Source organism: Xenopus laevis, chromosome 9_10S (assembly GCF_017654675.1).
Source record: "Xenopus laevis strain J_2021 chromosome 9_10S, Xenopus_laevis_v10.1, whole genome shotgun sequence".
Classification (NCBI taxonomy): domain Eukaryota; kingdom Metazoa; phylum Chordata; class Amphibia; order Anura; family Pipidae; genus Xenopus; species Xenopus laevis.
Window position 1 is genome coordinate 13,065,539 of NC_054388.1, and position 144,179 is coordinate 13,209,717.

At 41.9% G+C, this 144,179-nt stretch overlaps 1 protein-coding gene and 1 long non-coding RNA gene across 4 annotated transcripts; one reads left to right on the forward strand and one right to left on the reverse strand.

The window, feature by feature from the left end:
* The first annotated feature begins 14,998 nt into the window (after positions 1–14,998).
* Positions 14,999–28,770, forward strand: LOC108702617 (breast cancer anti-estrogen resistance protein 3 homolog). 2 transcript variants are annotated; one of them, XM_041578532.1, is made up of 10 exons: positions 14,999–15,166; positions 18,114–18,229; positions 19,311–19,690; positions 20,895–20,989; positions 21,271–21,911; positions 22,462–22,577; positions 22,816–22,987; positions 23,905–24,010; positions 24,101–24,295; positions 26,328–28,770. In XM_041578532.1, exons 2-10 carry the CDS (start codon positions 18,122–18,124, stop codon positions 26,528–26,530), a joined length of 2,016 nt encoding a protein of 671 aa, XP_041434466.1. In that variant the 5' UTR covers positions 14,999–15,166; positions 18,114–18,121; the 3' UTR covers positions 26,531–28,770. The 2 variants fall into 2 exon arrangements, with proteins under 2 accessions (XP_041434466.1, XP_018093700.1); XM_018238211.2 differs by lacking the exon at positions 14,999–15,166 and adding an exon at positions 16,332–17,109.
* An 18,275-nt stretch (positions 28,771–47,045) lies between these two features.
* Positions 47,046–109,958, reverse strand: LOC121398872. Of its 2 annotated transcripts, none has more exons than XR_005964565.1 (3): positions 109,591–109,958; positions 101,609–101,705; positions 47,046–47,502 (listed from the first exon to the last, which is right to left on the reverse strand). It is a non-coding gene; the product is annotated as an uncharacterized LOC121398872 (long non-coding RNA). The 2 variants fall into 2 exon arrangements; XR_005964564.1 differs by lacking the exon at positions 109,591–109,958 and adding an exon at positions 107,304–107,405.
* Positions 109,959–144,179: the final 34,221 nt, after the last annotated feature.

Genomic DNA, 144,179 nt, shown 5'->3' on the forward strand with positions numbered 1-144,179 from the left:
AATATCATGCTCTACATCATACTAAAAGTTATCTAAAAGGTGAATAACCCCTTTAAAGCAGGGAGGGGAGGAGGGAGGGGGAGAGGGAGAGAGGAGCAATCTGAGCATGCTCAAGCCCTAGCCCTGGAGGTTTATTCTGAAAACAGGAAGTCAGATACAGAAGCCCATGAGTACACAATAGAAGGAAAGAAATTCAGTGTTTCTTTTGACAGAGGACTCAGAGCAGAATTACTTTTAGGGTTTACTGGTGTATTTCCAGAATATATTTCTGATAAAGCTGGCGTAGTTTTAACCTTTCCTTCTCCTTTAACATTCTTGTATGTATTGGGAAATACATACTCAAAGGAAACCCTCGCTGGTACAGGGAGAACATACATACTCCCAGCAGATAGTGCCCTGGCTGGAATCAAACATAGGACCTCTGTGCTGCAAGGTGCCAATTATGAGCAGTCCCGGGAGTCCAATAAGAAAGCAATATGCAATTTACATTGAGATTTAAAGTTTTTAGATTCAATTTAGTCCAAATCCAACTTGTCTGATAACAACAGCATCCATTATAGCATCAAGAACCCAAGGAATTTGTTCCCATTGTGCAATCTGATCTGCCGCATGTAGGTGGAAATGTTCTATACCCCATCATTATTCTGTTCCACAGACCTGCCCCCTAACCAGGACTCTCTGGGGCAAATTTATTAAGCGGCAAAAATTTGCCAGCGACGGCTTCGGAGGCAGCGCAACACTTCTCCAGACTATGTTAACTTACTAACATGCAAATTTGCGTCGAGGGCGCCGAACGCTGGCGAAGTTGCGCTAGCGTTAATTCGGCAAGCAGAGCGAAGTTGCAATAGCGATGGCTAATTTGCATATGCCGGGAAGTTAAAGTTCAATGGACGTATATGTTGCAGCAAATACATTACATTACACAAGCCCAGGGAAGCTTAATAAAATAAAATAGAGGTGTTATTTTGCCCTACACATGAGCCCACTGTATATGTTAGGAAATGTAGGGGGGAAGCCGGTTACCCCAAAAAATTTGTACGCTCTCTTGCAGTCTATCACCCTGAAAAATGGAAAAGATGCCAGCGTTTTTTGGGACTTAGAAAAATTTTCAACTAAAGTTTAAGGAAGTCCTATCTACTCTATTGCACTTCGCCTGGTCTGGGGTGGTGAAGGCAAGTCTAACGCAAGAGGTAACGTTCAGTAAAATACGCATCTTAGTGAATTTGCGGAGTTACGTCCATTTGCCAGAGCGCAACTTCGCCTGACGACTGAGTGCGAATAAGTGTCAGTGACAATCTCTTTCGCTAGCGAAGTTACACCTGCGCCCGTTAGTAAATCGGCGAAGTACCGAAATAACATCACGCTGGCGAATTTTCGCCAGTGTTAGTCACTTCACCCTTTAGTAAATTTGCCCCTATGTATATTTATGCTCCCAGACCATTTTTCTGGACACTAACTTCAAAATGTGGCATCAGAGTTGGCGGGGTCTCCTCCTCCTATCCAAAAGGCAATCAGGTAGGCAAGGGGCAATTGAGGGGCCAGTGCTGGACCAGATTTAGGGGTAGGCCCCCCTTACAAGTTAAAAGAAACCATTGGTGATCCAGGGTCCCCTACAAGTTAAAGAAACCCCCCATTGGTGACCAGGGTCCCCTACAAGTAAAAAAAAAAACATAGATGGCCCAGCCCACCAGTTTTTTGCATAATGAAAGGAAATGTATTTTTTAAGCAACTTTCCAATATACATCTGTTCCTTATTCTCCCTGGTTTTTATAATTGTGTGTAAATGTAACTGATATCAAAATTTACAGTGTTCCGGAGTCGGCCTTCCGTTGCAATTACTTTTACAAACAACTTGAGAGATGAAGGCAGATATGTTCAGTACTTTCTAGTGACGCCCCTGCAGGAAAATAATTGACATTTGTATTTCCCATGGTGTGAGTTTTATCAAAAATTGGCCAAAATAAGCGGAAAAACGTAGAAAAGTTACTTTCTTTACAAATGCCAATCTCTACTGGCGAGGTACAAAGCACTTGTCTGCATCCCAGGGACGACCGCTCAATAAAACCCTTTAGAAGAAGAGAGCAATTGAGAGAGATGTTTCTCATTCTTCTGCCGCTCTCTGATGTCTCTCTGCACTCGGCACAGAGTTATTTCTCCTAATGTTGGGGTTTTTTTTCTTTTAAGAAATAGTTTTACTCTGTTTTGATTGGAAAACTCATCTGGCTGAGAAGTATGAGGGAGTAGTGCTTTATTAGGGCACAGATTAGCTTGGATTGTACAAACAAAAAAGGGACAGGGCAGATTATCCATAATGAACTCGGTGTCTTTAATCGTGAAATATAACACAACATTATGTCCCAGTGACTGCACTGATCCTATCTGGTCCCCATTGTAAGCAGCAGTCCTGCTCTGCTTTATGGCAGCTGAGATTCTATCTATCTGTATAACAGAGCATTCTGTCCCAGTGCCTGCACAGATCCTATCTGATCCCCATTGTAAGCAGCAGTCCTGTCATGCTTTATGGCTGAGATTCTAGCTATCTGTATAACAGAGCATTCTGTCCCAGTGGCTGCACAGATCCTATCTGATCCCCATTGTAAGCAGCAGTCCTGCCCTGCTTTATGGCTGAGATTCTAGCTATCTGTATAACAGAGCATTCTGTCCCAGTGGCTGCACAGATCCTATCTGATCCCCATTGTAAGCAGCAGTCCTGCCCTGCTTTATGGCTGAGATTCTAGCTATCTGTATAACAGACAATTCTGTCCCAGTGCCTGCACAGATACTATCTGATCCCCATTGTAAGCAGCAGTCCTGCCCTGCTTTATGGCTGAGATTCTAGCTATCTGTATAACAGAGTATTCTATCCCAGTGGCTGCACAGATCCTATCTGATCCCCACTAGAAGTAGCAGCACTGTCCTGCTTTATGGCTGAGATTGAAGCTTTCTTCATATTGGGAAGGATATGCCTAATGATGTTTACAGGAATTTACCATTAAGTATATTGTTAGAGATGGGGAATAAGATGTGATATTAGAAACAGTAAGTGAGTGATATTAGAAACATATAGAAGACAGAGGTCCAGACTGTATAAAAGACAAAGCAGATATTAATGCAGAGAGGTAATTCACCGATGGAGAGAGACAGTAGAGTGCAGTGAAACATACGACAGAAGAGAGATGTGTGGGAGGAGAATGAGCAATTGAAATTAAGGGAAATTGTTTAATAAAAAAAAAAAAAAGTATTGCAATTACTTTACCAGAGACCTGAGCAAAATCAACACTTTTTTTCCCAAATGAAACAAATCTGTTGCTGCTCTCTCAGCATCCTCCAATTACAACTCAGTTATTATATTTATTTATTTATGATACATTATTTGTAAAGCGCTGTCTCATTCTGCAGCACTTTACAAGTCCCCCATAAATAAACATTCTATATCCTAGTTAGCCGTAATATTTGGGGCTTGCTGCCGACTATACTGGATTCTGTGCCAGCATGCAGCAAATGTCCAGTTTAAATGGTAGGCAACCAAGCAGCACATAGATTTGATATAAAGCTAGTTTTAAAGGCTTATGGTGGTGGCTGTAACCACGGGGTTATCTATATGAAGTAGCTGTCCCTGTAGTATCAAGGGTTCCTTGTAGGGGTTAAGAAAACACAGTTCGGGGTATAATACCAGACTCTGTAATAGGGATTATTCTGGGTCCCTGGGGGCAATGCTCCATACTACTAATTCCGTTGGCCCTAAATGGATATTGATTCTTGAATGAAAGGGTTAATTTGTTGTGCTAAATAAAGCTTACTGTTGAAAAACAGTTACTTTTAACCCCTTGACACTAACTTAAAGGTTAACTTTTAGTATGTTATAGAATGCCCAATTCTAAGCAACTTTTCAATTGGTCTTCATAATTCATTTTTTATTGTTTTACCTTCATCTATGACTCTTACCAGCTTTCAAATGGAGGTCACTGACCCCCTATAAAAAATCAAATGCTCTGTAAGGCTACACACATATATTGTTACTGCTACTTTTTATTACTCCTCCTTCTATTTGGCCCCTCTCCTATTCATATTCCAGTCTCTTATTCAAATCAATGCATGGTTGCTAGGGTAATTTGGACCCTAGCGACCAGACGGCTGAAATTGCAAACTGGAGAGCTGCTGGATAAAAAGCTAAATAACTGAAAAACCATAAATAATAAAAAATTAAAACCAATTGCAAATAGTCTCAGAATATCACTCTCTGCATCATACTTAAAGCTGAACAACCCCTTTAACCCCTTCCTTGCCTGCATTACACGCACACAGACACAGCTCTTTGCTTCTATTGGCTGATATTATTTAATATAGCTAGACAATGTACTTTGCAGGGATTCTGCTGCCTTTTCTTTGTTTAGAAACAATTTCTGCAGACATCACAGCCCAATTCCCCAGTTCTTCTTCCCTAAAGGTCATAGACTGCCTGGACATTCATGATATTAGACAGAGCGTCAGACTCCTCTATTCTCCCATGGTGCCTGCAGGCCGTCTGCCTCTTACTAATCCACCCTGGTGGGTCACAAACATTAGCTCACCCTAAAACTGATGGCGATTGCTCAGGGGGGGGGTTGTATGCAGCCCTCTATTCCCAGACACACACTCATACCCAAAAAGTGTCAGACAGAGGCTAGTGATTGCTAGGGGTTTGCTGATCTCTGCCAGGCTGATCTGCGGCACAGAAATCCCCTCCCTTACCCAGCATGTGCCAGACACAACACTGGGCAGCAGGAGGAGGGAGAGCTGAAAGCTGCCATCTCTAGATATCTGCAATGCTGCTGTGTATCTGTCTGGCTAAATTTGCTGGTTTGTACAGCCACTCAACTAGATTTTTCCCCATATTTAATATCCGTTTATTCTGCACAAGAAGGTCTGCTATTTATCTTTAGTATATAAATATTATTACTGTTTTTTTCTTTAATTTATCTGCACGACGTTGCCCTTTCTCTGAGTCTTGCGCAATGATGTAGGTACCATGGTGCTAATGCCGTAGATTCTATGGTCCTAGGTTCCGCTTAGACCTTATGCTGCACCATGCGTTTACTGGCATGGAAAGGGTTAAACTACCCCTGCAGAGACCTAGGTAACTGGCACCTTGTTATTCTTATAAAGAGCCCAAAAAAGGACTGTGGGGTGGGTCATTAAAAGTGTGGCAAAAGGCCATGGTGTCAAGGTGGCCATACACATAGAGATCCGCTCGTTTCGCCAAATGAGCGGATCTCTCCCCAATATGTCCACCTTGTGGTGGGTGATATTGGGCTGATTCTATTGTGGACTCTAAAGCCCAACGATCGGATTATACAGGTGGGAACGCATCAATGGACAGATGCGGTCAGCAATCCGATGGGATTTTTACCACTGCCGATCGACATTTGGCCAACTTTCAGCCAGATATTCATCAGGGAAGCCAGTCGGAGGACCCCACACACGGGCCAATAAGCTGCTGACTCAGTCTGTCGGTAGGATTTATCGCAGGTAACTCTACAGCCTCCCGTGTTCACCGAAGGCCTCTTACGGCATGAGATTTTTGCAGCAGCTTCTATCACTGTCTGACTCCACATAGGGCAGCGGAAAAATAGCAGCAATTGCTGGCTAGTTAACCTACATCCTAGTCTAGCATCAAACCCAGTAGTCTTGGCAGGGGGGCAGCAAGAGAAGTCTGAATTTAAAGGCATTCTGTCATGGAAAACAGCATCCAGTTCTCAAAAGAGCAAACAGATTTTTTTATATTTAATTTTGAAATCTGACATGGGGCTAGACATATTGTCAGTTTCCCAGCTGCCCCAGTCATGTGACTTGTGCTCTGATAAACTTCAGTCACTCTTTACTGCTGTACTGCAAGTTGGAGTGATAACACAGCCCCCCCCCCCAGCAGACTAACATCAGAACAATGGGAAGGTAACCAGATAGCAGCTCCCTAACACAAGATAACAGTTGCCTGGTAGATATAAGAACAGCACTCAATAGTAAAATCCAGGTCCCACTGCGACACATTCAGTTACATTGCATAGGAGAAACAACAGCCTGCCAGAAAGCAGTTCCATCCTAAAATGCTGGTTCTATTTGAAAGCACATGACCAGGCAAAATGACAGATGCACCTACACACCAATATTACAACTAAAAAAATACACTTGTTGGTTCAGGAATTAAATTTTACTTTGTAGAGTGAATTATTTGCAGTGTAAACAGTGTTATTTAGAAATAAAAACTACATCATAAAAATCATGACAGAATCCCTTTAAGGGAAGTGTCAGTAATCAGACAGGTAAGATAAGGGCTTTAACAGGTCTCCACAGGCATTGAATCCTGTTTGGGTATAGAGAAGCATCAGGGAGCCACTATAAAGGGCACCAAAGGGATGAATTGCACAACGTGTGCCAGAAGTGATGGTGGCACCTAGACATGGAGAGGAACAGTCACAACCATTGCCAACTGGCACTAGATATGGAGTCCCCAATGACTGTAATTAAGAGAGGATTATTGGGGCATACATGGAGGAAGCCCCAGTTGCTGAGGCTCCCGTGCATATATAAAGAGACCCCAGTGGCTGTGAGAGAGGGAGCTTTGCACAGTACATTGCCCAACAGCAGTGCTCTACTGGGTAATACATAGAAATAACTACTTGTTCCACCGGCTTATTACAGAGACCTCAATCAAGTCATCAGGGAGCTAATGATCCAGTCCTGGCATTGTAGCACTCTAATTCTCCTGGCATCAAAAGTCATCTGGAAAGAAGTTTTTAAAAAATGCATTTGAACTGGATTGGATAACTCACCCCGACATGGAGTTAGCTGGTGGAACATCCATGAAGCTGAAGAATGCATGAGCAATTGGGTTATGTTGCTGCCCATAATAGTGACCACCAGCTTTTCCCCACTTTGGTATTATCTTAAAGGGATTCTGTCATGATTTTTATGATGTTGTTTTTATTTATAAATTACACTGTTTACACTGCAAATAATTCACTCTACAATATAAAATTTCATTCCTGAACCAACAAGTGTATTGTTTTTAGTTGTAATATTTGCGTTATTGGTTATTTTGCCTGGTCATGTGCTTTCAGAAAGAGCCAGAACTTTAGGATGGAACTGCTTTCTCCCAGGCTGTTGTTTGTCCTACTCAATGTAACTGAATGTGTCGCAGTGGGACATGGATTTTACTATTAAGTGCTGTTCTTAGATCTACCAGGCAGCTGTTATCTTGTGTTAGGGAGCTGTTATCTGGTTACCTTCCCATTGTTCTGTTGTTAGGCTGCTGGCAGGCCCGGATTTGTGGAAAGGCCACCTAGGCCTAGGGCGGCAGGATTTTAGGGGGCGGCATGCTGCCCAACCACACCCACATTGGTTCAAAAACACTGGGGATGCGCAGAAGATACAATAATTTTGTAAGTTTCCTCTGCCCAAAACACATTGCTCCAATCCCGATTATGAAAATTTGAATGAATAAAAGAGAGGGGGGCACGGGCGACGAACGGCATTGGGCCTAGGGGCGCCCGCTATGTAAATCCGGCCCTGGCTGCTGGGGGGAAGGGAGGGGGTGGTATCACTCCAACTTGCAGTACAGCAGTAAAGAGTGACTGAAGTTTATCAGAGCTCAAATCATATGACTGGGGGCAGCTGGGAAACTGACAATATGTCTAGCCCCATGTCTTATTTCAAAATTAAATATAAAAAAATCAGATTGCTCTTTTAAGAAATGGATTTCAGTGCAGAATTCTGCTGAAACAGCACTATTAGCTGATGCATTTTGAAAAAAACAAACATTTTTTGCCATGGCAGTATCCCTTTAACCTCCCTCTGGCCTCTATTTTTGTCCCCCCTGGAAAAAAAATGTCTGCCCCAGAGAGTGTCCAGTTCCATGAAAGTGTCTCTACCAGTCTCTATTGTGACTAGCAGAAAAATGCTAATTCTACTGAGGCTTTGAGCCACTTTTTGCACCTTGATTGCACCAGTATGGGATGCACAGATACTTGCATGGGGCAGGCAGATGGCACGTAAGAAAAGTGATTGAGAAAAAAGGGGCAATATCCTTAGCTGGAGAGGCTGCTGTACATAAGAACCAGTACAGCAATACAAAAAAAACATGTAAAAAAACTTACATACTCCTTCAAAGGACATGATGAATTGGTATGAGCCAAATCCAACTTCTATTGCTGTCAAAATTCATATCATGTCACTATAAAGGGGAACTACACCTAATGAAATCTAATGAAAGGAAATGTCATTCTAAGCAACTGTCCCCATTATACATTTATGAAAAGTTATAAATATAACAGTAAATGAAAGCAGTACTACAAGAGAAGAGCAGATGCACGAGGCACTATACTGTGGTTTTCATTTTCATATATCTCCGTTTATTTCAGACTTAATTATTTCTTTAAGCCCCACGCAATATAATAGAATTTATTAGCGACAAGGTGCCAACCCCCTCCCCCAGACACTAATGGTGGAACGGCCCTTCCCTCGGCTCCTTTCATTTGGAAATAAATCGGTTAACGTGCCCTCTTTGTTCCCTGCGCCCGCCAAAATCGGGGAAGCATTGATTGTTCCTGATGCAAACACAAATCAGACAATTACAGTTAAGTGGATTTTAAAAGGCAACATGTTTGAGTTATGTTCCAATTGTTATTGCGGCTCAGACATACAGCCAGCTCACAATCAACATGCTGTCAGATCAATGATGCGAGCTGTATATTAACACTTATTTTCTGCGCTCAGATTTCCTACTGCTGCAGAGAGCGACTTATGCACCTTCTCTCCTGAGAGGGGGGGGAGAGAGAAGACAAACTTCACGGTGTACATTAATGCCTGAACTTTCACTTTATAAGTACCAGGGGTCTGTTTTCATGAAGTGCACCAATCTCCTCTGTCAGTGCAACAGTGCCCTCTACTGGGCCTGCAAAATATTACAGCAGAAAAAAGTTTTGTCCAAAATATATATGTATATACTGCAGGGGTCCCCAACCTTTTTCACCCATGAGCAACATTCAGATGTAAAAAGAGTTGGGGAGCAACACAAGCATGATAAATTCTCCTGGGTTGTTCCAAATAAGGGTTGTGATTGGCCATGCGGTAGCCCCTATGTGGACTGGCAGCTACAGGAGGGTCTGTTTGGCAATACATCTGGTTTTTATGGAACCAAAACTTGCCTCCAAGCCTGGAATTCAAAAATAAGCTCCTGCTTTGAGGCCACTGGGAGCAACACCCAAGAGGTTGGGGAGCAACATGTTGCTCACGTGTTACTGGTTGGGGATCACTGATATACTGTATATATTGAAGCCTTGCATGAAGCCCAGGTTAATAGCAAGTAGGGTCAATTGAAACCACTTGCTTATCAGCATGAATCTCTGACCAGGGCTTGTGGAAGGAGTCATCAGAGGAGAGATGCCAGGAAAAGATGACTGGTACATTTCAGCGTTGACTAGCAATGGCAAAAGAATTTGCGGGAGATTGTAGTGTGAGTCAGTGGGCCGTAGAGTTGGGCTTCTGGGCTAATTGAAAAGCAGCACCCACAGCTGCCCTCTGTGTCATTTCCCTTAGGGTGAGCAATGAGCTCACCGGGTGTCTTAAATGAACGTTGCTTCCGAAAAAACAAAAAAGAACAAACAATAGAGAGTTACTTTGTCTTCTTTAGGAACGTCTGTATCTCACTCAGCAGTTCCACAAGAAACATGATCACTGTGCTGAGCCCGACATTGGAATTTCTCTGACCTTCAAACTTTCCTCACTGCTCCCTCAGCAGATACACATCCCTTGGCTATTCAGTTCTCTTTCTCTCTCTCTTTCTGTATCTTTATCTCTCTCTCTGTATCTCCAGCTCTTTCGCTCGAGTTGTATCTTTTTCTCTTTATCTCTGTCTCTCTATAGCTCTCTTTATCAGTTTCTGTTATATCTCTTTCTGTTTCTCTCTCTGTATCTCTTTCCCTCCAGGGGGTATATTTATCAAAAAGTGAAGTTAGAGATCACCACAGTCCGCTAGAGTGAAATACCGCCTCTCTCCATTAATTTCTATGGGATTTTTAAAGGCATATTTATCAAAGGGTGAAAGTGAAAGTTCACCCTTTGATAAATATGCCTTTAAAAATCCTATAGAAATGGATGGAGAGAGGCAGTATTTCACTCTAGCGGACTGTGGTGATCTTTAACTTCACTTTTTGATAAATATACCCCCTGGTCTATCTCTCTATCTTTCTGTATCTCTAGCGCTCTCTGTATCTCCAGCTCTCTTTTCCCTCTGTGTATCACTATCTCTTTATCAATTTTGTTTTTCTCTCTGTATCTCTTTCTGTTTCTCTCTCTTATCTCTTGGTATGTCTCTCTTTCACTCTCTCTCTCTCTCTCTCTCTCTCTCTCTCTCTCTCTCTCTCTCTCTCTCTCTTTATCTCTAGCTCTTTCTGTATCTCCAGCTTTCTTTGTCTCTCTGTGTATCACTCTCTCTCTCTCTTTATCTCTATCTCTGTCTCTCTCTAATTCTCTTTTTCAATTTCTGTTTCTCTCTCTGTATCTCTCTATCTCTTTCTTTTTCTCTCTCTGTGTCTCTTTCTCTCTTGGTTGGTCTCTCTCTCTCTCTCTCTCTCTCTCTCTCTCTCTCTCTCTCTCTCTCTCTCTCTCTCTGTATCTCTAGCTCTTTATCTCTGTCTCTCTCTATCTCTCTGTATCTCTTTCTGTTTCTCTCTCTGTATCTCTTTCTGTTTCTCTCTCTCTTTATCTTCCTGTTTCTCTCTCTCTATATCTCTTTCTCTCTGGGTTTGTTTCTCTCTCTCTCTCTCTCTGTATCGCACAAACATACACATTTCAAATGTCCTTCAGTAAGTAAAATATTGAAGCTATGCTGAGAACACAGTGACTGGGAGAAAGGGGACCCCACCTATCTGCTCCATGGCAGCTCATGATAACCATAGAAAGGCGCCAAACCCTTAGTCACAAAACAAATCTTAACTAAATATTGTCCTTTCCATTAACATGTTTTTGTGTGTTTTATTTGCTTTTGTGCACAATTATATTTTCAAGGAAAAGGCACCAAACAAGTAAGTACATTAAATACCTTATCATATAATAAGGACCAGCTAATCTGGGTCTGTCTAATAAATAAAAGTTGCTGAGACACAATGATCACCATTAAATTAAATCCAAGGTGTATTTTTCTAGTTTTGTACCTGTCACTTCTCCCACCACACTGCCCAGTCAATGGAAGAGGGCAATTCCTCTAAATGTATTTATTGATAAAAGCAATTTCAGTAATGTACACAATCTACCAGATTCCTGTCCTTGGTGTTGGGGTTCCTACATCATGAAAGATTGTTGTTCCATATTATTCCCAAACTCTCTACCTGGGTGGTCCAGTTTTTACCATGGCTCCAACTCTACAATCCATCCATAGATTGGTGTTTAAATTAGATCTCATCCTGCAGCTGCCAATTTAGTTTTAGGGCCCTGACAGACTGGGTACTTCATAACCCAGCAAGATCTCTAGAAAATCTAGATCTTCCAAAGTGCCCAAGAAAACCTGCCTCTCCTCATTCATTTGAATGGAAAAAAACACATTCAATTCGGGAAACTTTGGTAATCTCCCAAATATGCAGAACAAGGCATTTCTCCTGCTTCATCAACCATATGATTGCCTCATCGATCCCCTTCCCGGAACTCTGCCCCAAGTGGCTGTACTTACCCATTGCCTCTATAAATGAGCACGTTCAGGGCAGTCTCCATTGTGGGTACATTTGGCTTCCATCCTCTCCTATCAGCATGGGCTTCTTCTTTGTAGAGAAAAAAGATGGAGGTTTAAGGCCTGGTATTGATTATACAGGCAAATCACACTCAGAAGTCATTACCCTTTGCCCTTTCTAGTTTCCTCAGAAACCAGGTACTAGTGGTGCTGTGGCCCCCACTGGGGAAGGGGATACAGTGTTTTCATTGGCTAGCTGGACCCAAAATGACAGCACCCTTGGCGCATGATCATTCAGTTACAAAGCAGCACCAATCAGTGTCGGACTGGCCCACCGGGATACCAGAAAACTCCAGTTGGGCCCAGGAGTCAGTGGGCCTCTTGCGTCTAACCATTTGGCCTATTTCATGGTCATTCCCTATTTCTTTGTGGGAACTTAAAGGGATACTGTCATGGGAAAAAACATTTTTTTCAAAATGAATCAGTTAATAGTGCTACTCCAGCAGAATTCTGCACTGAAATCCATTTCTCAAAAGAGCAATCAGATTTTTTTATATTCAATTTTGAAATCTGACATGGGGCTAGACATATTGTCAATTTCCCAGCTGCCATGTGACTTGTGCTCTGATAAACTTCAATCACTCTTTACTGCTGTACTGCAAGTTGGAGTGATATCACCCCCTCCCTTTTTCCCCCCAGCAGCCATACAAAAGAACAATGGGAAGGTAACCAGATAACAGCTCCCTAACACAAGATAACAGCTGCCTGGTAGATCTAAGAACAACACTCAATAGTAAAAACCCATGTCCCACTGAGACACATTCAGTTACATTGAGAAGGAAAAACAGCAGCCTGTCAGAAAGCATTTCTCTCCTGAAGTGCAGGCACACGTCACATGACTTGGGGCAGCTGGGAAATTGACAAAATGTCTAGCCCCATGTCAGATTTTAAAATTAAATATAAAAAAATCTGTTTGCTCTTTTGAGAAATGGATTTCAGCGCAGAATTCTGCTGGAACAGCACTATTAACTGATTCATTTTGAATTTTTTTTTTTCCCATGACAGTATCCCTTTAATAATGGAAGAATAGACTATAGTATGTAGAGAAAAGAGACTAGGATAATAAAGAGGTTGAGTGAGGAGAGGAGGTATGATAGTTTGGAAAGCGCGTCCTTCAGCCTAAGCTCTTCTGGTGGGCTCCTGGCATCCCAGTCTGACACTGGCACCAATGCATTAGATTACTGCAAGTTGTTGCCAGACTCAATACTATAAATAGGAGCCATGGGTTCAAGAGTGAGAAGAAGGAACCAGATGTGCAAGCTTTTAATGATCTTTGAAAATAAACGTTTTCCTAGTGCATGAAAGGAATTCAGAGTAAAATAACATTCCTATGGGCAGATTTACTAAAGGACAAAGTGCTGATTTACTAACGGGCGCAGGCGTAACTTCACTGGTGAAAGAGACAGATGCTAGCGGTCATTCGCACTCTATCGTCTACGTTACTCCGCAAATTCACTAAGATGCGGATTTTACTGAACGTTACCTCTTTCGCCAGACTTGCCTTCGCCAGCTCAGACCAGGTGTAGTGCATTGGAGTTCATAGATCTTCCTCATTCTTCTGTTGCTTACATCATATTTTTAGTGGAAAAAGTTTCTAAGTCCCAAAAAATGTTGGTGTCTTCCTTTTTTCAGAGTGATAGGTTGCAAAAGTCCTAGAAATGTTTGGGTAACCGGGTTCCCCCCTACATTTTCTAACATATGGAAAATAAACTATACACTGGGCCCATGTGTAGGGCAATATAACAACTCTATTGTCTTTATTAAGGTTCCCTGGACTTGTGTAATGTATTTGCTGCAACATATATGTCCATTCAACTTTATAATTTCCTGCCGTATGCAAATTAGCAAAGACCTCTAATGAAGTTGCGCTAGGCATAATTGAACGCTAGCGCATCTTCGATTTGATTGCCGACGTAACAATAGCGATAATTCGACAGCGTTCGGCGCCATGGACGCAACTTCGCACTTTAGTAAATTAGCGTTGCCTGAGCGAATTTTCCCCTGGACAAGTGTTGCGATGGCTGCGAAGCCGTCGCTGGTGAGTTGTCGCCACTTAGTAAATTTATCCCCTACACCTTTAGAGCATGGCGATTGAGGAGAATATATCAATCACAAAGTCTAAGAAAACAACGATGGAAATCAAAGAAAGGATAGTGGAAGTGGAATCAACGGTAGGAAGATAACCTCAACGCCTTATATTATGTCTCAATGCAATTTTTTATCTGTCTTAAATATTTGTACCTTTTCCCATTTATCAGTTGTTTCACTATAATTTACCAGGGGTTCTGTGCAACATTAATCTGTCTACATAGGAGGAATAGTGATCTTCAAAATGCAGTGATGGGACACAAATAAGAAATCTTATAAAGCAATAAATGTGAGTTAAATGTTGTTCTTGTTCTGTGATGCTGTTGTTTTGAATTGATTATTAATACTAAGCAGCAACCTCCACCCAAAAGAGATTGGATTATGGACCACGGGTTAAAAAATATTTTTTAAATAGGAACGAAGAAGCTACATCGCAGGTGCTGCAGTATTTCACAATCAGCATTCTTAGCATATTTGTGAGATTCTGTTCCAGTTGCCTTATTTTTTTTTTTCCTTGAAAATGTTTTTCTGCCTTATTTTCGTATGGGGACAGCAACAGAGAAAAACAAGAATCAGACCCATGAACTAATGAACTTTCATGCCGATTCCTGCTACATACTATTAATTAGGGGGGCTGTTCCTGCTGAATTGCCCTTAGTACAGGGGAATACCTGTGCTGCCATAGTTTTATGGGATCTCTCTATACAGGCTATGAGCAAACATAGGGGCTGTTCCTGCTGAATTGTGCTTAGGATAGGGGAATACCTATGCTGCCATAGTTTTATGGTATCTCTCTGTACAGGCTATGAGCAAATGTAGGGGCTGTTCCTGCTGGATTTGCTTAATACAGGGGAATAACTATGCTGCCATAGATGTATGGTATCTTCTGGGGCTGTTCCTGCTGCTATGCCAGGATTTTTTCTGGCAGTTTCAGCTGGACATCTTAACAACATTATGCCGCTGCCCCAGGGCCATTCCTTATATGACTTCTTGTTAGTCATGTCAGGATTTGCATGGCAGTAGGTCGCTCTGGATTCATTCCCAAGAAGCTTTATCTCAGAATACAACTCCTTTGTACATGTAACTAGTAACAATGTAACTAAACTGTCATTTGGATTTCCTTAGTACATCAGGGAAGGCCCGGGTGGGGGTTGGTCTGTATCTGCCCCAGGCAGCCAGCAGTTTTAATGAATTTCCTCCTACTCACTCTGCCCCTCCTGCTACATTCTTGCCTGGAGGTTGGCACGGAGAAGAAGGTGGCACTTTGCCAACACAGAGATCCTTAGCAGTTACCCAGCATGGCATAGAGATCTTGCCCAGGTAGGAGAAGATCCTAGGGAACCCCTGCTCCTCCTGACACTAATATCTGGTTACAAGGTAGGAGTCATGATGGGGAGGGAAGTTGTAATGCCAGGGGTTGGGTTAATGATTTCTTATGCGTGTAAAGCAGGCACGGAGACAGCATTTATAAGGTATCACTTGAAGGCTATATTTTTATTTAGATATATTCTATCAGATGTAAATATGGTAAACTTTTTACTTTGGAGAGACATAGTATAGGCCACCCAAGCTAATCGTTGTACAGTAAATACTGATACCTCTAACTTTACCTAAAAGTGGGTCAGAACTTCTGATACAGGTTTAAGTTTGGATCTATGACCACTGTGACAGAATCCATAAAGGCAGGACTGCTGCTTACAATGAGGATCAGATAGGATCTGTGCAGCCACTGGGACAGAATGTTCTGTTATACAGATAGCTAGAATCTCAGCCATAAAGCAGGGCAGGACTGCTGCTTACAATGAGGATCAGATAGGATCTGTGCAGCCACTGGGACAGAATGCTCTGTTATACAGATAGCTAGAATCTCAGCCATAAAGCAGGGCAGGACTGCTGCTTACAATGTGGATCAGATAGGATCTGTGCAGCCACAGGGACAGAATGATCTGTTCTCAGCCAGCGTCGGACTGGGCCTGCGGGACACCGGGAAAAAACCCGGTGGGCCCCGCCGGCCTAGCCAGACAGCCGGTGCTCCTGACCTCCCCCGATCGCGCAGGAAGGTGCGATACATGAAGCAGGTATGCGCTGGCAAAGGGGGGAGGGACAGAGGGAGCCCGGCATCAGGGCCTTACTACTGGGAAGGAGATTGCACAGGAAGGAGCAGGTACGTGCCGGCGGGGGGGGGGCACAAAGGGAGCTCAGCGATGGGGGCTCTGCTACTGCGAGGGGGAGCTGAGGGGGGGCAGCGACGGGGCCCTGATGTGTCAGCCCCGATGGGCCCTTACCCCCCCAGTCCGACCCTGTTCTCAGCCATAAAGCAGGGCAGGACTGCTGCTTACATCGGGGATCAAGATAGGATCTGTGCAGCCACTGGGACAGAATGCTCTGTTATACAGATAGCTAGAATCTCAGCCATAAAGCAGGACAGGACTGCTGCTTACAATGAGTATCAAATAGGATCTGTGCAGCCACTGGGACAGAATGCTCTGTTATACAGATAGCTAGAATCTCAGCTGCCATAAAGCAGGGCAGAACTGCTAGTTACAATGGGGATCAGATCTGTGCCACTGTACTCTGTTATAAAGATGAGAGAGCCACTTTCTTTACTAGAGTTGCCACCTTTTCTGGAAAAAATACCATCCTTCCTATATATTATTTATCTTTTTTCCCTATTAATAACATTGGGATCAACCATCATTTTTACCGGTCAGGCCGGTAAAATACGGGCCAGGTGGCAACCCTATTCTTTACTCATCAGTTAATATTGTTTCCAGGCACAAATGTAGTTTTTGCCTTGGAGACAGGGCTGATACTTTTGTGGATTGGTTAGCTGGGAGTTGTAGGTTGCAACTAGAGAAATGCTGTCTCATTGACATCACCACTCTATACAAGCCGTATAAAAGTACAAAGCAATTGGAAATATTTTATCATTCAGCTTAACAATGGGTTAATGGGGAAGAGTGACCGGCGTGGGTAGGGAACGTGCTACAGATGGCTAACAGGCAAAATCTTGGTGGCCAGCGTGTCTTGGCGTGTGTCTAACATGTGCTTCTGTATTCCTGTGACATTCCATGTCTTGTGCCTGGGCTTGTCTTCTCCTTACTCCAATGCACTGGGGCCCTGCTGTGTGTGTGTGTGTGACGACACTGGGCGTGATTTCCGCACTCTTCACTCTGTTTAATCATCCACTGGGTAACACAATGGAATGTGCGTGAGCCAAAGGGAACAGGGAGCTACACCTTCAGCAGACTCAGCAATATCAGGTAACAGCCAGAGGTTTTGGGGAGGGTGTGGGGGACCCTTAAGCTAATATTACACTTAAAGCAATTAAAACTGCTTGGGGTAATCAACTGCAATATAACACTGGGTCTGAGGCTGAGGTTTTACGGCAGGTTGGGAATAAACGGGAGGTGAACAAGAACTTTCTTGGAAGTCTGATACCTTTGGGGAGGGGGTTGCTGATAAGCAGCAATATTAATATACAGGGCTACGTATTTATACCTCGCTTTGTATAATGCCACTTTCACTTTCTGTCGATGTCTACATGGCCATAAAATTATATTAGTCAATATGAATGTCACACTCTTTCTAATATGTGCACTGTAATTTTACAGGCTGAGTTATACAGGGAACTCTGAGTATCACTCATGTATTATAAGGGATAATGTACCTCCTACTGTAAATGATAAGGATATTAGAAGTCACTGAGGGGTTCTGTGACCATATAAAGACACAAGGCTGCAGGCTGAGTTATACAGGGAACTCTGAGTATCACTCATGTATCATAAGGAATATTGTACCCCCTACTGTAAATGATAAGGATATTAGAAGTCACTGAAGGGTTGTTCTGTGGCCATATAAAGGCACAAGGCTGTTAATGAGATTGTAAAATCACTATTATAACTTACGACATCACTTAGCACCATTTCTAAGGATATATACTTATAGGCTTTTCAACAAAATACAGTATTCTGTTTACTGGACAAGTAAATAATGATCACCAGAGGCTCTCATTTCCCACTATTGATGAATGTGTGACGTGTAATTAAGTTTAAAGATTTACTTACTGATAAGTCACCATCTCTGCAGTTCATCTTCAGTTTACATTTACTCTAGTTTCTTAATTATTTGCTTTCTGCTTTGCTTCTTTCCAACATGGAATTTGACCTGCTATCAGGTTGCTACGGTCAGTGACTCTGGCTACCGGAATGTGGCCGGATATTGCTGTATGTAACCATATCCCTGTTATGCCAATGTTCTGTTTCAGGTTTTAAGATGTCTTCTCGCGTCGATATCCTAAAGAAGGAGCTTGAGGAAGAGCTGAAACTGAGCAGTGAAGACCTGAGGAGTCATGCCTGGTACCATGGGCCTCTCCCAAGGCAGGTCAGCAGCACCCAGTAATATATTTATGCAGATACTTGGGTACTCCTGCAACACCCACAAAGAAGTTGATTTCCCCAGCATGTTGCCAGGCCACAAAAACTGTGCATACACCCAGTCCAACCTGTGGGTGAGGTCAAATAGTTGGTCCATGGAGGGAACATGTAGCAATCTGATTGGGTTGTGGGTCTGCCATATCTGACCCAAGCATGTTATTAATTCATGCGTTAGAAAAGCAAAAAAAGCTTTATAAATAACCCATGTATGTGGATTTTATTTGATGTAAATCACCAAATAAAGTGGCCCATAGAAATGCCCCCAGGTGGCACTCTACACCCACAAAACAGTTAGATACAGGGACCAACCAACTCTCTCTGACCGCTGGACAACATTTTGTGGCCCTGCTTGAATTTTCTTAGTATACTGCTCATTGTTAATGACAACTAAATACATCTTTGATTGGATCAGAGCAATTTGGCTCTCTGTGTTAGGTATTCAGTGTTAAATATTGAAAATGTGCCCGTGTCTTGCTTTATTATCATATCTTCCTTCACTCCTTATGCCAATAGCACCCTAGGCCAATAGCACATCAGGCAGGCCTGGACTGGCAATCTGTGAGTTTTGGCAATTGCCAGGGGGGCTGCTGTAAGATGCCATAGACAGTCACTATTTAGTGAGCTGGTGGAGGCTATTTAGGCCTTGTTGTACTTGGAATGCCAGGGCCTATTTTGACTCCAAGTAGGGTCGCCACCTGAATGGTATTTTACCAGCCTGGCCGGTAAAAATTAAGCTTGATGCCAATGTTATTAATAGGAAAAAATGGCAAGAATATAGGAAGGCGGGTATTTTTTTCCAGAAAAGGTGGCAACCCTAACTCCAAGCCCAGACCTCACATCAGGCCAATTGCACCCTAGGGCAGGCCAAAAACAAACTAGGGGTTATGAATGACATGATGCTCAAAGTAGAGCTATGGTGGTGAATTACCTAACCACACCTGACTGCTTTCAATTTAAACCAATGGAAAATCCGAGGCTTAGTATTAGTATCTGCTCCATTTAACATCCCTAAAATTGTTCCACCACAGGAAGCAGAGCGGCTGCTGGTGTCAAACGGCGACTTTCTGATCCGTGATTCCATCTCTTCCCCGGGGGACTATGTATTGAGCTGTTCCTGTGCCGGGCAGCCATTACATTTTAAGATCATCGCAGTTGCCCTGCGCCCCCGGCGTGGAATCGCGCGGACTCTCTACCAGTTGGAGCAAGATCAGTTTGATAACATTCCAGCTCTGGTTCGCTCCTATGTGGGAGATAGAAGGAAGGTGTCGGAGTCTACAGGTGCAGTTGTTATACGTCCTGTGAACAGATCCCTGCCCCTTAGTGCCCTGCACGAGAAACATAATGGCCACAGCAGGGGAGACCGAGATCACAGGAGAAGCCTCAACGTGTCCGAGAGCAGCCTCCTTAGGTAAATAAGCACTATTCTATTTCACCCATGCCTAACTATCTACTGTTCTGTGTGTCCCGTGCTTTCCTGTCCCCCACCCAGGAAACAACACGTCTTGTACTATCAGAATAAAATAGTTTTGTACATAACAAATATATACTTTATAGAACTGTAGTATTCACCAATCCCTCATTCCAACTAACTTTCCACCTACTGATATCCCATCCTCTGTACCCCAGTCCCACACCCAAACTATCATAAACTACTTACTATTGCACTATCCTCTGTACCCCAGTCCCACACCCAAACTATCATACACTACTTACTATTGCACTATCCTCTGTACCCCAGTCCCACACCCAAACTATCATACACTACTTACTATTGCACTATCCTCTGTACCCCAATCCCACACCCAAATTATCATACACTACTTACTATTGCACTATCCTCTGTACCCCAATCCCACACCCAAACTATCATACACTACTTAGTATTGCACTATCCTCTGTACCCCAATCCCACACCAAAACTATCATACACTACTTACTATTGCACTATCCTCTGTACCCCAATCCCCCACCAAAACTATCATACACTACTTACAATTGCACTATCCTTTGTACCCCAATCCCACACCCAAACTATCATACACTACTTACTATTGCACTATCCTCTGTACCCCAATCCCCCACCAAAACTATCATACACTACTTACAATTGCACTATCCTTTGTACCCCAATCCCACACCCAAACTATCATACACTACTTACTGTTGCACAATTCTCTGTACCCCAATACCACACCCAAACTATCATACACTACTTACTGTTGCACTATCCTCTGTACCCCAATCCCACACCCAAACTATCATACACTACTTACTGTTGCACAATTCTCTGTACCCCAATACCACACCCAAACTATCATACACTACTTAGTATTGCAATATCCTCTGTACCCCAATCCCACACCAAAACTATCATACACCACTTACTATTGCACTACCCACTGTACTCCAATCCCCACAAACTATCATACACTTACTAATCATAAATCATCCTAGCTTCACATTGTATAACCCACCAGATACTAATGTAGCTTTCATTTTCCAATAACAACAATAACCTAGTCATACCATCCTTTGTTCCATGCCTTACTCACCCAAAATAACACACGCCAGTCACAATGTGGCTTATTCAAAAGAATGTTCATGTGTTCCAGAACCAAGGACAGGTTTGGGAGTCAGCCAGGAAACTTGGACACACTAAAGGAGAAACCTCTGCAGAGTGCTCAGTCTGACAGTAATCTGCTCTCGGGTAAGGGAAGACTGAGACAGACAAAGGAAGCTTTTATGTTAAAGGGACACTGTAACTCTCTGTTCAACGTGACTTCAAGCAATACTATGTGTCTGTTCTTTTATTTAAAAACTATCTATGCTTAAACTTCATAGTGCAAACTGTGAAATTAAAAGTACTTTAATTTTTCATCTTCCTGGTTTTTCAGAGTAATTTTAGGAGGTGGAGCCCTGACTCAGATTGTTGTAATACAGATTCTCCCTTCTTATCTTCCTGACACCTTGATATCTATTTCTCTACAGCAGTCACAGCTGAAGCATTGACTCTTCCACAGATCCAAATACCTGCGCCCCTCTCCCCCCTTTTCCGCACTGGTAGTGATCCAGTCCTCAGGGCCAAAACTTTTGTGGCCGCTAGTCTTGACCTAGATGGCAACAGTGCCCTTCGAGGCTCAGACAGTCAGCTGCACTCTAAGGCTCCTCCAAAACCCATACGTGCCCCATCCTTGCTGCTACCAGAGCCGCCTGATGAAGCCGACACATACTCAGAGCTCATCCCTCGTGTCCCTGTAATCTCCAAGAGGCCTGTCGACCACGGTATAGTGGAAGAACGATGGAAAAACCGTGTTCGGGCCACAGAGACCACTTTTGGCTTTCTGGAATCTGAGGAATCCCAAGGTGGGGTTGATTCTGGGATTGGCCTTTTGGATAATGCCAGTACTGTGACAGTGGTTCATACGGAAGTGGCTGGCGAAGAGGAGGATCCATTTGTCAGACCACAGATACAGACTATTTCTTCCTATCAGCCCAGTGCCTTCAAGTCTCTCCTGCTTTCACCCGAAAACAAACCACTAGATCCGACTGCCCTGCGAAAGCTGAAAGAAATCGTCAGCCAAAAGGACTGCAAAGAGAGTGCCTTACATATCCTGCGAGAGGACTGCAAAGTAAGCATAATCAGATCCCTTGAGGTTCAAAAGACCAACAACTTGGTGTATTTAAAGTGGTTTTTCACTTTTAAATGTACTTTTAGTATGATGTAGAGAGTGACAATCCGCAACTGATTTTCATTTTTTATTATTTGGGTTTTTGAAGTTATTTAGCTCTTTACTCTCCTGTTTGCATTTTTCAGCATTCTGGTTGCTAGGGTCAAAATTACTCTAGGGATGGGATCTGTGACCCCCATTTGAAAGCTGGAAATAGTCAGAAGAAGAAGGCAATTCAAAAACTATAAAAAGAAAAATAAAGGGCAGTTTAAAAGTTGCTTAAATTAGCCTGTCTATAACATACTAAAAGTAAAGGTGAACCACCACTTTAATCTCCTATTATCTTTGCACAAATATCTTCCACTCTTCTCTGATACTTGTTATAGTCTATATAACCTCGAATCAGCCAGCTGGCTAGTTAAGAAGCAATTCTCCTGTAATGCCCTAAAACATTCTATACTTTCCATGATTCACTAAATAATTGCACTTAAAAAACAGTTTCAATCTACAGGAGATTCGAATTTGGGATGTAACCCCTGAGCAGCAGAGGATGATGGGAGTTCAGTCAGGGCTGGAGCTACTAACATTACCGTATGGGCAGCAGCTGAGACGAGATCTTCTAGAAAGGTTAGTTCTTCTATTCAGAATTATAGGCAGATGTATCATCCAAGTGGGTAAGTCTGTTACCATTTCTGGTTGGGAGCCTTCAGGCTTCATTTCTCTTATCATTTCACAAATTGGAAGACGTATCGATGGTTGTGATTGTGCACGTGCAAGGGTCCGTGCTCCATTTTTCAGTGCCTGCTGCAAAGAAATAACTACAGAAATAAGACATTAGACTTCTTTTAATCTCTAATCTTGCCAGGCACCACCTCCTATGCCTCGGGGTAGCAGTGGATATCTTGGGTTGTACAGGAGCTGTCTCAGAAAGAGCGCACACCCTCCATCGTATTATTCAGCTGGCGGTGGAGCTGAGAGACCATGTGGGAGATCTCTTTGCCTTCTCTGCTGTTATGAAAGCCCTGACACTGCCCCAGGTAACATTACAGAGAGTTAGTGGGGTTGGGGCTAAAGAGGTTGCAGACTTTAAAGGGAGACTGTCATGGGAAAAAAAAAAATTTTCAGAACGTTTATAGTGCTGCTCCAGCAGAATTCTGCACTGAAATCCGTTTCTCAAAAGAGTAAACAGATTTTTTTATATTTAATTTTGAAATCTGACATGGGGCTAGACATATTGTTAGTTTCCCAGCTGCCCCCAGTCATATGATTTGAGCTCTGATAAACTTCAGTCACTCTTTACTGCTGTACTGCAAGTTGGAGTGACACCACCCCCTCACTTCCCCCCAGCAGCCAGGGCCGGATTTACATAACGGGCGCCCCTAGGCCCACTGCCGTTCATCTCCCGTGCCCCCCCTTTTATTCATGCAAATTTTCATATTTTCAAATTTTTCGGCTAGACATGTCAGTTTCCCAGCTGCCCCCAGTCATGTGACTTGTGTTCTGATAAACTTCAGTCACTCTTTACTGCCCCCAAGCAGCCTAACAACAGAACAATGGGAAGGTAACCAGATAGCAGCTCCCTAACACACAATAACAGCTCCCTGGTCGATCTAAGAACAGCACTCAATAGTAAAATCCAGGTGACACATTCAGTTACATTGAGTAGGAGAAACAACAGCCTGCCTGAAAGCAGTTCCACCCTAAAGTGCTGGCTCTTTCTGAAAGCACATGACCAGTCAAAATGACCTGAGATGCACCTACACACCAATATTACAACTAAAAAAATGAACTTGCTGGTTCAAGAATAAAATTTTATATTGTAGAGTGAATTATTTGCAGTATAAACAGTGTAATTTAGAAATAAAAACGACATCATAAAAACCATGACAGAATCCCTTTTCTTTCAATAAAAAAAAATCAGTTGCTGATGAACTTTTTATTGCTGCTTCTGCAGATTGCACGCCTGGAGCAGACATGGCAGACACTACAGCAAATTCATACCGAAAGTGCCATAACCTTCCAAAAACAGCTGAAGCCGGCCCTCAAGAATCTGGATGAGTGTCAGTAATAATATACTCACTATATTTTTTAGTCTTGTAACTAACAACTGTTTCCATTCATTGACATTCTAATATTAATTTTGCAATCAGGTATTTCACTGCCCCCAGCTAGTGATATTGTGGTGCCTCACATTGTGCCAGTGCTTCGGGCCATGGAAGGAGAAGATGATGGAGGGGGACCCATGGAAGAAACATGTTTAAGGCTACTCAGAGTATTACAAGCAGCAAGATGTTACGCAGTGAATGCAGAGTTGCACATGAAAAATGCAGAAAACAAGTTACAGGGTGAGTTCCATTAATGGGAGGGGGTATATTATCCCTTATAATACACGAGTGATACTTAGAGTTCTCTGTATAACTTAACCTGCAGCCTTGTGCCTTTATATGGTCACAGAACAACCCCTCAGTGACTTCTAATATCCTTATCATTTACAGTAGGGGGTACATTATCCCTTATAATACATGAGTGATACTCAGAGTTCCCTGTATAACTCAGCCTGCAGCCTTGTGCCTTTATATGGTCACAGAACAACCCCTCAGTGACTTCTAATATCCTTATCATTTACAGTAGGGGGTACATTATCCCTTATAATACATGAGTGATACTCAGAGTTCCCTGTATAACTCAGCCTGCAGCCTTGTGCCTTTATATGGTCACAGAATCCCTCAGTGACTTCTAATATCCTTATAATTTACAGTAGAGCAGGCATGTCCAAAGTCAGGCCCTGGGGCCAATTGTGGCCAGTTTTCAAATTTACACCGGCCCTCAGCCTCCATCATGAAATTAATAATAATGCTGCCCTCCAGCATAGTGCGATCAGGAATCGCGTAGCCGTAGCAGTAATGTTTGGGAAAATTAGTGAAATGATCTGCCACTTGGTCTATACTGCTGCCTGTGTGCTGAAGGTGTTAGTAATAGACACGTACTGGAATGTAGTGACGCACCACTCTCGCATATGTCTTTAGGACTGAAGGTGTCAATAGAAGTACAGACGTGTCAGTACAGTGAACTAAAGAATTATGAGAGAGCGGCGCATCACCATGTGCCAGTACGTGTCTATAACTAACACCTTCAGCACACAGGCAGCTGTATAGACCAAATATTACTGCTACGGCTACGTGATTCCTTGTTTAAATGAGTTAAATGATGTTAATGGTTCAAAGAATGTCAGGCTGAATGGTCGGCCCCCACATATTTTCACCTCACCAAAAAGGTTGCAAAAAGTTTGGATACCCCTGCAGTAGGGGGTACATTATCCCTTATAATACATGAGTGATACTCAGAGTTCCCTGTATAACTCAGCCTGCAGCCTTGTGCCTTTATATGGTCACAGAACCCCTCAGTGACTTCTAATATCCTTATCATTTACAGTAGGGGGTACATTATCCCTTATAATACATGAGTGATACTCAGAGTTCCCTGTATAACTCAGCCTGCAGCCTTGTGCCTTTATATGGTCACAGAACCCCTCAGTGACTTCTAATATCCTTATCATTTACAGTAGGGGGTACATTATCCAATATAATACATGAGTGATACTCAGAGTTCCCTGTATAACTCAGCCTGCAGCCTTGTGCCTTTATATGGTCACAGAACCCCTCAGTGACTTCTAATATCCTTATCATTTACAGTAGGGGGTACATTATCCCTTATAATACATGAGTGATACTCAGAGTTCCCTGTATAACTCAGCCTGCAGCCTTGTGCCTTTATATGGTCACAGAACCCCTCAATGACTTCTAATATCCTTATCATTTACAGTAGGGGGGCACATTATTCCTTATACAGGTATGGGATCCATTATCCAGAAACACATTATCCAGAAAGTTCTGAATTACGGAAAGGCTGTCTATGTCTATGCATTATAATAAAATATTCCACATTTACTTTTTCTCTGTACGAATAAAACAGCGCCTTGTCTTTAATCCAAACTAAGATATAATTAATCCTTATTGGAGTCGAAACCAGCCTATTGGATTTATTCAATGTTTACATGATTTTCTAGTAGACTTAAGGTATTAAGATCCAAATTACAGACAGATCCGTTATCCATAAACCCCCAGGTCCCAAATATTCTGGATAACAGGTCCCATACCTGTATTACAAGTAAGTGTAATTCTCAGAGTTCACTGTATAACCTTCTGTTTTTATAGTCATAGAACCCCTCAGTGACTTCTAATATCCTTATAAATTACCGCAGGGGGTAAATTATCCCTTATAGTACATGAGTGACCAGAGTTCCTTGTAGACAGGGTATTATCCCTTAAATCTGAAAGCTTCTGCATCAAATCCATTTTTATCCTCATCTCCATACAGGGCATACCCCTCTTCCAGAGCTACGGGAAGCTTTTCAGACCGAATTCTCAATGAGGTTATTTTGGGGGAGTAAAGGTGCCAGCGTGGAGCAAAAAGAAAGGTACAGGAAGTTCGACCAGATTCTCAGTGTTTTATCCCAAAGGCTGGAACCAGAGAGGGACAGGAGCAAGCTGGTGAGCAGCATGTATGGAGCTGTGTTTTAGGGTGTCCCAAGACACCCTGATACAATGCCTGTGCGTTATCATTACGACAAGGAGGAAGTTGAAACTCTACAGCTGTTCCCTTTAATTCTGGGGACCAATGTCAATCACCAGTGTTTATTTGGAAGGCAAGTGAAAAAACGGATTCACTATAAACATCCAAGTTGGCTTGTGGCAAGGAGGCGTTTGGAACTCGTGAGCCAAATGTTATCATGACAGGCAACGCAAGGCTGGAAAAGCTGCTGATAGGCATGAACGCCACCCAGGGGTCAGTAGATTTTATGTTAACAAGAAAGAGGAGCTGACAGTTACCCATCCACCTGCCGGCCCCTCTATCCCACCCAGGCCTTATTGCTCGCCGAAAAGAGTATTTGGCACAGTCTGCTTGTAATGCAGTTAATTACAAACTGGAGAGCCAGCCAAATGCTCTGATAAATAGATTGCCGGATGGCTGGAGCAGTCATAAACATATGCAGGGCTCCATTTTATAGTGGGGAAAATGCGCTCCATTCTATTCGACAAAGACAATGACAGCTGATGTCACACATTCCAGCACTTTGTATTACACTGTACAGCAACCAATGGCGATAGCTCATTACACACTGTGCCTTTTATGCTTTCAAGCTGTGAGAAATATATGACACTGTTGCTTTAAACACTGCCACACTACAGGGCTCATTTACCAAGCAAGTATTAAGTGCAAAAATTGGATGCAAAAAGTGGGGATTGCGGCACCTACGTTGGCAAATGAGTGTGGTATGAATAGCAGCATTAGAATCTGATTCGTTTAAGGCGTCTGTTTGGTTTGCTCTTTAGCGTCCATGGTGCATTGGCACTTGCAGCTAGTTTCTAGGAACACACATGTACAGGTGATTGGCACTTGCAACTAGTTTCTAGGAGCATGCATGGTACAGGTGTATTGGCACTTGCAGCTAGTTTCTAGGAGCATGCATGGTACAGGTGCATTGGCACTTGCAGCTAGTTTCTAGGAGCATGCATGGTACAGGTGCATTGACACTTGCAGCTAGTTTCTAGGAGCATGCATGGTACAGGTGCATTGACACTTGCAGCTAGTTTCTAGGAGCATGCATGGTACAGGTGCATTGACACTTGCAGCTAGTTTCTAGGAGCATGCATGGTACAGGTGCATTGACACTTGCAGCTAGTTTCTAGGAGCATGCATGGTACAGGTGCATTGGCACTTGCAGCTAGTTTCTAGGAGCATGCATGGTACAGGTGCATTGACACTTGCAGCTAGTTTCTAGGAGCATGCATGGTACAGGTGCATTGACACTTGCAGCTAGTTTCTAGGAGCATGCATGGTACAGGTGCATTGACACTTGCAGCTAGTTTCTAGGAGCATCCATGGTACAGGTGCATTGGCACTTGCAGCTAGTTTCTAGGAGCATGCATGGTACAGGTGTATTGGCACTTGCAGCTAGTTTCTAGGAGCATGCATGGTACAGGTGCATTGGCACTTGCAGCTAGTTTCTAGGAGCATGCATGGTACAGGTGCATTGACACTTGCAGCTAGTTTCTAGGAGCATGCATGGTACAGGTGCATTGACACTTGTAGCTAGTTTCTAGGAGCATGCATGGTACAGGTGCATTGACACTTGCAGCTAGTTTCTAGGGGCATGCATGGTAGAGGTGCATTGGCACTTGCAGCTAGTTTCTAGGAGCATGCATGGTACAGGTGCATTGATACTTGCAACTAGTTTCTAGGAGCATGCATTATACAGGTGCATTGATACTTGCAGCTAGTTTCAAGGAGCATGCATGCATACTTTGCACTTTTACTCGGAAATGAGCCCTTAATGTGTTACACTGGTTAGGGTTATGTTTAATTAGCAGGGGATTCCTATAAATACTTTTTCAAAAATGACTCTCTTATTTTTATTCCTTATTGTTGTGCCTTAACGGTTCCAATCAAATGACTCATGTAGTCTAACCCTCATACACAGCCCGAGTCAGTGACTGGAACTGATTTTCCAGTAATGGTCAGGAATAACAGCATAAGGCAATTCAGTTGCACTGGGGTAGATATTATTAGGCTGAGGGAGAAACAGCAATAAAACATTATCAAAAATATACAGTACGGCAAGACTATAGAAATATGAGCTGCACCCTGTCACTGTTGCTAAGTGGAAGCAGTAAATAAGGAGTTGAGGGGGAGGCATTCAGATAATGTGATCTATATGAAATAGATTTATACATAATTTTATTAAAGATTATTTTTACAAATAAATGTGATATTTGTATTTACTCTCTCAACTCACTTTTGCAATTATGGGCTGTCCCTGTGGCCAATTATTAATCCAGAACTGCTGGTTTAATAGCACAGAAACAGCCACAAAATCGCAAATACAAACCAGCACCTTAATATCTCTGTTTTTTTTCCCAAGTGTTAGAAAAACAAGCACATTTTGTGGATAACACTGTAATGTGACGTGAGCTCCCTCTACTGGTTGCTAAACATTAATGCATCTATCAAGATTAAAGGGGAAGTAAAGTCTATAATAGCATAACGCTAAAAATGCTGTATTTTGTATACTAAACATAAACATGAACTTACTGCACCACAAGCCTAATCAAACAAATGATTTATGTTTTCAAAGTTGGCCACAGGGGGTCACCATCTTGTAACTTTGTTAAACATCTTTGCAAGACCAAGACTGTGCACATGCTCAGTGTGGTCTGGGCTGCTTAGGGATTGTCATAAATTATCAAAACAGCACAAGTCAAATAATATCTGCCAGTAAGACTGATTAATAATCAGAATATACAGACTGCACTGGGTCCTGTGTTGCCATGTAATCTAATGTGGATTTTATAGTTTTTATATTGTTTAATATAAACTTTCTCCATCTCTGCAGAACCAGTGGCTTCTTTTCTGACAGACCCCTATTAAGCTCTGCTCAATGTCGGTGATAAGTTGGCCTAGCCTACCAAGATATATTAAAATTGCTCTTTGATTAGAGCCTCACTGGGCCCCCTACGCTCCTGAGCCTCCTGCAATAGCATGGCCTGCTTCCTTTTTACTTACACCCCTGAGTAGCCCTTTATACAGTGATAAGTAGTTGCTGAAAACACTTCTTCTGCTCCTTTAATGGATACTTTCCATGTCTTGTCTTTTAAACGGAGTTGAATGTATATGTGCAGTTGCACTATAAGTTCATGTGGCCCAACAACTCAAGGTGGGTTCTATAGGTGGCCATACACTGAGAGATCCGCTCGTTTGGCGGTCGTGTGGTGGGCGATATCGGGCTGATCCGACGATCAGATCATAACGTAGGGTAATAGGCGGTCGAAGGGTAACAGACGGGATTTTTAGTCACGTCCGATCGTCATCTGACCGACTTCTGGCCAGATATCGATCGGGGAAGCCCGTTGGAGGGCCCCATACACGGGCCAATAATGTCTCTCATTTTATATCAATTTACAGATTCCATGGGGCAGTTTTACTAAAGGGGAAGTGGCCATCACTAGCGAAAATTCATCAGAAATCCCATCGGCAGGGACATTGCCAACTTACTAACAGGCATAGAGGACAATTTGCTATTGAAAGAGAACATTGCTAAATCTCCCCAAACGCCTTCCCTGACTCTGCGCCGGCTAAATTTTAAAAAATGCCGGCGCTAATCACATGCAGTGATTCGTTTTTCAAAGTTGCCTGAAGTTTTCTTGTGACGCAACTTCGGACGACTTCAGAAAAGGAATCGTCGCGTGTGATTAGCGCCGGCGGTTTTTCATTTTAGCCGGTGCCGAGTGAGGGAAGGCATTTGGGGAGATAGGTCGCCGCAAAGACAAGGCGATTAGTCGCCAGGCAACCAAATCTCCCTAAAACGCCCAGTGTGGCCTTACCCTAAAGGAGAAGGAAAGGCTAAAATTAAGTAAGCTTTATCAGAAAGGTCTTTATAAAATAGATCAGTAAACCCTTAAAGAAATGCTGCTTTCCTTCTCCATTAAGAACCTAGCAGGAGAAGCTGTTTATCTAATATATTTCTACTTCACTGTGAAAAGTCATAGATAAGCTATTTCTGTATATCAGGGAGACTTATTCTAATAACTTGCACCTACCTCAGAGGATCTTTGTTCAGATGCTGCTCTAACAATAGAAAATGTATGCTAATTAAGGGCAGGTCTACACGGCTGATTTCGCATTGATCCGACGCGCTGCGCAAAATCTCAGGCGTCACGTCAGATGCGACGGAAACAAGGTAAGTAATTAAATTGTCGCATCGTGTCGCATGGTTGATGCGACGCAACACGACTGTCGGATGCAGACGATGCACGCTGCGTCTGCATCCAATAGTCATGTCGCGTCGCATCAACAATGCGACACGATCTGACACTGCCATTATTTACCTTGTTTCCGTCGCATCCGACGTGACGCCTGCGATTTTGCGCAGCGCGTCGGATCAATGCAAAATCGGCCGTGTAGTCATGCCCTAAAGCATACATAATAATAATACATGTTAACAAATATAAATATGTCAGTTCATTTATAAATTAATGATGTTTTGATTAAGCTCTAGAATGAAATATCTACTTGAACAAGTCTGATGTACATTGCACTGAGAGGGGCATTCGCACCTGCTGCTACTGGCACGTGGCTTTGCTATCACTTTAATGGGAAGATTTGATTGGCTACAAGTCTAAACCTATGATTTTTTAAATTATATGATTGGCTAGAGGCCAATGTGCATTGGCTACAGGTTAGTGCCCTCTAATGCCCTGACTGGCAAAAAGGTTTACCTAACATTGAAAAAAATCCAGCGATCTGATTAGCTTTATTTATTTTATGGCAGCAAGGTCTATCCTAACTTCTTCCCTTGCTACTTCCATACTGTCAGTTTGCTTCTCCTGTCCTCTCACTCACCAACCACCTTCTGAGATACTGACTTGCCCGCCTCTCACTCACAACATGTCACCTCAAAACAGACATACAGTAAAACCTCAAAGTAATGCTGAGTCCTCTGTCAAAAGAAACTGCATTTCTTTCCTTCTATTGTGTACTCATGGGCTTCTGTATCAGACTTCCTGTTTTCATCTTAAACCCCCAGGCCTAAGGCTTGAGCATGCTCAGTTTGCTCCATCTCCCCCTCCCTTTTCCCCCTCCCTCCTCCTCTCCCTGCTGTAATCTGAACCCAGAGCTATGAGTGAGCAGGGAGAGACTCAGGCAGGAAGTGATGTCACACCAAGCTAATACTGCAGCTGCTATCTTAAACAAACAGAGAGCTTCTAGAGCTGTTTCTTAGGTATGATGAAGCATTCTACAGAATAAATATTGTGTTATAGCTTGCACTATTGTGGCTAATCTATTGGCAATAAATGTCTTCGGTAGCTTTCCTTCTCCTATAAAGTACTTTTCCGTGACAGCACAGTGTAGGAAATTGTATAGTGTATTAGATGGTAATGAAGTCTATAAGCAGAAGTACTTATCTGTCAGGTATCATACCTAATGCCCGAGCCAATACCCACTGGATCCATAGGGCAAACGAGAGACGATTATCAGAAACATACCTATAATATAGAACAATAGAGCTATCAGTCATGTATGTACCTTGAGGACCTGTTATATTTACAAATATGGCAAAAACGTGTGATTAGTCCCAGAATGGTAGAGGGACTACTGTAAAATACCACAGACAGTCACTATTTATTGGGCCTGTGGGGGTTGGGGAGCTTCATGGGCCTCTGTGTACTTGAAGTGCCAGGGCCTATCTTAAATCTCAGGCCAAATTTGGGTGTGATCATATTGATAACCATGGGTGAATTAACCTGCTGGCTTAAAAACCTTATGCATGGGCAGTGGCATAACTACAAACCTTCCGGCAACCCACGCTAAAAAATCTTTGGAGGACCCCCATTTCAATTTTCCCAAGGCACAGTTGCAAAGCAGAGCTGGCGGACACTAAGGGGCATATTTATCAAGGGTCAAATTTTGAATTGAAAAAACGTCGAAATTTGAATTCAAAAAGACAAACCAAAATAAATTTGAAGGGTTTTTTTTTTTTGGTCATATAGGTCCATTTTCGATCGAATAGGTCTGTATTCGGTCAAATCCGAATAATACGAATTGAAGTAATAGCGCGTTCGAACGAATTCGATTCAAAGTTTTTCCCTAGAAAAAAACTTTGATTTTCCAAAGTCCACCAATTGACTCCAAATAGGTTCTTGGAGGTCCCCCATAGGCTTAAACAGCAATTCGGCTAGTTTAGATGGGGAATGGTTGAAGTCATGACAGTACATGATAAATTTCGATATTCACATTTTTTTCAAATATGAATCAAATTTAGACTATTTCCTAGTCAAAGTACACAAAAAATAGCTTGAAATTTTAATTTTTTTCATTCGAAAGTTCACCTCGACCTTTGATAAATCTGCCCCTAAGTTTAACATTTATAACTTTTGCTCCCTGGTGCTAATTGCAGTAGAGAATCATGCACACTAAATGCTAATACTACCCTGGTTTCTAATGCTTTTGGTCAGTGATCAGGACCAGGGTGCAATAGAGCAAAACTATAAAAGCCAAACATGGCAGTCACTGACTCTGTGTTAAGGAGAAGGAAAGCTAACAAAGCAGTTTATTGCCAATAGATTAGCCACAATAGTACAAGCTATAACACTATATTTATTCTGCAGAATGCTTTACCATACCCGAGTAAACAGCTCTAGAAGCTCTCTCTCTGTTTGTTTAGGATAGCAGCTGCCATATTAGCTTGTTGTGACATCACTTCCTGCCTGAGTCTCTCCCTGCTCACTCATAGCTCTGGGCTCAGATTACAGCAGGGAAGGGAGGAGGGAGCGGGAAAAGGGAGGGGGAGATGGAGAGAGAAGCAAACTGAGCATGCTCAAGCCATAGCCCTTTAGGTTTAAACTGAAAACAGGAAGTCTGATACAGAAGTCCATGTGAACACAATAGAAGGAAAGAAATGTGATGTTTCTTTTGACAGATGACTCAGAGCAGCATTACTTTGAGGGTTTACTGATGTATTTATATAGACCTTTCTGATAAAGCTTACCCTTTCCTTCTCTTTTAAGAAGACTGGCAATGAAGTGTATGGGCAGGGCCGGAACTAGGGGTAGGCAGAAGAGGCACCTGCCTAGGGAGCAATGAAAGGGGGGTGCTGGGCAGGTACCAGTCTTCTGCCTACCCATAGTTCATGTTTGCGCTCCCTCTCCATTCCCTTGCAGCTCTCTCACCCTCCCCTTTGGCTTTTTCCCCTCTCCTCTGGTGATATCTCCCCTGCCCTCCCTTTCCAAGCTCACATCTTCAGTTTTTCCCCTCCCCTCTGTAGCTCTGCGCATGTGTGCGCACGCTGGTTGGAGGGGTGAGTACACGGATGTAAGAGAGTGAATTGTGTTGTGGGTGCGTGAAAGAGTTAAAATGTTGTTTGTAAATTATGTGATGTTAATGAGAATTTGTATGTAACACTGTGTAAATGGTTATTTCAAAAAGCCACTAGGTGGCAGTAGAGTGTTATAGTTAGCAGCAGTTCTGTGTTCCAACCCCTAGAGGGAATTTCCCCAAACTGAGTATAAAAGGGCAGCCACACCCATAGTCAGAGGCTTTTTGATGGGAGGAGGCAAAGTGATGCAAGAGTGTCGCTGAGAAGAAGAACACCAGCCCGGGAACAGGTAGTTTACTAGATAGGAAGTTTCAGTAATAGCTGGCACTAGGTGTCAGAGATAGGGAGCAAGAAAGGGTAATCTTTTGCCCCGACAAGGAGCGTAGTCGGATTAGGATCCGGGGAATAATTCCCAAGATAGGGTAATAGTGGTTAGGTTGTTAGGCAAGAGAGGGTGGAAGTAGAAGACTTCAAGTCCAGGTGGCTGGTACCCGCCGGAGTGGTCAGGGGGCACTGGTCGAGTGCTGGATGATCGAAGCGTGGGACTGGTGGAATGGTGAAGGGGTGTAGTGGTACGCCGGATCACCGAGCCAGACCGATGAGGACCAGCAGGTTGTGAGTAGAAAAGTAACCCTATTCTAAACGCTGGGTAGTAACGCACAGACTACTAAGTCGGAAAGCAATCGAAAGTTTAATGTGGAAACGGCAATTGAAAAGTCTGTTGGAATTTGTATATGACTGCCAGTGACGTATCAGAAAAATAAACAAAGTTAATTTTTTAAGAATTGGTGTTTCCAACTTCTTATGTTTGGGGACTGTGTCAAGAAATTCCCCTTACAAGGAGAGGAGCTTGCACGCGCACGAGCACGGAGGGGAGCGCGGTGGCTGGCTGGGTCGCCTAGGGCTTGGCCCGGCACTGTGTATGGGTACAGCCCCATGGCTACACAGCAGCTTATTTATATAAAATATAATAGTACTTATCTGTTATCTACTGTGTATCCTGTGCTTGAATGGCTGTCCCCATGGCTACACAGCAGCTTGTTTATATAAACTATATTAGTACTTATCTGTTATCTACTGTGTATCCTGTGCTTGAATGGCTGCCCCCATGGCTACACAGCAGCTTGTTTATATAAACAATAGTTGTGTTTCTAAAGCAAACACACCAGTTTTAGCAGTGCAGGGCAACAGTACATTATATTGTCATTTCTTTAGTATACTTTAATTTTCCTGTTACTGTTCCTTTAAATGGGAAGTACACCCCTTGTGCAATATGAGTGCAGTAAACAGGACCTGTGCTGATCATACTTTTTTTTAATATTGAAAAATATCAGATTTAGATTTTATTGTTCAGTTAAACAGTGCACAGTGTATAATTAAATTACCAGGGTATAAATGACCAGATAAACAGAAGTCCCATTATGCAGGGTTAAAATCTATGCACTCTAATTATCTTCTTGGAGTTGCTTAGATTTCCTTGTCTGACCCATTTTCTAAATTGTCCCATGTAACATATAATCATATTGCTGTACTAGATTGTGTAACCTTCTCCAGCAGTTTTGCTGTGATTTGTAACAAGTCTGAAGCACAGAACCCATGAGTGACATAATATCCTTATCATTTACAGTAGGGGGTACATTATCCCTTATAATACATGAGTGATACTCAGAGTTCCCTGTATAACTTAGCCTGCAGCCTTGTGCCTTTATATGGTCACAGAACAACCCCTCAGTGACTTCTAATATCCTTATCATTTACAGTAGGGGGTATATTATCCCTTATAATACATGAGTGATATTCAGAGTTCCTTGTATAACTCAGCCTGCAGCCTTGTGCCTTTATATGGTCACAGAACAACCCCTCAGTGACTTCTAATATCCTTATCATTTACAGTAGGGGGTATATTATCCCTTATAATACATGAGTGATACTCAGAGTTCCCTGTATAACGTAGCCTGCAGCCTTGTGCCTTTATATGGTCACAGACCAACCCCTCAGTGACTTCTAATATCCTTATCATTTACAATAGGGGGTACAGTATCCCTTATAATACATGAATGATACTCAGAGTTTCTTGTATAACTCAGCCTGCAGCCTTGTGCCTTTATATGGTCACAGAACCCCTCAGTGACTTCTAATATCCTTATCATTTACAGTCGGGGGTACATTATCCCTTATAATACATGAGTGATATTCAGCGTTCTCTGTATAACTCAGCCTGCAGCCTTGTACCTTTATATGGTCACAGAACAACCCCTCAGTGACTTCTAATATCCTTATCATTTACAATAGGGGGTACATTATCCCTTATAATACATGAATGATACTCAGAGTTCCCTGTATAACGTAGCCTGCAGCCTTGTGCCTTTATATGGTCACAGACCAACCCCTCAGTGACTTCTAATATCCTTATCATTTACAATAGGGGGTACAGTATCCCTTATAATACATGAATGATACTCAGAGTTTCTTGTATAACTCAGCCTGCAGCCTTGTGCCTTTATATGGTCACAGAACCCCTCAGTGACTTCTAATATCCTTATCATTTACAGTCGGGGGTACATTATCCCTTATAATACATGAGTGATACTCAGCGTTCCCTGTATAACTCAGCCTGCAGCCTTGTACCTTTATATGGTCACAGAACAACCCCTCAGTGACTTCTAATATCCTTATCATTTACAATAGGGGGTACATTATCCCTTATAATACATGAATGATACTCAGAGTTCCCTGTAAAACTCAGCCTGCAGCCTTGTGCATTTATATGGTCACAGAACCCCTCAGTGACTAATATCCTTATCATTTACAGTCGGGGGTACATAATCCCTTATAATACATGAATGATACTCAGAGTTCCTTGTATAACTCAGTCTGCAGCCTTGTGTATTTATATGGTCACATAACTCCTCAGTGACTTCTAATATCCTTACCATTTACAGTAGGGGATGCATTATCCCATTAAGTTATGAGTGATACTCAGACTCCCCTATTTGCAGTACAGGACACAAGTTTTTATTAATCTACTGGTGCTGTATTAAAACTTTTCGCAGGCTAATTGTATTGGATCTGCTCTCCATGGTACTGAATAGAACATGAATAAAGAACAACAGCATCCACTGACTTGCTTGAGTATAAGTATAACAGATATAGATATATTCACCACATATGGGACATGGGGTTTATGGGGCTATTATAAGAAAATACTCTCTATGTAAAAAAAGCAGAAAATTCCCTAATTTACTGTATGAAGCAGCGACAAATGGTACTAGGAAGAGCAGGCTGTATTTTGTATTTAGACACAGCACAGAGTGCACTATTGAAGTTTAAACCCACATCCACTAATGGCAGGCCCCTCGTTAATTTTGTCCTTTGTACCCCCAGTGCGGCAGGTCGGGCACACGATCACCCTAATTGTAATAAGTGCCATTTAAAACTCCAACTAGTCAAAAGAGAGCAGGGTGTAAATGTATCAATTATTGTGTGTTCAGAGTTACACAGTGAACTTTGAGTATCACTCATGTATTATAAGGGATAATGTACCCCCTACAGTAAATGGTCTTATTTTAGGTCCACATTCCTTATCAACACAGTAGCACACTGTAGTTGGTGTATTTAGCCATATAAATACAACACGGGCAATGTTTCGGGCCCTTCTGGGCCCTTTATCAAGCTTGATAAAGGGCCCAGGAGGGCCAGAAAGGTTGCCTGTTTTGTATGTATATGGGCTAAATAAATCACAAAAGATTTCTTCACCAACTACAGTGTGCTACTGGATTTCTTCTTCTGTATGTACCAGTTGACCTGAAGCAAGTGAGGGTCTTCCAGTATTAGCACCCGGGACCTACACAGGTATATTTAAAGAAGGTTGAGCTCTCCAAACTATGAATTCCTTATCAACTCGTCAGGCTGGGTGCGGATCTGGGCTGGCGGGGCCCACAAGAGCCAGGGGCCACCGGGTTTTTTCCCGGTGTCCCGCCGGCCCAGTCCGACCTTGCCTGTGGCTGTTCTGGGCTCTCTGCCAAATGCATGTCAGTGCAGAGAAAGTCTGGACTTTTCACTACAAACGCAGGACTGGGGGGTAGAGCTGTCAAAAGCGGAACTGTCCCGTTGAAAAAGTTGGGAGGTATAACACCTGCCAACCTTTTAAAAAAATCTCTATCGGCTGGTGGAGGGGGCGGGAATAAAAGGGTGGGCCCTGGCTGCAAAGGGGCGGGTCACGACAATTAAGGGGGTGGATCCATGGCGCGTGATTGGCTGGGCTGGTCGTGACATCAAAGGGGGCGGGGCCACAGCGCGCATTTGGACTCAAGCCAGCAGCAAAAAGGTTTGTTTTTACTAGGCTGGGTGCAGGCCACGGGCATTTGTTTGATGTATAACAAATTTACCGACAGCTACATTGCCGGTAAATTTGTAATACCGGCCCGGCCTTGGCAGGTGGCAACACTACCAGTATTACAAATTCAAATAGTGGCATTTCACACTTTTACTAGAATAAATGTGTCAAATTAACACATACCTCCCAACTGTCCCTTTTTCGGAGGGACAGTCCCTCTTTTGACAGCTCAACCCGCAGTCCCTCATTTGTACTGGAAAGTCCCTCTTTTCTCTGCACTGAACAGCCAGAAAAAGAAACAACGTTTCTCACTTAATTGGCTTTTAGTAGAGAGCCCAGAATAGTTAACAGGTGTAAATAAGATACTTTGTAACAATTTTGAGACACAAAAACACAGTTTAGATAAGGAGAAATATTTTCAAACTTTCATAACCTGCCAAATTGTGTAAAACAAACATTGTAATTAGGGGGTGTGGCCACAGAAAGTGGTGTGGTCAAAAAATTGCTGCGCTACGTGCGGAAAAAAAATTTTTGTCCCTCTTTTTACTTCCAAAATGTTGGAAGGTATGTTAACACAGGTGGTCCGTGGGTCAAATAGCAGTGGTTGCTGTAAACAATAGCAGTACTTACATGTCAGTGGGTTAACTAAAATTGCTGTAACCTTCAGGCCCAGACTGACAATCTGTGGGTTCTGGCAAAGGCCAGAGGGGCTGCTGAAAGATGGCTTAGACAGTCACTATTTAGTGGGCTGAAGGAGGACTGATTGGGCTTCTGTGTAGTTGGAATGCCAGGGCATATATAATACAAAGTTAATTATTTATTGTGTAATCAAACAAGTTCAGCACTTACCATATTTTCCAGGAACACTTCCTGCTCTGCTACTGCAAAGGGAACCAATGTGCACAGCTGAGGTAGGAACTTTTACATGATGCACCAGTTCCCATGTGCAGATTTAGGAAACTGTTCCTGTTGTCTTTCAGGTAGTAATCCTTAGTCTAATGTTTTACAAACTGATTTAAAACTGTTTATATGTCACTGCAAACTAGTTTTATAATGTCTCCAGCACATACAGCCTGCAGTGAGCTACAGCAGACAGACAGTTGCACCTGCAGAATCAGTGCACATGTTGCACAGTAATTAATGCTGATTACAGATCATTTGTGTTGCCTGAGATAAAGTGCATACCTCCCAACTGTCCCGTTTCAGCGGGACAGTCCTGCTTTTGACAGCTCAACCTGCAGTCCCGTGTTTGTACTGGAAAGTCCAGACTTTCTCTGCGCTAACAGGTGCAAATAAGATACTTTGTAACAATTTTCGTAATAAGCAAATAAGTAATTGTAACAATTTAGATAAGGAGGTCCCTTGGGGAAAGTTAGACTCACAGCTTAAAGGGCAATTCACCTTCATTAGCAAAACTGTAATAACTGGGGAAAAAAACACAGAAATATGTTCAAACTTTCATAACCTGCCAAATTTAGTAAAATGAATATGGTAATAAGGGAGTGTGCCCTCAAAAATGGGCGTAGTGAAAAAAAAAGTGCAGCCAATTCTTTTATACCTCTTTTAGTTTCCAAAATATTGGGAGGTATGAAAGTGTACTGTTTTATAAAAGCCACACTATTATATTTATAAGATTGTTATTTGTATTTCCAGAACAGTAAAATGTTATATTACCTGTATACTGAATTACTTGTATAGAAATATATGTTTAGTTTTACATGATGCACCAGTTCCCATGTGCAGGATTAAGATAATGTTCCTGTTGTCTTTCAGCTCCCTGCAATAAATGGAATTTCTTCTCTCTTACCCTACCCTCGCACTCTGAATTCCTTTTTCATATGTGCAACACATATTTTGATCCCCAGTCCAGACCTGCGCATGTCCCACTTACCACCTATACAGAACCCAGTAGACATGCTACCCCTGTTGTATGCCTCTGGTACATTTACCAAAAAACATGAAACTGCTTCCCCTGGTTCTCTTAGGGCTCTTACTGACGAGTGGTTGTAGCTGCGCTCCCCTGCGTTCCATTTTTATGCGTTCAGCCGCAGGGGAGCGCAGGAATAGACGCATTACGTTTTTTTCCAATGGAGCTGTACTCACACAGACGCGTGTAGGTGCCGAACGCAGGAAAAATGCAGCATGTTGCGTCTCAACCTGCGTTTGGCGCCTACACTCGCCTGTGTGAGTACAGCCCCATTAGAAAAAACGTAATGCGTCTATTCCTGCGCTCCCCTGCGGCTGAACGCAAAAAAACGGAACGTAAGGGAGCGCAGCTTCAACTGCTCGTCAGTAAGAGCCCTTTGTTTGCTGTGGTTTTTATTTTTATTCCTTATTTTTATTAAAGGGGTTGTTCATCTTTAACTTTTAGTATGATGTAGAGAGTGATATTCTGAGACAATTGGTTTTCATTTTTTATTATTTGTGTCTTTTTGAGTTATTTAGCTTTTTATTCAGCAGCTCCCCAGTTTGCAGTGCCAACAATCCAGTTGCTAGGGACCAAATTACCCTAGCCATGCACTGATACGAATGAGAGGCTGGAATATGAATAGTAGAGGAGCTGAATAGAAAGATGAGTAATAAAACGTAGCAATAACTATACATTTGTAACCTTCCCGAGCATTTCTTTTTAAGATGGGGTCGGTGACCCCTATTTGAAAGCTGGAAAGAGTCAGAAGAAGAAGGCAAATAAATTCAAAAACAATAAAATAGAAAAAATGAAGACCAAATAAAAAGTTCCTTAGAATTAATCGTTATAACCACCCCATTAATGTGTTAGAGGATATGGCACATGTTAGGTGTCCTGTCTCTCCTGAAGTTGAGCTGAAGAGCAGAACAGCTGGGCAACAGGACAATCAGAAACTGCACATCGAGGAAGATAAAGAGGTATGAAAGTTCTCTGTCATTGAGCTGTAGCAGTTAGCAGTGAAACAAAGCAGAATCCAGCACTTTACAAAACGCATTTCGCTTTCTGTTTATTTATATAATGAGTAGTTATGGGCTGTGCTAAGGAAAAGCTGTTACCCTTGAACTTGCCTGAGGCTTCAGCTGCCCTTTAGTGCATCATAAAGCTGCATCTTAGTCATTTAGCCACTCAATTGAGTTATATGATATTGGGTCATTACTCCTAGAACCTCCCGGCTGATTTGAGAAACATGAATTCTTGTATATAAATATATCAGGGTCTGGGTGTAGTCCGTGAATGTATTTCAGCTTCGCAAAGAACATCCACACTCACATGGTCTATAAGTTTTAAACATGTATTTATTTAGGAGACTATTGTTTAGGGTGGGTCCCAAACCTTTATCATATAAGAATATATATTTCTATATATTAATACTATCTATCCTGAACCACTTATCTGACACAGTTTTCACAAATTAATAGAAAATAAATCTGCTCCTGGCCGTATAGTGTAAGGCTGTTGCAAAACACTGCGGGCTGTTGCTCTTGTGCGATGATAAAGTAAGCCGTGCCAAATAATCTGTTTTCTACAACAACATTATTTTAATATATACAGTTGTGAAAAGAGATATTTTATGTTACAATATTTTAGCTGTACTTTAAGCTAAGCAAATGAAGAGCAGTGTTATAAGACAAACTTTCAGCCATTGTGAATGTTCATGATAATTATGCACAAGTATATGTATTTGTAGTGTGTATATTTTTTATTTTGTTGTAATAAACATTTCAAGAAGTAAAATTTGCACATATTAATATAACAGTAGTTCAGATATGTAGGGAAAAAATGGAGGCAAGGCGCCCCTTCGTTTGCACCATAGCGTACCCGCAGGAGTGAAATAAAACAAGTAGAGACAACACCACTAGTACTATATATTTTTAAGTTTATTTTACTGAAAAAGAAAAAGAAAAGCGGGGACCAGAATATAGACGAATCCCTTTGGGTAGCTTTACTATATAGTTATATACTGTAAATATGTGTTTGCTTTTCCCTTGCAGAACTAATACTCAAATAATTACACTAGAGGTCAGTGTTGCCTGCACAAAAACGTTACCATTGTAGAGCACACCGGCATGTACTATAGATATAATAAATAGTCAGTATTTTTGGAGTAGGTGCCACCTTCCTTTCTATTATACTTCTGTGTCATTGTCAATTAATCGGTGTAGTATACTAGTAACAGTGCATGGTATTGACTCCCTTGGCTACAGTGCTACTTATATGTTGCAAAGACATTAAGTTCCACTAGGTGGCGATATTGAAATGGCTATAAATACTATACAGGTATAGGACCGGTTATCCAGAATGCTCGGGACCTGGGGTTTTACAGATAATGGCTATTTCTGTCATTTGGATCTTCATACCTTAAATCTACTAGAAAATCGTGTAAACATGAAATAATAGGCTGGTTTTGCTTCCGATAAGAATTAATTATATCTTAGTTTGGAACAAATACAAGCTACTGTTTTATTATGGCAGAGAAAAAGGAAATTATTTTTAATGGGAGACTGCCTTTCCGTAATACAGAGCTTTCTGGATAATGGGTTTCCGGATAATGGATCCCATACCTGTATAATGCTCTACATTATATTGGCAACAATCTTACTTCTTACTTCTCAAACGAGCCATTCAAGTGAATAATATGTCAATTTGTGTAATATCTCCCTTAAACAAGGTTAGCTTTGATTACTGAAAGTGGGGGATCTATAGATAGTTATAACTGTTGCTTACCATAACCAGTTCTTGAAATTATGCCATTTCAGGGGTTCATTTTTTTGATTGTTGATTGTAGGGCCTGTGGCACAATCCTGAGGGGTATCAGTAGCACCAGCTACATTTATAGACCACATGTAATTTTAATGATTGCAGCGTGGCTTCATAAAAATCATTTTTTTAACGTTAATTAGGAGGTGATAATGTAGGTTCAAAGGCCAAATAACGCCCAGAGTAAACCAGTCCATAAGCCCGCTAATTGACAGACCTGGAAGAGGAGTGACTTCTGCTACATTGTTTTAAGGGTTAGAACAGGAAACAGAAAGGAATAAATGAAAAAATTGATGGAAAATGTTTGGGTGGAGTTCCCCTTTAATTCACCAAGTGCTGTTTTGTTTTGTTTGGTTTTTTTGCTATACCTGAATGCCAGTGATATAATTCCTAATTGCAGAACAAAATCAATACGTTCCCAGGCCCTTGTTGCCGCTCAAATGAAATCACGCTTGGCAGTAAAAGCCAAATCTATGGACGTTTATCAGTCTGGGGCCCCGCTCCGTGATTTATTTCATGCTTCAGTATTTTTATGGTTTTCTGGCCATTACAAGCAGGTTAGAATTAGGCAAAACAAAAGGCTACAGCCTCCAATCCGTGCTGGTGGGGGGCCTGTAACACGCTTGGCTTCCTAGTGGAAAATTGGTGCTTATTTTTTTTTTTGTTTTGTTTTATGGGCACAGGTCTGACAGTCAGAAAAAGCGGCAGTCATCTGCAGGTCACCTTTAATCACCCAGGGTGAAGTCTGTGTCACGTCTTTATATTCGGCTTGATTTAAATCAATGGAATCCAACCTCCGCTACTCAGTTCTGCTACTGATAGTGGCTCCTGTTATTTAATTGATCAGTGCAGCGTAGTTACATAATCACTTTGTGGATTCAGTGATGTCATTTAAGGCGACCTTTTATATTCCCAGTTATACCCCTTTATAATGAACTCCTTTTTATCTGTAAACCTGAGACAAGAACTAGAAAAAGGGAGGAGCACCTTTAGAGATCATTATCGGTGTAAAGGAATGATTCTCATGGTTTCCATGATGGCCCAATTGTACCCATGATGGCCCAACTGTTATAAAACAGTTATTTCATTAAACATTTTTTGGAAGGCCACATCCAGCTCATGGGTCTCCTGTTGGACAACCCTGCTATAGAGCATTGTGGAGCATAAACAAAGACAGTTTATTTATGGTCCAATTCATACCCATGTATAATTAACTGCTCTTTATCTGTAAACCTGAGACAATACTGGTAGAAGTCCGGGGCGCCTTTAAATTGAGAAAACTATTGTCCTGAGGGCAAGGAGAAGGGCAAAGTAAAGGCAAAAAACGATTACTTATGATTAATGGCCACACCGACCAGACATCTCTGTTTATATCTCTTTACATATATATATGTTGGAGGGTCTTGTACAGTAAGAGAATTCATTTTCTGAATTACAATTAGATGTGGTCGGATGAAGCATGAGCTCCCGCTAATGGATGGTTATGATCACTGCAACCACAAGTGAGTTGGTTATCTACAGCTTTTGACAATAGAATAGAAATATTCCAAGCTGGGGCATGGTACTTAACGATGGCAGACACTATGCCACCTCCTTCCCATATGTATAAATACAAATATACAGAGAAGGAATGTTCTGGGCACACAATAAGCTATACCCTCATACTGTACTGTCTAAGGGAAACAATATGGCACCTCCTTCCCATATGTATAAATACAAATATACAGAGAAGGAATGTTCTGGGCACACAATAAGCTATAACCTCATACTGTACTGCCTAAGGCTGGGATACCCAACCTTTTTAACCCATGAGCAACATTCAGAAGTAAAAGTAGTTGGGGAGCAACACATGCATGAAAAATGTTCTTGGGGTGCCAAATAAGTGCTGTGATTGGCCGTTTGGTAGGCCCTATGTGGCTTGTAAACCTACATTGAGGTTCTATTTGGCAGTACACCTGGTTTTTATACAACCAAAACTTGCCTCCAAGCCTTGAATTCAAAAATAAGCTCCTGCTTTGAGGCCACTGGGAGCAACATCCAAGGGGTTGGGGAGCAACATGTTGCTCACGAGCTACTGGTTGGGGATCACTGGTCTAAGGGAATCAATATGGCTCCTCCTCCTCCCATATCTATAAATAAAAATATACAGAGAAGGAATGTTCTGGGCACACAATAAGCTATACCCCCATACTGTACTGTCTAAGGGAAACAATATGGCTCCTCCTTCCCATATGTATAAATACAAATATACAGAGAAGGAATGTTCTGGGCACACAATAAGCTATACCCTCATACTGTACTGTCTAAGGGAAACAATATGGCACCTCCTTCCCATATGTATAAATACAAATATACAGAGAAGGAATGTTCTGGGCACACAATAAGCTATACCCTCATACTGTACTGTCTAAGGGAAACAATATGGCACTTCTTCCCATATGTATAAATACAAATATACAGAGAAGAAATGCTCTGGGCACACAATAAGCTATAACCTCATACTGTACTGTCTAACGGAAACAATATGGCACCTCCTTTCCAAATGTTTAAATACAAATATACAGAGAAGGAATGTTCTATTTAATACTAATAACAGTGTACTAAATAAAACAGAAAGTCATAATAACAGTGCAATAAAAGTGACAGGCGGAGAATACAGAATTGGATTGATTTATTAGGCAAAATTGTAATCAATGTGTGATTGCATTACCGCTGAGAAAACCTTTCAGTCCCCCCCCACAGACACACACACTCTGTCACTCCAATGCAGTGTGTTTAATCATTCCCCCGAAATCCCCCTGCGCCAAGCAGTATTGTATTCTCATCCTTCATACCCAACACTTGCATCTATTCTCTCATCCCTTCTTTATTCAGGGGATATCTCTACTATGCTGACTTTTTTTATTGTCTCCACATGTTAATTTGCAACATGCAACACAGTGGTGTAACTAGATGTTACTGGGCTCCACAGCAATATATATTGAAATTCCTTGTTAATTAGGGACCCCTATACCTCCTGGGCCCCCTGCAGCCACAGGGTCTGCTTCCTCTGTAGTTACACCCCTGATGCAACATCCAGATCTTACCAATGAGATGCTTTAAAGGGCCATGAAAGGCCCTTGCTGTATTTTTCTATTCTATCCACTGAGTTTAATTATAAATTCATGCTTTCCCAGTGCAGAGCACAAACCCTTCTAGTGATGTGCGGGTTGACCCAAAACCCGCGGGTTGACCACTGGTTGGGAGGCTTTGGGTGGAAATTTGGGCAACTGTTGTGGGTTTGGTGTGGGTCAGACTGGGGAAGTACACTCCTCCTCTGCCCCTGAAGATTTCCTTTCTTGGAACCAGAGGGGCAAACAGAAGTTGCGCAAAAAGATGTGGGTATGGGTTGGGTGCAGGTCCTGCAATGGCAGGATTTTGGGGGTTAGGGTGGATTGCAAGCTTTTCCTGACTTCCTGACATCACCAGACCCTTCCCTGCATTGAATTGATTTGTGTTGGGTTTGTTGATGGGCGATTAATCTCCCCGAATCCAGGAGGTATAAAGTTGCATGTGCTCCAGCAGGTCTCCCCATTCAAAGTGTCATTGGTCAGTCTCATTTCTAATGACCAAATTGCCCAGTATAGACATATAGGTTTTTGCATCGTCAGTTAAAAAACATGTTGCATACCTAGTATTTTTAATAATGGAAATGTGACATTCAGACCCTTTATTATGGATATTATTATTGTTAGTGTGAATTGAAGGAGATGATAATTCCTTGTGATACATTAGATGCTGTATATCACTGGTGTGCAGCAGCACCATCATTAAGTCTGGGTTCTTCTACCTCTACCTGTAGGGAAACATCAATAAAGCAAAATATGTTAAAGCATTTATAAGAATTGCCCTTTTTAGCTTTCAGGGGGGGAACTGATTGAGCACTGTCCCTGTTCCGGGCTATAGATTCATCCTGTTTTGACTATGAAGCACAATATTGTGCGTAGCATTACGGCACCATAGGAACAGGGGGCGATAACGGATAATATTCACCAGAATCCACAGTTATCCAGTGCATATCTTATTATGCACTGGGAATGGGGCTCATTTATGTACTGGACAGGTGCAACACTGCATCTAAATTTGATCTTGTTCAGAGATTAATGGGCTCATTAACATAGCGAGTGCATGGTTTACAAAAATAAGCAGTTAATCATTTTTACCCACAATGCAGAATTACTTTACAGAAGAAGTCAAATTACTATGTAATCATGGGGCGGTAGGCTTTTCCGGGAAGCAACGTGAATAACTGGTCGATGGAATCAGTGTGACTAGTTGGGCAGATATCCTAGTTGAGCATTATCAGTGCTGACCATTGTATTACTGTGACAACTGTATGATACTTGTCATCCACATTTTAGTTTAGTTTAGTGCTTACCTGAATGCTGGTTCTGTCAAGCATCACATGTTTATTTTAAATCATTTTCTTCTCTTCCTGGTGGCCCTCCAGCTGTCTCTGTGAGCTCTGGTGAAGCCACTGGACACTGACACTTGATTGTGGGGTGATCTGCGACTGTAACTAGAAGTCAGCCAGTTAGCGTGTGCTTCACTAGTTAGTCAGCTGGGCTCCATGTATCCCCATATGCAGTATCGTAATGTATTAGATGCCAATAGTCACCCTGAATAATCCTGCTCTGCTAGGAAAGTGTTACCATACAATGGGGGAAATTTACACTTCACACAACTTCGTCAGACGTTAATTTGCAGCACATACGCTTATTAATCAAAATGCGTCTCGGTAGATGAACACTGGCGAAGTGTCACCAGCGATAAATTCCTCAGCGAAAATTCATCAGCGTGATCATTTCATAGCAAACTTTCGCTACCGTTACTTTCTGCCTAGCAACACCTCGTTAACACACTTGGGGGCTGATTCACCAAGGGTCGAATATCAAGGGTTAATTAACCCTCGATATTCGACTGGGAATTGAAATACTTCGAATATCGAAGTCGAAGGATTTAGCGCAGATAGTACGATCGAACGATCGAAGGATTATTCCTTCGATCGAACGATAAAATCCTTAGAATCGAACGATTCGAAGGATTTAAATCCAACGATCGAAGGAATATCCTTTGATCAATAAAAGTTAGGCAAGCCTATGGGGACCTTCCCCATAGGCTAACATTGACTTCGGTAGCTTTTAGATGGCGAACTAGGGGGTCGAAGTTTTTTTTAAAGAGACAGTACTTCGAGTATCGAATGGTCGAATAGTCGAACGATTTTTACTTCGAATCCTTCGATTCGAAGTCGTAGTCGAAGGTCGAAGTAGCCCAAAAAAAACTTCGAAATTAAAAGTTTTTTTACTTCGAATCCTTCACTCGAAGTTAGTGAATATGCCCCTTACACTTAGGTCAATTTAAATAGGGCGGGTACATATAGGTCATATATATGTCTTTATTAGAGATGTGGGTGCAAATGCTTGAAGTGGCCACTTATTATTAAAAATGTGCAAGGAAGCAAAAATGCCCTAGACATGAGCCCACCCTAAAACAAATGTGGCATGACCCTCAAATGGTTAAAAAAAAATAAAAATATAAATATTTCACAGTTACAACTTTTAAACACTTGTAAAATATGGGGAAAAAAAGTTTTTTTATAATTTTTACGACTCCAGCATACAGGATATGATATCACTGATAAAAGATTGAGGAGGATGTCGCTTTGTTTTATCAGTTTGCCAGGTGTAGGCTGGCGAAAAGGGTAACACTTTGATGAATTTGTGGAGTAACAATCATTCACCTGAGCGAAAATTCGCCTGGCGAAACGTCATTAGCGCTGAGCTCTTTTAACAGCGAATTGTCTATGCCTATTAGTAAAATTCCGATATCCCTGTAAAGTGTTGTTTTGCCAAATTTTATCTAGTGACGGCCACTTTGCCTTTTAGTAAATTTGCCCCAGGGTCTTAACCCAAAGGTAAAGAGAAAGACTTTGCATACTTCTTAGTGCCAATAGTAAGAAAAGAGCTAGTGCAAAAATGCAATTCCAAAATGCACAGGTATCCTAAAAAGTATTTTTTTCCAATTGTATTTATTCTCTTGGAAGAGTTTATGTAGGCTTAGTTCTGCTATGGTTATCTGAATTCCCATCTTCCATATTCCATGTCCGACAAATGAATTACCAGCAAAATTTCCTTTTCTTTCTCGTCATTAGAAAAAGTGAAATATTCTAATTAAAGGAGCAAAAAAAAAAAGTATAGAAAATTATTTGCATCGTTTTTGCAATGATTTGCACACACACATACATGTATATAAATACAGTATATACCCTTTTAGTAAATTCCTATGATTCCGGTGTAAGGAAATCATTGCAGCGTCCTGTATAAGTCTATTAAATGAGCAGGCGGTCACTAACGCTCCTTTATTAGACTCAACCTACTCGCAATCGATGGCCCACGGGGGGCTACACAACAGCCAGCCTCTCTTCTCTGTCCTTCTCATTGTGCCAGCAAATGCAGCTGGTGATTCCCACCCTGCCCATATAACTGCGGCATCTGGGAAATAACCTCGTAACTCGTCTCGTAAAACTATAAAAGATGTTTTAATAAGGCACCGTGCACTTGTTATAGCCTCAGTTAATCTGCAGGCGCTGGGGGGCTTCCCTGCCCGCACAAGGAATGATTTGGAGCTGCTAGTGCAGGAGGGCATAGGATTCTACAGGATGCAAACGTGGGATAGTTCTTGCTTTATATTTATGGCGGAGTCTGGATTTCAAGGGTTACGGTAATTCCAATACATGGCAGCAATATTAAAATTGAAATATATCTTGACATAGAGGGACTGTGTTTTATACTTCCCATCAAACAGACAGCTCAGTCATTGAGCACAGTGTTTTTCTATAAACAGAACATCCCTGCTCTGTATATTCATTTTAAACATACAGGGGACATAATGTTTCTCTTATGGTGGCTTTGCAAATTCTGACCGGGAATCATTTCCAAGTAAACTGAGCTATAGATAATGGAGATAAGCAATTAAACTAGTGATGCCCGAGCAGGGCAGCCATTAGAATTTTTCTGGAGCCCGCCCACCCCAAGCCTCACCCCAGATCCCGCCCACACACCACAGTAAAAAGACCACATAGACATCAGTGCTAAAAACTCCCCTCCACACACGCAAATAATAAAAAGCCATTGATGGTCAGGGCCCCCTTAACCCTTTTAAGTTAAAAAAACAACTTTGGTGCCAGGGCCCCCCATAAAAGTTTTAAAAAAAACATCAGTGGTCGGGGCTGTTATGTTTTGGGTAGCTGAGGATGAGTAGAGTATAACATTGCTTTATTAGCAGATCCATCCAGCCATTTCACAACAGTAACTTTCACTTTTAAGCTGTCAGGAAGTATGCACAGTATAAGTCTGGTCACAGCGACATCTACAGGCCATTTGTATAAACACCACAAGGGCCTCCCTATAAATTGAAAAAGATAAATGGTGACCAGGGCCCCCCTATAAGTTTAAATAAAACATTGGTGCCAGGGTCCCATACATTTTAAAAAAAAATCATTGGTGGTCGGGGGCCCCCCTATAAGTTAAAAAAAAAACATTGGTGCCAGGGTCCCCCCCCATAAAAGTTGTTTTTTTTTTAAAACATTGGCGCCAGGCCCCCCATAGGGTTGCCACCCGGCCAGTAAAACACCTGCCAAGGCCGCGGCCGGTATTACAAATTTACCGGCAATGTAGCTGCCGGTAAATTTGTAATAACCTTCAAAAAGAGCCCCTAATCCCCTGTAACTTACCTTTTCTCTTCAGTCTATGGTTCGCCGCAATGTGGCCCCGCCCCCTTTGATGTCACGGTGCACCCCTTTTGACGTCATGGCTCCGCCCCTTTTGTTCCGCCCCCCCACCAGTAGGGATGTAGCGAACGTCGGAAAAAAAGTTCGCGAACATATTCGCGAACTTGCGCAAAAATGCGAGCGGTTCGCGAACGGTTCGCGAACCCCATAGACTTCAATGGGAAGGCGAACTTTAACATCTAGAAAAGACATTTCTGGCCAGAAAAATGATTTTAAAGTTGTTTAAAGGGTGCAACGACCTGGACAGTGGCATGCCAGAGGGGGATCAAGGGCAAAAATGTATCTGAAAAATCTGCCTGTGTGTGCTTGGAAGAGATAGTGTAGGGGGAGAGCTGTTAGTGATTTCAGGGACAGATGATAGTAAGTTTGCTGGCTAGTAATCTGCTTGATACTGCTCTGTATTGGAGGGACAGAAGTCTGCAGGGATTTGAGGGACATTTTAGCTTAGGTAGCTTTGCTGGCTAGTAATCTACTGTTCTCTTTAAACAACTGCCATACGTTGACCTTGTAGGCATTGTTTGCCCAGTTTTTTTGGACGCAGCCACTGAAGCACAGTTGCCAGAAAAAATATGCCATATAAATGCTGAAAATAGTCATTTTTCGCCATACGTTGACCTTGTAGACATTGTTTGCCCAGTTTTTTTGGACGCAGCCACTGAAGCACAGTTGCCAGAAAAAATATGCCCTATAAATGCTGAAAATAGTAATTTTTCGCCATACGTTGACCTTGTAGACATTGTTTGCCCAGTTTTTTTGGTTGCAGCCACTGAAGCACAGTTGCCAGAAAAAATATGCCACATAAATGCTGAAAATAGTCATTTTTTGCCATATACGTTGAGTCAACGTATGGCAAAAAATGACTATTTTCAGCATTTATATGGCATATTTTTTCTGGCCTCTGTGCTTCAGTGGCTGTGGCCAAAAAAACTGGGCAAACAATGCCTACAAGGTCAACGTCGTTGACCTTGTAGGCATTGTTTGCCCAGTTTTTTTGGCCACAGCCACTGAAGCACAGAGGCCAGAAAAAATATGCCATATAAATGCTGAAAATAGTCATTTTTTTGGTCGCAGCCACTGAAGCACAGTTGCCAGAAAAATTATGCCATATAAATGCTGAAAATATAAATTTTTTTGGTTGCAGCCACTGAAGCACAGAGGCCAGAAAAATTATGCCATATAAATGCAGAAAATATGCATTTTTTGGTCGCAGCCACTGAAGCACAGTTGACAGAAAAATTATGCCATATAAATGCTGAAAATATAATTTTTTTTGGTTGCAGCCACTGAAGCACAGAGGCCAGAAAAATTATGCCATATAAATGCAGAAAATATGCATTTTTTTGGTCGCAGCCACTGAAGCACAGTTGCCAGAAAAATTATGCCATATAAATGCTGAAAATAGTAATTTTTTTGGTTGCAGCCACTGAAGCACAGAGGCCAGAAAAATTATGCCATATAAATGCTGAAAATATGCATTTGTTTGGTCGCAGCCACTGAAGCACAGTTGACAGAAAAATTATGCCATATAAATGCTGAAAATATAAATTTTTTTGGTTGCAGCCACTGAAGCACAGAGGCCAGAAAAATTATGTCATATAAATGCAGAAAATAGGCATTTTTTTGGTCGCAGCCACTGAAGCACAGAGGCCAGAAAAAATTAAACCAGTAGGGTTTGCACCCTAGTTTGTAACGGTGGCGGAGGGAGGAGGAGGACGCTAAAGGACAGCTGTGTGTGGAGTCATGAGGCTTGAAGAGAAGGACAGCTGCATAGAAGTCAGAACAAGTCTTCCGGCGTGCAGTAACCCTCCGAGATCCACCCCTCATTCATTTTAATAAAGGTCAGGTAATCGACACTTTTGTGACCTAGGCGAGTTCTCTTCTCAGTTACAATCCCTCCTGCTGCACTGAAGGTCCTTTCTGAGAGCACACTTGAGGCTGGGCAAGACAAGAGGTTCATGGCAAATTGTGACAGCTCTGGCCACAGATCAAGCCTGCGCACCCAGTAGTCCAGGGGTTCATCGCTCCTCAGAGTGTCGATATCTGCAGTTAATGCCAGGTAGTCCGCTACCTGCCGGTCGAGGCGTTCTTTGAGGGTGGATCCAGAAGGGTTGTGGCGCTGCCTTGGACAGAAAAACATTTGCATGTCTGACGTTACAGACTGGCCAAAGGGCTTTGTCCTTGCAGGTGTGCTCGTGGCAGGATTACTGGCACCTCTGCCCCTGGAATGTTGATGAGTTCCTGAAGTGACATCACCCTTAAAAGCATTGTACAACATGTTTTGCAGGCTGGTTTGTAAATGCCGCATCTTTTCGGACTTGTGGTATGTTGGTAACATTTCTGACACTTTATGCTTGTACCGAGGGTCTAGTAGCGTTGCGACCCAGTACAGGTCCTTCTCCTTAAGCCTCTTGATACGGGGGTCCTTCAACAGGCATGACAGCATGAAAGACCCCATTCTCACAAGGTTGGATGCAGAGCTATCCATCTCCGCTTCCTCATTATCAAGGACTGCATCATCCACGGTCTCCTCCCCCCAGCCACGTACAAGACCAGGGGTCCCCAAAAGGTCACCACTAGCCCCCTGGGAAGCCTGCTCCTGTTGGTCCTCCTCCTCCTCCTCCACAAAGCCACCTTCCTCCTCTGACTCCACTTCTGGCACCTCTCCCTGCGTTGCAGCAGGTGCCTGGGTTCGTTCTGGTGATTCCGACCAGAAATCGTGCGCTTCCAGCTCCTCGTCACGCTGGTCTACAGCCTCATCTGTCACTCGTCGCACGGCACGCTCCAGGAAGAAAGCGAAGGGTATTAGGTCGCTGATGGTGCCTTCGGTGCGACTGACCATATTTGTCACCTCTTCAAAAGGTCGCATGAGCCTGCAGGCATCGCGCATAAGCACCCAGTAACGGGGGAAAAAAATCCCCAGCTGTGCAGATCCAGTCCTACCACCCAGTTCAAAAAGGTACTCGTTGACGGCCCTTTGTTGTTGCAGCAGACGTTCCAACATAAGGAGCGTTGAATTCCAGCGAGTCTGGCTGTCAGAAATCAAACGCCTGACTGGCATGTTGTAGCGCTGCTGAATGTCAGCAAGGCGTGCCATGGCTGTGTAGGAACGTCTGAAATGGGCCGACACCTTTCTGGACTGGGTGAGAACGTCCTGGAATCCTGGGTACTTGGAGACAAAACGTTGGACTATTAAATTTAACACATGTGCCATGCAGGGCACATGTGTTAAATTGCCTAGTCTCAACGCTGCCAACAGATTGCTTCCATTGTCACACACCACTTTTCCGATCTGCAGTTGGTGTGGGGTCAGCCACCGATCGGCCTGTGACTGCAGAGATGACAGGAGTACAGATCCGGTATGGTTTTTGCTTTCCAGGCACGTCATCCCCAAGACAGCGTGACAACGGCGTACCTGGCACGTCGAATAGCCTAGGGGGAGCTGGGGGTGCACAGGTGTGGAGGAGGAGAAGGAGGACCCAGCAGCAGAGTAAGAAGAAGAAGAAGACGAGGTAGAGAGCGATGGAGGAGTAGAGGTGGTGGCAGAACCGCGTGCAATCCGTGGCGGTGACACCAACTCCACTGTTGTTGTTGAGCTACCCATTCCCTGCTTCCCAGCCATTACCAAGTTCACCCAGTGGGCAGTGTAGGTGACATACCTGCCCTGACCATGCTTGGAGGACCATGCGTCAGTAGTCATATGGACCTTTGGCCCAACACTAAGTGACAGAGATGCGGTAACTTGGCTCTGCACATGTTGGTACAGGTGTGGTATTCCCTTTTTAGAAAAAAAATTGCGGCTGGGTACCTTCCACTGCGGTGTCCCAATTGCTACAAATTTGCGGAAGGCCTCAGAGTCCACCAGCTGGTATGGTAAAAGCTGGCGGGCTAAGAGTGCAGACAAGCCAGCTGTCAGACGCCGGGCAAGGGGGTGACAGTCAGACATTGGCTTCTTACGCTCAAACATGGCCTTCACAGAAACTTGGCTGGTGGCAGATGACTGGGAATGGGAACAGGTGGTCAAGGTGGAAGGCGGAGTGGAGGGTGGTTCAGACGGGTCAAGGAGAGCAGAGGTAGAGCAGTAAGATGCTGGACCAGAAGGAGTGTGGCTTTTAGTTTGCCTGTTGCCTTTGAGGTGTTGCTCCCAAAGTGCTTTGTGCTTGCCGCTCATGTGCCTTCGCATAGAAGTTGTACCTATGTGGCTGTTGGGCTTACCAAGGCTCAGTTTCTGACTGCACTCATTGCAAATTACAATGCTTTTGTCACAGGCACACACATTAAAAAAATCCCACACTGCTGACTTTTTGGAAGTGTGCGATCTGGCGGTAACAGTAGAAGTTGGCGGAGTTGGCGGTATTGGCGGCAATGGCGGGTGCGTTGGCCGGCTGAACACAGGTGCCGATACATGTTGTTGCCCTACTGATCCCTGCGGGCTGTCCTCCCTGCTTCTTCTAAGTCTTATTCTCCTACTGCCTCTCTGACTCTCCGTCTCTCCATCTGAACTACCCTCCTCTTGCTCTCTTCTACTAGGCACCCACAAAACATCAATCTCCTCATCATCATTCTCCTCAGATGCATCAATTTCTTCTGACACATCACAGAAGGAAGCAGCAGCGGGGACCTCCTCCTCATCACTCATTATGTCCATCTCTATCGTGTTCTCTGCCAGAATTAAATCTGGTGTAAGGTCCTCATCTCCTTCATCTTCTTCTGGCAATAATGGTTGCGCATTACTCAGTTCAAGAAACTCATTGGAAAATAACTCCTCTGACCCCAGTGAAGAAGGGGCACCGGTGGTGGAGGAAGTGTTACGTGGGGTGGCCATAGCAGTGGAGGATGAGGAGGATGTTGTGGTAAAGTTAGAAACGGTAGAGGATGGGGTGTGCTGTGTAAGCCAGTCAACTACCTCTTCAGCATTTTGGGAGTTCAGGGTCATTGGCTTTTTAAAACTGGGCAATTTGCTAGGGCCACAGGATTGCATAGCAGCACGGCCCCTAGCACGGCCTCTGCGTGGCGGCCTGCCTTTGCCTGGCATTATTTTTAAAAAAACAACAACAACAACAAAAACTCAGTTGGTTTTTCTGGAAACGATAATACACACAGCTAGATGGCGGGTTGAAGAAAACACTGTGCAAATAATGCCTACAAAGTCAACGTATACACTACTACAGCGGTGGATACGGATTACGTAAAATATATGAATGCTGCTTGAAAAAAAGTAACTCAAGTGGTTTTTCTAGAGACGATAATATTATCAATATTTAGACAAAATGTGAACAAGGTCACACAGCTCGATGGCGGGTTGAAGAAAACAGTGTGCAAATAATGCCTACAAGGTCAACGTATACACTACTACAGCGGTGGATACGGATTACGTAAAATATATGAATGCTGCTTGAAAAAAAGTAACTCAAGTGGTTTTTCTAGAGACGATAATATTATCAATATTTAGACAAAATGTGAACAAGGTCACACAGCTCGATGGCGGGTTGAAGAAAACAGTGTGCAAATAATGCCTACAAAGTCAACGTATACACTACTACAGCGGTGGATACGGATTACGTAAAATATATGAATGCTGCTTGAAAAAAAGTAACTCAAGTGGTTTTTCTAGAGACGATAATATTATCAATATTTAGACAAAATGTGAACAAGGTCACACAGCTCGATGGCGGGTTGAAGAAAACAGTGTGCAAATAATGCCTACAAAGTCAACGTATACACTACTACAGCGGTGGATACGGATTACGTAAAATATATGAATGCTGCTTGAAAAAAAGTAACTCAAGTGGTTTTTCTAGAGACGATAATATTATCAATATTTAGACAAAATGTGAACAAGGTCACACAGCTCGATGGCGGGTTGAAGAAAACAGTGTGCAAATAATGCCTACAAGGCCAACGTATACACTACTACAGCGGTGGATACGGATTACGTAAAATATATGAATGCTGCTTGAAAAAAGTGACTCCGGTGTTTTTTCTGGAGACGGTAATATTATGGATATTTAGACAGAATGGGAACAAGGTCACACAGCTCGATGGCGGGTTGAAGAAAACAGTGTGCAAATAATGCCTACAAGGCCAACGTATACACTACTACAGCGGTGGATACGGATTACGTAAAATATATGAATGCTGCTTGAAAAAAGTGACTCCGGTGTTTTTTCTGGAGACGGTAATATTATGGATATTTAGACAGAATGGGAACAAGGTCACACAGCTCGATGGCGGGTTGAAGAAAACAGTGTGCAAATAATGCCTACAAGGCCAACGTATACACTACTACAGCGGTGGATACGGATTACGTAAAATATATGAATGCTGCTTGAAAAAAGTGACTCCGGTGTTTTTTCTGGAGACGGTAATATTATGGATATTTAGACAGAATGGGAACAGGGTCACACAGCTCGATGGCGGGTTGAAGAAAACAGTGTGCAAATAATGCCTACAAGGCCAACGTATACACTACTACAGCGGTGGATACGGATTACGTAAAATATATGAATGCTGCTTGAAAAAAGTGACTCCGGTGTTTTTTCTGGAGACGGTAATATTATGGATATTTAGACAGAATGGGAACAAGGTCACACAGCTCGATGGCGGGTTGAAGAAAACAGTGTGCAAATAATGCCTACAAGGCCAACGTATACACTACTACAGCGGTGGATACGGATTACGTAAAATATATGAATGCTGCTTGAAAAAAGTGACTCCGGTGTTTTTTCTGGAGACGGTAATATTATGGATATTTAGACAGAATGGGAACAAGGTCACACAGCTCGATGGCGGGTTGAAGAAAACAGTGTGCAAATAATGCCTACAAGGCCAACGTATACACTACTACAGCGGTGGATACGGATTACGTAAAATATATGAATGCTGCTTGAAAAAAGTGACTCCGGTGTTTTTTCTGGAGACGGTAATATTATGGATATTTAGACAGAATGGGAACAAGGTCACACAGCTCGATGGCGGGTTGAAGAAAACAGTGTGCAAATAATGCCTACAAGGCCAACGTATACACTACTACAGCGGTGGATACGGATTACGTAAAATATATGAATGCTGCTTGAAAAAAGTGACTCCGGTGTTTTTTCTGGAGACGGTAATATTATGGATATTTAGACAGAATGGGAACAAGGTCACACAGCTCGATGGCGGGTTGAAGAAAACAGTGTGCAAATAATGCCTACAAGGCCAACGTATACACTACTACAGCGGTGGATACGGATTACGTAAAATATATGAATGCTGCTTGAAAAAAGTGACTCCGGTGTTTTTTCTGGAGACGGTAATATTATGGATATTTAGACAGAATGGGAACAAGGTCACACAGCTCGATGGCGGGTTGAAGAAAACAGTGTGCAAATAATGCCTACAAGGCCAACGTATACACTACTACAGCGGTGGATACGGATTACGTAAAATATATGAATGCTGCTTGAAAAAAGTGACTCCGGTGTTTTTTCTGGAGACGGTAATATTATGGATATTTAGACAGAATGTGAACAAGGTCACACAGCTCGATGGCGGGTTGAAGAAAACAGTGTGCAAATAATGCCTACAGGGCAAATAATGCCTAAAAGGTCAACTTATACACTACTACAGCGGTAGTAAAATAAAAAAAAGTAAAATAAAAAAAAATGAATATTAAAAAAAAAAAATTAAAGTTGGTGCTGCTGAACTACTAGGAGCAGCAGATTAGCACACCAGTCCCACTCCCCAACACTGCTAGACTAATAGCACTGGGCTCTTATAGTAGTAGTAGTAGTAGTAGTAGTAAAACAACAAAAAAATAAATAAAAGCAGTCCTTACAAGGACTACTGTTATTGCAGCAGTCAGCAGATGAGATCAGAAGCAGGACAGCTGCCCACTGCAGCTACATACAGAGCACTGCAGTAGAAGGTAGATTACTAGCCAGCAAAGCTACCTAAGCTAAAATGTCCCTCAAACCCCTGCAGACTTCTGTCCCTCCAATAACAGAGCAGTATCAAAACGATTACTAGCCAGCAAACTTTCAACTGTCCCTGAAATCACTAACAGGCAGCAGCTCTCTCCCTACACTATCTCTTCAGCACACACAGGCAGAGTGAAAAAACGCTGCAGGGCTTCGGTTTTTATAGGGAAGGGGAGTGGTCCAGGGGAGAGCTTCCTGATTGGCTGCCATGTACCTGCTGGTCTGGGGTGAGAGGGCAAAAAAAGCGCCAACAATGGCGAACCCAAAATGGCGAACGTCGCGCGACGTTCGCGAACTTCCGGCGAGCGCGAACACCCGATGTTCGCGCGAACAAGTTCGCCGGCGAACAGTTCGCGACATCTCTACCCACCAGCCGGTAAAAGATATAAGAAAAGGTAGCAACACTAGCCCCCTCTTATAAGTTGAAAAGAAACATTGGGGCCCCAGAGAATATTTAAAAAAAACTTTGGTGGCAGGGGCCTATTGAGTATTAGAATAATACATGGCTAGGGGTTTGATAATAAAAAAAACATTGGTATTCAGTAGAACTGAACTTGTAGCTTCAGGACTTCAACTTCAGCTCCTTCGGCGGCTTCAGGACTTCAACTTTGGCTCCTTTCATGGCTTCGGGTCTTTTCGCTGCTTCAGGACTTCAGCTTTGGCTCCTTTGTGGCTTCGGGTCATTTTGCTGCTTCAGGACTTCAACTTTGGCTCCTTTTATGGCTTTGGGTCTTTTCGCTGCTTCAGGACCTCAACTTCGGCTCCTTTGTGGCTTTGGGTCTTCGTCTGTTCGGGACTTCGTCTGTTTGGGACTTCGTCTGTTTGGGACTTCGGCTGTTTGGGACTTTGACGTTCCGGACTTCGGCAGTTCGGCACAGCTTTGTCGCTGTCAAGGGGGAACTGGCTATTTCGAAAAGTGCAACACAGCCAGGGCCCCCTTTAGGCCCGTGCCCAGTACAACAGTACCCCCCTGAAGGCGGCCTTGTGCCCTAATGAAGAATTTCCCAGTCTGCAATTATGCCTAACCTACCCCCTACTCAACCCAGGTTCAACATGGCCTGAAGTTGAGAAGAGGCTTTAGAAACCACACTCTCCAGAGAGGACTTTGGTCGTTGCAAGTGGGAAGGAACCTTGTGACCCATTACCTGCCCCCAGGGCATCTGAGGGCCCAATCTTAACAGCAGTCTATCTGTATCCCAAAAAAGGAATGGTAGGCAGATTCCTAGGGAAGGGAACACCCACATCCACCAGACCCATGGCTAAATCTGTGGATTGGATTGTACCTTATATTATTAAATTTGGTCAAGGAATCTAGAAACAGAGTTGTCTATCTAAAATTCATAAATGTTACTTACTATAACAGCAAGTCAGATCAGAATTCTAATATTTGATATACAATAATATAACATAATATTTCAATGTCTTCACTTGTATTGCAAATAGAGAAAACGATTCTAATAAACCGTAATTCCTGCTGTTGATTAGCTGTGTGTAACGATCCGTAGACAAATACCATTCTGCAATAAAAGTTGTACGTTCTGTTGTGTTGTGCTCTTTCCTTCGGCCGGGCCGTGTCGCCTGTGATTTAATGTGGGCTCCAGTTCTCACAGTAACAACATCTGACAGCAGCAATAGAACCGTTTGCTCCTTTAGATGCTTAATTCCATTCTACTTTTAAGCCATTAAATTGTTTTATACCTTTCCTGTGCATTTCTGCTCCGCGGACCATGTTTTCTCTTCAGAAATAAATTACTGTAACCTGAAAAAGGAGCATTTTCAATATTCATCTTGTAACTTCAATAGGATCGGAAGGTAATTTCCCAGAAAAAAAGTGCACAATCAGGAGTAGTGGATCTATAATCCCGATCACTGAAGTGCAATTGATTTGTCAACCTCTTAATGTTATTGTGAGGCTTTGTAGTACTACTGCAGGGAAAACATGAAGCATGTGTAATTTCTGCAGCCTGAGGCACAAATTTACTGCCCCCACAACCCAAATCTGCTCTTTCCTACCTTTATTGCACCAGCCACTATCACAGTGTAACCCCCATATCATATACTGTATGCACATAATGTAACTGTATAATATATAGACACAGATATACCCCCATCTTTCCTCCAACCACTGTCACAGTGTAACCCCCATATCATATATGCACATAATATAACTGTATAATATATAGGCACAGATATACCCCCATCTTTCCTCCAACCACTGTCACAGTGTAACCCCCATATCATATATGCACATAATGTAACTGTATAATATATAGGCACAGATATACCCCCCATCTTTCCCCCAACCACTGTCACAGTGTAACCCCCATATCATATATGCACATAATGTAACTGTATAATATATAGGCACAGATATACCCCCATCTTTCCTCCAACCACTGTCACAGTGTAACCCCCATATCATATATGCACATAATGTAACTGTATAATATATAGGCACAGATATACCCCCATCTTTCCTCCAACCACTGTCACAGTGTAACCCCCATATCATATATGCACATAATGTAACTGTATAATATATAGGCACAGATATACCCCCATCTTTCCCCCAACCACTGTCACAGTGTAACCCCCATATCATATATGCACATAATGTAACTGTATAATATATAGGCACAGATATACCCCCATCTTTCCTCCAACCACTGTCACAGTGTAACCCCCATATCATATATGCACATAATGTAACTGTATAATATATAGGCACATAATATATAGGCACAGAAAAACCTTAATTAAATATTATGATGGAACCATGTACAGTAGTTTTTATATTGGCTCCTAAATTATTAATGGGGACAGGAATAGATATTGGGGAGCAACAGAGGAACATCGTTGTTCTGATGCAATTTGTGGCACTTTCTGGGAGCAGCTCTGCCAGCTGACTGATTAAATTCACTCTTGAAACAATGATTCACTTAAACATGGGCTTAGTTAATGCCAACAACTTAGGATAGTGCTTTCCTGGCCAATAGCCCAGCCTGTGCGGGTCCAGGGTCATTGGTTGGACCAAAAGTCTCTTCCTAATCTATCATTCCTTCTCTGCAAGCTTGGATGCTGCTCAGTGTATTTAATCTACTTGAATAATGGGAATATTCATTATGGGGTTTAACACTTTGCAGCAGCCTTTCATCCACTGGAGCCCTTGTCTCTGCAGTGCTATAACAAAACATTTATTTATTAATATATACTATAGAAGCATATCATTTAGTACAGGTGTGTGTGCAGACTGCTCGTATACTTCCCAAGGACTTTCGCTGCAGAGAGGTCCCTATACATCTTATAACTGGGGAAGGTACTGAGAGGTGATGGAAAGGCTTTGGCACGGCTGAAGACGTTGCATCACCATTGGCCAAGTTACAAGCACATTCTGTAGCCTGCCAATGACTCTGCACTGTCTGGGCAGCATCCTATAGAAAGGAGAACATTGGGTATTTCTAACAATTAGATTAATTGTACAAATAACCTATATTTCCCAAGGATCCAGCATTAGACAATCAAAAAGAAACTTACAGTTATGCATTATTTTGTATTTATGTGCCAACATATTCCTACATGCAAAAACAAATGCAATTAAAGGAAGGTGGTTTTAGGGTAGGCAGACTCCAAAATCAGAATATCTGCTAGTTTGGTGCCTGAGGGGTCAGGGATAATTAAATTGCATCAGGTAACCTTTTTGTACAGTTCTTAATGCAGGAGACAACGGCTTGTTTACAGCAACCCTAGGCAGGATAAGATCCATCCTTATTTACTATCTCTCTGTGGGTAGGACATCTCCTCTGCTACCTCTATATGTGGTTCACCTTTAAGTTAACTTTTAGTTTGGCTAGCTCTAAGAAACTTTTTAATTGGTTGTTATTATTTATTTTTTTTTTTATAGGTTTTGAATTATTTGCCTACTTTTTTTGACTCTTTCCAGCTTTTAAAAGACCAGTATCATAAAAAATATGTTTTTAAAAAACCACCAAGACAGTTTTAACTTTTAGAACGCAAAGCTTTTATTAAGAAATTACTTACCGATTCTCTGCATGCGCTCGATTTCTCCTCCCTGTCTATCTCCTATAGAAGGCAGGGAGGAGAATCGAGCGCCGCACAATGGATTGTCGCCCTGTCGCCGTTTCTGAAGAGGAGTATATGCGGTCATTTCTTAATAAAAGCGTTGCGATTTAAAAGTTAAAACTGTCTTGGTGGGGTTTTTTTGTTACAAAGAAACACATTTTTTTTAAAAAAAACCATTACTGGACCTTTAAATGGGGGTCACTGACCCCTTCAAAAAAAACCCAAATGCTCTGTGTGGCTACAAATGTATTGTTAGTGCTACTTTGCATTATATATCTTTCTATTCAGGCCCTCCTATTCCTATTCATATTCCAGTCTCTTATTCAAATCAATGCATGGTTGCTGGGGTCATTTGGACCCTAGCAACCAGATTGCTGAAATTGCAAACTGGAGATGAATAAAAAGCTAAATAACTCAAAAACCACAAATAATAAATAATGAAAACCAATTGCAAATTGTCTCAGAATATCACTCTCTGCATCATAGTAATAGTCAACTAAAAAGGTGAACAAACCCTTTAAATATAAATTGCACTCGCAGAGTAAATACAACCATGAACTGGAGTTCTTTGGATTAAAGGCCAACCATACAACAATCTTTGTTTTTATGAATTTTATTATTGCTGCATTTAGTTTATGCTAATGTCCATAGATAACGGCAGTGCTGTTCGATGAAGCAAAGCTGGCCAGGCTAATAGCTAGGGACTTATGCCAAACTCATTTGAGCATCAGTGAATAATGAGCAGGAAAACTTACTGGAAATTAAGGCAGCAAGGATGTGAAAAAAAAATGGCACTCAAGAAAAACTGGGGAAAAGCTGCAGTATTTGGCACCAAGCAAAGAAGAGTAATGTCAGTGTATTCTAAATGATGCTCTGCAATGCGGGCTTCTTGCACGCTGGAAATTAGAGAGTAATTCTCCATGCAGACAAGCCGGGATAGTGCAAGCTTAAGGAAGATGGCTTTAACCTCCCAAGAGCCTTTTTATTAAACCCTGACCTTGCCTGCCCTCTCCCCGCTCCGCCTGCCTGTTTATGCTTTTTTCATATCACCAAAGTGTAATCGATAGTCTCTCCCGCATTAATGTTCCTTCTTCCCGTCATAGAAGAAAAGGCTAAGTGAACGGAGGAAGTCGGCAAATAAAGAGGGAGCGGAGAGGTGAAGATTCCATCTGCAGTACAAATGAGGGCAAGCTTGGTAATCGAGTGACTCCAACAGGCCAGGGATTTGGGTGCCCTGCAATAAATTGATTGAGATGGAGTTCTATAAATAGTCTCTCTCTCTCTGTGCTATGGCTGTGCAACAGAATGGAGATCCAAAAGCAAGACAAAGATGGCAGAAATTAGCCAATTAGTCCATCTAGCTTTGTGACAATATTGCCATTTAATAGTTTTTTTCCCAAGGCCTAGACTCATAGGGGCACTCTTATGGGTCAGCCACCCAAAAAAGTGTAATTTCCAAGTTATTATTCAATAACCTGCAAAACCACCAGCAAATCCAGGCAATTGCCATAGGATTGAATGTCAGCGCTCCAAAAATATAGAATGATTATAACTTCCTCCTAGACTGGAATCAGGGACAAATAAGGAACAGTTCAGTGTAAAAATAAAAAAAACTAGGTGAATAGGCTGTGCAAAATAAAAAATGTTTCTAATATAGTTAATTAGACATAAATGTAATTTATAAATGCTGGAGTGACTGGATATGTAACAGAACAGAACACTACTTCCTGTTTTTCAGGTCTCTAACTCTGAGTTCATACCTCCCAACTGTCCCGTTTTAAGCGCGACAGTCCCGCTTTTGACAGCTGTCACGGATTTATACTGATAAATCCCGAGTTTCTCTTTGATCTGCTGCACTGAACAGCCAGAAACAGATACAAAGTTTCTAACTTAATTGGGTCTTGGCAGACTGCCCAGATTAGATACTTCATATACTTTTGTAACAGTTTGATAAGATAAGAATTTAGACTCACAGCTTAAAGGGCAATCCACCTTCATTTGCAAAACTGTAATAACATATAAAAATCACAGAAATGTGTTCAAACTTTCATAACCTGGCAAATTATGTAAAATGAACATGGTTATTAGGGGGTTTGGCCACAAAAATGGGCATGGCCTAAAAATTTGCCGCGCTGAGCGCGCCAAATCTTTTTTGGTCCTCTTTCTGTTTCCTAAATGTTGGGAGGTATGTGAGTTAGTCAGCAGCTTTAAGTCACATGAGACAAAACTGTTCAGTGAGTTTGCAATTGATCCTCAGCATTCAGCTCAGATTCAAGAGCAACAGATATGACCCATGTCCCCCCTACGGTTGCCACCTACCGAACCGGACGGTGGTGGTGGCGGGAACAAAAGGGGACAGCTGTGACCAGGCCTTGATTTTGGCCTTTAGTGCCCCTAAGCCAGTAGGCTCCTAGTGCCCTGCCCCCGAGCGAGCATGCGCATGCACCGGAGCACTGGGGATTATGCATATGCGAGTACAAATTGTGGCCAGGGCTGGATTTAAAGAGCCTGTGCCCCTAGGCCTCCCCCCACTACTCGCACCCGACACCCCCTGCAACCTAATCCCCCTGCCCGCTCGCAAACCCATCCTTTTCCCCTCTAGCAACCTAATCCCCCAGCCTGCTTGCAAACCCAACCTTTCCTCGCCCTCTTGCACCCGTCAATCGCATTTTCTCTCACCTCCCCTGTCGGCCAATCGCAATCCATTCCATTGGGGACTGGGTGGGAGATTCAAACCGCTGTTTAAATCTCCTGCCCAGTGCCCTGTAAAGATGCGGCTAGCGGGCAGCATGCCCCCCCCTAAACTTTGTCGCCCTAGACCCGGGCCTTTGTGGCCTGCCCACAAATCCAGGCTTGGCCATGACGTAAAAGGGGTGGGTTGTGCTGTACAAGGAGGTGGAGCCACATCGCATGATGGCCAGAAGGAGGGTTGAGGAGCCATCCTGGCAGAGAAAAGGTAAATTTTGGGCGGATTGGGGGTGGGCCAAGGACTTTTGTTAAGGGTATTACAAATTTACCGGCAACTACATTGCTGGTAAAATTGTAATACCGGCCCCGGCAGGTGTTTTACCAGCTAGGCCGGTAAAATACTGGCCGGGTGGCAACCCTAGTCTCCCCTCAATTAACTAATTGGTTACTGCCTGGTAACAAATCAGTGGAAACCAAGAGAGCTACAAAGCAGGAAGTAGTGTTCTGGCTATTATGTTACACATCCAGTCACTCCAGTCTTTATACATTACATTTTTGACCAACTAACTATATTAAAAAAAGTTTTTTATATTTTCTATTTACCCAATTTTTGTTTTTACAATGAACTGTTCCTTTAAGGATGTGACTCTCTACTGGCAATTGCCCTCAATCACCATTAGGCCAGTGGCACACGTACCTTAAGTGCAGCACTGCTGAGATTTTAGGGATGTGGTATTGCAAGTCATCATCTAGAAATCTGTTTTCCAATTCTGTACCTGGAAGATTTTTTTTTGGAAAATGCGCATCCCAGAAATGAGAAATTGTTTTTCTAGGAAGCCACTTATCTGCTGGATAGCTGCCAGATTAACCTTTTAGGAACTGAACATTTCATCCTGACTCTAAACTGGCAATCTACTTACCTGCTAGCAATTTCCATCCACTTCTAAATTGAAGAAATCACTTCCACTCTAATTGGGAAATGGCTTAAACGGCTATAGTTTTAGGAATATCCATGAAGACAGCATTCACAGCCCAATGCAATGGATTGAACCCCTCTACCTCACAATAGAGAAAGGCTTTCTATACTGATTGTGTAACTACCTTTCCCCTTTGCTCTGATAGATCATATAGAAGAATATTCCCACTCGGCAAAGAAGCACCAGGTAATGGTGAAAGAATTTGAGTGTATAAATGATTGATATGAATATAGTGATTGTTACTAAAAAGTCACATAAGGAGATGTTGTGTGATTTCTCTCATTATGATAAACCGCTCTTCTTTGAGCAATGTCTGCAGCACAAACTGCTGTTTCAGTTACAAATCAGATCAATTGAAATTCCGCACCCGCTGTTTAACCTCTTTGTTTCTGGGGTGGGATTGCAGGTCTGTGATCTCCTGATCCTGCCAATTATTTATCACTTCTCAAACTTTATTGTCTTTCTCAGCAAGTGCAGAGGATTCTTAAAAATAGATCCATTTTATGGCTCTGCTTGGCCCAATTCCCAATATGCTGATGATGCTTTTAAAATCCTTGCTGTCTTAATCTGTATTTAATGGTAAAAAAAAAAGCAAGATATGCAAGTCTGTTTTTTTACTAAAATATTAAATTATTATATAATACATGGGTAATTAGTAATATTCCTGTTCAATAATGGCGTCCTGCTTGTGGCCTGTACCCTGTCCAAAGTTTAGTAACCAGAAGGGCTGTACATGGTTTGTTTTTATCTTTATTCTTTTTTTTATGTCTCACTGATGAATTACACAAGGCATGAATAATCATTCACATCCAGTTGCTGCCCTAATGGCTAATTCCCCAAAGGGCTATGGCACACCTGCTCTATTCTATGCCAGCATATTGTATTTCAGCTGGTGTACAAGGGGCAAGAGGCCTCTGGACAGCACTAGTTACATTTGGGGCTCACTATATATATTGAGCATAAATGTCTGACCAAGATGGAGACAGTAGGAAAAGATGGAGACAGTAGGACAAGATGGAGACAGTAGGAAAAGATGGAGACAGTAGGACCAGATGGAGACAGTATGGCAAGATGGAGATGTAGGGCAAGGTGGAGACAGTATGGTAAGAATGAGACAGTGGGGAAAGTAGGAAAAAATAAGAGACAACAGGGCAAGATGGAGACAATAGGGCAAGATGGAGACAGTAGAGTAAGATGGGGACAGTAGGACAACATAGAGACAGTAGGGCAAGATGGAGACAGTAGGACAAAATAAGAGACAGTAAGGCAAGATAGAGACAGTAGGACAACATAGAGACAGTAGGGCAAGATGAAGACAGTAGGATAAGATAAGAGTCAGTAAGGCAAGATGGAGACAGTATGGCAAGATAGAGACAGTAGGACAATATAGAGACAGTAGAGCAAGATGAAGACAGTAGGATAAGATAAGAGTCAGTAAGGCAAGATGGAGACAGTATGGCAAGATAGAGACAGTAGGACAATATAGTGACAGTAGGGCAAGATGGAGACAGAATGGCAAGATGGGGACAGCAGGAAAAGATAAGAGACAGTAAGGCAAGATAGAGACAGTAGAACAACATAGAGACAGTAGGGGGGCAAAATGGAGACAGCATGGCAAGATAGAGACAGGACAATATAGAGACAGTAGAGCAAGATGGGGACAGTAGGACAAGATAAGAGACAGTAAGGTAAGATAGAGACAGTAGAACAACATAGAGACAGTAGGGCAAGATGGAGTCATAGAGACAGTAGGAGAACATAGAGACAATATGGCAAGATGGGGACAGTAGGACAAGATAAAAGACGGGAAAGTGGGAAAAGATGGAGACAGTATGGCAATATATAGACCGTAATACAATATAGAGACAGTAGATAAAGATTAAACTATTAGGGCACAATAGAGACAGTAGGGCAAGAAGGGGATTGTAGTACTCACCTACAACTTTTCTCTTTAAGACTTTGCATTTAAACTTGAATGTAACTGTATTCTGTATTTATTTGTATTTTACTGCTTCAACCCCTTCTTGTTCTATTAATGTAGTTCTACAGTGCAGAGTGTAGAACTATATAAATAAAAATATACATACACACAGGTAGATCGGGACAAAGAGAGTAGGGAACGGTTGGGGCAGTAAAGCAAGATGGTGGCAGTGAGACAAGATGGAGATAGCGAGGCAACTGGCAACAGTACCAATTTCTATCAGTGTCATTAAAAGGCTGATATTGAATGCTTGGAACTATAGTGCAACAACAGCCAAAAGCTCATACAGTCTGTTTTTGCTCCAGCAAAAAGTTTAAGCACTCCGTACTGTAAGGCTTTAGATAGCTCAATGTTTTAGTGCACCTAATTACATTAGCCAGTTCGAGAGCGAGAGTTCATTAATGCTGAGACAAGCAGCAATTAAACATGATTTAATTCAGCAAATGGTCAGTGCCACATGGAACTGCACTGAAAGGCAAAACACTCTCAGCAATGAGAAAAGAGAGAGCTGGTGCTCCAGCTGGAGATTGGGGCTGCCATGCTGGTTTTTTTTTTATCATTCACCCCTCTTCTCCAAACCACTAGAATCACTTCATATCAGCAGCCCAAGAGCTGATAATCAACTTTTCAAACACTAATCTATTGTTTAATACAAGACTCAGGGCCACCATCAGAAATTTGAACTTAGGGCCCCATTAAGCATAGTAACACGTAGCTATTTGTTTTCAATTAGTCCTTAGTCCTGCCTGGGGTTGGGATGGGTCACTAGAACATGAGCTAATGTTGCTCCAATTATTACATGATCCCATATATTTCTAATTACCTGCATAAAAGAAAGATTAAAGACTGCAGATTGTCTTGGAATAGCTCAGTCTGTATTATACTAAACATCATTTTCAGTTAGATTTAGTAGTAGAAATACAGTGTCAGATCATGTCCAAATCCCCTTGCCCTGTCTCAAAACAGTTTTGCTTTCTGGCTTAAACTTTAACAATCCATATAGTGGAGCAATAGCGATAGTGAGGTTCTACCTGAAATCCATTGTTTACACAACTGCAGGATTGTGAGCCCTTAACTGAATTAAATGAGTTTAATTGAAATTAGAAAGCTTTGCAAGGCAAAGTAAAAAAAAAAAAGTTTAAGGACTCTTACTCACGAGCGTTTTTACCTGCGCTCCCCTGCGTTCCGTTTTTCAGCGTTCAGCCGCAGGGGAGCGCAGGAATAGACGCATTTCATTTTTTCAAATGGGGCTGTACTCACACAGGCGCATGTAGACGCCGAACGCAGGAAAAATGCAGCATGTTGCGTCTCAACCTGCGTTCGGCGCCTACATGCGCCTGTGTGAGTACAGCCCCATTTGAAAAAATGAAATGCGTCTATTCCTGCGCTCCCCTGCAGCTGAACGCCGAAAAACGGAACGCAGGGGAGCGCAGGTAAAAACGCTCGTGAGTAAGAGCCCTTACAACACACACTATTCCGTGGTTGGCATCATCCCACTGGCACAGATTGATTATTTAAAAGTACATACATGGAATTAAAAAATAATGGAAATTTTGGGATGTCATGTCAGGATTGATTTAATTAAACCCTTCTGGTAGTTAACTGGTTAAACTGTTCTTTATTCACAGTGCAATTGCAGCAGCTGAACACAGCGGAGGTGGAGTAAATCCACCATCTCCAACTTCTTTTTGGTATATCTTCTTCCCTGCCCCGTGTTCCTACCATTGAGATTGGGGATGTAGCACTGCAACTCCCAGCATCCTCAGCTAAGAGAAATGGCAGCGGAAACGTTTATGCCAAAGCATGGCTTAGAACCAGTAAGTATCAGTTTATTGATTTCTTATGTTATAAAGAATGATGTGGTGCACTGTGTAGATACCGAATATTAGGGGAAGGCAGTGGAGGCAGTAGGGTAAAAATAATAGCTGGCAATTAACCCCTTCAGGCCGATCTGGTAGTTTATTGACCTGTGTATAGGAATAAACCAACTGCCTTTCTCACCCAAGCCATGTATGTCTTGGGCAGGTTTAAAAATCTTGTGGAGCAGAACGGCATCAACTTACTGCTGAAATCCTTTCCCTAAGGTAAAAATACATGGATACCTTTCCCTAAGGTAAAAATACATGGAGCTGTGTCTCCGTTTCTCTCCACCTGCATTTTCTCCAGAGGCAGAGAAAAGCCAATGCGCAGTCATCTGCTCCCCCATTTTTCTGTTTTGTGTGGTCCTGTGGGCAGAGGATTATGTATTTTTGCTAGGGATGCACCAAATCCACTATTTTGGATTCGGCCGAACCCCTGAATCCATGGCGAAGGATTCGGCCGAACCAAATCCAAATCCTAATTTGCATATGCAAATTAGGTGGTGGGAAGGGGAAAACATTTTTTTACTTCCTTGTTTTGTGACAAAAAGTAACGCAATTTCCCTCCCCGCCCCTAATTTGCATATGCAAATTAGGATTTGGATTCGGTTCGGCCAGGCAGAAGGATTCCGCCGAATCTGAATCCTGCTGAAAAAGGCCGAATCCCGAACTGGATTCGGTGGAGAATCCACACCATGTGCCTTTAACCTCATGGTCTCCATAGACTACTATTATGATCAGGGACCACATGACCTGTTAAACCCTGAGTAAACGAAATGAATGGGATTGTATTTTATATACCGTTTAATCCTATTAGTAAAATTATCCCTACATCACATAGTCTGCCTGTGACTTCCTTTTATTTATCCATTTCCTTTGCCAATCTCCCAATTGGTTAGGGGCCAAAATTTCATGTTCACCCTTGGGGTGATGGCACGTGGCGAGAATTGGTGCCTGTGGTTAAATTTGCACTGCTATTGGCAACAAATCTGCAGAAAATTACTTGCCATAGTACAGGTATGGGACCTGTTATCCAGAATGCCCTGGACCTGGGGTTTTCCTTATAACGGATCTTTCTGTAATTTGGATCTTCATACCTTGAGTCTACTAGAAAATCATGTAAATGTTAAATAAACCCAAAAGGCTGGTTTTGCTTCCAATAAGGATTAATTATATCTTAGTTGGGCTCAAGTACAAGCGACTGTTTTATTATTACAGAGAAAAAGGAAATCCTTTTTACAATTTTGATTATTTGGATAAAATGGAGTCTATGGAAGACAGCTTGTCCATAATTCTGAGATTTCTGAATAACGGGTTTCTGGATAATGGATCCCATTATTATACTTTGAAACTATATAGAGCTTTGTCCTGGCCACTAGGTTCCCTATGGTGCTGAATATTGAGTATGATGTATCATGTTACTTCGGAACCAAAAAAGATCTCTTTTGACTCTTGCTATTGCCTCTCCGGTATTAATTAATCCTTTACTCTCTCTAGTCCCCTCCCTTTACACTTGGATATGGAATCTCCGCTAGAGTCCATGACAAATATGTAATTGCCATCTGAAATTCAATTAAAATTCATTTAAAATCCATTTGATATATGTTTAGAAACATTCCGTATAAATACACACTTATAGTTTAACTATGTATTGCAAAAATCTGACTTTTATAACATAATTTTCACTAGTATTTTATATCTATATTTATAATTGAATGTGTACACATAAGAAAAATTTTTACAGTATACATCTTTTCTATTTTTATATGTATATTTATCCCTACCTCAATGCTATTTTTCTACTATTTCTTATATCTTATTATGTACTATGCTCTTTGGGTGTATAAATATGGCACCATATCACTTTCCAACCAACAAAGGTGTACCAATATGGCACCTAAAAGAAAGGAAAATGGTGGAACTGCTAACCACACCCATACATTTCTCAATAATTGATGTGTTTGTACTGGTAATAATAAAACAATAGCTTGTACTTGATCCCAACTAAGATATAATTAATCCTTATTGGAAGCAAAACCAGCCTATTGGGTTTATTTAATGTTTACATGATTTTCTAGTAGACTTAAGATCCAAATTACAGAAAGATCCATTATCCAGAAACCCCCATTCTGGATAACAGGTCCCATACCTGTACCAGCTTTTCATTCCTTTATAGGGATACAATGTTTCGTAATGGGGAAGTCTTTGTTCATCCCGAAGCGGCGCATTTACTAATCCTCTTTAGGATTTTAAATTAATTATGTGACTGTCATTATATTTTAACTGCTCCATAACCAAGCGCCTGCTCTGTCATATTATATCCCTTCAGGTAGTAAAATGAATTTAATTCATAAGCGCACGGCTCCATGTGTAACGACTCACTAATAGGGAGTGATGGAGGGGATTCCAGCCTTTTTAACATTTAAAGGATTCTGTCATCGTATAATTACCTCTTATTTTATCAGTCCATTTCGGTTTTTATTCCAACTTAAGGGTAAGGACACACGTGGAGATTCAGGGAGATTTAGTCGCCCATCGACTAATCGCCTCTTCTTTGGGGCGACTAATCTCCCCGAACTGCTTCCCCGTGCATTGCTCGCGGTGCTTCGATTTTCTCGATTTCTCGTGGAGTAACTTCCGGCAACTTCGGCAATCGAAGCGCGGCGAGTGTATTGCCGCAGGTGTTTTTCATTGAAGTTCAGGGAGATTAGTCGCCCCAAAGAAGAGGCGATTAGACGCCTGGCGACTAAATCTCTTCCCGAATCTGCCAGTGTGCCCCTGCCCTTAAGGGATTGTTCACCAACACTTTTTCAGTTCAGTTGCTTTCAGACAGTTCACCAGAAATAAAGACTTTTCCCAATTACTTTCTATTTTTTTTATTTGTGATTGTTTTTCTAATATTGAAGTGTAAAGTTTCATTTTTCACCTTCTAAAGCAGCTTGGGGGGTCGCCGACCCTGTAAACTGTTCTAAACTGATAAATTTAGTTGATACATTTGTTATCTTTGTCCCGGTGAGCAGAATCCCTGCATTTCATTAAAGGCAGCTGTTAGAATTGATACAATAGTTGCTAATACTCCAGAGACGCTGCTGAGAAATGTATTAATTAAAAGTTGCAAATTTGTAACAGTTCAGAATTTGCACCTGAATTACTGAGCTGCCAGACTCAAACACCAGAGACAGGGACATTCAACTTTAAACTAAAAATAAAAAATGGAAAGTAATTGAAAAAAGTTTATATTCCTGGGGAATAGTCTGAAAACAATTGAACTAAAAAAGTGTTTGGAAGGTAAACAACCCCTTTAAATTATTCAGTTGCCCTGTGTCATACTGTAAATTTGTGTCCCATATTTATCTTTTATAAGTTAACTGGCTTTGTTTGCTCTGCTTTGTCACTAAGGGGGAGTGAGCCCAATATTGGATTGTCCTGGACAGCTGGTTATAATGCTGCAGAGTTGGGCTTTTGCATTTCAACCCCTGCTTCCAGTAGATGTGAGTTCCTCCAAAAAAAAAAAAAAAAAAAGCCAGCAAGTAAAACAATACAAAATATTTATTAGGACATATTTGTGCCTGTTGGGGCACTTACTCATAGGTTTCACATGCACAATTACATACACTTTCTGTGGGTACAGTGCCCATGGAAAAGACTAATGCCACAACTATTGCGTTCCTTTGTGATGGAGTGCACAAAATACCACTGTGCTGAAAGTGACTATGAAGATTTTTATTCATCCAGGTCATGGTATATCTAGTAAAAGTAATTCTAAAACAACTGGACTTGCTGAGTAATCATTGGGAGAAGTTTCACTACTCCTCCGAGCAGCTTCTTCAGTTCAACTGACTGGTGTGGGAAATCCTCGGCATATTAACTCTTCCACTAATCCAATCACAATGGCACGTTGTAACTCTTCAGAGAGGTGACACCTGAAACCCCAATATTTCTATATATCTGTAACCTTGTTATGAGCTAAGGGGGCCCAGCCTGAAGGCCAGTTAGGAGGAGATTTGGGGTGAGTGCTTATTTGTGCCCTGGGTACCCCTGGAACTATAGCAGGGTGACTGTTACCCCAATGTTTCTATATATCTGTAACCTTGTTATGAGCTAAGGGGGCCCAGTCTGAAGGCCAGTTAGAGGGAGATTTGGGGTGAGTGTTTATTTGTGCCCTGGGTACCCCTGGAACTATAGCAGGGTGACTGTTACCCCAATGTTTCTATATATCTGTAACCTTGTTATGAGCTAAGGGGGCCCAGTCTGAAGGCCAGTTAGGAGGAGATTTGGGGTGAGTGCTTATTTGTGCCCTGGGTACCCCTGGAATTATAGCAGGGTGACTGTTACCCCAATGTTTCTATATATCTGTAACCTTGTTATGAGCTAAGGGGGCCCAGCCTGAAGGCCAGTTAGAGGGAGATTTAAGGTGAGGGCCTATTTGTGCCCTGGATATTCTTGGAATTATGGATTGTTAACCTTAACCTCTAACCTTGTTCTAAGAAAAGGTCTCTGACACGAGATTGGCCCGCCAAGGGGGCATTTACTAAAAAAGTAGCAGTTTGTTTTTTTAAAAACTATAGTAGTCTTTCTGAACCCAACACACCAGTTTTACCAGTGCAGGGCAACAGTAAATTATATTTTCATTCCCTTAAAACACTTTCATTTTTTACCCCAATGTTTCTATATATCTGTAACCTTGTTATGAGCTAAGGGGGCCCAGCCTGAAGGCCAGTTAGGGGGAGATTTGGGGTGAGTGCTTATTTGTGCCCTGGGTACCCCTGGAACTATAGCAGGGTGACTGTTACCCTAATATGTCTATAAAGATTTTCATTCATCCAGGTCATGGTATATCTAGTATACGTAATTCTTAAACAACTGGACTTGCTGAGTAATCATTGAAGACGTTTCACTACTCCTCCGAGCAGCTTCTTCAGTTCGACTGACTGGTGTGGGAAGTCATATAAACACTTCCACTAATCCAATCACAAAGGCAATTATAACTCTTCAGAGAGGTGACATCTAAAATGCTTTGCCATATTTTTATATAGGTACCCAAGGAACTAGGGCAGTTTAAGGTGGGTGCAGACTGTCCTGTATGTGTGCAACACTGGACAGCTTTGTGTATAAAAGTGATGACATGTAGAGCGTTCAACAAAACACCCACAAAAAAAAGCGCAGAAAAATGTGTTTTGTCCATAATGTCACCTGGGCTGGAATAAAACATCCTACAATGGCTCTAAGAGTTGTTATGACTGGAGAATTTCAACTCAGACCTTTGCTGTACAGGTATGGGACCTGTTATCCAGAATGCTCGGGACCTGGGGTTTTCTGGATAACAGATCTTTCCATAATTTGGATTTTCATACCTTAAGTCTACCAGAAAATCGTGTAAACATTAAATAAACCCAATAGGCTGGTTCTGCTTCCAATAAGGATTAATTATATCTTAGTTGGGATCAAGTACAAGCGACTGTTTTATTATTACTGAAAAAAAAGATTATTTGAATAAAATGGAGTCTATGGGAGAAGGCCTTTCTGTAATTCGGATCTTTTAGAATAACAGGTTTCCAGATACCTGTACTACCAGCCAATAGAGATCTACCGGTGATCATGATACAATTAATGGGACATTGACAGCTACAGGGTATATTTAGGGATTGCTGCATTATAACGCTGCTTTCTCCTTCAACTAACTTCTTAAACACACACACTAAAGAACTATATCCCCCCGTTTATACCATAGACGAATTTTTCATTTGGCACTTGTCACCTAAACAGCATTCTATGCAGCCTTCTCAAATGTTATCATGCAGTAAAGCTGGCCATAAGGCTACCAATAAAATCTGTGTATGTTTGGGCAGACAATCAACCAATATTTCTGAGCCTTGTGCATCAGTCTGGAAATGATCTGCCTGTGCACCATGTTGGTGCATCAACTGTTGCAGAACAACATAAGGAGGGACATACTGTGTATTGTACAGTATCTACCTATGTTATATAACTGGTTGCACTATGTATTCTCATTGGAGCAGCCTTTTGCATATGTAATTACATTGGAGAGCTGGGATGGCAACGGCAGAGCTTTATGGAAGGTTTATGTTCCCTTTTAATCATGATGCCTGTAGCTTCTCCGAGTGACATTTTCTTAAGTAACCTAATTATCATTAGCCAGGAGGATTTTTATTAATGGTGTAGTGCTGCTCCCTTGGGAGTGAAGCCCAAGCACATGGATTACTGGGACACGGCGCACAAGGAGGGGAAGGGGAAAGCGAGAGCCACGAGGTCCAATTATTATTGGTTTTTTGGCTGCTGGTTTTGACACCTTTACTGTATTTTTAAGAGACTTGTGATTTACATCATTTGACCCCACTGCTAAAATTGTCAGCGGCAGGACGTGCATAAATCAGAATGTGTTCACTTAGAATTCAGGGAGAGCCAATAACATGGCAGCGCTCATACCAGAGTGAAATGAAATCGGCTACTTTATAAACGTCGCACTTTGTGCACAGCTGGTGCATTTGCACAAAAGAAGCCTATGTGCCCTTCCCTTTTATGCATGGGCTGGGTGCACTCAAACACTTGTTGAAATGCCCATACTACAAGCACAGCCTTAAAGGGGAAGTAAAGTCTAAAATAGAATAAGGCTAGAAATGCTGTATTTTGTATACTAAATATAAACATGAATTTACTGCACCACAAGCCTAATCAAACAAATGATTTATGATTTCAAAGTTGGCTACAGGGGGTCACCATCTTGTAACTTTGTTATACATCTTTGCAAGACCAAGACTGTGCACATGCTCAGTGTGGTCTGGGCTGCTTAGGGATCGTCATAAACAAAGCTGCTTGAGTTCTGCATGGCTGGGAAGTAAGGCGGGGGCTCCCCCTGCTGTTCATAAGTATGATTGTTTCCCTGCAGAGCAGTTAGGGACCGTCTGACAATTCCTATCCACAGCAGTAAAGGAAGGGAGAATTTCACTGCATACAATCAGGTTTCTTATAAAAACGGTACACATTTTTTAATTTAAGTATATTGGAGATAGGTTTCTTTTTCATTAAAGAAAGTAAAAATGGGATGTTATTTTTTGCCTTTACATGCCCTTTAAATCAAACACTGCTGATCAGTTGTATGTGTGCTTTATATAGATACTGTTACTTTACTGGCCTAAATTCTCCCAGGAATATGCCCCCCAATAGGCTCTAATCTCAGGATGGTATTGAAAAACCCATAGAGGCTGTATTAAAATAATTCAGGACTATGGGTATGGGATTTACAGTATCTGCTAACCCATTATTCTGAAGGTGCTACATAATAAAGAGTCTTGTACATCCCTCTAATATTTTTGCAGGATAGATTGTTAGTTCTTGGGTACAGAGAGTCACTGTGCCTTAAGGACAAGTCCCGGATAATGTGAATATTACAGCAAGTGATGTTAATTTGGATACATTGGCTAAAATGTATAAAAAAAAACAACCAATCTTTAACAACAGCTACAAACCAGACCTCTATAGAGTTGATTTGTTTGCTCATTAAGTCTACGGACCCCACCATTCCATCATTAGGGAGAGATTAATACGACCACAAATGGGATTTAAAAATAATCAGGAACTATATGCTGTATGGAATCTCATGCTTAACACCTATTATGTATCCTGGGGGCTTAGTCTTTGTAATATTCTGTATAAGATGCTGCCATATACAGTAGCCACAGAAATGTGATTCCCAGTATCCTTAGCCAAGTGTATATGCATTCCTGCTGTAATCACTGAAATGAAAATTAGTGATTGTCTGGTTGCCACTGAGACTTGTTACCAAAGAGTGAAGCCAATGGTTGTCTCTAGCCACAGGGAACTTGTGCCTGATCTGAACTGGGCTGCAGTGTTCTGTTCTTGGCTATTTACTAAACTATTCAATTCACACACAGGGCATGGTAGAAACAAATGGGGTCCGTTTAATTTTGTATTGCATTCTTGTACAGTGAGAACAGAACAACATTGTAGGTCTTGGGAGGAAACAAAGGGTTTCCCCAGGGATAATAACGCTGTGTTCTGTCCATTTGCTGCTATTGCTTTGACTTCCAACAGAAAAATAAAACAGGCAACTTCCTTCAGTTTCCATATGTAATATCCCCATACTGTACAGTCTAAAGGAAAAAATATGGCACCAACCTATATGTATAAATACAAATGTACAGAAAAGGCATGTTCTGGGCACACTATACGCTATACCCTCATACTGTACTGTCTAAGGCAAACAATATGGCACCTCCCTCCCATATGTATAAATACAAATATACAGAGAAGGAATGTTCTGGGCACACAATAAGCTATACCCTCATACTGTACTGTCTAAGGGAAACAATATGGCACCTCCTTCCCATATGTATAAATACAAATATACAGAGAAGGAATGTTCTGGGCACACAATAAGCTATATCCTCATACTGTACTGTCTAAGGGGAACAATATGGCACCTCCCTCCCATATGTATAAATACAAATATACAGAGAAGGAATGTTCTGGGCACACAATAAGCTATATCCTCATACTGTACTGTCTAAGGGGAACAATATGGCACCTCCCTCCCATATGTATAAATACAAATATACAGAGAAGGAATGTTCTGGGCACACAATAAGCTATACCCTTATACTGTACTGTCTAAGAGAAACAATATGACACCTCCTTCCCAAATGTATAAATACAAATATACAGAGAAGGAATGTTCTGGGCACACAATAAGCTATACCCTCATACTGTACTGTCTAAGGGAAACAATATGGCACCTCCTTCCCATATGTATAAATACAAATATACAGAGAAGGAATGTTCTGGGCACACAATAAGCTATACCTTCATACTGTACTGTCTAAGGGAAACAATATGACACCTCCTTCCCATATGTATAAATACAAATATACAGAGAAGGAATGTTCTGGGCACACAATAAGCTATACCCTCATACTGTACTGTCTAAGGGAAACAATATGACACCTCCTTCCCATATGTATAAATACAAATATACAGAGAAGGAATGTTCTGGGCACACAAGCTATACCCTCATACTGTACTGTCTAAGCGGAACAATATGGCACCTCCCTCCCATATGTATAAGTACAAATATACAGAGAAGGAATGTTCTTGGCACACAATAAGCTATACCCTCATACTGTACTGTCTAAGAGAAACAATATGACACCTCCTTCCCAAATGTATAAATACAAATATACAGAGAAGGAATGTTCTGGGCACACAATAAGCTATACCCTCATACTGCACTGTCTAAGGGAAACAATATGGCAGCTCCCATCTGCATCATAAATACACATATACAGAGAAGAAATATTCTGCACACACACACCATACAACTATGTAAAGGATTGGCAATTGAATGGAAACAATATGTATGCACTATCCTTGCCCTTTTATTTTATAGCCTCTTTAAAATATGAAGAGCATGTGCTGAGCAGGTGAAAGCAGAACATCTATATAGTGTGCTTAGTGACACTGGATCACATGACAGTGCGCATCAATACAATGCTGTACAACCCATAGATCCGGCACTCACTCTCTTTTTCTCCCGTTTAGGATCAATACACTTGGAATATTGGGATTTTTAATCTTATAGAGTCTCTTGTTCTTCCTCCGGGGTTGGGCGGCATTCAGTTACCTCCTGGATTTTGGCACCGACTCCAGTAGCGTCAGAGCGATCAATGCACAGCTGCAGCTGGTTGAAGGGGACCAAATCCATTCAACAGTTGATTTGGTTCCATTTTACCAGCTTTAGCAAAGCATTCAACTTTGTGTCTTCAGGCTTGTGTCCCGAGAAAGGTCCAAGTCCAACCATTTGCTTCAGTCCTCGTTCTTCTTTGGGTCATACCATGTGGAACATATAGTACAGACGTAGGCAAGAACACTTCCCAAACCCCCTGCTAGTTAGGCCTATGGCTAGGGTTGCCACCTGGCCGGTATTTTACCGCCCTGGCCGGTAAAAACGATGGTTGATCCCAATGTTATTAATAGGGAAAAAACATAAATATATAGGAAGGCCGGTATTTTTTTCCAGAAAAGGTAGCAACCCTACCTATGGCATGAACCAACGTTGATTTGTTTGTTTAGAGTGTAAGCTCTTAGGAACGGGGACATCTGGCAATGTGTTTTTATACAACGTATTTTCTTGCACTGTCTGTGCTATTAATGTATTGTAAGAAGTGTGCAATTCTGCAGCCACAAGTAGCTCCTTATAATATACAGTATGTATTCAAGCATATGTCTGAATTATATTATTATATGGTATTATAATACCTATTTATACCCACTACACTAATTATTGTTTTTTCTGTCCCACCAGCTACAAGCAAATCTACAGTTCTTCCTGAACCCCATGGAGAAAAAAAAAAGGGGGAAATGAAGCGCCAGGATGATTGTACCCAGGCAATATACAGGTAAGGCCACTTACTTACTTACCAGGGGTGTATTTATCTTTATCCATATGCCATTTGTTCATTTATCCCTATTGGGAAATTGCTGGAAAGAAAATAGTACTTTTTAGTTTACCCTTTATCAGTATTACCCAATACTGTCCTTTTTATTCCCGACTGCAACAAGGAAAACATTCAGTGATGAGAGAAAGGAATGGTCTGTTTCCAATGTATTTATATCTATCAATCGGTGATGCCTTAATCAATGTGCAAATTGCTTTGATCAGCTTCCCAATGACTTGCACCTTGATCCATAATGACCCAATCTGCGAGAGTCACAGCTGATACGTACGGCTCTCCTTACAGGGACTGGGTAATAACATCAAATTTAAATAGGAGAACACATTCTCTAATTAGCTTGAGCATTTTAAAGGAGAACTAAACCCTAAGAATTAATAGGGCTAAAAACGCCATGTTTTATATACTGAACTTATTGCACGAGGCTATAGTTTCAGCTTGTCAATAACAGCAATGATCCAGGACTTCAAACTTGTCACAGGAGGTCACCATCTTGGAAAGTGTCTGTGACACTCACATGCTCAGTGGGCTCTGATTGGCTGTTGAGAAGCTAAGCTTAGGGCTCGTCACTAATTATCCAGCAGAAAATGAGCTTCCCCTGTAATATAAGCTGATGCTACAGGTTTGCTGATTATTAAATTCTGATGCTAATTGCACTGGTTTCTGTGCTGCCATGTAGTAATTATCTGTATTAATTACTAATCAGCCTTATATTGTGACATTTCTATTCTAGGGGGCCCATTTACTTAGCTCGAGTGAAGGAATAGAGGAAAAAAACTTCGAATTTCGAATGTTTTTTTTTTGGCTACTTCGGCCATCGAATGGGCTACTTCGACCTTCGACTACAACTTTGACCCGAACGATTCAAACTAAAAATCGTTTGACTATTCGACCATTCAATAGTCGAACAAAAATCGTTCGGTCGATGGATTAAAATCGAAGGATTTTTCATTCGATCGAATGAACAGCGCTAAATCCTTCGACTTCGATATTCGAAGTCGAAGGATTTAACCCTCGATGTTCGACCCTATTTAAATCTGCCCCTATGTGTACTGTATATTGTGAGTGGGTCCCTAAGCTCAGTAAGTGACAGCAGCACAGAGCATGTGCAGTGAATCAGCAGAAAAGAAGATGGGGAGCTACTGGGGCATCTTTGGAGACTTTACTGCTAAAGGGCTGTGGTTGCCTTGGGCTGATACAGAAGCGCAAACCAATGTACAACATTTCTAGCTACTTCTTTAGTTAAGCTTTAGTTCTCCTTAAAAAAAATGCAACCAGTGTTCAGTTTTTACTTGATCTTTAATTTGCAGCAGGTAGAGTTCGCTTGGTAATATCTGATTACTAGGGGTCCAACAATGCAGCAACGGGGGGATGAATTAAATAAAAATCTTGATTTCACCTGATGATGCTAAGTGATACATTAGAGAGCATGGAACGCATTCTTTTTTTTTTTTCCAACCCAACTTAACTACGCAACATCCATTTAAAACGACATAACATTTAAATGACATTCCGTTGAAATCTTCCATTTATAAACATTCTGAAGTGCAAGTTTCCAACGAAAGAGAACGGACGGGCATCAGACCTTTTCGAAATTTAGATAATTAAAAACAAATATATGGGCTTTTGCTAAACGGGTGTGTGTCCTGCAGTGGGCATTAGCTTGTGCACCCACTCCTAAACAAATAATGGCGTTAGCTAGCAATTATATAAAACATATTCTGACTGCCTATTCCTATGCAGCGGCGCAAGCTCAGCGTTTTTACACTGTCTCAATACTGCTCTATATGGCAAACAACCAGCTTGCCGGCTCCAATCAATAGCAAAAGAGACACCAACAAAATGCTCTGTGTTCAGTTAGTTATAATAGAGGCAAATGGGAATGTAGATGAACAGCATGAAGGAAATGGATTTAAGCTAGTACAGGTATGGGACCTGTTATCCAGAATGCTTGGGACCTGTGGTCTTCCGGATACGTAATTTGGATCTTCATACCTTAAGTCTACTATAAAATCATGTAAACGTTAAATAAACCCAATAGGCTGGTTTTGCTTCCAATAAGGATTAATAATATCTTAGATTGTATCAAATACAAGCTACTGTTTTATTATTACAGGTATGGGACCTGTTATCCAGAATGCTCGGGACCTGGGGTTTTCTGGATAACGGATCTTTCCTTAATTTGGATCTTCATACCTTACATCTACTAGAAAATCATGTAAACGTGAAATAAACCCAATAGGCTGGTTTTGCTTCCAATAAGGATTAATTATATCTTAGTTGAGATCAAGTACAAGGTACTGTTTTATTTTTACAGGTATAGGACCTGTTATCCAGAATGCTTGGGACCTGGGATTTTCTGGATAATGGATCTTTCCGTAATTTAGATCTTCATACCTTACGTCTACTAGAAAATCATGTAAATGTGAAATAAACCCAATAGGCTGGTTTTGCTTCCAATAAGGATTAATTATATCTTAGTTTGTATCAAATACAAGCTATGTTTTATTATTACAGGTATAGGTCCTGTTATCCAGAATGCTCGGGACCTGGGGTTTTCTGGATCATGGATCTTTCCGTAATTTGGATCTTCATACCTTACGTCTACTCGAAAATCATGTAAAGGTGAAATAAACCCAATAGGCTGGTTTTGCTTCCAATAAGGATTAATTATACCTTAGTTTGTATCAAATACAAGGTACTGTTTTACTATTACAGGTATAGGAACTGTTATGTAGAATGTTTGGGACCTGGGATTTTCCGGATAATGGATCTTTCCCGTAATTGGGTCTTCATACCTTTAGTCTACAGGAAAATCCTTTAAACATTTAGTAAACCCAATAGGCTGGTTTTGCTTCCAATAAGGATTAATTATATTTTAGTTGCGATCAAGTACAAGCTACTGTTTTATTAGAGAAAAAAGGAATCATTTTAAAAAAAATTGGATTATTTTATTTTTATGTAGTCAATGGGAGACGGCCTTTACGTAATTCTGAGCTTTCTGGATAACAGGTTTCCGGATAACGGATCCCATACCTGTACAGAGAACAAGGAAATATTTTTTTAAAATTTGGATAAAATGGAGCCTATTCCATTCCATAATTCTGAGCTTTCTGGATAATGGGTTTCCAGATAATGGATCCCATACCTGTACCTTTTATCACCTTATCCATTTACCGTTATTTAGTTTTTTGATTTAACAGGGACGAAACTTCTTACTCCTGATTTTAGTTTAAGATTGTGCCAATTAGATTCACTCTTGTGTTTAGGACACCGTTGTAGGACACTGCCGAGGTACTGCAGTCATTTTAGCCCCTCCCCTTGGGAGCATGTGACTCGTAAAGGCTACGTACATACGGCTGTTTGAAATTCATGATGTGCGTCAAACGAAATGTGGCTGTTGGTGAACACACACACAAGTGCAGTGTAGGGTAGTCGGAGTCACTGTGCATCTGCTTTGGGAGAGTGAAGTTTAATGTGCAGATCCAGTGCAGGTACAAAGCAGGAGAATGTATATATTCAGTTTTTACCTAAATTGAGTCAATACATAATAGAAGTAAAAATGAAAAAGAAACAAAAAAAAAAAAAGCCACATTCATTGAAGCCAAGCAGAAATTCCCATGGACAGGCAAATTGCTTCGGGGTTATTTCACACTGTAGACTTGGGTATAATTGTGTAGCTGAGATTATAGAGCTCGGCATTCAGCTTTAATCAAGGGCAAGTTAAAAGGAAACTGTCACACGTAACCGTTCTGTCAGACTGTAGCGCATTCCACATATCGGTTTAATTTATTTCGTTCTAATTGTTTTTGAGATCCTCAAGTTAAACGTTTTTCCCTGCTAGTTTGTTGCACCAGGACAATGTTCCCTCAGCCGAACCAATTGCCCTTGGTACAACCAATTGCCCCCGAGATTTTGCAGCATCAATAAATAAAACATTATTTCGAGCTATTAAAATATATGTCTATATGGTATAAAAAGAATTATATATTTTTCTGTTAATAAGAAGAACAAATTCTCAGCAAGTAAAAAATCTATAGGGCTGCTCAACATTTTTAAAAAATATCATCAGCCCGCTTTCAGCTCAAGTTATGAACAAAATATAGAGAGAAGGAGCACACCCATTAAAGTAAAATGAGTGGTGCTAATCCATAGGGGACTCCCCACAAGGGTCTCCAGACAAGACTATAAATACTCAAAGTAATGGATAGCACACCCAGGGGCCCATTTACTTAGTTCGAGTGAAGGAATAGAATAAAAAAAACTTTGAATTTCAAATGTTTTTTTTGGCTACTTCGACTATAGAATTGGCTACTTCCACCATCGACTACGACTTCGAATCGATTCGAACTAAAAATCGTTAGACTATTCGACCATTCGATAGTCGAAGTACTGTCTCTTTAAAGAAAACTTCGACCCCTAGTTCTGCACCTAAAACCTACCGAAGTCAGTGTTAGCCTATGGGGAAGGTCCCCATAGGCTTTGGAACAATTTTTAGGTCGAAGAAAAATCGATCGATGGATTAAAATCCTTCGAACGATTCGAAGGATTTAATCGTTCGATCGAACGATTTTTCGTTCGATCGTTCGACCTAACTATTTGCTGTAAATCCTTCAACTTCGGTATTCGAAGTCGAAAGAATTTCCATTCGGCAGTCGAATATCGAGGGTTAATTAACCCTTGATATTCGACCATAAGTAAATTTGCCCCCCAATAGAAAAAAAATAATAGAAAAAAAAGGCTGCCTTTTTGGGTTTTTTGTCTATTTGTGCCCCTAAGGAAGACCTCTAAGGTCGAAACGCGTCGGGCTCTCTGTTTCATTATTTATTATTTTTGCATTATTTTTTGTATTTTTTTTATTTATTTTTTTAAATACATTTTTCTATTATTTTTTTTTCATATTGGGTGTTCTATCCATTACTTTGAGTATTTTCAACTCAAGTTATGGCTTCCCTGATATGTCCTTGTATATAGAGGTCACCTTTCTAAGAATTTCATCAAAGGCACCTATGCCGAGTGGCCCTTGGAACTAGACATGCGCATTAAATTACCAAGAAAGCCAGACCTGGAAGGTAAGATATTGAGATTTTGTTTGTATCCAATACAGCAGGTCTCATCTATATGGAAAAAATAACATATTCAGAAAAGGAATGTTAAAGGAACACACAATAAGGAATATTCTCATACTGTACTGTCGAAGGGAAATAATATGGCACCTTCCTCCCATATATATACAGTAAATACAAATATACAGAGAAGGAATGTTCTGGGCACATAATAAGCTATACCCTCATACTGTACTGTCTAAGGGAAACAATATGGCACCTCCTTCCCATATGGATATATATATAAATACAAATATACAGAGAAGGAATGTTCTGGGCACACAATAAGCTATACCCTCATACTGTACTGTCTAAGGGAAACAATATGGCACCTCCTTCCCATATGTATAAATACAAATATACAGAGAAGGAATGTTCTGGGCACATAATAAGCTATACCCTCATACTGTACTGTCTAAGGGAAACAATATGGCACCTCCTTCCCATATGGATATATATATAAATACAAATATACAGAGAAGGAATGTTCTGGGCACACAATAAGCTATACCCTCATACTGTACTGTCTAATGGAAACAATATGGCACCTCCTTCCCATATGTATAAATACAAATATACAGAGAAGGAATGTTCTGGGCACACAATAAGCTATACCCTCATACTGTACTGTCTAAGGGAAACAATATGGCACCTCCTTCCCATATGTATAAATACAAATATACAGAGAAGGAATGTTCTGGGTACACAATAAGCTATACCTTCATACTGTACTGTCTAAGGGAAATAATATGGCACCTCCTTCCCATATGTATAAATACAAATATACAGAGAAGGAATGTTCTGGGCACACAATAAGCTATACCCTCATACTGTACTGTCTAATGGAAACAATATGGCACCTCCTTCCCATATGTATAAATACAAATATACAGAGAAGGAATGTTCTGGGCACACAATAAGCTATACCCTCATACTGTACTGTCTAAGGGAAACAATATGGCACCTCCTTCCCATATGTATAAATACAAATATACAGAGAAGGAATGTTCTGGGCACACAATAAACTATACCCTCATACTATACAGTCTAAGTCAGGAGTCCCCAACCTTTTTTTACCTGTGAGCGACATTCAAACATTAAAAAGTTGGGGAGAAGCAGAAGCATGAAGATAGTCCCGGGGGATGCGTGACTGGCAGTCTAAAGGAGGCTCTATTTGGCAGTAGTTTTGATGCATTAGTCCCTGGATATATATGTTGTTGGTAGGTTCTGACAGCCCTTCCCAATTTAAATTTGTAGTAAATTCCAGTAATGGCCTGTCCTTCACCATAGAATGAATGTCCTCTGTGTAACTGTACCCGCTATTGGTGATGGGTGAATTTCCCGCAAAATTCATGAAACGACTAAAAATCCACAAAAAATCGTGAAATCTGAAAGCTCCTGAAAAAAGTCGTAAAATTTGAACGTTTTCACGAAAAAATTGTGAAATGTGCACGGTTTCACGGTTTCAAGCAATCTGCACAGTTTCACTTAAAATTCGAGCAATTCGAACATTTTCGCGATAAAATCGAGCAATTTGAACGTTTTCACTAAAACAGAGCAATTCGAACGTTTTCACTGAAAAAATCGAGCAGTTCGAACCTTGTCACGAAGAAATTGTGAAAATCTGAAATTGGCGCTGGCGAATTTCCACTGGCGAATTTTCACTGGACATTCGTGAACTTTTTCGTGAAACGTGGAAATTTGCCGCAAATTCGTGCCAGGTGAATTTATTCGCCCAACACTACCCGCTATGCCAGTTTGCATGTACAGAAGCTGGAATGAATGGTGCAAATGTTTTGGGCAGAAACACACAGACTAATATACGTTTTCTCTGCCAGATTCAGAGCGAATGCAGCGCCGCACTCCCTGTCCTGCCATGAAGGATTCTGTGGAGTCGCAGACAATACGGCTTTCCTCACACTGCAGACCTATTAGTATTCTCCTTTATTTGGCTGCATGTTACGCAGAGCAGGAATGCTGTATAAAACGGGTTTTCCCACACGTATGAAGCAGCGTGGAGGATGAATGGCAGGTGCCGTGTGTTAGAGCCAGGGGATGGGTGATTATGTGCCACACACACCGGGAAGCTGCCAATGTGCTGACACAGACGGACTCAAGGTCACAGTCAGGACAAGCCACAAGTTCTCACTTAGGAAGTCGCTGAAAAAAAACCCAAAACAAATGGCTCTGGTTTCGCTCCCCCCGCAAGTCACTTTGGGAGATGCCCTTTGTCTCCCGGGAGCTGAGTGGCTTGTCAATGAGGGAAACGCACTTTGTGCCACTGTACGCCAATGCAAATAAGCATGAATACTATTGTAATCGGGTGCCCGAGAGGGAGGATTCGCACAGCAGCTTTAATAGGAACACGTGTTTCTCTTGTGTCGGCCCAACAAAAGGGACAGTATTAACAGTACAGTCTAAGAATGCAAATCGGTGCAGAAAAGCGCTCGTAAAATACAAGTTGACCAGTTCACGCCCAGTAACTATTGCCATCAGTATTGTTACATTTCTATAGTACAGGTATGGGATCCGTTAGCCGGAAACCCATTATCCAGAAAGCTCCGAATTACGGAAAGACTGTCTCCCATAGACTGCAGTATAATCCAAATGTTTTAAAATGATTTCCTTTTTCTCCGTCATAATAAAACAGTACCTTATACTTAATCCAAACTAAGATATAATTAATCCTTATTGGTAACAAAACCAGCCTATTGGGTTTATTTAATATTTACATGATTTTCTAACAGGGATGCACCGAATCCAGAATTCGGTTCGGGATTTGGCCTTTTTCAGCAGGATTTGGATTCAGCCAAATCCTTGTGCCTGGCTGAACCGAATCCGAATCCTTATTTGCATATGTAAATTAGGGGCAGTAAGGGAACTCATGTGACTTTTCGTCAGAAAACACGGAAGTAAAAAAAATTTCCCCACTTTTTCCTTCCCCACCTCTAATTTGCATATGCAAATTAGGATTCGGATTTGGTTCTGTATTCGGCCGAATCTTTCACAAAGGATTCAGGGATTCGGCCGAATTCCAAATAGTGAATTCGGTGCATGCGTATTTTCTAGTAGACTTAATGTATAAAGATCCAAATTACAGAAAGATCGGTTAGCCGGAATACCCCAAGTGCCGAGCAGTCTGGATAATAGATCCCATACCTGTATATGAGGTTGAAAAACATCAACATTTTGCCAAAGTACTACATATACTGTATATGGTGGGATTTATGGTCTTGGTGCATGTTTTGGTGCTGAATCTCTCCATGTGTTAGAGAAGGCCTGTTCCTTCTGCACCCCTAAAATTGACTCCACTCATTGCCCCTAACATCTAACAATTCATATCACAGATTTTGAATCCCAGAGCTCATATTCCTTAACCCCCAGCCTTGTGAGCCTTGTTGTGGATTGGTCACTATACATTGCAGTGTTATTAACCTTCTATTGGGAAAGAATAAATTATTTGAGCCCTGGTTGTTTTAGGCTGTAGCACCGGAGGGGCCTGGGGTAAGCAGACTCTATTGCCATTCAGCTGTTGATAAACTGCATCTCCCAGCATCATGTGACCTACCTCCGCTATAGCCAGGTGTGTTACCCATATTTGCACCCTCCAGGATATGTAATTGATGTTGGGTCTGCAGGCCTGTAGCGCAAAAGCAGCAGTCAGCAGTACGACAGCCGATATTTCCCTTCATTTATTTCATGGGCAAGTGGGATCTCAGCCACTGCTTCATCTCTCAAGTCTTTCACGCTAGAGTTCCCCTTATCCCGGGACCCCCACTCTCTCCTTAATGCAGCATCCCTGGCGCACAATGCAAATCACTGGACTCCAGCTGCCGCTCTCTCTCTCATACACAGACTGCACTGCAGTGCTGAGATCCTTTCCCTCCTGCAATCAGACGTGCACACTCCCAGGCTGAGTCAGCACATTCCCCCCATTTTTTTTTTCTTTTAATTGGTCGATCTGTGAATAACACACTTTCATTTTATTCCAGAATAGAGCAATTCATTAAGGCTTCCCCTGCCCCCTCCACCATCCTGTCAGTTTGCCTGAGAAAGTGAAAAATGATATTGCCTCCAGCCAATCACTTTGCACCTTTCACCTTGTCCCCCCACAACACAAGCACCCATGCTTTTATTTTCTCATCCCCTCTTACATTTTAGTTAAACGTCTACTTTATATTCAAATCACTTGTTCTATGCAAAATGATGCATGATTATGGTTAAACCTGCTGTCTACACTTATACAGAGCTTTATAATAAAGGGCTACTCTGTTCCTCTCTGCCCCGCATTGCTGACAATCTATACTTTCTGCCTGAGGCTTAATGAGAATTGTACAGGGTCACAAGTGTTTGACACAGAATCAAACTAATGCCAGCCAGGGAATCCTGGGAATGGATGAGATCAAATGGTACCTGAAGATATTTCCATTATTTAAAAGAAGCAGCAATGGATTAACATTAAAGATAGTAGGTTCTATAGCTACTGTGGAGCCTGGGGTCTGAAATTTGGGTGCAGTAGAGTGGGTGCCTCTTCTCCAGTTGCCTCTATATTTGCAAAATTAAAGGTTTTCTCCAACAAAAAGTTAAACGCTCCTCGCTATAGCTGTTTGAAACCGGGAGATCTGGTCTATACGCAGAGACTGCCCCAAAATAGTGAGTGAAGAACACCTTTTAAGGCAAACTTTAATGACACATTCTAAAAGTGACGACAATTTCATAGTCTACATTCCTCCAACCAGAGTTAAACCAATAAACCATATCTCCAGTTACAGTTCTTACCATGCACCCAAAAAGTAACCGATACCTCCTACAAGGAACTTGTCTGCTCCCGTCAATGTTTCTTTGGGAAGTCATGCCAAATACCCAAGCAAGATATTTCATTAGTCGGAAATTGATATTGCAAACCAAAATGAATTTAGCACCTTATTCTAAATATTATTGTATATTGTCACCACTCAGGTTAACAGTCCTGCTATATGTTAACAAATTAAATTAATGCATTAAATTAATAAGGTAGAAGGAAGCCAAAGTGTCACTGACCTTTTTACTGCTTACCTGCGCAAAGGTTGGTTTCATTTTCAGAATTTAGAATTATTTCATCAAAATAGTTTTTTTCTTTTTGTTTTATTTTAAAAACAATTTAAAAAAAAAAGATGAAAAAAATGGAGACTAAGGGAGATGGACTTTCTGTAATTCAAATCTTTCTGGACAATGGGTTTCTGGATAACGGAAGCCATACCGGTGTACATATTTTTACACAGATAAATAGATATCGTGCGTGTGCGGTGCACTCCAGTAGACAGTCAATTCACGCCAGAGTATTGAAAAATGAATGCACTCCTGGACTTCATAACGCAGTGAAAAAAGTGAAACATTTATTGTCAACATTTCGGTTATTGTCAGCTATATACAGTATATCTATAAGGGCAGAGACAAATGCTCAGATTCGGGGAGATTTAGTCGCGCCCGGCGATCAATCGACTCTACTTCGGGCGACTAATCTCCCCTAACTGCCTTCCCGACGGCTAAAATGTAAATCGCTGGCAAAATGGCACTCGGAGCACTTCGTTTTCCGAAGTCGTCCGAAGTTGCCTTTACATTCTAGCCGGTGGGAAGGCAGTTCGAGGAGATTAGTTGCCTGAAGAAGAGGATATTTGTCGCCGGGCGACTAATCTCCCGAATCTGAGCGTGTGTCTCTGCTCTTAAGCAGCACATAAAAACTGCAATCACAGGACTTTTGAAGTGAAGTGACTTTTGTTTTTATTATTTAGCCAAACCAGGTAATCAAATGATTCTATATGTTAAAAAGTATTTCCTTTTTCTCTGTAATAATAAATCAGTACTTAATCCCAACTAATTTATCCTTATTGGAGGCAAAACAATCCTATTGAGTTTATTTAATGTTTAAAGGATTTTTTTTAGTAGACTAAGAAGGTTATTTATTAAAGTCTGAATGCAAAATACTCAAAAAAATTCCATTTTTTTTAAACTATAAAATCTGAGTTTTTAGTGGGAAAAAACCTCAAATTTGTTTTCAGGAAAAATTCCGAATCTGAAAATCCTCCATCCCAGACCTGTCGAGGTTGTATATAAGTCAATGGGAGAGGTCCCTATCCTATTTGGAAGTTTCTGTTGTCTGTGCTGGAATTAGCCTAAAAAAATCTGACTATTTCTGGCTTTTCGGGAAGATTTGTAAAAAAAAAAAATACTGCACGAGTTAGATTTTCCCCGATCTGATTAAATCGTTCTTTTTTTAAAAAAAAATAAATAAATAAGGTCAAATCGTGGATTCTAGTTTGCTCTGACTTTTTAAAATAAAATCAGAAAAAAATGGAAAAATTCTGGGAAGATTCCTTATCTGGAAAACCCTGGATCCCGAGCAATCTGGATAATAAATCCCATACCTGTATAGATAGATACAAACTCAATAAATATGGAGTATGTAAAGGGATTTTTTTTTAATAGTTACATTAATTTCATCCAAGTGAGTTTTTTTAATATATTTTTGGGGGACCCAGAGGCGAAATTGGTGTATGCTTCGTTTGATTTTATTTCCTGCAGAAATATTCCAGTACTTGTACAAAATATGTGTGTTATAGTAGGGCAAGATCGAGAGTTTTACTAGACCCAAAATACCCTGGAAAGTGTCATTTAATGCAAGTTGGCCCAACTTGAGTGGCCTGTGGTTTTATGTTCTAGTTGAACTCTAAATATATTATTTATTTTAAGAAAATTCATGGAAAGTTCAGTTGAACACAAATCTGAAATGAATTCCGTGTTTAGCATCAATGTCAGTAATACGGATTCTTGCAGATATTGTCCTCTAGGAGAACTCTCACTCACTCTTTCTCTCATGGGGCCGTTTGTCTGGGTTTTACATGTATAACACTACCGGAAATCCCAAATGGGAATAAGAAAGAAGAACCAGGAAAGAAAATTTCACTTTAAAAGTAAAGATTATTCTGTTTGGAATAATCTAACTTTAAACTGAAATTTTGGTTTTTCTTCTATTATATATAAATACAGGTATAGGATCCCTTATCCGGAAACCCGATATCCAGAAAGCTCCGAATTACAGAATGGCTCTTTCCCATAGACTCCATTATTAAAAATGATTTCCTTTTTCTCTGTAATAATAAAACAGTAGCTTGTACTTGATCCCAACTAAGATATAATTAATCCTTATTGGAAGCAAAATCAGCCTATTGGGTTTATTTAATGTTTAAATTAATTTCTAGTAGACTTAAGGCATGAAGATCCAAATTACGGAAAACCCCAGGCCCCGAGCATTCTGGATAACAGGTCCCATACCTGTATACAGTTTTTATAAAATGATTTAGCTAAAATCTCAGCCATAAAGCAGGGCAAAGCTGCTGCTTACTTAGATAGGATCTGTGTAAAAATTAAATGCAATCTCAGCCACAAAGCAAGGCAGAACTGCTGCAGTCTAATTTAGACTTTAAGGGGGTTATTTATCAAATTCCGAATTGATCTCAATATTTTCTGTTACAAACTCCGATCAAATCTGCTAGGGTTTTAGACTCTTATTTACTATTAAAATTTCCAGAAAATTTGCTTTGCAGGAAAAAATCAGATTTTCACGATTTTTTCTGAATTTTCACCCGAAAACTTCGGGGTATGGCACGAAAACCAGCGCACATCAAAAAATCATTGGGACTTCTCCCACTGATTTATATGCGACCTCAACAGGTCTGAGATGCTGGATTTTCAAATTCAGACTTTTTCATCCTAGGGGTTTAATAAATTCCCGAAAAATTCATGATTTTTTAAAAGTCAGATTTTATATAAAAAAAATCAGGAATTTTTCATGATTTTTGCATTCGGAGTTTAGTAAATAACCTCCTTAAACTTGGACAAATTTTACCAATTTGAAAACTGGAATCAAATTCTACTTAACTCGATTCAAGTTTTTTTTTCTCAGAAAAAAACTTGAAGGCTACAAAGATGTCCAAATTGACTTATACATCTCGGCAGATTTTAGGTGGAGAATAGTCGTATTCGAGTTATTAAAGGGCCAGAGTATGATAAATTAAAACTTGAATCGAGCTTGGATAATTCACAATTCGAATTTGAGAGTTTTGACCATAAAAAAAAGATTTGAATTCGAATTTTCAATTCAACACTTAATAAAGCTGCCCCTTAATATCTTATTATTTCAGTATCTTTATTTTATAGGATGATGCTGTTTGCAAGATTTGTTATTCATATTTTATCTTATTGTTTTCATAATTTAATCAAAAAAAAAAAAAAAGGATTTGACTTTTAATATCACTATAATTCTGCCTAAATTTAGGGGCACAAAAGATCTAGGAATAACCTTTTAGCTGCAATGTCTTGCTTTGGCATTAAGGGGCAGATTTATCAAGGGTTTAATTTCAAAGTACAAAAAATTTCGAAATTCGACCATCGAATTTGAAAAACTTTGAATTCGAATATCGAATTCGAAGTTTTTTCACCGAATTTGGCAACCCTACGATCGAATAAAAATCGTTCCATCGAATGATTTTAGCGTACGATCGAAGGATTTTTATTCGATGTGTAAAGGCATAGAAAAAGTTTGTAGAAGGTCCCCATAGGCTAACATAGCAATTCGGCAGGTTTAATTTGGCGAAGTATTGAAGTCTAAGTTTATTTAAAGAGACAGCACTTCGATTATCGAATGGTCAAACGATTTTTACTTCGAATCGAAGTTAATAAAAAGAAAACGATTAAAACTCACAATCATGTTTAATATCAGGCTTTCGTCTCCTACACAGATATTGTAACATGCAGAAATATTGCAGACTATCAGGAGCATTCTACTAAAGTCTACTAACAAGGTAGGACATGAAAACAAAGATCTAATAGGTAACTACATGTTTGTAAATGCATTTTGTCTTGTAAATGGAAGTCCCATACACACCGAATCCAAACCTGATCTGAACACATGAAACATATTTTGCTAAGAGCTATACACGTTGGGCCTCCAGTAAGGTCCCCAAACACAAACAGTCAAAGGAGTCATCTACTTGTAGTCTACTTAGGGATTTTTACCCATTTATTTGGATACAATAAGAACAGAACTGCACAGGTGCAGTCATATTATTTGATAACATTACACAGAAGGATCAACTAGCTTGGCCATAGTTCCAAATAAGCAGACCTTTGGCCACTTGATTGCTTATGTTCCTTCTTTGTAGCAACACGAAGACGTGCACAACCTCATCCGCACTCTACAGCCCTACTCTTAATAGCGATATGTTGTATTTCATTTCCAAATGAAGGGTTGCTAGACCCAAGGCATTCACTTCATGTAAAATCTGTTTTTGCATTTTATGGGTGGGCTCTAAGACAAATTAATTTCATTTTTTTTTTACTATAAAATTTGAATTTATAGTGGGGAAAAAAAATTAAATTTTTCGGGATTTATTATTCCCTGAGGATGGAAAAAGTCTGAATCTGAAAATCCTCCATCTCAGACCTGTTGAGGTTGTATATAAATCAATGGGAGAGGTCCCCATCCTATTTGGAAGTTTCTGTGGTCTGTGCTGAAATTATCCTGAAAATCGGGCTTTTTGGGAAGAAGCAGGAAAAAACGGAGTTAAACTGCACAATTCAGATTTTCCCTCGAGTTTATCGTTCTTTTTTTTTTATAATAAATAAAGTCAAATCGTGGATTCTAGTTTGCTCTGACTTTTTCATTTTGATAATCCAAATTATGGGACGATTCCTTATCTGGGAAAACCCTGGGTCCCGAGCAATCTGGATAATAAATCCCATACCTTTATAGATAGATACAAACTCAATAAATATGTAGAGGGAATTTTTTTTAAAAGTTACATTTATTTCCTCCAAGTGAGTTTTCTTTATATATTTTTGTGTGCCTTGCTCTAAAACAAATTAATTCAAATTAATGACAGGACCTTGCTTGTATTGCTTTTTTCTCTCTGTATCATTTCTACAAATAATCTGCACACAATCAAACTCCTTTACAAATGTGTACAAGTTGCTCCTGTAACAGCAGTTCGTTGAGGGGTCTTTAGTAAGATATTGTAATACCAATGGAATGACCACGCAGCAACAAATAATTTTCCAATCTAAACCATAGCCATCAAGGCACTTCCTTAAAGGGATACTGTCATGGGAAAAAACATTTTTTTCAAAATGAATCAGTTAATAGTGCTGCTCCAGCAGAATTCTGCACTGAAATACGTTTCTCAAAAGAGCAAACAGATTGTTGCAGCAGCTCCCTAACACAAGATAACAGCTGCCTGGTAGATCTAAGAACAACACTCAATAGTAAAAACCCATGTCCCACTGAGACACATTCAGTTACATTGAGAAGGAAAAACAGCAGCCTGCCAGAAAGCATTTCTCTCCTCAAGTGAAGGCACTCGTCACATGACCAGGGGCAACTGGGAAATTGACAAAATGTCTAGCCCCATGTCAGAAATCAAAATTGAATATAAAAAAATCTGTTTGCTCTTTTGAGAAATGGATTTCAGTGCAGAATTCTGCTGGAGCAGCACTATTAACGGATTCATTTTGAAAAAAATGTTTTTTCCCATGACAGTATCCCTTTAAGTGCTGAGATCCCAGAATCCGATTTTTCATCTCCAATTATGCCAACATTACGATCTCTCTTTGTATATTCACCTTTCCTCGGCCATCTGCATTAATGTGTACATTATCCTTGCTGGTGTGAAAAGAGGAATAAGGCAATTTAGAGAGGCTGGTCCCCCTCCTGCTCTAGAGTAAAGGGCAAATACATAGTGATATCCAACCTAGAGCCATACAGCTCTACTGTTAGATGCAACATCCTCCATAGAGCTAATTCACTTTAGTCCAGCTATAGGGATGGAAAATGTAAACTGTACCCGGAACAGAGATAAGACTGGCTGAATCTATTGAGTAATTATGACTGAAAGCACAATGATCGGATGGAAGGTGCCAGTGAGAGAATTGGTCCTATTTCATCTAAAATGCTAGACAGACTGCAGTAACATTTAATCATAATTGGAATGAGGAGGAACAAAACATGTAGGGATCATAGAGCCGGGCCATGCAAAGCTTTGGTCAGAAAGGCAGGAAAAAGTTCACAGTAACAGGCATAATTAATAACATAGCTTACACATGGGTCGATAGGTAACCAATTCATACTATTGAGGTGGTATTTGGATTTATTGTTCCCATGACATGAATTTCACACAAGAGACTGAATGCCATAGGATTTCCAATCCCTTGTTCCATGGGGTGGAAGGAGAAGTGTCTTGGACTCCTAAGATTACTAGACCTGGGTCTGCCATGGGTGCAGACTTAGTAAAATGGGCTCTGTCACAACTTTTTGGGTGCAATAATTACTTCTTCCCTAGGGCAGAAAACTATCGGTGCTAGGTGATTTAATGATGGCAGATTTTATTAACTTCTTTAAGAGTGTCTTGGATAATTTATTGAACAAGCATAATATCCAAGCCTTTTGTAATATTCAGTTGGTATAGGTAGTGGTGTCACTATAGAAGAAGCAGACACAAAGGTGCCCTCTGAAGCCATTCTGCTCCCTGTAAATTCAGCTCCCACTAACAAGCTTTTACACGGACTGGTGCGTACCATCAGATGGGGAGGGTGTCTGAGTTAGTTGCCAGGGACTATTGTGAATCCTAGTCCTGGCCTGGGCTACGGGGCCCAACACGGAACAGCACAGTGAGAGAGCATCTTTGTATATAGAGAGTTTCTGTTCTTTTTAGAAGCCCTGTCTGTTGTGAACTGTGTGTGTAGTGGGGGTTGTGTGCAAGAGAGGAGGAGGAGACAACCAATGTCATAGACCCCTGGATTTAAGAAAACAAAACGTGGCCGGCTAGATTTTCCTGGTGGTGCCTCTCGCTGGCCCTGCCGCAGTCAGCTCTCTGAATATTTAATGTCCTGATGAGTAGGTCCACCTGCTGACACAGTCAAAGTGCTACAACAATACACACACCAGTACAAGATCATCAATTGACTTTTCTCTTACTCTGCTGGGTCAGCGATCCCCCCTCCCCCATTGCTAACCCTTTGTGAGCTGGACCAGAGCACAATTTGTTAGAGCAGGCCTTGAACTTTCTGGCACAGAGACAATTCCCTGTTTAGTCAGCAAAGCTTTTGTAATCATATCATTGGTGTATATTGCACACAAGGCTTTTCTCATGTGCCCCTTGTTGTAGTCAACAGTCAAGGTTGCCCATTGCAATGTCCATGGTGTCATATTTTTTAGACCTGAAGAAACAGCTCTTTGGTAGAGTGGACACTTAAAACTATGCTGATTGGATTGGAGAATCTAGCCTAGTGTGGCCCCTAGTAGGCCTGGCAAATACTGAACTTTTGTAGTTTCACAATGTGCTTTGCTAAACATGCAATTAAGTGATCAGTGCTGATGAGCAGGGTTGGAGATCTCCCCCGTATAGTGTCTTTGTGGCAGACCCCTACCGGAGATACATACTTCTTTACATTCCATAGCACTGGCACTTTCATATGGATATATAAAGAAGTATGTCTCCCAAATAGGGTGCGAGCTCCTAAGGGTCCAGATTTGCAGGCAGAAAGAAGCACCGGGGAGGCTGGATAATAGGAGGCAGCAAGTTCAAGTTTAATTCAGGATCTGTGTGAGGCAACACCAACCTTACTCTTATCAAACAGGCAACGAGCTCCTTTCCAAGGGCATGCACTGTAGGGTATATTCAATATCTGCTAGCTATGGATGGATAGAACCTGTTGCCATACAATTGTTAATATACAGGAGGCAGCATATCCCTCTCTCATGCAGGGCTACCGATAAACTGGTTTATAATGGAAGTCAATGTATGTACAGGCATGTGAAAAGATACATGTGTTTACTTAGCAGGTGTAGGGAAAGGTATTTCTGTAGTGCAGTGTAGTACTATCATGTTTACAGTGCAGGGATATGAAAGGCTGCGACTATTTACAGTTCATTACCATGGAAGGATATGGCAGTATCTAAGTGCTTATCCTGCAGATATAGTAAAGGGTGCACTTGCTTACTTAGCAGTTAGTCATATGAAAAAGTTTGGGAACCCCTCTCAGCCTGCATAATAATTTACTCCACTTTCAACAAAAAAGATAAGTGGTATGTCTTTCATTTCCCAGGAACCTCTGGGTACTGGGGTGTTTTCTGAACAAATATTTTTAGTGAAGTGTATGAAAGTAAATCAAATGTGAAAAACTGGCTGTGCAAAAATGTGCTAATTTGAATGCATGTAACTGCTCAATATTGATTACTGGCAACACCAAATTGGTTGGATTAGCTCGTTAAGCCTTGAACTTCATAGGCAGGTGTGTCCAATCATGAGAAAGGGTATTTAAAGTGACCAATTGCAAGTTGTGCTTCTGTTTGACTCTCCTCTAAAGACTGACAGCATGGGATCCTCAAAGCAACTCTCAAAAGATCTGAAAACAAAGATTAATCAGTATCATGGTTTAGAAAAGGCTACAAAAAGCTATCTCAGAGGTTTAAACTGTCAGTTTCAACTGTAAGGGATGTAATCAGGAAATGGAAGGCCACAGGCACAGTTGCTGTAAAACTCAGGTCTGACAGCCCAAGAAAAATACAGGAGCGGCATATGTGGAGGATTGTGAGAATTGTTACAGACAACCCAAAGATCACCTCCAAAGACCCGCAAGAACATCTTGCTGCAGATGGTGTATCTGTACATCGTTCTACAATTCAGCTCAATTTGCACAGAGAACATCTGTATGGCAGGGTGATGAAAAAGAAGCCCTTTCTACACTCATGCCACAAACAGTCGCTTGTTTTATGTAAAAGCTCATTTAGACAAGTCACAGTCATTTTGGAACAAAGTACTTTGGACTGATGAGACAAAAATTTGGTTATTTGGTCATAACAAAAAGCACTTTGCATGGCGGAAGAAGAACACCGCGTTCCAAGAAAAACACCTGCTGCCTACTGTCAAATTTGGTGGAGGTTCCATCATGCTGTGGGGCTGTGTGGCTAGTTCAGGGACTGGGGCCCTTGTTAAAATTAAGGGTCGGATGAATTCAACCCAATATCAACAAATTCTTGAGGATAATGTTCAAGCATCAGTCACAAAGTTGACGTTACAGGGGTTGGATATTCCAACAAGACAATGACCCTAAACACACTTGGAAATCTACAAAGACATTTATGCAGAGGGAGAAGTACAATATTCTCGAATGGCCGTCACAGTCCCCCAACTTGAATATCATGGAAAATCTATGGGATGATTTGAAGCAGACTGTCCATGCTCGGCAGCCATCAAATTTAACTGAACTGGAGAGATTTTGTATGGACGAATGGTCAAAAATGCTGCCATCCAGACACTCATCAAAGTCTATAGGAGGCGTCTTGAGGCCGTTACATTTGCAAAAGGAGCTCAACTAAGTATTGATGTAATATCTCTGTTGGGGGGCCCAAATTTATGCACCTGTCTAATTTTGTTATGATGCATATTGCATATTTTCTGTTAATCCAATAAACTTTATGCTGAAATACTACCGTTTCCATAAGGCATGTTATATATTAAAAGGAAGTTGCTACTTTGAAAGCTCAGCCAATGATAAACAAAACTCCAAATAATTAAGAGGGGTTCCCAAACTTTTTCATATGTAATATGGAAATATGAAAAATACAGCTGCTTTCTGTGAAGCTGCATGTATTTAACTGACTTTATTATCCTTTATCATGAATTTGAATGACTTATTATTCGGGTGTATAGGAAGAAGCAACTGAACGATAGACCTGTTTAACTGGTGGATTAATGATAAAGAAAGTCGGTACCTTCCCAATTTATATCATTTATATAATAGGTTTAGTATGTTGATGTATTGTTTGAATTTAACATTTTTAATTAAAAAAAAATAATTAAAAGTTAAGTGAAAATTAGTAATAGTTTAATCTGCCCTGGCCAGTTATGGGGATTAATACTATATAACATGCAGTGTCTGGTGCATATTATCCTTATTTACAAGACTGCGTAGTAGTGAAATCACAGCCGTTTTATAGCTGTGGATATTATTCCGCTTAGCAGGGGATACGAATGCCGTATAGTAGGAAACAGTTGATCTTATAAGCTGCATTAGGCGCTGAGTCAGTGATCCGGACCCTTGTTGTGGGCCATTAGCTTTCAGGGATGGCTTAATAGTTTCAGGTTTGACATCCATGTAATAGAGTATGTATTATATCAAGCTTATTACACTCTAGTGTACTTACTTTCTATAAATACAGATGTGATATTTATTTTATATGTGGTACTCGCATGAATAACTGTGCCTCAATATGACTCCAAGCAGTTAAAACTAATATTTTCTTTACACATTTGCACACACACACAACTTCAAGCTGCATGCACTTTATTCCTATTTATATACAGTCCCCATCACTGCCCTTCGTTGATTGTATCACAGTTCCTATGAATAAACGTTATATGCGTATCCCCGAAACTTGAGTTTGTATCAGGGCATTGAGAACTAAAATCAATGGGGGTTTCCAACCACACTGTAACCCTTAAATGAAATTTAATTTGGTTAGTTCTGCAGGCAGAGGATTCTGTGGCAACCGAACGGCACTAAACCAGGCAGTCAGTCCAGAAAGGGTTAAGCACGTTAAAGCAAAGGAGACAGAATTCGTTAGCAGCACAATAACAAGACGAGAATAAGGGGAAAATGCTTCTTACCTCTGTGGTTCCACTTCTGCCTGGTGACGTCCCATTTCCTAAGTCACTTACTGGCAGTGCCCGTTATGTTTCCCATAGACAAGCTCATTCCGGGCATCTGAAATGAAAGATAAATCAGGGCAGCCCAGAGAAGAGCCGGAATACAGGCCCGTGCCTGGAGGTCTCTCACCCCTCTCTCTGTCTCATTCTCTCTCTCCTTTGCAGCCACCCTGAGCTTTAAAGCTTCACAAACAATGTAGAATGAGTGCCACCGGGGAAAGTGATGATCACACTGAATGGGAGGCTATTATGGGCTGGATTTAGGCATGTGGCACAGCAAGAGAGGTCAGTGTATTGCTCACTCAGCACCGCTGTAATGGTATTCTCAGCCGGTCAACTTACCTGCCTCAACGCCCTCTCCTCCCACCTACGTCTCACACACCACTCAGATCAATAGCAATTTACAGGGAACGGCTGCTTCACTCTTAGTGAATATTGTAACGAACCCTTTAAAGGCGACTTACTAAAGCGTGCAAAGCCTTCCCGACGAGTTTGGTGCAATGCCTTTTGCCATAGACAAAAGCGATGTTACATCAATTGAGCCGGGATCTGATGGCAGGTTCATGTAGGATTATTACAGGTATGGGACCTGTTATCCAGAATGCCCGGGACCTTGGGTTTTCCGGATAACGGATCTTTCTATAATTTGGATCTTCGTAGCAATTACGATCTTTCTTGGAAAAGATCTTTCCAAGAAAGATTGATCGTTTCAACACACACGTGTAGAGCTGAATCGTCAGATATACAGATAGAAACCGTAGAATTCTACCTGTATCTGACGATTCAGCACTAACAATGGCCGATGTTTGGGTGTTTTCAAAGGCACCCGATCAAAATTTTACGTCCAGCCCGATCGACAAGCCGACTGATATCCAAGTCTTCTGCCGATATAGGTCGGTTCTTTTCCCACCATACACGCACCGAATATCGTACGAAAATTCGTTTTGTACGATATTATCTGTGCGTCTATGGCCACCTTAACTCTACTAGAAAATCATATAAACATTAAATAAAGACAATAGGCTGGTTTTGCCTCCAATAAGGATTAATTATATCTTAGTTGGGATCAAGTACAAACTATTGTATTATTATTACAGAGAAAAAGGAAATACATTTGAAAAGTTTTAATTATTTGATTATAATGGAGTCTATAGGAGACAGCCTTTATGTAATTCAGAGCTTTCTGGATAATGGGTTTTCGGATAATGGATCCGATACCTGTATAAGGGTTGGTTTAAAGGTTCTGGGAATATTTTCATTTTTAGCATGGCAAAGCAATATACAGCGATTTACATCCCCTGATTTTAAGTTTTCCCTTATTTTACACTGTTGTTTTGTGGTCCCACCTATGTATTATGCATAACACCTTTCTCTGATTTTACATTTTCCTGGATTTTACACCATTGTTTTCTGGTCCCCTGAAAAACAGAAAATGGGGTTCTACTGCTAAGTCAACATCTGGCTCATGCTGTATGTCCTCGTCAAACAGCATAGCTTGTCTTGCCTAGGAAAATAAGTAGGTTGAAAACTAGGGATGCACCAAATCCACTTTTTTGGATTCGGCTGAACCCCCGAATTTTTAGTGAAAGAATCGGCCGAATACCGAACCCGAACCCTAATTTGCATATGCAGATCAGTGAGGGGGAGGGAAAAATAGTGCCACGTATGAAGTGCTCGGCTAAAAAATGTACTTGTGTGTGACAAAAAGTCACATGATTTTAAGGATTCGGATTTGGTTCTGCCAGGCTTAAGGATTTGGCCGAATCCGAATCCTGCTGAAAATGCCCGAATCCTGGCCGAATACCGAATCCTGGATTCGGTGCATCCCTATTGAAAACCGGGAAATTGTAGAGTAGACACTCGAATGAGCAATCTTCCACCAGGCAAAATATTAAAGTAAAAAATGTCTTTATTGTATCATTATTACAGCCTAGGTTGAAAACCGTCAAAGGTAAAAATTGCAGAAATAATCATTTTTTTGGAAGACCACTCACTTATTTATCTGGCCTTGGTCCTGTAATAAGGAACGTTCTGTATAATCGGTTATACTGTAAATGATTAGGGGTTGTTGTATAATAAGGGTAATTTAACCCGTGAACCAATTAGAATATTATTTTTGATTGAATTTTCCCGGGATAAACGCTCAGACCTGTAACCTTAACTGCACTGCAGCGCTGAACCTAATTCTGTATCCCGCTGAAGGCACTGCAGTAATGAAGCCCCTATATACCACCTTGTTCTGATACTGGAAGCATTAGTGTAACCGAAACATATCACTTATAGCTTCTCTGTTAACCATTTGCTGTACCCCAAAGGTTTATCCTTTGCAGTAGACTCCGTAGCTGCAGTCAATAGACCAGATGTTCAAAAACATTTCTGAATGCGTTTGAGTAAAAACGAATTCTAAAGTTCGTGCCTAATGCAGGTTAATAATAAAGGTATCCCTATGGCATCTGGAAACACCGGAACAGTTCCCAAGCCGGGCAGGTTATATGAGTCATTTCTCACTGATAGCAGCACAACTTTTAACTTAACACTTTACATTCTATATGCCAACTGTAATTCTCTTCTCTGTTCCCCCTTGCCGTCTTATGGGCACTTACAGGGTTAAATCACTTGTTCTGCTGAATGCCGGCTGCAATTGGTTAAGTCAGACTCAAGCAGCCTGATAGCTCCATGCACTTTGGTGTTGCGGTGCCTCCATGCACTTTACACCAGTCTGTATATGTGCATCTGTTTCTCTTCATTCTCTCTTCATGCAGCAGTTGGGTGTCAGATATTCATTGACAGTTAGATCCAATATATCTTAAAGGGGGACTCCTTTTCTAGCAGATGTATTAGAGCTCACTCAAATAACTGATTCCAGTACAAATAAAATCTAACAAAATAACTGCCTTTTGCACAAATTCTGCATGTAGAGAGACAGGATTTATGTTATTAATAAATAATACATCTTCTAGGCAAAAGGAGCCTCCTTATACGATAAATTGGATCTAACTGTCAATGAATAACTGACACCCAACTGCTGCATGAAGAGAAACCGATACTGAGAGAGGGATAGTGAAGATAAACTTGATTATTAAAGAAACGGTACCATCTTTTTTTTTCAGTATGATGAAGTTTATATTACATTTTCAGTTTAAATAGCTACACCCTGTCTAACCAGAGACCCTCTGACTCCAGCATACGACACTGATGTCCCTCCCATAGTTTTACATGACCATAAGGGAAGAACCTTTTCCACTAGCCTGTGAATGAGGACAGAGGAAAAGCAATCATTTTGGGGAATTTATTTATATACTTTAACAAAATGTATCTTATAGAGGTTAAAAATCCTTTAAATGATCTACTTGTACAGGTGTTGCATTAAAAAGTCTTGGAGGGGACATGGAATAAGCCAGTGATACACATGCCCTGAGACTCCAAACTTTGACCAAGTTTGCTCTTCTGCCCTCACTTTGCTTCGTCTCGTCCTCCCATAGAAATCCCATTCCTGCGCCGGCTCGTCTCTCTCTTATACCCCATAAAAATGTATTAGTGGGGCGCAACTTCAAAATAACCTGCTATGAAATACTCCATCTACTCTGAAACCTAGTCCTTTGCACTGGAGAAACAAGTATACAATTCAGCATTGTGCTGATACATTCCATACCAGGACTGACTAATGTTAATTAATATCTTGTGTCCCCCCTCCTTTTGATGCAATTTAAATGCAGAATGGCAAGGCACGCAGCATAAAGATTCCCGGAAAATCCATCAATTCTCAGTATAAAACGGAATAAAAGTGGCTGAGCAGCCAGGCCCTGGCGACCCCTTCCTCCTCTCTTAGATTCCGTGAAGACCCCATTTCTGCGATTTCTATACTACACGTGTAACGTGACGCTATATTATTCCGTCATGGCTCTCTGAATCTTTATTTTCAACTTCCAGATAAAACAATTTGTCTAAACGTGAATATTTTGCAATAAAATGTGGCAAACACAAGGGGCGGGCAGGGAAGCGTGCATCTGGAACAGAGCAGCACTATACACTATACACTATACATTATACTCTATACACTATACACTATACAGCAAGCAAAGAAAATAGAGACAAGGCTCTGTGTCCGTCAGTCCTGGGTCACATCTATTTCCATACAGTAGTGCTGGTTGATGATTAAATAGGTGCACTGTTCTGTGCAGCCCCCGTGTAATATTGCCTGCCCTGATGATTCTCTAGCAAAGTCTCCTTAACCCTTTCCTAGCCGGACAGAGAAAGGAAGCGGCTATGTATTGGAAGCAGCTATGTATTGGAATGGGCTGTGTATTGGAATGGGCAATCTATTGGAATGGGTTAGGGCTAATAGGGCTATGTATTGGAATGGGCTAGGGCTAATAGGGCTATGTATTGGAATGGGCTATGTATTGGAATGGGCTATGTATTGGAATGGGCTAGGGCTAATAGGGCTATGTATTGGAATCGGCTATTTATTGGAATGGGCTAGGGCTAATAGGGCTATGTGTTGGAATGGGCGATGTATTGGAATGGGCTATGTATTGGAATGGTCTATGTATTGGAATGGGCTAGGGCTAATAGGGCTATGTATTGGTATGGGCTATGTATTGGAATGGGCTATTTATTGGAATGGGCTAGGGCTAATAGGGCCATGTATTGGTATGGGCTATGTATTGGAATGGGTGATGTATTGGAATGGACTAGGGCTAATAGAGCTATGTATTGGAATGGGCTAGGGCTAATAGGGCTATGTATTGGTATGGGCTATGTATTGGAATGGGCTAGGGCTAATAGGGCTATGTGTTGGAATGGGCGATGTATTGGAATGGGCTATGTATTGGAATGGTCTATGTATTGGAATGGGCTAGGGCTAATAGGGCTATGTATTGGTATGGGCTATGTATTGGAATGGGCTATTTATTGGAATGGGCTAGGGCTAATAGGGCCATGTATTGGTATGGGCTATGTATTGGAATGGGTGATGTATTGGAATGGACTAGGGCTAATAGAGCTATGTATTGGAATGGGCTAGGGCTAATAGGGCTATGTATTGGTATGGGCTATGTATTGGAATGGGCTAGGGCTAATAGGGCTATGTGTTGGAATGGGCGATGTATTGGAATGGGTGATGTATTGGAATGGACTAGGGCTAATAGAGCTATGTATTGGAATGGGCTAGGGCTAATAGGGCTATGTGTTGGAATGGGCGATGTATTGGAATGGGCTATGTATTGGAATGGACTAGGGCTAATAGAGCTATGTATTGGAATGGGCTAGGGCTAATAGGGCGATGTATTGAAATGCAAGGCCTCCGCCAGCAGTGAGCAGGTTACGTCAACTGAACGATTACATGTCAAAGTTGCGCGCTCTCAGCCCTGATGCATCCAGTTTAATTGCCAGCTCTGCAGAATTCTGCACTAAGCAATATTTTCCTGCACACGCACCAAATAAAAACCACTACAAAAAGATGCATATTTGCACCCCCGCCCAATCAGTGCATGCACCCACACAGGCATAAGGATGCTCTCATTTAAAGTCCCCACCTAAGTTTGAATGGAGCAGGTAGGGTGCTGCATTTGCATGGGAGAAGCAAGCGGTGCAGGCAGCAGCAGCATAGACAGGAGCAGACGCGCATAAGAAGGGCGAGAGAGAGAGAACATACCCAGCCAGAAGAGTCGGTTGCAGCATTGGAGTCACCAGAGCACAAGCTGAAAGCTGAATCAGCTTTTGAGAGTTAGGGATGCAGAGAGGAGGGTCATAGAATCACAAGGTAATATTATGCTGCAAACGCCTTCCCCTCTCCCAGAGCCAATCTCTAATGCAGGAAGGGAAGGGAGAACAGGCCTTGGAATGGTATTAGTGATCACTTTGAGAGGAAAGAAAATACAAGACTGCCCCCACCTCCTCATTTTCTTCTCCACCTCCCCATACACTCACACTCCTATATCTATATATATATATATATATATATATATATATATATATATATATATATATATATATATAAATATATATACACACACACACTCCTATACACACATACACACTCCTATATACACACACTCCTATATACACACACACTCCTATACACTCACACTCCTATACACTCACACTCCTACACTCCTATACACACACACACACTACTATATACACACTCTTATATATACACATTCCTATATACTCACACTCCTATACACACACACTCCTATATACTCACACTCCTATATACACACACTCCTATACACTCACACTCCTATACAAACACTCCTATATACACACACTCCTATACACACACTCCTATACACACACTCCTATATACACACACTCCTATATACACACACTCCTATACACACACTCCTATATACTCACACTCCTATATACTCACACTCCTATATACTCACACTCCTATACACTCACACTCCTATACACTCACACTCCTATACACACACTCCTATACACACACTCCTATACACACACTCCTATATACACACACTCCTATATACACACACTCCTATACACACACTCCTATATACTCACACTCCTATACACTCACACTCCTATACACTCACACTCCTATACACACACACTCCTATATAGACACACTCTTATATACTCACACTCTTATATACTCACACTCCTATATACTCACACTCCTATATACTCACACTCCTATACACCAACACAGGCCAATTGTTTGTGCATCTTCCCCAGGGTCGTACAGGGGATGAGACAGAGGCCTAGGGTTAGAGACCCCAGGCTGACCTGGGAGTGGCACATTCAGGGGGGCATGAAATAAACGCTGTATTCAAAAGAGCCAGAGTCTAGTTAAATGTTCAGGGGCCAAATGCTGCACTGGGGGTTTAGGCATATTTACGCTGTGCTCTTTATGGTATTGGACAATGCAGCCCCAGTGTGTCCCATTTGCATTTGGATTTTGTTTTAGCCATTCTATTAGTGTATTAACAGGCAACAAGCCCTACTTGGCCTGCCGTACAGTGGAAGATGTGTAGCAGTCACTCAAACTATAGATTGTAATACAAATAGCCAGACATGAAATAGGTGTATTAGATTTGCCTAATGGAATCTGATGTGTGGACAAAGGTCCATGTTGTGTCTAGTTGTAGGTACAATGTAAGACTGGGGTTTGAAAATACAATTAATCAGCCATTCAGCCTTAGATTTTAATTACATATATCACAGCACATTGCCCTAACTTGCCCTTATCCTAACCGAACTTCTGGCTGAGCTTTTAGGAACATCTAGAACTATTTGTCTTTCTCCCAAACCTCACCCTGACTGCCCTTTTGGGTTGGACACCTAAAGCTGCTGCTATAGGAATCACTGGGGGACATATTCACAGCTTAATGACTACTGACATCATTTATAGGTTCTGTGACAGCTTATTTGTGCCCTTGGTGACTGTTAGGGCTTGTTGCCTGTTAATACACTAATAGAACGGCTAAAACAAAATGTTTCTACATATCTGTAACCTTGTTATGAGCTAAGGGGGCCCAGCCTAAAGGCCAGTTATGGGGAGATTTGAGGTGAGTGTTTATTTGTGCCCTGGGTACCCCGGGAACTATAGAAGGGTGACTGTTACCCCAATGTTTCTATATATCTGTAACCTTGTTATGAGCTAAGGGGGCCCAGTCTGAAGGTCAGTTAGGGGGAGATTTGGGGTGAGTGCTTATTTGTGCCCTGGGTACCCCTGGGACTATAGCAGGGTGACTGTTACCCCAATGTTTCTATATATCTGTAACCTTGTTATGAGCTAAGGGGGCCCAGCCTGAAGGCCAATTAGGGGGAGATTTGGGGTGAGTGTTTATTTGTGCCCTGGGTACCCCTGGAACTATAGCAGGGTGACTGTTACCCCAATGTTTCTAGTTATCATTAACCTTGTTCTAAGCAAAGTACTCTCCTAAATCATGGGTCATATCCAACAAACTTACCTGAACATTTTCCAGTTCCATCGCCGCACTGCCATTACAGCTTTCGCCTTCAGATCAGTCTTCATTCTTATGAATAGGAAATCACAAATGATCTAAAGAAGCAAAATGACCCAGGAGAAAAGGTGAAGGTCTCGTCTAAACGTGATGGGAATTGCAGTGGGTGGGTCTGGCATGTCCAGTAGCAAAATGAGAATTTAAAAAAGAAAAAAAAAAAACCACATCAGGAAGGGAAATCCACATTTCAAGTCCTTATATACACAGCTGAGCATATGAGGCACCGGCAAGTGGCCTCTTCTAATGCCGTTTCCCTCTCTGACCATATTTAGTAAAGCCATGGCAAAAATAACCTGCCAGCTGCAATGGAGATCCTTCTTTCTCTCTGCCCATTCACTACTAGTCCTGCCTGCTCCACACTTGGCTTTTTTCCTCTTCTTGTTGTTGGGTTATTTTTAGGCAGGCCAAATAAAGAGATGTCTCCCCTTTCCTACACTATGGCTCGTGCTATGTATGGTCAGACTTGCAGTGTGAAAGGCCACTGATAACACCTGATGTTCCTCTGAGCGGCTCTTGGGAACTCGACAGCACTTTTAACTCTTCTAGAACCTAATTTCATATTCCCTGTTTCTCGGCTGCAATGGGACCAGGGCCCAATACGGGACTTTGTAGGGGTCCGATTATTTATTTAAAGTAGGAGGTCAAAAGCCTTAACGATTCAACTGTTGTTGAACTACAACTGTACTCAGTCAACAACTGCTCAATTGCTGCAGGTTGAGCAATGCTGATATCAAGTTTTACTGGCACCATCTTGCCCTACGGCTGTCATTCTGCTGTACTACTTAAAGGGGAACTATCGTGAAAATGAAAATTTAATATAAGCTTCGTCATATTGAAATAAGAAACTTTCAAAATACAATCAATTAAAAATTCTGTAAAGTTTCTGAAATAACCAAGTTTATCTTCGCTATTCCTCCTTCAGCATCTGTTTCTCTTCATTCTGTCTTCCTGCAGCAGTTGGGTGTCAGATATTCAATGACAGTTAGATCCATAGATCTTATAAGGGGGCCTTCTTTTGCCTAGAAGATGTATTAGAGCTCACTCTATTGAAATCACCAGACATCATGTCTCTCTACATGCAGAATTTGTGCAAAAGGCAGTTAATTTGTTAGATTTTGTTTGTACTGGAATCAGTTATTTGAGTGAGCTCTAATACATCTGCTAGGAAAGGAATTCCCCCTATAAGATATATTGGATCATTCATCTGACACCCAACTGCTGCAAGAAGACAGAATGAAGAGAAACAGATGCTGAGAGAGGAATAGTGAAGATAAACTTGATTATTTCAGAAACACTGCATTTTTAATTAATTGTATTTAGAAAGTTTCTTATTTCAGTATGAGGAAGCTTTTATTAAATGTTCTTTTTTGCAATAGTTCCCCTTTAAGGCTGCCTTGATGTCACAGTCTCTATCTATATAGTGGGGGTGCAGTAAACTGCATAAGTCCAGAGGATGGAGCATGCACAATCATTATATCACACTTATTAATTTAAAGCTAATGTCAAACGAGGCTGAAACTAGGCCTGAAAGGGCTGCTGTGGCTAGTAAGCAGTCGCTAGACAGTTAAAGGAACAGTAGTGGTAAAACATGAAAGTGTTTTAAGGGAATGACAATATAATGTACTGTTGCCCTGCACTGGTAAAACTGGTGTGTTGGGTTCAGAAAGACTACTATAGTTTTTAAAAAAACAAACTGCTACTTTTTTAGTAAATGCCCCCTTGGCGGGCCAATCTCGTGTCAGAGACCTTTTCTTAGAACAAGGTTAGAAGTTAAGGTTAACAATCCATAATTCCAAGAATATCCAGGGCACAAATAGGCCCTCACCTTAAATCTCCCTCTAACTGGCCTTCAGGCTGGGCCCCCTTAGCTCATAACAAGGTTACAGATATATAGAAACATTGGGGTAACACACTCTGCTATAGTTCCAGGGGTACCCAGGGCACAAATAAGCTCTCACCCCAAATCTCACACTAACTTACCTTCAGGCTGGGCCCCCTTAGCTCATAACAATGTTACAGATATATAGAAACATTGGGGTAACAGTCACCCTGCTATAGTTCCAGGGGTACCCAGGGCACAAATAAGCACTCACCCCAAATCTCCCCCTAACTGGCCTTCAGCCTGGGGCCCCTTTAGCTCATAACAAGGTTACAGATATATAGAAACATTGGGGTAACAGTCACCCTGCTATAGTTCCAGGGGTACCCAGGGTACAAATAAAAGCTCACCCCAAATCTCCCCCTAACTGGCCTTCAGACTGGGCCCCCTTAGCTCATAACAAGGTTACAGATATATAGAAACATTGGGGTAACAGTCACCCTGCTATAGTTCCAGGGGTACCCAGGGTACAAATAAAAGCTCACCCCAAATCTACCTTGCCATAATGCTGGACTTTCAGGTATATTTAGTGACATTCTCCCCAAACCTTACCTTATGCGCTGCCTTAACCCAGGGAGTTCAATACTCTCAGCTCACTATGATGGAGAAGGTCTATTCACTGGCCTGTGGTTGTTTTACTCTCTCACTATCAGCCTTGATTCATTTTATTTCTACCGACTTGCCCTTGGAATAGCTAATTAAACCATCCTGGATCTCCCATGTTACATTACATCTAATAATGTACAATATGGAATCCAAATCTCTCAGCGCTTCATGTGCTTATGTTCCAGCTGCGCTTCTAGAGCCCCAGCCCTTGTAACCACTTTTGACAGAAGATTTGAAGTTTTTTTTTTTTCTATAAATGAAGGCGTCAGCATATTCACAGACCAGTGCACTCTGTGTAATGTACTGATTGTAAATAGAATAAAAGAACCCAGCATAACTTTACCCCTTCAATAAGCACTATTCAGCAGGAACAGCCTCTTCTGTTGATCTCCTCTGGTTAAGTGCCTAATGGTGCGAAACGCGTAAGAAGATGGAGCATGGGGACCATGTGCAACTAGGGATGCAACATTTGTCGTAGTGTGCTATTAACCTTTAGATTTTTTTAATTTGAATTATCTTTAAACAATTAATTTGTGTGAAACTGCTAATTTGGTTATTTAGATAAGTCTTATCTTTGCTCATAGTCTGTACAGAGAGATTCCATAAAACTATGGCAGCATAGTTATTCCCCTGTACTAAGCACAATTCAGCAGGAACAGTCCCTTAAGTTTGCTCATAGTCTGTAAAGAGATAAACTATATATTATGGCAGCATAGGTATTCCCCTGTACTAAGCACAATTCAGCAGGAACAGCCCCCTTAGTTTGCTCATAGTCTATACAGAGAGAGAGATACCATAAAACTATGACAGCATAGGTATTCCCCTGTACTAAGCACAATTCAGCAGGAACAGCCCCTACGTTTGCTCATAGTCTGTACAGAGAGATCCCATAAAAATATGGCAGCATAGGTATTCCCTTTACTAAGCACAATTCAGCAGGAACAGCCCCCTAAGTTTGCTCATAGTCTGTACAGAGAGATCCCATAAAACTATGACAGCATAGGTATTCCCCTGTACTAAGCACAATTCAGCAGGAACAGCCCCTAAGTTTGCTTATAGTCTGTACAGAGAGATCCCATAAAACTATGGCAGCATAGGTATTCCCCTGTACTAAGCACAATTCAGCAGGAACAGTCCCCTAAGTTTGCTCATAGTCTGTACAGAGAGATCCCATAAAACTATGGCAGCATAGGTATTCCCCTGTACTAAGCACAATTCAGCAGGAACAGTCCCCTAAGTTTGCTCATAGTCTGTACAGAGAGATCCCATAAAACTATGGCAGCATAGGAATCCCCTGTACTAAGGACAATTCAGCAGGAACAGCCCCCTAAGTTTGCTCATAGTCTGTACAGAGAGATACAATAAAACTATAGCAGCATAGGTATAGCAGGCTCTTTAATTAAATGCCATTTCTTTTGAAATCTGTTGAGATATTATGTTTCCCTAGATGCCCCGCTTTCCCTGGAGATTTACAGCAGAGGACGTGAATGAATAATACAGTAAGTCGCACTTGTTACAAGAGATGAGTAAAAATCCCCAGAGATGCGGCTATTGGATTTTCGTGCTTAACCCCTTAACTACCAGGAATTATTTTTCCACTCTTAAATATCATATTTTTTGGAATAACTACCCAAGGCTGAAAAGACAACAATTCATTAAAATACTCGCTACCCGCTGACACTAGCATGTGCAACAAATTGTGGAGCACACAGAAAAATCTGTATTCGTACACACAAATGCATCTGGCCAGCCTGCTGTTCCTCCCATTTATGTATTTAAACAGAAATCCCCTGAAGCTCTCTCTGCAATTCCTCACAAAAGCAACAATTTATTGGGGAGGGGCAAAATGATTCGGACATTTCTTTTTGATCCCCAACTAATATTTACATTTTTTTTTAAATGTTTTAATCAATTCAATTAAAACAAATCACCCCTCCATTTTGAGCTTGTTGGTTATTAGACAGTTCTGCAGTCATTTTTATCTTTCTTGGAAACTGCTGTGCTGAGACTCTATCTACAGTACATTGTAATAGTTTAATTGTCCATGATCATTCTATGGGCAAATACAATGACATTGCCTAACAGATCATAATCCCATCTTTAATGCTGCACTTTATATAAGACATTTACCTTAATACCCATTGTAAGCAGCAGTCCTGTCCTGCTTTATGGCTGAGATTCTAGCTATCTGTATAACAGAACATTCTGTCCCAGTGGCTGCACAGATCCTATCTGATCCCCATTGTAAGCAGCAGTCCTGTCCTGCTTTATGGCAGAGATTCTAGCTATCTGTATAACAGAACATTCTGTCCCAGTGGCTGCACAGATCCTATCTGATCCCCATTGTAAGCAGCAGTCCTGTCCTGCTTTATGGCTGAAATTCTAGCTATCTGTATAACAGAACATTCTGTCCCAGTGGCTGCACAGATCCTATCTGATCCCCATTCTAAGCAACAGTCCTGTCCTGCTTTATGGCAGCTGAGATTCTAGCTATCTGTATAACAGAGCATTCTGTCCCAGTGGCTGCACATATCCTATCTGATCCCCATTGTAAGCAGCAGTCCTGTCCTGCTTTATGGCAGCTGAGATTCTAGCTATCTGTATAACAGAACATTCTGTCCCAGTGGCTGCACAGATCCTATCTGATCCCCATTGTAAGCAGCAGTCCTGTCCTGCTTTATGGCAGCTGAGATTCTAGCTATCTGTATAACAGAGCATTCTGTCCCAGTGTAATTATCGTTAGGTAGGCATGGGTGGCTCCCATCTGCTAATAAGAGTTATGACTCTTTAAACTAGGGATGCACCAAATCCAGGATTCTGCCTTTTTCAGCATGATTTGGATTCGGCCGAATCCTTCTGCCCGGCTAATCCGAATCCTAATTTGCATATGCAAATTAGGGGGAATTGCATGACTTTTTGTCACAAAACAAAGAAGTAAAAAATCTTTTCCCCGTCCCACCCCTAATTTGCATATGCAAATCAGGATTCGGATTCCGTTCGGTATTCGGCCAAATATTTCGCAAAGGATTCGGGGGTTCAGCCAAATCCAAAATAGTGGATTCGGTGCATCCCTACTTTAAACTTCTATTAACTTAGTCCAAAAACTGCTAAATTGAGTTATTTAGAACTTTACGTGGCCCTTTACTTTACATTATGCTCGTCTTTTAAAATATTCATTTGTAAGAACCTATTAGGCATGTTTATTAGGGAAACCATACCGTGGGAAACGGGGGAAGTACCAGGCTACCATCAAAGTTTGAGCTATATAGTTGGATGGAGCTTGGGTTAGGGTTGCCACCTGGCCAGTATTTTACCGGTAAAACACCTGCCAAGGCCGGGACCGGTATTACAAATTTACCGGCAATGTAGCTGCCGGTAAATATGTAATACCCGTAACAAAAGCCCTTGGCCTGCCCCCAATCCGCTCAGAACTTACTTTTTCTCCGCCTTCTGGCCATCGCTCAACGTGGCTCCACCCACTTTTGCATCACGGTCCGCCCCTTTTATGCTGCTACCCGCTACAGTTTACATCACAGCCCATTTAGTTCCTGCCCCCACCACTAGCCGGTGGAAATTTAATGAAAAGCTGGCAACCCTAGCTTGGTGCAGGGGTGAATTTGGGTGCAGAGGATTGCACCCAGTCTATCGCCTCCCCTTGGGACCTGCCAGAGCCATAAGAGTAGTACATTTTCAGTGCTACGTGGAGGGGGGCCTAGTGGGCACATTCTGCACCCAGGCTTGGGCTACATTAGTTATTATGCCATTGTTTGGGTGCAACAATTATTGACCGCAGTCAAAACATTTTACCCAAAAGAAGTTTTACTGATCTATAATATAAACATGTGATGCTATTGATTACACTGATGGTCATGAGCAAATTCGGGGAAAGTGAAAAGGCGGAATGAATTGATACAATACAAGTGTCCTATACAGTATGGCTGCCTTTCTGTTGTTCCGTGCATTCGGGCTGCAATCGTCATGCTTTTTATTTTTATTGAATATTTTATGCACATTCTATTGGGAAGAAAGCTGCATGATTGCTGGGTTTGTCTCTGCGTCAGACTGCATTGCACCGAATGCACGCCAGTATACACGCCATTAGAGAGAGAGGGGCTGGGAGAAACAATGTATTCGGGACTATGAACTGTATAACACAATGAAAGTCATGTAAGTGCCCGGCTGCTCCTTACAGCGCCTGCTGAGTCTGTCACTCCTGAAACAATAATGCTACATTTATTTGGTTAGGGATGAATTACTGGAGGGGAGAGATCACTGCCTTTAGCGCAGTTATTGCTTTGAGGACAGGCAGCAGGCGGCTCTGTTTATACGTAAGCCTTAAATAATTCCTTAATTACAGGGTTTCTCTAACAAACGGGGGTTCCTTCGTGCAGAGAGGGTCATCCTTCACTGTCAGCATATGGGGGATGCTTTGGGAAATGTGGAGCTAGCCAAAGGGAGAACAATGTATGATTGGGAATGCTCAATTATAGACTGAGAAGCCTTAAAAGGCTGCCATTTCTATACCCTCCTCCCAAGATATCTCTCAATAGGAAAATCTAATTTGGCTCCCCCATGCCGAAATCTGCATCGGAAAATATGAGCAAAGATCTATTAGGAGCATATGCCGACTCCTTGCTTTTTGTTGCGCCAGCATAATCCGTAGTGCATTGGGCTGCCGGCTGATTCCCTCTTAGACTGGAAACCTACCCAGAATAATAAATCTGCGAAGATATATATATATATATATATATATATATATATATATATATATAATGTATAATATTGGTGCACAACCACCCATCATGACTCTACATGCAGGGGAACTTGCTACCATTTCAGTAACAGAAGTGATGATGCCATGATTTCTACTATAGGTTCAGCCTTCTGCTATTGGAAAGGACTTGCGTGTACGATATTTCCAGCATGCATGCTTCAGATTTATATTGCAGCACAGACATGGGACCTGTTATCTAGAATGCTCGGGACCTGGGGTTTTCCGGATAACAGATCTTTCTGCAATTTGGATCTTCATATCTCAAGTATACTAGAAAAAAAACCAAATAGGCAGGTTCTGCTTCCAATAAGGATTAATTATATCTTAGTTGGGATCAAGTACAAGCTACTGTGTTATTATTACACAGAAAAAGGAAATCATTTTTAAAAATTGTTAATTATTTGGATAATGGAGTCCATGGGGCAAATTCACTAACTGCCGAAAATTCGCCAGCGATGGCTTTGCTCACATCGCAACACTTCGCCAGGCGAAAATTTGCCTGGACAACACTAATTCACGAAGATCCGAAGTTGCACACAGGGTACCGAACGCTGGTGAAATTTACACTAGCGTTGGCTAATTTGCATATGCCGGGAAGTTGAATGGATGTATATGTTGCAGCAAATACATTACATTACACAAGTCCAGGGAACCTTAATAAAGACAATAGAGTTGTTATAAGTCACTGGGGGAAAAAAGTCTTTGGGGCAGATTCACTAAAGGGCGAATTTTTTCCGGCGACCGCTTCGCACACATCGCACCACTTTGCTAATATGCAAAGTTGCACCATGGGCGCTGAACGCTGGCGACTTTTTGCTATCGTTACTTTGAGTTTCAAAAGAAAAAGTTTTAATGTCTACAAAAAAAATTAACAGATATAATATGTCATCCAAGCTTTCGATGTACTGTAAGGGCAGAGACACACGATTCTATTTCGGGAGATTAGTCGCCCAGCTACAAATCAATTCTTCTTCGGGCGACTAATCTCCCCGGACTGACTTCCCGCCAGCTAGAATGTAAATCGCCGGTGGGATGGCACTTGGTTTGGCTTTTTGAAGTCAGCCAAAGTTTTGGAAAACTAAAAGTTCCGAATGCCATCCCGCTGGCGTTTTACATTCTAGCTGGTGGGAAGGCAGTCCAGGGAAATTAGTCGCCCGAAGAAGAATCGATTTGTAGCTGGGCGGCTGACTAATCTCCAGAAATAGAAGCGTGTGTCTCTGCCCTAATGCCTGTGTCACGCCGATAACAAATAGGAGAAGACTCACTTTAAAGTGAATTTCTAGATCAAATTAGATTTGGAGAACCTTATATTTTGTTTGCTTGGAACAGCATTTGCTTTAGACTGAAGAATTCTATTGTGTGGGTAAAACACAGACGCACCCGCTGCCAAGTAGGAAAAGTCTGAGCTATTGCTACAGATCCGCAGTCGCGTTATTAGATGGAAACAAGCACCAGTGTTTCATTCTCCTCACTGCAGTTCCCAGAATCCTCAGTTGTCTCTATACATTGGAAGTTTAGTGGCTGGGTCAATCTATTCTGCAAGAGAAAAAGAACAATTTGAAACAACCTTAGGAAGACATTCAAACTTTTTATTTTCATTAACAAACTGTGAGCTAAATGTATGCATTCCACCTACACTAACATGAGAATCCATTACCTAGCCTTGAAACCCATAGCAACCAATCAGATGCCTGCTATCATTATCCTAACTCCACTCTATAAGTAAATGCTCAAGGTTGATTGGTTGCTGTGTGTTGGTGTGGTTTCATTGGTTGGATTAATTAGCAGCACATGAGAAAGAAGATAAGAAAGTGTAAGCGAGGCGACAAAACTATAATTGTATTGGAATGGGCACAACACCATTATAAAGTGGTATAATGAGGACAGCTGGGGATTTTGGGAGACATTTCTTGATGGATCCTTAAGGGTCAGGGCACACAGGCAGATTCGGGGAGATTAGATGCTCGGCGACAAATCTCCTCTTCTTCGGGGCGACTAATCTCCCCGAACTGCCTCCCCGTCGGCTTAAATGTAAATCGCCGGCGGGATGGCACTCGGAGCGATTCGTTTTCCGAAGTTGTCTGACGAGGAAACTGCGAGCGACTTCGGAAAATGAATCGATCCGAGTGCCATCCCGCCTGCGATTTACATTTAAGCCGGCGGGGAGGCAGTTCGGGGAGATAAGTCGCCCCAAAGAAGAGGAGATTTGTCACCGGGGCATCTAATCTCCCTGAATCTGCCTGTGTGCCCTGACCTTAAAGGCAAATGGCAATATGTTACTATGCATAGTTTTTGGGGTTGGGATCTGCCACTACCATAATGCTTTGGGTCATGCCTACTTTGGGGGTTTTATTGTCAGCACAAGTCCCCCTACTGCAGTGTGAATCGCACGCAACTGTGAGTTGGGGAAAGAAGGATTGAGGGCCTGCTGTGGTACATGTAATGAGCCGAGCAATTAATAGCCCCATGGGTAGGTCACATAAAACTCTGATTCGCTCCCCTTTCTTTTGGTACCTGCCCAAAAAGTCCAAAATCGGCCCCACAGTGGTTGGGGCTGGGAGAAAGATGCATATATGATATGGGGGTTACACTGTGACAGTGGTTGGAGGAAAGATGGGGGTATATCTGTGCCTATATATTATACAGTTACATTATGTGCATATATGATATGGGGGTTACACTGTGACAGTGGTTGGGGGAAAGATGGGGTATATCTGTGCCTATATATTATACAGTTACATTATGTGCATATATGATATGGGGGTTACACTGTGACAGTGGTTGGGGGAAAGATGGGGGTATATCTGTGCCTATATATTATACAGTTACATTATGTGCATATATGATATGGGGGTTACACTGTGACAGTGGTTGGAGGAAAGATGGGGGTATATATGTGCCTATATATTATACAGTTACATTATGTACATATATGATATGGGGGTTACACTGTGACAGAGGTTGGAGGAAAGATGGGGGTATATCTGTGCCTATATATTATACAGTTACCTTTCCTGCAATGTGGAGCAATTTTAGCCCAACACAAGAATGGTTAGATCAGCGACGGTGCCACTCTAATTCACATTAATTCCAAATTGCAGAGCGCCATCCATTAGCCAAGAGTTACAGCCGGTGTTAACGGAAACACTGTAGCGCCATTAATTGGAATGAATGGATGGGTAACTTTTATGAGAGGTCACAAATTCACATGCCAGCTGTACAGTGGATGCCACTTTCTCCCATTCTTCTGCACACACCTCGCCCAGGATTGATGGAACTTTAATTAAAGGAGGGGGTGGGGCACATAATATTTTTACTGTATAGGAATGAGCAGAGTTGCCCTTTCATGATGATACTGTGTATAGTAAGCCCCAGGGTTGTGTAAAACAGCCCCCCTTCCCCAAAAAAAAAATCTGTCAGTTTCTTAGTTAAACCGTCATACACTGGAAAATGTAACTGCAGCAAATACTTTGGTTGTAGGGTTCAGTGCCTACTTGTCCTGTGCAGCCATTGGGGGGGTACTGTTGTACTGGGCCAAGGCCTAAAGGGGGGCCCAGCTGTGTTGCACTTTTCGAAATAGCCAGGCCCCCCTTGACAGCGACAAAGCCATGCCAAACCTGCCTAAGTCCCGAAGAATCAAATTCTCAAAGAGTCAAAGTCCCAAAGAGTCGAAGTCCCGAAGAGTCGAAGTCCCAAAGAGTCGAAATCCCAAAGAGCCGAAGTCCCGAAGAGTCGAAGTCCCGAAGAGTCAAAATCCCAAAGAGCCGAAGTTCCGAAGAGTCGAAGTCCCGAAGAGTCGAAATCCCAAAGAGCAGAAGTCCCAAAGAGTCGAAGTCCCGAAGAGTCTAAATCCCAAAGAGCCGAAGTCCCGAAGAGTCAAAGTACCGAAAAGCTGAAGTCCCGAAGCCAGAAGGAGCCGAAGTCCTGAAGCCATGAGTTCAATTCTACTGAACACCAATGTTTTTTTTTTATTAAACCCCTGGCCACCAATGTATTATTTTAATATTCTATAGGCCCCTGTCACCAATTTTTTTTAAAAAAAATATTCTCTGGGGCCCCAATGTTTCTTTTTACCTTGTAAGGGGGCCCAGGTGCCAATGTTTTTTTTTTTTAACTTGTAAGGGGGCCCTGACTGTCAATGTTTTTTTGAAAAACTTTTATGGGGGGCCTTGGTGCCACAGTTTTTTTTTTTTCACTTATAAGGGGGCCCTGACCATCAATGGCTTTTTATAACTTGTGTGTGTGGGGAGGGGTTACCTTTTATAGCGCTGATGTCTGTGTGGTCTTTTAACTGTGGGGTGAGTGGGATCTGGGGTGGGGCTTCTGGGGTAGGCGGGGCCCAGGGGGCCCAGAAAATGTTGTTGTACTGGGCCCTGGTTAGGAGGGCCACAAATGTAGGGACCCAGATGAAAAAGTGGGTTTCATAGTGTGGCCATGTATATAAAAGACATGCCCAGCGGTACTGGTAGGGGCACATCATTATTACATTATAACATTATAAACGGTGAGTTCTGATGTCATTTCTGTCACATGACTCCCTGAAACTTGTGTAATATAATAAATAAAGTACCCCCAGTTGCAAAATAGGAGGATATTAGAAGTTACCTCGGAGTTACCTTCGGCCTCGTGTTTTTATATGGTCATGAAACTTCTCGGTAACTTATAATATTCTTATATTTTAGAAGAGGGGGTACTTTATTCACTATATAACATTATTACATTATTACAGCCATGGACATGAAGCACGGGACATCTTGCAGGTGTGGCACATTGTGTTCTCTTTGTGCTTCACTTTCCTGCAGTGCTGGGGGCCCTAATTCTGTGTCTGTGCAACTCCGCTCCAGGGTGCAGCAGAAGACCAGTGTCTGTACAATACAGGGGGAATTCTGCGCTTGCCTGGCACCCTGAGCACCTGCTTGCTCGGCTAAAACAAAACTGCAATGTATGTGATGTTTATGGCAGAGCAGTTAATCCGTTTCCCCCCCCCCCCCGGACGAACACTGATTGTCAGGCCCATTGTATCACTGGAAATAAAGGTGCAGAGAGAGACGAGAGTTATTTGCAGCAATGCAGAAAAATTGAATGTGTCGAGGGTTTTACTTCCAGTCTGATTATTAGTTGTAAGAATACTTAATACCTGGGCGCTCGGCAGTCAGGTGGGCATAGCTCTCCCCTGCGATTAATAGCCAGTAAATGGGGTAATTAATTGCAGGCTAATATTAATTGTGGCTAATATTGGGGTACCCGCAATCACAGCATCAATCACCAGTCACAAGGACATTACCATCAGGGTAAGAGTTGTAGGTGATTGGGAATATGATGTGTCTGTAAGTAATGCACCAGACTGAGGGTATAGAGGGGTAAGTCAGTACCCAGAGAAGTGTAATATATAAATAAGGATATCAGGCCTGGCTTTTGTACCCGTATCATCATTCTCTGTGATCGCTGCACCTCTTAATTGTGTAAGTCATTGTGATTGGCTTATTTTGGTGGCCGGGAGGTGCAATAACACTTGGCAGAGTTGCCCGGGTTGGCATGAAATTGCTTTATATCTCTCTCTCTGCAAATGCAGCAGTAACACTGCAGAGAGGTGCAGCCTCAGTTCTATTACTCCAGCCTTTCTCTGTTCTGTCTCTTCTCTTTCTCTCCCCTCTCTCTGCTCTGTCTCTCTCCTTTCTCTGCCCTGTCTCTTCTCTGTCTCTCTTTTCTCTGCTCTGTCTCTCTCCTGTCTCTGCTCTGTCTCTTCTCTGTCTCTCTTTTCTCTGCCCTGTCTCTCTCGTTTCTCTGCTCTGTCTCTCTCCTCTCTCTGCTCTGTCTCTTCTCTGTCTCTCCTTTCTCTGCTCTGTCTCTTCTCTGTCTCCTTTCTCTGCTCTGTCTTTCCTTTCTGTGCTCTGTCTCTCTCCTTTCTCTGCTCTCTCTTCTCTGTCTCTCCTTTCTCTGCTCTGTCTCTCTTCTTTTTTTGCTCTGTCTCTCCTTTCTCTGTGCAGCCTCAGTTCTATTATTCCAGCCCTTTCTCTGCTCTGTCTCTTCTCTGTCTCTTCTTTCTCCGCTCTGTCTCTCTCCTTTCTCTGCTCTGTCTTTCCTTTCTTTGCTCTGTCTCTCCTTTCTCTGCTCTGTCTCTCCTTTCTCTGCTCTGTCTCTCCTTTCTCTGCTCTGTCTCTCCTTTCTCTGCTCTGTCTCTCTCCTTTCTCTGCGCTGTCTCTCTCCTTTCTCTGCGCTGTCTCTCTCTCCTTTCTCTGCTCTGTCTTTCCTTTCTCTGCTCTGTCTCCTTTCTTTGCTCTGTCTCTCTCCTTTCTCTGCTCTGTCTCTTCTCTGTCTCTCCTTTCTCTGCTCTGTCTCTTCTTTCTTTGCTCTGTCTCTCTTTTCTCTGCTCTCTCTCTCCTTTCTCTGCTCTGTCTCTCTCCTGTCTCTGCTCTGTCGCTTCTCTGTCTCTCCTTTCTCTGCTCTGTCTCTCCCCTTTCTCTGCTCTGTCTTTCTCCTTTCTCTGCTCTGTCTCTCCTTTCTCTGCTCTGTCTCTCCTCTCACTTGTGTCCCTAGGGAAGGAGCCCAGGTCCAACTGCATTGTAGTCTGTTACACACCTCACTCTGCTTTTCCTCTTTTATTATTTCCCATTACTCCATGGTCAGTCAGGACCCACTGTATATTTCATTGCCCATGCTGGCTCCAAAATGAACATTTGAATTTGTGCCTTTACTGATTCAGCTATATCATGTGACACACACAAATAGAATCATGGGTAAGTGGGTGGGGCCTGTCGTTTACTTGGGGTGTTCCTGTTATCTGGGGTAGTTTATCTGTCAAAACGCAAGGGGGAGGCCTTGCAAGGAAAGGCGACTTCAGAAAATGATGCACCACGTATATTTTCCCACCAGGGATTTGGGAAAGGATTTGTTGCCCACTTCAGCTTAAATTTAGTGACTGCTTTGCATTGGATGGCATGGGATATTCTCTGATTTAGGCTTAAATCCAGTGTTCTGCGCCGTAATGATCAGTTTATCACCATTCAGTCCCATTGACAGTCAAAAGTGCCGCCTACTGGGCAGTTCTTGAGCTTGGTTTAAAGTGAACAGAAATCCTGATTGGCTCCTATTAATTGATTTATTTTTTCTAAATATATCAAAGATGGGGTGAATAGGCCTTCTCTGTTTATTTATACAAATGGGTGGGAGTTGCCATATTGTTCTTTCTCTGTATATTGGCAATTATTCTCATGGCGTTACGTAGGACAGCAGGACCTGGCTGGGATGGGGTGTAACCAAAGCCTAAATGATGGCCCTTCCTAAGCCTTGCAGCTGTCACAGGAGGGTGACTCAGACGGTCACAAGCTATGACTCTGCGTTGATATCGGGTTCCCGCAGCTCCATAAAATAGGGGGGATTGTATCAAGCTTTAAAAGGGTCAATTGACCAGCCTTATTCTTTCTATGGATACTGAAAGAACCCTCTATACTCTGCCTCCAAGCTCAGTCTACATCTTTACCGTAAATTGATGGCATATAGAGTGTAATCCCTATTGTGGGGCTCACAGTCCCCTTCACATTCCCAAATATCTCAGTGCCAAAAGCAAAGTACTTACCATTCAAACTGCAGGGTCCTGAGAGGCACCAGGTTCAAGTAGTGCCCTTGATGTTAATTAAGGAAAGAATAATTAGGGAGAGAGATTACCTGCAGCCCTTTCCCCTGGACCCTGAAACTCCCTGTCCTCTCATCTCTGCCGTAAGCACATACACATTTCAAATTCAATGCTGAGTCTGACACATCAAAAACGAAATATCTGCACTAAGTTGCCAATGGCTTGCACCCCTGGACTTTCACCTACACCCTAACTCCCAGCACCCGAGTGATCATCAACAAGCCTGACTTGGAATAAGTCTGTTGGGTCTTTTATTAAAGTCATGAATAAATTGGGGAGCGGATTCAGCACTCAAACAAGCTGTTAGGAGGGCCCCATGCCCTGACCAATAAGCTTCCAACTAAAGAGGCCCATTTACTTACCCCAAGGGAAATTGTTTCCCCTGCAAAAATCAGAGTGTGCAATTCTGTACATGATATTTAGCCCCCTTTGTATGTTTTCAGGAACATGTAGTAGTTTAGCTTTACAGACAGTTTACTCTTTGCAGGAAGAGAGAGAAGCAATGATGGGCCATCAGCTTCTCTCCTCCAGGGTCACCATTGCTCTAGAGGGGGGTCTTCTCGCTTTTAGGACAGATGAAACTGTATGATGTAGAGCGCAGGCAGCAGAGATGTGTGTCTCACAGACTGGCCATTCCTCCGCAGTTTATACAGTAGTTACCACTTATGCAGTTTACACCAATCCTCAGACCTGCAGTGCAGCTTTGGAGGGGGGGGTACGACACCCCCACTAATCCAGCCTCCTTGCGTGCTGTCCTGAAGTCCCTTCTGTGGAGAAGAAATACAGGGAGATACCTGCTGGGATTTCTGCAGTGAGATAAATCATGCGTTCTGGGCACCTTCCAACCCACTCTATTGGGATCCCAGTGACGGGGGAAACCCAGAATCTGCCCTTAGCCTTGCCCCAAGGTACAACATGCAACGTGTTTAACCCCTTATTCTCTATAATAGCAACAAAAGTTTGTATGTAAACGATTTAACATATGCCTATAAAATACAGGCACAGATATAACCCCCCCCCCCTTTATAATTCCAACAGCCCAAACCACTGTCACAGTGTAACCCCCATATCATATATGCACATAATGTAACTGTATAATATATAGGCACAGATATACCCCCATCTTTCCTCCAACCACTGTCACAGTGTAACCCCCATATCATATATGTACATAATGTAACTGTATAATATATAGGCACAGATATACCCCCATCTTTCCCCCAACCACTGTCACAGTGTAACCCCCATATCATATATGCACATAATGTAACTGTATAATATATAGGCACAGATATACCCCCCATCTTTCCTCCAACCACTGTCACAGTGTAACCCCCATATCATATATGCACATAATGTAACTGTATAATATATAGGCACAGATATACCCCCATCTTTCCTCCAACCACTGTCACAGTGTAACCCCCATATCATATATGCACATAATGTAACTGTATAATATATAGGCACAGATATACCCCCATCTTTCCTCCAACCACTGTCACAGTGTAACCCCCATATCATATATGCACATAATGTAACTGTATAATATATAGGCACAGATATACCCCCATCTTTCCCCCAACCACTGTCACAGTGTAACCCCCATATCATATATGTACATAATGTAACTGTATAATATATAGGCACAGATATACCCCCATCTTTCCTCCAACCACTGTCACAGTGTAACCCCCATATCATATATTGCACATTAATGTAACTGTATAATATATAGGCACAGATATACCCCCATCTTTCCTCCAACCACTGTCACAGTGTAACCCCCATATCATTATATGCACATAATGTAACTGTATAATATATAGGCCACAGATATACCCCCATCTTTCCTCCAACCACTGTCACAGTGTAACCCCCATATCATATATGCACATAATGTAACTGTATAATATATAGGCACAGATATACCCCCATCTTTCCCCAACCACTGTCACAGTGTAACCCCATATCATATATGCACATAATGTAACTGTATAATATATAGGCACAAGATATACCCCCATCTTTCCCCCAACCACTGTCACAGTGTAAACCCCCATATCATATATGCACATAATGTAACTGTATAATATATAGGCACAGATATACCCCCATCTTTCCTCCAGCCACTGTCACAGTGTAACCCCCATATCATATATGCACATAATGTAACTGTATAATATATAGGCACAGATATACCCCCATCTTTCCCCCAACCACTGTCACAGTGTAACCCCCATATCATATATGCACATAATGTAACTGTATAATATATAGGCACAGATATCCCCCCATCTTTCCTCCAACCACTGTCACAGTGTAACCCCCATATCATATATGCACATAATGTAACTGTATAATATATAGACACAGATAAACCCCGGTCTTTCCCCCAACCACTGTCACAGTGTAACCCCCATATCATATATGCACATAATGTAACTGTATAATATATAGGCACAGATATACCCCCCATCTTTCCCCCAACCACTGTCACAGTGTAACCCCCATATCATATATGCACATAATGTAACTGTATAATATATAGGCACAGATATACCCCAACTTGAGCCCCCTAAGTTTGCTCATAGTCTGTACAGAGAGATATAATAAAACCTAAGCTAGAAGTATAAATTAGAACTACATATAACATATTTACAATTCTAAATATAATTAAATATTTTAAATATATACCAAAGTAGTGCTCAGGGTGATGACCACATCCCAGCACTTTGCCGGCAGCTACCAATTCTATTAATCAAGCCATTGGTTTACTTTACTCCTTTAATACACATAATCTTACAAGTGAGAGCTCTGTCCTTCTATAATTCCCACATCATTGAGTTTACAATCTAGGCCAGATGCCGAGTTCCACTGGGACCGGGTGACTTGCCCAGAAGCCATGTATAAGCCATGTATAAGCCATGTATAAGCCATGTATAAGCCATGTATAAGCCAGCAACGTATGGCTGCTCAGCACCGCGTTTCTTTACACTACATACAAGACATACACGACAGATGCTGCTCTGCGCCTGAGGGCATTTAGGTTCCTTCATTCAAAAAGCAAAAGTCCTGGGAGTTTTCTGTAAGTTGTGCCAAAGTCCTTCAAATACGAGAGAAGACGGTTACATCATTTGGCAGAGATGCCGTGCTGCAGGCTACAATAAAATGTGCCCATTCCAGATGACAGGTACTGATACAGCCCAAATATATTAGTCCTGGGCTTGGATTAAACTGTGCAAAGGAGATTTGGTTTAACCCACGAGCTTCCAAAATCCTACCGTCTGACTGCTCTTCACTTGGGCGTGAAAATATTGTAATTCTCTGGCAAAAAAACACCAGGTTTTGGGTCAGAAATCTCTTTCCTTTCTAATAACTAAGTGTGCCCAGGGCATGGTTTAGCCATACACACACCGACCCTCCATGCACTCACATAAACTGCACATACCAATATCTATACTAATAGTAGATTTTAGTATCACAATAGCCTATGACTAGTGTTGGCCAGAAGACTTTCCTGGCTCCCAGCTTGTACCTGTGATATAGCAGAGGGGCGAGAGGCTGGGGCGGGAGGTTGTGCACCGCTGACGGAAGATTTGTTGTTTCTCAAGCAGTGAGTCCTGAGAGACGATTCTCTACTCTTGACTCAACTTTTGAGGAAACTGTATTACCCTGTGCTGATGTGGCAACAAAAGTGCTGAAACCATGGGCTCCGGGAGGGCACAAAAAGCCCATTGTTTTCTTAAATATCCCCTAACACATCAGTTTAGTGCTGGTCCTCCTCCCGATCTAAACCTTCTCCCAGAACTCTCTCTCACTGCCTTTATCCCTCTTGTATATTTAGCAGCCACTTTCTGCTATTCTTAGTTCTTTTCTAATATTTAGTGGGCTGCACTACCTACAGGTAGGAAGGTTGGGGGTAGGGCTGACATTAGAAACCATGGGGCCCCGTATAACAAAATTTCTGGGCCCCACCCACCCCACACACCACATTTAAAAGACCACACAGACATCAGCGCTAACCCCCCACATACAAGTTATAAAAAGCCATTGATAGTCAGGGCCCTCGTATAAGTTAAAAAAAACTGTGGCCCCCTTAAGATTTTTTCTTAAAAAATTGGTGGTCAAGGCCCCCCTAAAAGGTAAAAAAAACCCATTGGCGCCAGGGCGGCCCCCCCCCCTTGCAAGTTAAAAAGAAACATTGGGGCCCCAGATAATTTTTTTTTAAAAAAAACATTGGTGGCAGAGGTCTATAGAGTATTAAAATAATACATTGGTGGCCAGGGGTTTAATAAAATAAAAAAACACACATTGGTGTTCAGTAGAACTGAACTCATGGCTTCAGCACTTCAACTTCTTTCGTGACTTCGGGTCTTTTCGGGACTTCAACTTCTGCTTCTTTCTTGGCTTTGAGTCTTTTCGCGGCTTCTGTACTTCAACTTCGGCCCCTTTAATGGCTTTGGGTCTTTTTGCAGCTTCGGGACTTCAACTTTGGCCCCTTTTGTGGCTTTGGTTCTTTTCACGGCTTCGGGACTTCAACTTCTGCCTCATTTTGTGGCTTCGGGTCTTTTCACGGCTTCGGGACTTCAACTTCAGTCCCTTTTGTGGCTTTGGTTCTTTTCATGGCTTCGGGACTTCAGCTTCTGCCCCATTTTGTGGCTTCTGGTCTTTTTGCAGCTTCGGAACTTCAACTTCGGCCGCTTTTGTGGCTTCGGGTCTTTTCATAGCATCAGGTCTTTTCGTAATCTCGGCTCCTTTCGTGATTTTGGCTCCTTTTGTGGCTTCGGGTCTTCAACTTCAGTTCTTCAACGGTTCGGGATTACAGCAGATGCGGCACGGCTTCAGCACTGTCCAGAGGGGCCCGGCTATTTAGAAAAGTGCAGCACAACATAGATCTGGGCCCAGAACAGCAGTACCCCCTGTGCCCCCCTGATGGCAGCCCTGGATGGAGGGTTAGTAGGGCAGGAGGGCATACACTCTTCCTTTCCATTTGGCCTAGCGGAGGGCATTCTGGTCACTACTGTAGCAACATGGCTCTTTTCAAATAAAAAGGCAAGTGAGGAAAGACAGAAAATGGGATTCATAAAGAACTGAAATGATTGTTTATTTATGAAGTTTTTCTATATAGGAAAAGCAAAATATTTATAGTTTGGGTTTCTTGCTTTGTCATTGCTGCCTATTATTTCACTCCTTGCAGTTTGCTCTGAATTGGTGTCAGGGTGAAATGGGAACTGCTGGAGGGCTGCCTAGAGCATAAAGTAATGGTCTCTGCACCTCACCTGTCCCTACAGTCCCACCAGAGCAGCAAGGTGCCCAACTAATTGTCATTGTCTCTCATTGTCAGCTCTTTAACGCTCGGCTTCTCCTCGCAGATCAGATTTGCTTCCCTCAGCGCTGCAGTAAAATGAGAATAAAGCGGCGGATAATCTTACTGTTCTCCTGCCCGAGTGCCCCTTGGGTATGAACGTGGGGGGAGATATACACACCTAAGAATTTCTGTGCCTCTCAGTGTGGCACGTTTTCATTTATCCCTCTGAGAAATGTATCACTAGAGAGAAAATGCAAGCTCACGGGGGCCAACGATAATGGTTCATCTCATCCGTCTGCCCACAGTGAGGAATACAGGCAGAATCGCATCTTGGCATTAATATTGCTCCTTTGTGTCGTTTCTGAGAAACCGATAAGATTCAGACACAATACATACTGTGATGATGATGCCGCATAGCGAGGGTGGATGCCGCGTAGCGAGGGTGGATGCCGCGTAGCGAGGGATGATGGCGCGTAGAGAGGGTGGATGCCGCGTAGCGAGGGAGGATGGCATGTAGCGAGGGAAGCTGCCACGTAGCGAGGGAGGATGCCACATAACGAGGGAGGATGGCACGTAGCGAGGGTGGATGCCGCATAACGAGGGTGGATGCCGCGTAGCGAGGGAGGATGGCACGTAGCGAGGGAAGCTGCCGCATAGCGATGGAGTATGGCACGTAGCGAGGGAAGCTGCCGCGTAGCGAGGGAGGATGCCGTGTTGGGAGGGAGGATGCCGCGCAGCAAGGGAAGATGCCACGTTGGGAGGGAGGATGCCGCGCAGCGAAGGAAGATGCCACGTTGGGAGGGAGGATGCCGCGTAGCGAGGGAAGATGCCGTGTATCGAAGGAAGCTGTTTTTTGCCACAGTTTTTTACACATCATGATCAATTTGACCCTGTGCCACTAGATCCCTCTTATATAGATGTTGTCTCAGTCTCTTTTTTCCAGAGTTGGGGGAAGTAAAGGGGAAGTTTTAGACAACATAGTGCCATTGTATATATATATCATCTCTCTGCTTTTGTATCTGTGATGATTATTTAAGAGTGAAAAGAAAGCAATTTAATCTTATAACAGTACATACGTATACCTGCCCTCTCTCTCCCCAAGATACTGACCCTGACCCTCCCTCTGTCTTAAACCGTTCCAGGCACCACCTAGAAGTACCGACCTCTCTCGCTCCAAATCTAATAATTGCCAATTATTGTCAGAAGTGCTGCATGGCAGATCCCCAGTCCGTTAAAGGATAAGTAAACCTAAAAATAAGGGAATGTCAAATTGACGAGGGGGCTATTCTAAGCACGTTTGCAATGTGCATTAATTATTTATGGATTTTTTAATTCCATGATATTAAGGGATACATGTACTGTTAACATCATTGTATTTTGTTACAACAGCGCCAACTGTTGGTCATTTTCTGACCAGTCTGACCACCAAGTAGTCAAGGAAGTTGTCAGGAGACAGAAAGAGACTGATCTGGTGTTTTTCTGGTCAGGAAAGATTTGAGAAAAGTTTCTTATTTTTTTTCCTAAGCAGAAGAACATCAAAGCATGTTAACAGTACATGATTCCTTTAATATCTTGGAATTTAAAAAAATAAAATAATGTACATTGCAAAAGTGCTTAGAATAGCCCCCTCATCAATTTTACATTCACTTATTTTTAAGGTTTACTTACAAGTATATATAAGCACCGACCAGTCTTTCCTCTTGCTGCCAGTCTGACATGGTTACACTCCATTCCCTCCGTTTCGTGTTACAAACACTTAGGCTCATAGGCTAACTATAAAGAGCTTTACACACAATATTGAAAGAAATGTGCACCAATCAAAAAACATCTGAACGGTTGTAAGTTTAGCAAAGGTGCATGTTGCATATCTCCCTGGTGCTACGTTGTCGGAAGCTTTACTTGCCCTTGAAAGAGGTGAGTGAATGCAGTAGCGCGGATTCTGCGTAGAGGCAGGAATTGAGATGCAAGGACCGTCCCACTGTCAGTTTATTCATTAGCCATCAATGCATAGGGAAGTGCTGATGCCAGGTCCTCTGTGAGCTTTAATGACACCGCTCCACTAGACTCAATGACTCTCCAGCAGGCCCGGACTAGCAATCTGTGGGTTCTGGCAAATGCCAGAGGGGCTGCTATAAGGTGCCATTCAAAGTCATTATTTAGTGGGCTGGTGGGGGCTGTTTGGGCCTCTGTGTACCTGAAATGCCAGGGCCTATTTTAATTCTCAGTCCGGACCTGCTCTCCAGCCGACCCTGTTCCAACAGGGCCTGAGCTGCGAGACAATCCCAGGCAATGTTCCTCCATACTGCCCTCTGCTGGCCACATAAGATATTCCCACGCTCGCAGTCTGTGGGTGCCCCTGCAGAATGTATGTATGTATAACTTTATTTGTAAAGCACTGCAGCACTGTACAGTGCATACAAGTACAATATATATATATATATATATATATATATATATATATATATATATATATATATATTTGCAAAAAGAGCGACACTCACGGGGTTTTCTTTGCAGTCAAAAATGTGTTTTATTCCACTCAACGTTTCGATCCCCCTCAGGGATCTTTGTCAGGAGATTACAAACAAAAATGTAAAAGTATACATGGGGGAGACAAAACACATAATAAATATGTACAGAATCATAGGACAAAGAGCTTAAGTGCTATGTGGTAAGAGACATGAGGGGAAGGAGGTCCCTGCCCCATAGAGCTTACAGTCTAAGTGGACGGGAGACTAACATACAGGCACAAATTGGAGATGAAAAAGTGCACAAGGTAAGGCATAGTCAGTAGGGACAGGACTAGGCTAATGTTCTAGTGTTCCAAAAGGTAGACTCTTAGTTTTTTCTTGAAGAGATTAAGAGAGGATTCCTTATGGAGGAATTCAGGGATGGAATTCCAGAGGTAAGGAGCAGCAAGATAAAAGGGTTTGAGACGAGAGGTGGCAGTGGATGTGGATGGTGTAAAGAGAAGATGGCTCTGAGAAGAGTGGAGAAGACGACCAGGAACGTATAGTGAGACAAGAGAAGAAATGTAGTGAGGAGCAGAGAAGTGAAGGGCTTGAATGTTAGTAGAAGGAGTTTATATGTTATCCTTTGCTTAACAGGCAGCCACGCTAAGGATTTTAGTTGGGGTTGAGCAGGTTCCCTTTTAGGAGAGAGCAGAAGGATCCTGGTAGCAGAGTTTAAGATTGATTGTAGGGAGAAAGATGGGAGTCATGAAGACCAGTTAGGAGGAGATTGCAATAGTCTAAATGGGATAGGATAAGGGCATGGATTAGTGTTTTGGTTGTTTGTGAAAGAAATGGGCATATCTTGGCTATGTTGTGGAGGAAGAAACAACAGGTTTGGGCAGTATTATTAATATTAGAGAGAGATGGAGAGGGACTGGTCAAAGATGACCCCCTAAGCAGCGTGCTTAGTTAACCGGGTTAATAGTCATGCCATCAATAGTAATGGCGAAAGGAAGAGAAGGGCTCGGCATGAACCTAACAGCTTGCCGTCAATATAAAAAAATATATCATATTCAACATTTTTGCTGCTAAATGTGCTCATTGCTCACTGGGGGCAGAAGTAAACACAATTGCTGGTAATTAAGGATCTGGGAAGCTGCTGAATCTTCTTCCTTTCTACTTCATTAAATGCCCTCATTTGACTCCATCCCAGCAGAAAATAGGAAATAATAATTAGCAGGTAAAACAGTGATGAGGGGAAGATCCCATAGGTCTATGTTACTCCTCGTACAGGGAGGCAGAATGCAGCCACATTTCACATCACTGCAGTCTTGGTTGAGTCTCTTTGTTTGTCCGGTGCAGCGTTTCAGCTAAGGCAATGAAAGGGTTAATCGGAAGCCCGTGCTGATATGGACATTGGCCACAGAGATACCAGATCCTGCTGTGTCTGCATCCAGCCCGGAACTTGCTCTGCTTTCCAGCATCAGTGAAAGGGATCTTCTTATACCTTTACCCTTGGAGAGCCCTGATTATACACTGGATTGATTTTTACATTCATTCCTGTGCCTCTATCCTCCTCTATCAGGAAACTGCCTGAACAGCATCTCCACTGTATTTCCAACTGCAACACTGCCCTCATTTCACTGGCATCTAAATTAGATTGCAAGCTCTGTGGCTTTCCCTTATCTGAAGGTCCGTCTCCCATTCAGTGATCATGGTATGATGCACAATAAGTTTGGGCCGACTGAATTGCGCTTAGTACAGTAGAGTCTTTGCGCTAACATTTAAAGGAGAGCTAAACTCTAAAAATGAATATGGCTAAAAATGCCATGTTTTAAATACTGAACTTATTTCATCAGCCTAAATTTTCAACTTCTCAATAGCAGCAATGATCCAGGACTTCAGACTTGTCACAGGGGGTCACCATCTTGGAAAGTGTCTGTGACACTCACATGCTCAGTGGGCTCTGATTGGCTGTTGAGAAGCTAAGCTTAGGGCTCGTCACTAATTATCGAGCAGAAAATGAGCTTCCCTGGCTGTAATATAAGCTGATGCTACAGGTTTGCCGATTATTACATTCTGATGCTAATTGCACTGGTTTCTGTGCTGCCATGTAGTAATTATCTGTATTAATTACTAATCAGCCTTATATTGTGCCATTTCTATTCTATGTGTACTGTATATTGTGAGTGGCTCCCTAAGCTCAGTAAGTGACAGCAGCACAGAGCATGTGCAGTGAATCAGCAGAAAAGAAGATGGGGAGCTACTGGGGCATCTTTGGAGACACAGATCTTTACTGCTAAAGGGCTGTGGTTGCCTTGGGCTGGTACAGAAGCACAAATCATAATGTACAACATTTCTAGCTACTTCTTTAGTTTGACTTTCCTTGTCCTTTAAAGCATACCACTTAGGGCAGTGGCCGACGGGGAGATTATTAATAATAATTATTTATGCACGACTGTGGGCGACAAATCTACAGAAAATGCATTTCCGTTGGAAAGAACTGAAATTGCCAGCGGTAAAACATACATATCACTAAGTGGCCTGAAGTTTACTTGTAACAGCTTCAGGCAACTTTGGAAGGATAAAGCGATGCATTGGTTTTACTGACATGGAGAAGCATTTTAGGGAGATTTATCACCCACAGTCTGGCATTTTTATCACAGTTGACATTTCCCAGTCAGCCATTGCCCTTACAATCAAAGGCAAAGTTATGGGGGCTAAATTAGGTACAGAGGAATGCCTTTTCAATGCTGCCATAGTTTTATGGGATCTCTCTGTACAGACTATGAGCAAACTTAGGGGCTGTTCCTGCTGAATTGTGCTTAGTACAGGGGAATACCTATACTGCCATAGTTTTATGGGATCTCTCTGTACAGACTATGAGCAAACTTAGGGGACTGTTCCTGCTGAATTGTGCTTAGTACAGGGGAATACCTATGCTGCCATAGTTTTATGGTATCTCTCTGTACAGACTATGAGCAAACTTAGGGGACTGTTCCTGCTGAATTGTGCTTAGTACAGGGGAATACCTATGCTGCCATAGTTTTATGGGATCTCTCTGTACAGACTATGAGCAAACTTAGGGGACTGTTCCTGCTGAATTGTGCTTAGTACAGGGGAATACCTATGCTGCCATAGTTTTATGGGATCTCTCTGTACAGACTATGAGCAAACTTAGGGGCTGTTCCTGCTGAATTGTGCTTAGTACAGGGGAATACCTATGCTGCCATAGTTTTACAGGCTATGAGCATATGTGGCTACAGATGAATGAGTGTGAGTGATGTGATGGTATGGGGGTCTCACACTGCCCCTCCTTTACTACTCTCTATCATTTCCCATCAGCGACACCAGTGCAGCAGCCACAGAAGGGAAGAGAGTGGTCACAGTACCTGGGAAAAAAGATTCTCACAGCCCGTCTGTCATCACCAGCCCCTGCTCTGGCTCCAGACTGCCTGTGCCCCGATAAAGGGCCAATCCTTGGTGCATGGGAGTGGGGGTGGGTATTGTAGGAAGGACCAGGCATGTCTGACAGTTACAAATGTCTGGAGAGGGGTCTCTTGGACCGTTATCTGCTGCTGCAGCCCCTTGTACTGACAGGCATCATATCACAGTACAAAAACTGTGACTAATAAGATCCTTGTCACAGAAGTACCAACCTACCTGATTAGTAGCCTAATTATAATGACAATAATCTTGGTCATTAATAAAGAAACAGAAACCAAAACAGATATACAGTACATATATACATATTTATAAGCAATGCTGAATTCCTATATATTGTCCATATGGTACAGTATGAGGGTATAGCTAATTCATTGTGTGCCCAGAACATTCCTTCTCTGTATATTTGTATTTATACATATGGGAAGGAGGTGCCATATTGTTTCCCTTAGACAGTACAGTATGAGGGTATAGCTTATTGTGTGCCCAGAACATTCCTTCTCTGTATATTTGTATTTATACATATGGGAAGGAGGTGCCATATTGTTTCCCTTAGACAGTACAGTATGAGGGTATAGCTTATTGTGTGCCCAGAACATTCCTTCTCTGTATATTTGTATTTATACATATGGGAAGGAGGTGCCATATTGTTTCCCTTAGACAGTACAGTATGAGGGTATAGCTTATTGTGTGCCCAGAACATTCCTTCTCTGTATATTTGTATTTATACATATGGGAAGGAGGTGTCATATTGTTTCCCTTAGACAGTACAGTATGAGGGTATAGCTTATTGTGTGCCCAGAACATTCCTTCTCTGTAAATGTGTGGGAGTTGCCATATTGTTTTATTTTAACTAGAAACATTGGGTATTATCCTGATTTAATATGGATTTATGGCTACTTCTGTGTGTGATACTGGCTCCAAGACAGGGAATTTTCAGGAGCAGTAAAGGAGTGCACTTTCCTAGTCTGACCCGCACCCAACCATAACCCGCAGTGATTGGACAAATTTCAAGCCAGATACACCCAACCAGTGGTCAACCCACCGGTCACCATGTGTTTTAGGTAAACCAGTATATTCACTACCACTGATCTTGCACAACTCCCTGTTCCCAGGCGTTTAGCGCCAGTCACACACATGAATTATTTTTCCCTTCATGACACCAGTCTTTTTAGATTTAATGGCCTTTAAAAGCCTAACGAAAGCCAGAAGCAGTTTACAGTATGTAACGCCAGTGTGATGCCATTATTCGGCTGATAGCCGTCAGTCCCACCTCATGTCTGTGAGGGGCTTTGATGTGCGGGAAGATATGCAGAGAACTTCATTGGAAGAGATGCTTGTGGCTCCCAGGCTTTACTCTGACATAACTGGGAGCTTCTCCTCAATCCTGTGTCTTTCAAACAGCTGTAAATCTAATGGAACCGGCCTTTGAACAGCCAGGGAGAAACCTCTGAGGGTGAGCAGGGCTTTAAAGGAGAACTAAAGAAGTAGCTAGAAATGTTGTACATTATGTTTCTGTACCAGCCCAAGGCAACCACAGCCATTTAGCAGTAAAGATCTGTGTCTCCAAAGATGCCCCAGTAGCTCCCCATCTTCTTTTCTGCTGATTCACTGCACATGCTCTGTGCTGCTGTCACTTACTGAGCTTAGGGACCCACTCACAATATACAGTACACATAGAATAGAAATGTCACAATATAAGGCTGATTAGTAATTAATACACATAATTACTACATGGCAGCACAGAAACCAGTGCAATTAGCATCAGAATTTAATAATCAGCAAACCTGTAGCATCAGCTTATATTACAAGGGAAGCTCATTTTCTGCTGGATAATTAGTGACGAGCCCTAAGCTTAGCTTCTCAACAGCCAATCAGAGCCCACTGAGCATGTGAGTGTCACAGACACTTTCCAAGATGGTGACCCCCTGTGACAAGTTTGAAGTCCTGGATCATTAACATTTAGTATGATGATGATATGAGTGATATTCTGGGACAATTTGGATTTGGTTTTCATTATTTGTTTTTTGAGTTATTTATCTTTTTATTCAGCAGCTCTCCGGTTTGCAATTTCAGCAATCTGGTTGCTAGGGTCCAAATTCCCCTAGCAATCATGTACTGATTTGAGCAAGAGACTGGAATATAAATAGGACAGGCCTGAAAAGAAAGAGGAGAACTACAATGTAGTAATTAGGGATGCACCGAATCCAGGATTCGGTTCGGGATTCGGCCAGGATTTGGCCTTTTTCAGCAGGATTCGGATTCGGCCGAGTGCTTCTTTCCGGCGGAACCGAATTCTAATTTGCATATGCAAATTAGGGGCGGAGAGGGAAATCATGCGACTTTTTGGCACAAAACAAGGAAGTAAATTTTTTTTTTCCATTCCCACCCCTAATTTGCATTTGCAAATTAGGATTCAGATTCGGTTCAGTATTCGGCTGAATCCTTCGTGAAGGATTTGGGGGTTCGGCCGAATCCAAAATAGTGGATTCGGTCCATCCCTAGTAATAATAACAATAAACATGTACCTTTAAAGACCATTTGTTATGGGATGGGGTCAGTGACCCCCATTTTAAATCTGGAAAAAGAAGAAAAGGGCAAATCATTTTTAAAATACTATAAAAAAAATAAATAATGAAGACCAATTGAAAAGTTTCCTAGAACTATAAAAGAACTAAAAGTTAACTTAAAGGCAAATCACCCCTTTAACTGATTAAAAAAAGATAATAAAATACCTTTACATAACCGATTCTTAGAATGTTGCACTGCTGTGGGTGGAGGGAGGTGGCTTTGGGGTGAGGTAGGTGGCTACTGCTGTAGGTGAGACAAATCTCTGAATGCAGGTCATTCCTGAGGGTGCAGTACCAGTAAACTGCCTGCAGATGGGAGTAAAGTATCTGTCCAGAGGGCTTGACCACTCGCATGTATCAGGGCGATGTTATATATGGATAGTGCTGTTCATATAGTGATTATTGTGTTTGACAGCTCATTAACATTACAAACCATACCTCCCAGCTGTCCCATTTTTAGAGGGACAGTCCTTCTTTTGACAGCTCAACCCGCAGTCCCTCGCTTGTCCTGTAAAGTTTTTCTCTGCACTGAACAGCCAGAAAAAGAAACAATCTTTCTAACTTAATTGGCTTTTGGCAGAGAGCCCAGAACAGCCACAGCTGTTAGATAAGATAATTTTGTAACAATTTCGAGATAAGCAAATAAGGAATTGTAACAATATAAGATAATATTAGACACACAGCTTAAAGGGCAATTCACCTTCATTAGCAAAACTGTAATAACTGGAAAAAAACCCAAATATGTTCAAACTTTCATAACCTGCCAAATTTTGTAAAATGAACATGGTGATTAGGGGATGTGGCCACAAAATGGGCATGATCAAAAAAAATCGCCAACTTTTTTGTCCCTCTTTTTTTATTGTTGGGAGGTATGCAAACCCAGCAATAAATAACTACAACTGTACCCAGGTACAAATACAATGCTGTGTTTTAAGAGACACAGGAGGAAGGAGGTTCCTGTCCAACAAAGGTAAGGGCACAGGCTAAGATTCCGGGAGATTTAGTCGCCTGGCGATAAATCGCCTCTTCTTCGGGGCGACAAACCCTCACAGCTGCCTCCCGCGGGATAAAAGCTAAATCCCCAGTGGGATGACACTGGGAGCGCTTCATTTTCCATAGTCGGCCAAAGTTTCCTCATGAGGCGACTTCAGAAAAGGAAGCGTACTGATTGCCATCCCAGTGGTGATTTACATTCTAGCTGGCGGGAGGCAGTTCGGGGAGATTAGTCGCCCCAAAGAAAAGGTTTGTCGCTGGGCTACTAATCTCCCCGAATCTGAGCAGGTGTCTCTGCCCTAAGACTAAAGGACTAGTTCACCATGTGGTTTTATGAATTAAGTGCAGCCCCATAAATAACCACTGGCCACACCCACCATCACCCTCTGTATGGAATATTATTTAAAGGGGCAATAGTTTGCACTGCAGGACAATCTATATAAGTGTATAGCATGAAACTGTTGTGCTATAGAATGATTGCACTATACAAGATGTTGTTACTGCTTTACCCATCCCATGGGCCCCTATCACTTTTCGTGGGGATTCCACAGAAGCAGGTGGTTATTAAGTGTCATGGCAAATGCCTCAGGGCGCTGTATTCTAATCTGCCTGTGATTTCCCCCCTCCCGCTATGAATGTGATGTAAAAGACCTGTGATTGGCTTGTGGAGCTTAAAGGGATACTGTCATGAGTTTTATGGTGTGGTTTTTATTTCTAAATAATAATTCAATAATGGAAATAATTCACTCTACAATATAAAATTTAATTCCTGAACCAAGAAGTGTATTTTTTTTAGTAATATTGGTGTGTAGGTGCATCTTAGTTCATTTTGCCTGGTCATGTGCTTTCAGAAAGAGCCAGCACTTTATGATGGAACTGCTTTCAGGCAGGCTGTTGTTTCTCTTACTCAATGTAACTGAAGGAGTTGCACTGGGACCTGGATTTTTACTATTGAGTGCTGTTCTTAGATCTACCAGGCAGCTGTTATCTTGTGTTAGGGAGCTGCTATCTGGTTACCTTCCCATTATTCTGTTGTTAGGCTGCTGGGGGGGAAAGGGAGGGGGTGATATCACTCCAACTTGAAGTACAGCAGTAAAGAGTAACTGAAGTTTATCAGAGCACATAACTGGGGGCAGCTGGGAAACTGACAATATGTCAAGCAGATTTAAAAATTAAATATAAAAAAATCTGTTTGTTCTGAAAAATGGATTTCAGTGCAGAATTCTGCTGGAGCAGCACTATTAACTGATTCATTTTGAAAAAAACATGTTTTCCCTTTACAGAATCCTTTTTATTTGTGCCCCTGATCTGTACTATCTATAAAGTAAATAGGGACCCCAATACAAACAGGTGTGGACTCTATCCACCTAAACCACCCTTAATCTCTAAGATTGGTAATTCAATGAAACAAAGTTATTGGTAATTGGTAATTCTTGTTACCAATAACATTGTTGAATTGGTAACAATTTTTGTACCGGTATTGATTGTGATGTATGTAACTCCATATGTTCTATGTATATAATTCATGTGATCTAGTTGTATAATTACATTTACTTTACAGTGCTACGCAATATGTTGGCGCTATATAAATACATGTTAATAATAATAAATGGATATTAATACTGTAGTATTTTTATTAATAGGGAGGAAACATAACACAGATGCGGCTGCTGGTATTGTGTTCCAGGAATGCTGGCCAGAAGGAACGACATTAGAGTTGTTCCTTTTATAGATGCTACAAACCCTATCCAGCAAGCCGTGCAGGCTCACTTTTATCAAGGGATTTTCCAGATGCACTTATTGGCCACACGGGGTCAGTGCTCTCACAATATTTATGATTTTCTTTCCCCACCATCAATCACAGAACTGCCCAAGGTGCCTGGTTCCTTGGCCACCAACCAAAGAGAAGCCACAAAGAATTGTATCATTGAACAGTGTCATACACTGACATAAATGGAGCCTTCCCAGCTTAGTGGATAGATTTTTACAGTATTCAAACGCACCACGTAAAGGCTTATGAGAGATGGTATAAGAGAGGGCAAGCAAACTGACACACGGGCAACCTTCAAGCATGGCTGCTCTCTATATATGCCGATGGGTTTAATGAGGTGAAGGGAATGTGATACTCTATTCAGCTGGGCTGGAACTTTGTAGTAAATGGTCACAGACCCAGAGACCCTCACTGTCCTCCCATTGTTTACAGCCAAGAGACGGTTGCTCAGCAGCCCAGTTATTGTCAGTCACTTATCTCTCTGTCATTGTGAGCTTTAAACCAACCCTGCAGGGAGGTGCCAGCCTTCGAAAAAAATGGCCGCAGGTAAACGGACCACCATAGGGGGTTTACCCTGAAGTGGTGCGGCGGCTTGTTGATTTTATGATCATAACTTTGTAACTAAAACCCCTGTATTTGAAAGTATTCCCACTTGTATAGACAGGGTCGGATTGGACCGGCGGTACACCGGGAAAAAACCCAGTGGGCCCGGCCCTGATCAGCCCCCCCTGATTGGTTGTGCCTCTGTGTTTGCGCATGGTGGGGGGAGGGGAATCGCGATCGAGAAAGTCAGGAAAGGGGCTCTGTGACTGCGAAGAGGGCCCTTCGGGTTGGGGTTCAGGTGACCCCAATGCTCCAGTTAGAGTTGCCACATTTTCTGTAAAATAATTACCGGACATCCTATATTTTTACAGTTTTTCCCTATTAATAACATTGTCCCCAAGCAACATTTTTACCAGCCAGGACTGTAAAATACTGGCCAGGTGGTAACCCTAACTCCAGTCCGACCCTGTGCATAGATACTAAATTACTAGTGAAACCCCTCTCTTTTATGAGTTTCTCACTAACCCTGCAGAGCTGACTCTCCAAATAGCCATGCAACTGGCACCTGTCAGCTGTGGGAGGTCACTGGGAGATGTAGTTCAGCTGCGTGTCAGACAGTCTTGCCTTACTATACACACTATCCTGCAATTACTGCCCCCAAAAGAAGTAAATATCTTTAGCAGGTCATTTCTGGGCTGCGGGGCCCTCACTCACACCCTAAAAGATGATGGCGATGTTCTCCTGGAAGCCGGAGTGTCAGTGGCCTGCAGTTAACAGTTTATGGCCCAAGGTGGAGTGAGTAAACACGTCTGTAACAGGCAGTACCACTCCGCCGGCTGCTCCCTCCCTGCACTGCAATCTCTCCCGTTTCACTCAGTGTTTGTAATTGCCTCCTGCCACGTCCCTGTTGTGCTGCACAATAACCCTGAGCGTGAAACTCTGACAAAAACAACACTGTGATTCCCCCAGGGCCCACGTTCAAAGTCTGAAGGCAGCACCCACCCCCGGCACCTTTATTGCTCCTTGCCATGCCATTCATATACCGCCTGCCGTTAATCACCCTTTTATGTTTATCTTAGACTCTCCTGGGGCAAATAATCCAACATTTATCTTTGCACTAATAAATGTACTCGCCCTGAAGTGGGTGTTGGGACCCTTAAACTGTCAGTGGGTGCTAAGTAATACTTTTAACAACTCAAGGGCCACAACTTGGGTAGATACTTGGTTATATACTTTCACTGTTGCCATCTTGCCCTACTGTCTCCATATATTGTCCTACTATCTCCATCTTGCCTTACTTGTCTCCATCTTGTCCTATTGTCTCCATGTTGTCCTACTGTCTCCATCATGCCCTACTTGTCTTCACATTGTTCTACTGTCTCCATATTGCTCTACTTGTCTCCATCTTGCCCTACTGTCTCCATCTTGTCCTACTGTCTCCATCTTGTCCTACTGTCTCCACCTTGCCCTACTTGTCTCCATCTTCCCCTACTGTCTCCATGTTGTCCTACTGTCTCTATCTTGCCCTACTTGTCTCCATCTTCCCCTACTGTCTACATATTGCCCTACTGTCTCCATACTGTCCTATCTCCCATCTTGCCCTACTTGTCTTCATGTTGTCCTACTATCTCCATCTTGCCTACTGTCTCCATCTTGTCCTATTTTCTCCATGTTGTCCTACTATTTCTATCTTGCTCAACTGTCTCAATGTTGTCCTACTGTCTTCTTCTTGCCACACTGTCTCTATGCTGTCCTACTGTCTTCATCTTGCCCTACTGTCTTATCTTGCCCCACTGTCTCTATGCAGTCCTACTGTCTCCATCTTGCCCTAGTGTCTCCATGCTGTCCTACTGTCTCCGTCTTACCCTACTCTCTCAGTGTTGACCTACTATCTCCATCTTGTCCTACCTGTGTTCATTTCTTACCATACTGGGGGTCATTTGTAAACTTCGCTCAGGGCAGATTGGTTTGCAAAGTGAATATATTTGCCCCGCGCATGGTTATATTTATAAAGCTGAATAAGAGGGTGCAAACAGAATTGCAATTTTTTTTTTCACAATGCGAATGTCTATAGGATCTTTTTAAATATGTCACAATTTGCAAATATTGCCAATATTTATGCGAACACACTTAGACTCAATTACGCCACAACTTTGGTGGCAGATAAAATATTCGCAGAACAGTTTCGCAAACTGCTAATTTAAGTTACTGTCAACGCTATTATCGCGCACAAGAACCTCGCAAAAACCTTGCGTGAGCGTGGGTACGCTCACGCAAACTCCCGTCTCATTTGCGAAAATTTATTCACACTGCGAATTCGCAAAAAACGGAAAGACGGGCAGAGCAGTGCAATATATTAGGGAAAATATATTCAGGAAAAAACATGCACAATACAACCATTTGCAAAAAATATTCGCTGCGCGAACTTTATGAATGACCCCCACTGTCTCCATGTTATCCTATTATCTCCATCTTGCCTACTGTCTCCATTTTCTCTATCTTGCCCAACTGTCTCCATGTTGTCATACTATCTCCATCTTGCCCTACTGTCTCCATTT

Bases quoted from the DNA above. Each gene is read 5' to 3' on its own strand.
- LOC108702617 (XM_018238211.2), top strand. From the start codon at position 17,052: ATGTGCGTGAGCCAAAGGGAACAGGGAGCTACACCTTCAGCAGACTCA. The intron at 18,230-19,310 runs GTCAGCAGCACC...GTTCCACCACAG, and splicing joins ATGGGCCTCTCCCAAGGCAG to GAAGCAGAGCGGCTGCTGGT. The intron at 24,011-24,100 runs GTCAGTAATAAT...TTTTGCAATCAG, and splicing joins CCTCAAGAATCTGGATGAGT to GTATTTCACTGCCCCCAGCT.